This window comes from Mauremys mutica, chromosome 24 (genome assembly GCF_020497125.1).
Source record: "Mauremys mutica isolate MM-2020 ecotype Southern chromosome 24, ASM2049712v1, whole genome shotgun sequence".
NCBI classification, from domain to species: domain Eukaryota; kingdom Metazoa; phylum Chordata; order Testudines; family Geoemydidae; genus Mauremys; species Mauremys mutica.
Window position 1 is genome coordinate 723,745 of NC_059095.1, and position 125,153 is coordinate 848,897.

Genomic DNA, 125,153 nt, shown 5'->3' on the forward strand with positions numbered 1-125,153 from the left:
ACATGAGCCACCCAGCACCACAGCTCACACCCCTCAACTGTTTCTGTTTAAGCATGTGAACACATGGAGACCTCAGTCCCTCTGGCAGGAACAAAGCTACTGCCAGTCAGTGGGCACGCCCTACAGGACAGACTCTGCTGTAAGGATTTGGGGAGCACAAGATCGGATACTGACACTAGCTGGTGCCTATACTCCCCTGTTGTATATATTGCCTGAGATACAGTAATTAGAAGGCGGACTACACCCAACCCATGCCAACCAGGGGAAGTTGGTTAGACTGGCCTTGGAATTAGATGTAGGCACAGGCATCAGAGTTTATTTTGGGGAAGTCCAGTGGGTAGAGCCTTTTCCACCTCATGGATCCTTCAGCCCCCCCGGTACTAGGCCCTGACAGAAGGCACCCCCATGAAGGGATGGGATCCCAGCCAGGCTGCTCCTGGGTGAGTTTCAATACCCAGACTGGGCAGTGGAGACATTTGAGAGATTTAGGGGGAAGCACGAGAGACAGTGACACAGAGCAGCTCTGAAGGGTACTATAAAGGAGGACAGACCTTTCTGCAGCAGTTTTTATACACTGACTTTCCATACAGGACATGATGCTGTAGCTTGCTCTGTTACAAAAAAACTTGTAGAAAGTAATAATATGGGGAAACAGAACAGACAGTTCAGAAAATAAGTTTATTTTACATTTGTGTGTATTAAAAGGGCTCTGGGAAGTTGTACACGACCTTCTCCAAGACCTGGCAAGAGTAAACTGTACAATAAGGCCATTAGTAACAAGAGTAAGTTTTAGGAAGATGTAGTAGATCTCCTTCCAAACAAAACCTAACCTAGTACAAAAAGAATTTAAGCATGAGGTTTTCAAGCTTTGCCAAACACAATATTACAGGGAAGTCAGTGATCAGTTTACCCCCTTCAACATCCTTTGATTTAACGACCACAGAGTGATAGCCATCTCTCTGGACTTTTCTTCTTGCCAAATCACATAGGAAAGGGGTGAGCAGACTTCCTGCTACACTTCCTCACTGAATGACCAGCGCACACTGCATGAGCTCAGGCATCCCTCTTGCAGGCTACTGTCAATAATGCACAGTCGCACACACATTTGGTCCTGCATCTACATATTGACACAATGACCTCTGAGCCACATTTCGCTTGGGAAGAGATCTCATGCCCTGCTGCAGCTGAAATGAGGCACAAGGAAAACAAACAAATTGGATGTGTGCACTGAATGTGTCAACAGTAACATTTCCTATAGCTCTTACTCCACATTTCAGCATTTAAGTGACCAACTGACAATGAGCTTCCACAAAGGATGTAGGGGTGGGGGTTTGAGTCTAAAATGAGGGACTCATGCCATGGTGGTTCAGTTATAAGAATGCTCCACATCATCTCTCATGAATGTATTAGAATTATCATGAGTTTCAGTGAGGAAATGTACCAACCAGATGTCCTTAACTTTATTCTGTTTTTTTGTGCAGCTCCCTGGGCCTTACTTTAGCATCCACAGGTGTTCAAGTCACTAACTGAGGAACATTTCAAATCTAATCAAAGTACCAGTGTTTCAGGGTCTCTATTCCATGGGTGTCTTCACAGACTTTTTGGTTATGCAAAGAAACTTCCTTACTGACTTCAAAAGACAGGTCCTGTACTTGCTTGAAGCTCCTGCAAACAAGTCAGACAGACTAAAGCAATTACTGTGGCTAACTGTAACTTAATTAAATGAGCAGTAAAGTGGTATAAGATGGGGGTTTGCTTACCAATATAGCAAGAACTTGGGGGTGTTGTAGAGGGAGAAGTCCCTGGGTTCAGTCATGAGCAGGCCTGAGAGTTTTTCCATTTCATGTTATTTCTAGGGCTGTCAAAGATTAAAAAAACTAATCGTGCTGTTAAACAAAAGAATACCATTTATTTTAAATACTTTTGGATGTTTATTACATTTTCAAATATATTAATTTCAATGAAAGAAAAAATGTGCAGTGCTCACTTTATTTTTGATTACAAATATCTGCATTTGTAAGTTACACTTTCACAATAAAGAGATTGCACTTCAGTACTTGTATGAGGTGAACTGAAAAATACTCTCTTTTGTTCATTATTTTTACAGTGCATATATTTGTGAACAAAAATGTGTTGTAATTGAAATAAATATTGAAAATGTAGAACATCCAAAAACATTTAATACATTTCAACTGGTATTCTATTGTTATAAGTGTGATTAATTCTTTTAATCGCAATTAATATTTTAGTTAATCACGTGAGTGACCTATGATTAATTGACAGCCCTAGTTATTTCAACTCTAGTCTGCTTCTTGGGGGAATATTTACCCTACTGCATTATGTCCCTTTCCCACCTCTGGTGGATGTTCCAGCAGCAAGCCTTTACTGAAGCGGTGACTCATGTGGTATAGCAGGGGAAAGAAATTGGGTCCAGGATCCTCCCAGGGACATACACTGATGTAGAGGGGAGGTATAATCCATTATTTGAGCCTCTTTGCAAAGCCATATGGAAGAATGGGAGAGCAGAGTCATGGCCTTCTTTGCATTCTTGTTCTTGAAGACAGAGTGCTGCAGCCCACACCTCCGATCCCTGCAACCCACACCTCTGATCCCTGGTACCTGCTGTTGTCTTTCAGGACTTTAGGACTGCTAGCCTTGGTTGAAATTTGTTTGGGGGAGTCATTATGTGTCACACTAACCACCCCCTTCTGTGATCCTTTCTCAGAGGAAAGATGTTTTCTTATTGCCTTCCGTGCAGGTAGATCTTTGGGGGTGGGAGGGAGGGAGTAAATGGGTGTGTATTTCTTGCTCTGTAGGGGAAGGGGTGAAATCTGGCCATTCGTGGCCAGCTCTAAACAAGGGTACAGAAGCTAGGCTTAGTGGCTCTAGCCATTTCATATATAGATTGTCTGAAGAGGTTATAGGACCCACAGATTTTTAAACAGATTTTAAGATCTGTTATAGAACTCTGGAGTCTTCAGCATGATTTTGTAAATACCTTTCAAGTTCTGCATCCATTTTGAGAGCAACTTCCTTAAGTTCTTTCAGTACCGGGAATACCTTTGAATTTTCTTCCAAGTAGCCAGGTGCAGCTTCCACCAAAAGACTTTGCGTGACAGCTAAATGCTTTTTTAAGTCCTCTATGAAAGAGCAAATGTTACAGCTATTATCACTGAATGTACAGTGGTACCTGTTAATAATATACATTTTAAAGATGTCAGCAGCTTGAGTGGTCACCCAAGAGCTTGAAGAACATCTGAGTGTACTGGTGAAAACACAGCCTTCAGGAAAAGACAACAGGAGCGTATTACTATGAGAGCAAAGTTGTCTTGAATTACATTAGGACTAATCACAGCAAGAGACTAGGTAACTTGCTCAATTCCGTTTGGGAGATTAGTAGGTTCTACAGAAAGTTGACAAGCCGAGACCATGTATTGCTACAACAGGAGCGCAAGCTCCATTTATTCAGAATTCCTTGGCTAGTTATATGTTGCTATTGATACATTGTCCAAATGTCAAACCTTGCAGATACTTTCAGTAATAATGAACCCTCTTATAAATGCTACGCAAATGCTCTTAGTTTAGTGTGCTCTGCTCTTCTTACAGAAAAAGAAATTGGATGGATGCAGCTTATTAACTAGAGATGAACAAATATGCAGACAAAGCAAAGCTTGGGACTAATGTTTCAGTGTCCTCTCCATAGAAAGTCCAAGCGCAGCGAACAAGAGTCATGCCCTGGATTTAACAAGGTTAGAGATACATTTCAAGTCACAGAATTACACAAGAGTCCAATATACTGAAAAAAAAAAAGCAAAATCCTGCTAATTTGGAGTTTTCATACCCAAATATGTGTGTCTATTTCCTTCTATGTGAATGTTCTTCACAGGAAGCTCATGTCTAGTGGTATCCAGGGCAGTTGCAAAGGTTTTATACTCCTCCTTAAACTGTTCACAGACAGTAAGAAGAGGAGCAAGGACTTCAATCTGGAAACAAAAAGGGACACATGATAACCCAGCACCTCAATGCAGAGAAGCCACTCTGAAAGAGCAGTCAGAATGCATTATCTGGTTTATCTTAAAGAATAAAGTGAGATTTGAGTCTAGTTCACTATTAAAAATGATCATCAATATGGTTTAAAGAAATCAACAAATTCTGTGGCTGTATTAACACATACTCCTATTTTTAAAAGTGCTCCCCCTCCATGTTTGAGAAGGCCTGCTCCAATATCTGTTTCTTTACTTCCTGTTTGGAAGCACTGCCAATGCACAGAATAAACTGAAAAAATGAAGATGTTTTGTTCTAACCTGTTGGGATAGTTTTAAAGGGATACTTAAATCACTATTAAAAAGGCTCTTGGTGTTTGGTTATTATAGTTTTACAATGTGTTCCCGTTAAGTGATGTTTTAAAAAAGTTCCCTCAGCTACCAATGCCAAGGTGGAGCTGCTGCCACCTATCCCAATGCATCAAAGTCCATTGCAATTTTCCTTATGCTGATGCCATGCCGCAAAACAGAAAACACACTGCAAGCAGATGCCATTGTGTCACACCCCACAACCCAGGAGGTGATTAGTGCCTCTGCTCTGGCCCTGATAACTGTAGTAGCCCAGGATGTTTGGGGCCAGATGCTGTGCTTTGCAAGAGGTGTACCACAGAAGACTAAAGGATGTTAGTGTGGCTTTAAGCCTCACATGCCTCAGATTATGAGCTGCTCTGGTGACTGGTGCGCTATCACCTCCCCACAGCTCAGTATATGCTCTCGCTCTGCCTTCAGACCTCCGTGTGTTTCCTCCAGTCCATACATGAGAGGCCACCAAAGCAGGTGCTATAGGGATTCTACCCCCTTTACATTGCCTGAGAAGCATAAAGTGTCACAGCAGGGTTCAAATTTGATGCTTTTTTGTTTGAGGCACAAAATGTACCAAAAGGCCAAAGGTTGCTTCTTCAGAGCACTTGCAAACTGCAGGAGAAACATGAAGTGTGATAAACTAACCTGTTTATCCAGCACTTCTTCAAGCTTCTGCTCTCTCTTCTTGAGCAATAGTTGGCGTTTCAGCTCATACAGCTTTTTTTGCTGTTTTTCCTTTTCTTCACACAATATTGATAAGTTTCTTTCACCTTTCTCCTCCAGCTGGGCAATATTTTTTTCTATCTATGAAATCCAAGAATGTATTTGGAGCCAATATTAAACCACAGCTAAGTACTTTAAGCATTAAGTTATTTCCAAAATATTTTTAGAGAGAAGAGAAATTCAAACAAGTTTGAATTCAGAAGTTAACTCACTGTATGCGGTGATTTTTCTTATTTAGTAACTTATATAGTTACTAAAATGCTATTATATTCTGTAAGGAAGATTCTCACCTCAATGATCATTTACTACAGCTCCCTGAAGTCAAGATGGCATCTAGTCTATAAAGGGCAAACTAAGGCCTGGTCTACACTAAGAAGGGGGGGGTCGAACTAGGGTACGCAAATTCAGCTACGTGAATAGCTTAGCTGAATTCGAAGTACCCTAGTTTGACCTACTCACCCGTCCAGACGCGGCGGGGTCGAACTCCGCGGCTCCCCCGTCGACTCCGCCACCGCCGTTTGCAGTGGTGGAGTACCGGAGTCGACCGCAGCGCTTCCGGAGTTCGAACTATCGCGTCTAGATCAGACGCGATAGTTCGAACTCCGAGAAGTCGAACTCACCATGTCGACCCAGAAGGTAAGTGTAAACCTACCCTTAGGAAGTGTGCAAGGGTAGGGAAAAAAAAATGTATCTGAGTTTTCAGAGGGAGATGTGTCTCCTTACTCATCCCCTCTGAGATGACCATCCCTTCTCCAAGTGTTTTCACTGACTTCTCCTCATCTTCTGTATCATATTCACCCAGGTCTTCAGAATCCCTTACCAGTCTCTTAACTCCCCACCTTGTCCACTTCACTCCAGCCAAGTCAAACATTTAACCACTCCCTATGTCATCAGGTCCCTTATTTCTTCACCTTCCATGCAGCTTCTAATACCAAATCCCCCACCACACCTCATTTGACTACTCTCTCCTCCAAATTCCCCCCCAAAACATTCTTCTTCTGTGCCATATCATAAGAAACAGCTAAGTAAATCTGTATCATTAACCTCAGTGACTACCTAAGCCTATTGCTGAATCACTTGTCCTCCCATCCCTGTCTATAGTGTACCATGCACACTTATACCACTGGAAAAATAAGAACACTCATTCAAAGTGTGCACTTCGTCTGAAAATTGGAGGCTCCTCCCAACTATCTCAGCAGCTTTCTCACTCTGATCATTGTTTAATGAAGTGCATGGAATGCTATATATGAGGAAGTGCCTGAAGTGAATCACAATTGCATAACCAAGGATATCTGAAGCACAAATTTAACTTGTGTGGGGCAGAAAGGTCATTTCAGTTATATTTAGAAAGTTTTCCAATAGTCTATGTTTTTTGTAGCTCTAGAATACGAAAACATTTGACTATCTGTATCTTACCTTCATTGATGCATATTTTAATAGCAACGCCTGAGATTCCAACATCCCAATCACATCATCAGGATCAGAAGATTTCTTAAGGAAATCAAATTTTTTTAAAATCAATGGTAGCACATATATTTAGAAATTAAATACAAACAAGTATTTCTAAACTAAAGTTTGAGTCTGTGTTCGAAGCAACATCTCTGATATTACAGGTATATTTGCAAACAAAGTCTGTCCTGTTATCACCAAGTGTCAACTACACACAGACTATTGTTTTTTTAAATGGGTGCATTTCTTAATAATGGAGCATTTCTCACCTAACAGCATGGCGGCTGGTTAACTTTGGGTTATTGTTCTTTTATCCTGTCACCCTACCTAGTGTATTCTCTGAAGGATTCACAATACCGCTAGAGGATATGAAGTTTCTATGCTGTGTTGGATGAATCGTTGTCAACATAAAAGGGACCTCAGTTTAATTTTCAAGTACTCTACTATACAAATCATGGGGTACAAGTAGCCTACATGCACATTTGTGAACATTGGGACATCATTAGAAAGCATGGGTAAGAGCACAGCAAGGTGGAGAACTAACTTGAAGACTAGCCAAAGTAGGAGTAGAGACTAAGAAGAAATGGAAGCTGGACTCATACAATGGAGTGTTGGTGGTACACAAATCAAATCCCCACCAGCAGAGACCATGTGAGCCTTTACTAATTGTACTTGGTCACACTTTAAAGGACAGATATGCTTGGTGACACACTAAGGGGAGGCCTCCATCCCTGTAGTGACATGAAGAAAGCACCATAGTGAATTATACATTCTCTCTTCCTCTATTTAAATAATATGGGATACTCAAGGTGATACTTCACTATACAACATGGCAGCTGTCAGAACAAAGGATATTTTGATGCTTTGAAATAGTAATTTTAGAATGTTTAGGATAGGGTGCATTTCACTGGCAAAATGCAGATTTTTTTCCTTAAAAAGGAATGTAAAAATTTTATATAGAGAGCTGAGGTTAGCCCAGTATAAGTAGGTCTTAATCTAATGAGCTTTACAGCAATGGCTGAATTTGATTTATTACATTTCCTTCTGTGAGCATTTATCAGGCTATTTTTAACAAAGCTGCTTGTACCCAATGCTTTTAGTTTTATTGGCAGCTTCTTTATTCTAGCACTTTGGGAACTTCTGCATGCAACATTAGCCCACGAGCCCTAGAACAGCTCTTCAGCCCATAATAATCCTTAGTGCTTTCAAGATGATGATACTCTCACCAACACCACAAAAACACTTGTTACCACATGGTTTCTGGGGACAAGTCTTCATTCCTCCCTGGAAGTCTTAACTCTTGCTGCCGAAGTTAATGATGAACAAAAATCCTTATTCAGTACATTCCATTGAATACAATGGTGTCAATTTCCAGCTAATTTAAAGTGTCACTTACTGAATTCTGCTCTTTTTTTCCTGTTCTTGATTCTGCTCTGAAGAGAGACTTTGAGCCAGGAATCTTTTTTATGAGACTTTTGTCTAAACCACAAAAGAAAAAATATAAAAAAATAAAAATCTGTGCACACACAGCGCTTCTCTGCCAAAATGCTTTGAGCAAGACAATCAGCTTCTTAAAAACAGACAGTTGTAATATGATTTTATGCAGGGTGGATAAAAACTGATTTAAAAACTTTTAAATCAGATTTGATTTTATTTAAAGTAAGTTTTTTTTTAAATGACACCTGAATTTAATACAAAATGTTAAGATCTAAAATTATAATTTCTTAAAACATTTAAATAAAAAATAATGCTGAATCCATGAGCATCTAGCAAAAACTGAGTTAAAGGTTATTTTTCCATGTAAAGAAAGAAGTTTCTCTGATTCCAAGGTCAAGCTTTATAAATATGGCACAATGGATCATGTACAATATTAAGGGGTTGTTTTAACAGAAATAAATTTTACATACTGTCTTGTGTGTTTAAATTCCAGTTACCATCCTAATGCAGCTTGACACAAATCATGAGCAAAAAGTTAATCATTTTTTAACATACTAAAAATGTACAATTAATAAGAATCTGAAAACACTCAGCTATGCATTTACTTAAATGAACATATATAGTTATAGTGTACCTTCCTAGGTAGCAAAAATACAGATCAAATCTAGTGTAAAGGCCCTATTTAGTTGTAAATCAACATCTTTTAATGGTTATATCAATGAGAATGTACCTTTCTTTAGAAAATAAAGGAAGTAACAAAAATGTTTAGGGGGCTGGAGCACATGACTTATGAGGAGAGGCTGAGGGAACTGGGATTGTTTAGTCTGCAGAAGAGAAGAATGAGGGGGGATTTGATAGCTGCTTTCAACTACCTGAAACGGGGTTCCAAAGAGGATGGATCTAGACTGTTCTCAGTGGTAGCAGATGACAGAACAAGGAGTAATGGTCTCAAGTTGCAGAGGGGGAGGTTTAGGTTGGACATTAGGAAAAACTTTTTCACTAATAGGGTGGTGAAGAACTGGAATGGGTTACCTAGGGAGGTAGTGGAATCTCCTTCCTTAGAGGTTTTTAAGGTCAGGCTTGACAAAGCCCTGGCTGGGATGATTTAGTTGGGTTTGGTCTTGCTTTGAGCAGGGGGTTGGACTAGATGACCTCCTGAGGTCCCTTCCAACCCTGAGAGTCTATGATTCTATGAAGTACAAAATGGAAGAGTTGATTAAAATCCATTATTTAAATCAAGTCTTTTCACTTGATGATTTAAATTGCCTTGATTTAAATCAATCCACATTGATTTTATCAAGGGAAGAAAGAGCCCAAGCAGAAACATTCTATTCCTGGCTCTGATACTGACTTGTTGTATGAACATGGCCACACCAACTTTTCAAAACTGGCCTTTAATTTTAGGTGCCTACCTTCGAATACCTGGGGCATAATTTCCAGAAAGGGTGAGCGCTTACTAATCAGAGTGGTGGATGCTCTGAAAAATCAAGTCCTAGAAATTTAGAAGTAGGGCATCCCAAAAATTGAGGATTTGAAAATTAGAGGCCACACTAAAAAATTTAGGCCTGACCTCACTATGTCAGTTTCTCCAATTGCAGAATGAGGGTTATAGTTTACCCTCTTTTGTAATATGCTTGAGATCTTTAGAAAATTGTTAAATACCATTAACATTCCTTTTAACATAATTCTTAAAATTAGAATGTGAGTTAAAGGAGAAAACTTACCATTAATAGCTGAGAGATCCAGGTCAGGTCGAGCAATTTTATGGCCCTCTAATAAAGTGGACTGCAAGTCATCTTTTCCCAAGACAGTACGATTTAGTGTGCTAGTGGCAGTGCCTGTAGAAATATATGTAATTTTAGTGTGGTAGAACATAAGTGAGCAGCCCAGAACACCTAGTTCTGCAAGTTCACAACCGTTTGCACAATAGTTCATTTATTAAACAAAAACAAACAAACCAACCATCTGGATATTGCCACCTTTTTTGTCTTCCAAAAGTAAAAAAACATAGCAGGTTTAACTTGCTGCAGAGTTCCTTTTAGTTGGGGTTCAACTTGTTCAGAATGCTGCTATCTTAGCCATTTCATAGCTTGCCAATATGAGCAGAACCCAAATGAAGTAAAAGGTAATGCATATGTGATTAAAGCTCTACAGAAGTAACGCTGAATTAAAATAATTTAAAAATATTCCTTTCCCACATTACCAGATAAACTAGAGGATCACCTGGACAAGTGCTAAGACATTGAGAGTCACATATAAGATCATCGTACGAACATGTAGATTTGCAACATTACTAGTGATTTATATGTTGTGGGGGTTTAATTGTTCATTCCTCTAGATCTATATAAGAATTAGAGAAGTATTTTTGGGTATTACAGTAGCAGCCCAATCCATCTACAGAATGACAGGCATCTGCTTATTCTAGAGAATTAATGTGGTGTTTCATTTCTAGATAGAGAATGTAGAACTCATCTACACATATTACATTAAAATACATTAGTATTAAGTATCAATGACAGGAGTCACAATGCTGCTATATTGTCAGATAAGGGGAGAAAAAGCTTTTGTAGGCCTCTAGACTATCTCCAACCTTTAGGTCAGTAGTCTCCAACCTTTTTACGCCCAAGATCACTTTTTGAATGTAAGGGCAACCCAAGATCTACCCCACCCCTTCCCATAGGCTCTGCCCCTTCCCCAAAGCCCCTCCCTCACTCATTTTCACTGGGCAAGGTAGGGGGTTTTGGTTGGGGGGCAGGGGGGTGATGCAAGCTCTGGGCTGGGGTCGAAGGGTTCCCAGTGTGGGAGAGGGGGTCAGGGCTGAGCCTGGGGCAGGAGTGCAGCTCAGGGAGAGGGGTCAGGGCTGGGGCAGGGGCTTAGATGTGGGAGGGGGCTCAGGGTGCAGGAGGTGGCTCCTGCCAGGCAGCACTTTCCTCCAGTGGCTGCCGCTAAGGCAGGCTCTCTGCCTATCCCGGCCTCATGCCACCCCTGGAAGGGGCCAATGCTCCCCCCCGGGAGGGCACGTGACTCCGTGCTGCTCCTCTCCACAAGCCCCGCCCCTGCAGCTCCCATTGGCTGGAAACGAGGAGCTGTGGTCAATGGAAGCTGCGGGGGTGGGACTTGTAGGCAGGAGCAGCCACAGAGGGAGACCCTTCCCCCCCGACCCCGGCCACGCTGGCCGCTTCCCCGGAGCGGTGTGCTGCCGGGGCAATCAGGGAGCCTGCCTTGGCAGCAGCCCCGCTGCACTGCTGGAGATCGCAATCAATGAGGAGATCCTCTACATTGACCAGTTGATCATGATCAACCGGTTGGTGGTCACTGCTTTAGAGAATTTCACAATAGTCCCTGCTCCCTCAGTGATACTACAGCAGCACAGGTTGAGAGAAGTCCATAAAGAATAGCTTTGCTACACACACACACACACAAACCACTTACCTGTGGTGGCTTTGCATTTCGGAAAAATAATTGCTCTTCCAGTTGGGGTTTCCCCTTTTTCAGATCTTTTTACACCAGAAACTACAGAGGAATTTGCTGAGGTACTCTGCCAACCAGAAAATATTCCAGTTTAATAATGATTATGAGGTGTAATGCCCTGTCTTGGCTCCTACTTCATTACAGAATTTCACTGATAGATAATTTAAAAAAGAAAAAACAACAAACACAAAAATACACTGCCTTGGGGCATCACAATGCTTTGCAAAGTCACATAAGAGGCCTGGGCTTGGCTTTAATTCCTTATCCTGATTTTTCTCTCTGGGACTTGGTGAGAGCTCATGAGAATGCAGCAGGGAACACTCGGTGATTGGGGTTAAAGAAACCCATATTCATAGATTCATAGACTCTAGGACTGGAAGGGACCTCGAGAGGTCATCGAGTCCAGTCCCCTGCCTTCATGGCAGGACCAAATACTGTCTAGACCAGCCCTGATAGACATTTATCTAACCTACTCTTAAATATCTCCAGAGATGGAGATTCCACAATCTCCCTAGGCAGTTTATTCCAGTGTTTAACCACCCTGACAGTTAGGAACTTTTTCCTAATGTCCAACCTAAACCTCCCTGGCTGCAGTTTAAGCCCATTGCTTCTTGTTCTATCCTTAGAGGCTAAGATGAACAAGTTTTCTCCCACCTCCTTATGACACCCTTTTAGAGACCTGAAAACTGCTATCATGTCCCCTCTCAGTCTTCTCTTTTCCAAACTAAACAAACCCAATTATTTCAGCCTTCCTTCATAGGTCATGTTCTCTAGACCTTTAATCATTCTTGTTGCTCTTCTCTGGACCCTCTCCAATTTCTCCACATCTTTCTTGAAATGCGGTGCCCAGAACTGGCCACAATACTCCAGCTGAGGCCTGACCAGCACAGAGTAAAGTGGAAGAATGACTTCTTGAGTCTTGCTCACAACACACCTGTTAATGCATCCCAGAATCACATTTGCCTTTTTTGCAACAGCATCATACTGCTGACACTTATTTAGCTTGTGGTCCACTATAACCCCTAGATCCCTTTCTGCCATACTCCTTCCTAGACAGTCTCTTCCCATTCTGTATGTGTGAAACTGATTGTTCCTTCCTAAGTGGAGCACTTTGCATTTGTCTTTATTAAACTTCACCCTGTTTAATAAAGACAAATGCAAAGTGCTCCATTTGTTTAATCAATGGATGAGCACTTACAGCATCAGAGACTGCCAAACATATTTCTAAACCATAATCTAGTCTCTTTAAAAATATTTGTTTTTCAGTTGAAACCTGATATATTTCACTTTTTAAAATTGCCTTCTTCTATCAGCTTTCATTTTATTATGTTAGAGGCCAGCATTTTTTTTAAATCAGGTAATATGAAACCAGACTTAACCTTCCCCACAGGTTTTCTATCATATTGAAGGTAGCGAGCCTTCACAACTCTTCCACCTGAAAAGAAGGGGAAAAAATGAAATCTGGGCAGCAATAAGACTATTTATCTCCATCTAAATTACACCAGTCTCAGCACCGTGGCGACTAAGCACTTCGGCAAATGCAACACATAACGATATACATTATAACAGATTAATATTTTACTAGGGGGATTTCCGGCTCATGGTGATTATTGACCCCTTATTTAGGGGAAGGAGGCGGGAAGGAGCTATACACGGGGCGAGGTGCGTGTGGATGAACTCGGGGGCGGCCAAATGTCCCTGGTCACAACTCGCAGGAGGCGCTGGAGGCTGAGGAGAGCGGGCAGCGGCACGGATCCGACACAGGAGTTTCCGGGGAAGCAGAAATCGGCGGATTTTTACCTACGGGCCCACCCGGTCCCCACCACCCTGTCACCCTTCCTCCCTCTCGCCCGCCCGCCCGCAGCGCTGCCCCTACCTTTAGGCCTCGCGCCCGTAGCCCCCGCGCTCCCGTCCGCTTCAGCCGCTCCCTCCGCTCCCGGGGGCACCCTACACAAACACAGGCACCGGGTCAGGCGGGGCGAAGGGGCCCGCTCGGGCTGTGCCCCGGGGAGAAGAGGCAATAACGGGGACAGCGCCCCTCACTCACCCCGCCGGGCTTCCCACCGCCGCCATCCCAGTCAAACTTGCCGCGCAAGCGCTGAGCCGGAGGGACACTCTAGCCCCATCATCGAGTTTATAACGGAGTAGCTAGAACGCCCACTTCCGAGTCTCGCCCCCTGCCGCCTTGGAGGGGAAAGGCAGGCGCAGCTATTTCCCGTCCCTGCGCCCCAACCCAAATCCTTGCAGGGACCTTGTACCTTCGCCCCCGTGGGACCAAGGCCAGTAGCTCGGGGAGCCAAGGTGGGCAGTAAGCACAGGACAATACATCCACTGGGACCCTTCCGCCAGCCCGCTCAGGTCCTTGCTGGGGCACCAGAAACCACTCCCTGCTTATACCCTGCCAGCCAGGGTGGCCCATCTGCAGCAGGCCATGAGCCAGTGGTTCCTACCCTAAATGTTAAAAATTATGAGTCAGCGCCCCTTCCCCCCCACCAAATCATGATCTAGGCTAAAAAATCATGAGCTAAAACAGGAATTCTTCCTTTCTTGTTTCTGAGTCTTTGGGAGTAGGAGGTAATATTGTCAAGATTTATCTACCATCACAAGTACTAGGGGGTTACTTTTTTTTTATTTTAAAAGACAAGCTCAGATTCTCATATAGTAACTTGACTCCACGATCTGGGACTTTAAGGAAAAAACCCTAATTATGATGAGATTCATGTTAAAATCATGAAAGTTTACAACACTGCAGATCTTTTAAGGCTCCTGATTTCGGCCACCCTTTCCTGCAACCAGAACTTCTCCTGTGTAAGGGAGTTGTAAAGGGATGGAAGTGAGGATGAGACACTCCACCCAGGGCCGGCTCTAGGCACCAGCAAACCAAGCACGTTTTCAGGGCTGTTGTGCTCCTGTTTATTTGTTTTTGCTTTGGCAGTTGTGCTCCTGGAGGGTTTTGTGTTTTTTTTGTGCTTGGGGCGGCAGAAACCTAGAGCCGTGGTCTCAGTGAGGTGATGCTAGTCTACAGGTGAGATCAGAGTGGCTGGGAATGTGTGTGAGAGAAGGAAAGGTATAAATTCTACCTCCTTTTTCATGCAGCACGGACCTGCTTCTTGGTGCTGAGCTGCCACCTGGAGCACTAAGTGCAGTTGGTCATAGAGCAAACCCAGTGCTTACTTTGTAATGAAAGAGATGTTGCGGTTCAAGCAATTTTTTTACATTCATATCTGATGCAGCAAGCCTAGAGGTGCTGGGCTATGAACTGCCAAGCCTACAGGCACAAATCAAGCACCAAGGAAACCCAGAACCTGCTGCCCCCTCCCCAGTCCAGTGCCTCTGGCTACCCCAAATATTGCCTTTGAGGGCTGCTGCCGTCTGTCGGGGTGGGGGTGCGCTGTTTTTCACTTAATTGTAGGGTTTGTAGGAGGCTGTTGATGACAGTAGGGACCGGAAATCTGCAATGCAATGACAACAGTTGACTGGAGTGCTTTGCAGCTACCCAGTCCCCTGCCCCATAGCAGTGAAGCGGCTGCGTGGCTAATAGGGAATTGTTCTTCGTTGGCTCATATGGCCTATGTACATCCCCGCGATGGAGTCTGGGCTTCCCAGACACTTGTCTAGTAACATTTGTTACCGCCTTGTACCCACCGCTGCTGCAGAGACACCGCTACCGGGATGGGAGCAGGAGCGGGGACAGAAAACAAGAACCACCTTTGCCTTGAGAAAGGAGACGGCTCTGCAGGGGAGAGGCTGTCTCGCGCATGCGCACTAGCTGCTCGGCGCTCCTCAGGCTTTGCCCGGCATTGCCCCGTCTCTCCCCCGCAAACGCGGAAGTGAGCGGTGCCTCGGCAGGGCCTGGTAGGAGGGGCCGCCGCCGGGCTGGGAGTGATCGACCAACCGAGCCGCCGGAGTACCGCGATGGAGAGCGGGCCTTTGCCTCACTCGTTCCTCTCCCTCGGTGGGTGAGCGGGAAAGGGCTGGTGTGGGGAGCGGGGGGCTGGTTGGGGGAGGCTGGGGAAGGGCGTGGGGAGAAGGCCGGGGGTGGTTGGGGAAGGGCGTGGGGGGATTGGGGACTAGTTGGGGGGATGGGGAGGCCGGGGGTGGTTGGGGGAGGCTGGGGAAGGGCGTGGGGAGAAGGGGGGTGGGAAGGCCGGGGGTGGTTGGGGAAGGGCGTGGGGGGATTGGGGACTGGTTGGGGGGATGGGGAGGCCGGGGGCGGTTGGGGGAGGCTGGGGAAGGGCGTGGGGAGAAGGGGGGTGGGGAGGCCGGGGGTGGTTGGGGAAGGGCGTGGGGGGGTGGGGAGACCGGGGGCAGTTGGGGGAGGCTGGGGAAGGGCGTGGGGAGAAGGGGGGTGGGAAGGCCGGGGGTGGTTGGGGAAGGGCGTGGGGGGATTGGGGACTGGGTGGGGGGATGGGGAGGCCGGGGGCGGTTGGGGGAGGCTGGGGAAGGGCGTGGGGAGAAGGGGGGTGGGAAGGCCAGGGGTGGTGGGGGAAGGGCGTGGGGGGATGGGGAGGTCGGGGGCAGTTGGGAGAGGGCTTGGGGGGATTGGGGACTGGTTGGGGGGATGGGGAGGCCGGGGGTGGTTGGGGGAGGCTGGGGAAGGGCGTAGGGAGAAGGGGGGTGGGAAGGCCGGCGGTGGTTGGGGAAGGGCGTGGGGGGATTGGGGACTGGTTGGGGGGATGGGGAGGCCGGGGGCGGTTGGGGGAGGCTGGGGAAGGGCGTGGGGAGAAGGGGGGTGGGGAGGCCGGGGGTGGTTGGGGAAGGGCGTGGGGGGATGGGGAGGTCGGGGGCAGTTGGGGGAGGCTGGGGAAGGGCGTGGGGAGAAGGGGGGTGGGAAGGCCGGGGGTGGTTGGGGAAGGGCGTGGGGGGATTGGGGACTGGTTGGGGGGATGGGGAGGCCGGGGGCGGTTGGGGGAGGCTGGGGAAGGGCGTGGGGAGAAGGGGGGTGGGAAGGCCGGGGGTGGTTGGGGAAGGGCGTGGGGGGATGGGGAGGTCGGGGGCAGTTGGGAGAGGGCTTGGGGGGATTGGGGACTGGTTGGGGGCATGGGGAGGCTGGGGGTGGTTGGGAGAAGGGGGGTTGGGGGTCCTGTAGCACCCCCTGGATTGAAGTGGTTTCCTTTATATACAGGCTTTACAGTTTGGTTCAATGGTTCTAAGCACCCCCACTATACAAATTGTTCCAGTAGCCCTGGTTGGGGGGAGAAGGGGGCTGGTTTGCTCAGTGAGGGGAAGGTGCGGTTGGAAGAAGGAGTGTGGGATGGTTTGTGGAGAGGGTGGGGAGAAGGCGGTAATGCGATATAGAGTTCTTCAGATGGGAGATGCTTTGTGACGGGTAAAGGAGAACTGGAGGCTAACATGGGAAGTGTCATATGGGGATGATGGTGAGAGGAGGAGGGTCCTGAAGAGGAAGTGCAAGAGGGTGGGTTGAATCAGACCCTCTATAAATACACAAGGGGAGCTGTAGCTTTAAGCCCTCTCAGGTGGTGCAGAGCTTGGCCATGGGATTTGGGAGGTTAGTGGGAAGAAGACACATTTGGTTGCCCTAACTCCCTAGATAAGGTCCTTCAAGATTTGCTTGGGGAATCCGAACTACTTGAAACCGTTATTGGCAGTGGAGTTTGTTTTTTCCAGCTCATAGCTATTTCCTAAGCCGTTCTGGTGCCTGGGCTTTGGAAGTAAACCCAAGCACACAGGTGTGATTGTGGGTGCTCTCTGTTCCATGCTCTACAACTGAGCCAGTGAGCAGGAGGCACTACAGACCCATTTACTGAACAGGCTGCCTCAGGCCTGTAGTGATGGGCAGACTCCTACTCTGTGCTCCAGTTTTAAGAGAGAGTGCCTGTAGGTTGTACTATGCTATGCTGCTTCTAGCACCATTGCTGTGTTTAGCAGACAGGATTGCAATGTGGTTACTATTGGCACTGTGTCTTATGTCCAAAGAATGTTAAGGTCTTAAAGCTAGGAAGCATGCATTTTTTTCTAGCTTCCTGTATTTTGACTAAAAAAATGGCTAAAGACTAATATCCATATCGTAACTAGTTCCATTTGTGAGCATCGTGGGGAATTCACAATTTAGAATTTCTGGATTTGGTGAGAAATAAGCTGTGCCCACGACAGTTCTACAGTTACTTGTTTCCATCTTCCGTAAGATGGTATCAGAGGTCATGGAGGTGGTCTTAGACTTCTGACGTGATCAGCTTTTCAAGGATGATGGCATCAGTACCCTCCACACACAACACTTCAAAGTGGATTAATATCAGTTTGCCTGCTTTTCTATCTGCAAATAAGATATTTATTACAAGCATTCAGAAGGGCTCAGGGATTTCAGACCTATTACTGGGTCAACAGGAGCAGTTGTCCTAAAATTGTCATGAGGCAATCCTACATTCCAATTAGCACATGAATATTCACACACACACACCCCGCCATTGACTTCAGTAAACCTTTGGTTTCTTTATGTTGTATCTCATCAGGAACAGATTTATATAGAAAAAACTGAAGGAAAAACAAGATGGCTGTGTTTATAATTCTCCACAAGCTGTGAACTTAGTGGAGAGGGGTATATATACTTATTTGCCTAAAAAGATTCTTCTTCAAAAGTTTTGACTTTTTTCCCTTTATAGTTGCATGATGCTATTATCCAGAATTTATATAAAATAGCACATCTAAAAATGCAAAGTTTTAACATTTCCTTGCCTTGAGAAAAGGAGTAAATTCAGTCACTCTAATGGGGTGTGACATATACGACAGCATATTACATCTGGTTGCAGTATACCTGAATGATAAATAGACTTTAATAAAAGCAATTGTTACTTCATTTCAGTTTATTAGCTCTTTTGTTGTTATGCTTACACTGTAATCCATGTTAATCTCTGACATTCCGTTGACGCTGGCAGTGTGCTCTAGAAGACTGAACTGGGATTCAAGAGACCTGGGTTCTTTTCCCAGTTCTGTGTTCGGCCTGATGGGTAACCTTGGGAAAGTCACTTCCCGTCTCTGTGCCTCAGTTCAACCATCTGTAAATGACTGGCCACCTTTCTGAGCTGTATTGATGGATAGTACTATAGAAGAGTAGGTAGTGGTGGTGGTGGTATTAATCACCATCCTGTATTTAAATACTTTCCTTTTTCAGTAGTCATTCACTTCTGTACTTTACCCCAATGAACTTCGGTGTTGGAATGGGTGATTCCCATTGGAGTCAATGTGGGAGCTTTTTTTTCCCCCCAAGCAGCTATTGTGCCATTGCTGCACCAGTGTTCTCCCTTCTTCTCCCATTCCCCAAACCCAGGGAAACACCTACATTTTAAGTGTTGGTGCCCAGGCTTACTCCCAAGCGTGGGAGAGCCCACAGTTCTATGTACTAGAATTTTTCTGCTTAGCTTCCTTGCTGTATCAAGTTGAACCGTGCTCTCTTGCTATACTTGAGAATGACTGACTGGCTTAATAAAGAGCGTTTTCCAGAAGTTGACTCAGTTATGCTGTACGTCAGTGAAATGGGGCAGCCCAAAAACTCAGATGTTCTAGCCAGCATAGGAATAGGGGAGTTCTTAGGTCTCTGTTCCAGTTTTGCTATGGAACTTAAAATGCTCGTAGGGCTGAATAATTTAGAAACTGTAAATGCAGCTGATGAAAAATTTAAATGAGACCTATCCATAATTGAATCTTCGTACAAACGGCGCTTTCTGACAAATAGTGATTCAGGCACTAGACTTGTTGAACAATCTGATGTATGAATAAATTGTTTGTCTGACTCATATACTTATAACCCAAGTCTGCCCAGCTTAAAAATGACCTGTTAGTTGGAAGGACAAATGTCTTGTTTCTCATATCTTAAGAATTCAGAAAGAAAAAACCCTTAAATATGTAATCTTGGTTGTCTCAACTCTTGAAAACTTTTAACTGATTTTATTTAAAGATCCCAGGATTTGGTACTTGTTCTTACACATTTATGGTGTGGAAAGTGTGTGTAATTTTTAAATACCATGCTAAGAATTTCTACAGATACATTGCTTATATCCCAAATATAAGGTGTCCTCAGCTTTAAATCCCAAATACAAAATATTTCTCTTTAAAATTGATTTGGTATTCCATACTTCAGTACTAACAGTGAGAACTGGCATTTATTCTATCTGATTTAAGGTATAGTTGATTGATCAGTTTATATATAAACATCAAAGTATTCTCATTGCCATTATACAAAATATATATATATATATATATATATATATATATATATTGCATCTCTAGGGACTTAAAGATTGTAAAAAGTGCCTCTGAATAGATATTGTTTGATTTATTTTTAACTAGACATTTCAAATCAGTGTAGAATTCCTTTCTAGCATTTAGCTATGATCTTAAAAATAGTTTAATATTTTTACACTGTTAAAATGGGGGTAAAAGAGGAACCGCTGGCTATATATGGAGGCAACTTTAATTTAAGAACAATGTCTAGTACTATTCCAATAGGTCATTTGTATGTGTGATCCTCATGTGTGGAGGAGATGCATCTTACCTATGGTGCAGGGTGGTAAAAAATAAGCGTCCATTTGAAGTAGACTTGGGCACTGTATTCCTCAGGTGCCATGAACTTTAGCTGCAAGAACTGTGCTTCAAGGCCTGATTCTACCAATCCTCAATTTGCAAATACAAGCATTAAAAAAAAAAGTAGATTGAAAACTTCCCAGAAATCCCCTGTCTCAAGCAGAGAGAGCGCCCCAGGCATTGTATTTAAAATTCTTCCTTGTATAAAAAACTAATGAAATAATAATGGGTGGCACATCCGTGAAAGGATTAGCAGAACCTCTTTGTTTTGATCTTTGACTTTACCTGCCTTGTCTCTGAGGTCAGTTTCTCTTGTTTTGTTTACTGATTACATCAAGTGCCTTTTTAATAATGAAGTGGAGCATGTAGAGTTGGATTTACCTGGGCTTTATTATGATACCGTATACAATATTGAGCTTCAATTGGTAACATGGTGGAGATCTTTGCAGATATAATATGCTCTACTACTTTAAAGAGCAATGGTCTTTAGCCGCACAGTGTTTGTAAAGCTGTTTCAGATATGCCTAGATTATGGTATGGCTCAATAAATTATTTTTAAACCCACATAAAATGTAGAGATAAAGTACCTTAAGTGAATTCTCATGGGTGTAATTATAGTACCCAGCACAATGGGGACCCAGCCTCCTTCAGGAAAATAGGCCCTAACAGAGTACTATACCTCTACCTTGATACAACGCTGTCCTTGGGAGCCAAATAATCTTACCATGTTATATTGAACTTGCTTTGATCCACCGGAGTGCGCAACCCCCGCCCCCCAGCACCGCTTTACCGCGTTATATCCGAATTCGTGTTATATCGGGTGGCATTATATCGAGGTAGTGGTGTACTACTAATCGAATGAAGAACTGGGGGAGAGTCAACATGGCTTTTGTAAAGGGAAATCCTACCCCACCAATCTATTAGAATTCTTTGAGGGGGGCCAACAAGCATGTGGACCAAGTGATCCAGTGGGTGTAATGTACTTGGACTTTCAGAAAATCTTTGACAAGATCCCTCACTGACTCTTAAGCAAAGTAGGCAGTCATAGGATAAGAAGGAAGGTCCTCTCATGGATCAATAACCGGTTAAAAGATAAGAAACAAAGGGTAGGAATAAATGGTCAGTTTTCATAGTGGAGAGGTAAATAGCAGGATCCCCCAGGGACCTATACTGGGACCAGTGCTATTCAACATATTCATAAATGATCTGGAAAAATAGGTAGAGTGAGATGGCAAAGTTTGCAGATGATAAAAAAAATCATTCAGATCCAAAGCTGACTGCGAATAGTTACAAAAGGATCTCACAAAACTGGATGACTGAGCAACAAAATGGCAGATGACATTCAATGTTGATAAATGCAAAGTAATGCACGTTGGAAAGCATAATCCCAATTATACAAAATGATGGTGGCTAAATTATCTGTTACCACTCAAGAAACAGTGGGTAGTTCTCTGAAAACATCTGATCAATGTTCAGCAGCAGCAGTCCAAAAAGTTAACAATATTAGTAACAATTAGGAAGGGAATAGATAATAAGACAGATAATGCCATGATGTCACTATATAAATCCATGATATACCCACACCTTGAACACTGCATGTAGTATTCGTCACCCCAGCTCAAAAAAGATACATTCGAATTGGAAAAGGTACAGAGAAGGGCAACAAAAATGATTAAGGCTGTGGAACAGCTTCCATATGAGGAGAGATTAAAAAGACTGTGACTGTTCAGCTTGGAAAAGAGACAACTGAAAGGAGATATGATAGAGATCTTTAAAATCATGAATGGTATGGGGAAGAGTTATTTACCCCTTCACATAACACAAGAACCAGGGGTCACCCAATAAAATTAATAGGCAGCAGGTTTAAAACAAACATAAAGAAGTACTTCTTCACACAGTGCATAGTCAACCTGTGGAACTAGTTGACGGGATGTTGTGAAGGTCAAAAATATAACTGGGTTCAAAAAATAACTAGGTGAGTTCATGGAGGATAGGTCCATCAATGGCTATTAGCCAAGATGGTCAGGGACACAACCCCATGCTGTTCTTATGACTCTGACTGCCAGAAGCTGGGTCCAGACGACAGGGGGTGGATCACTCAATAATTGCCCTGTTGTGTTCATTCTCTCTAAATCATCTGACACCTGCCACTGTCAGAAAACAGGATACTGTTCTAGATGGACCTTTGTTTCTGACACAGTATGGCCATTCTTATGTTCTTAAGAAAATCACCAGGTAAGACAACATTAACATCCAGGCCACCTTCGTTCATGCACTTTGCCACACAATCCTCATGGTATCCAAACAAGCTCTGACTCTGCCTCCACAGCTAAGTCCATTTCATTTCCGCCATACAGCCACACACATCATATTCCTCTCAATCTCACTTAATAAGCACCATAGCCGTAACTCTGACATCAGATTAATTTAGGTAATAATGCATTATAGGCTTTTGAAGTAAAATTATGTCAAGTAGAGCATCTTAATTTTGCTGAGTTCAGAACTAAGCTGTGCATCAAAGGAATTGGATGTGTGCATTGTATGTGATTGATTTGTAGGGACTTTGGGGCCTGGGCAGAGTGGGGCTGTGATGCAGGGGCTTGAGGGGTGGTAAGGAGCAGAGGAGGTAGTTGAGAGGGTGCGGAATACCTCTTCTACCTTATGCAGTACTGAGCAGCAAAGCTGAGGTTAGAGCGGGGATAGGGTGAGGTAAGGAGCATGCTTGCTCCCTTTTTCCCTGCAGCCTCCCCTACTATATTCCAGCTTGTTCTGTGATAGGAAGCCCATGGCAAAGACACTTTGTCCCTTGGTTTCCATAACCTTTAGCCATCAAAAACCAATCTTTGATGGTGTTTGATTCAGGATTAACTAATGTGGGAAATTACAAGTCTAAGAGCATTAAAATAGTTATAGTGAATCCAATAAAATCTTACATTTGCATGTAAAATATCCAGAAAGAAGGATTTCAAGTTGCTTAGACTTCTCAGTCTGCAGCTGATTGTAATATGAAAATTTTCAAGAGAATTCAAGTTCGTTTTTATTGAAAGAAGTGGTACATGTTTGGGAAGCTCAGGGTTAATTTTAGGGATTTAAACCTTGCTTTAAGTGGAAAAGCTCAGTGCAGCCTTGGAGTTGTTGGGGCACCTCTATAATATCCTCTCTTATGGGAGATGGAGAATTTCTCCTTTTCAGTTTAAGAAACCGTGCTGCTGTCATAGTCAATAACTGTATGTTTATGAAGCAAAGAAATAATTGAAAATTGGTGTTTCACATTACTCAGGGACACTAGTATCTTGTAAAGTCTGTGGTAACTGTATTTGACTTTGGAGATCAGGCACGTATTGTTGCTATTTTCATGTTGAAAAATACATAACAATGAACACTGCCAAAATAAAATCATGCATCTTTGAAACTGTATAGTATGAGTAAGCCCCTTTGTTTTCAGTTTAAACTGATTTTTACAAGAAAAAATCCCGGGTTTTACAAAAAGCATTATTCTCTTTTTCTGATTTTTCACCCTACTTTTGTATCATTCAAATATATAAAAAATAACTTGTTATTGGGAAAATACAGCACATTAAATGAGATATATGTATTCAGATGATACATTAGTCTGTGTGGATATGCAAAGCTGCCAGTTGAAGTAAGGCTATGTAGTAGTCTAGAAGATACACACAATAAACAAACAGGCATGCATGCAAGCTCTGAAGTGCGTACACATCTTACTCCTGGGGAAATTCTGTGCCTAAAAATTATGCACACATTATTTTAAAATTCTCCATATTTATCAAAATAACGCAATATAGTCATGCTGGTTTCAATTATTTTGGTAATATATTTAAATTACAATACAATGGATGGAGAATGGGAGTGGGGTGCACTGGAGAAAATTCCCAACTCCCCCTTACCTAATAGTAATGTAGCTAGGTTTGACCCTTTAGTTCTAGTTATTAGTCAACAAATATATGCAGCCATATGCTCAGTGTTACATCATAGGCAATTGAAGAGCAGGTGATGGCTGGGGAATCAAACTCACAATTTATATTGGCTACTGACCATCTCCAGAAAAGTTGGTAGCAAGCAGCTGATAGAACACATTTTGATAGGAATTTTTTTCAGTCAAAAAATTTAGTTCAGTTCTAACCACTAAAGCACCGTAAGCATTTATAAGGCCATACTGTCCTTTACACCACTCTGGCAATGTAAAGGAGCCTTAAAACTTTTACACCTGTTTTATACTCCTTGGGGAATTCACAAAGACAATGGGAACAATTCACTAAGCAGGCATGCTGCTATGTTTTCTCTGCCTGAGGGGACAGAGCCTGCCCATGCCTACCTGCTCAGAAACACCCTGATGCCCTGCCCCTCCATGCCACCTGTGCTGCAATAGCAAACGAGAGCGACAGAGTGCCTCACACACACGACTGCCCAGACCCACCCCCCCAAGCAGTGATCTACATCTCTTCTGGTTGTTCTAGGTGCCCAAACCGACCTGCCTGCACTGCCGGGGAGGGGCGCATGACCACTCTTGTGGCTTCCCTTTGTTCCCCATCAGAATTAATTTTTCTGTAGGGAAACAAAGAAATCTGCGGGGAACATGAATTATGCGCACATGCAGTGATGCAGAATTCCCCCAGAAGTAGCATCTGAACATACTGATTAATCTCATGCCCACCACGTACACATTTCAAGCTGTTAGCTGGCAACGGTTTAAATATTTGACATACTAAAATGGGAAGAAAACAAAAATCTGTATCAGAACACAAGGCAGTATTTGAAAGTTTAAAAAAAACAAAAACAGGAGGAGAGGATGAAGTTGAGTGTATGCACTGCAAATGGCCCAATTATTAAATGTAAATATTTATAGGCTAATAGTTCTAAGTCTACAATAGTAAACTGTTTATTCAAATGAAAAGTTTCATTTGTGGATTAGAGACACATTGTTTTCTTAAACTCCGAGGTGGCATTATGTTTTGTGTTTTGTTTTAGTTCTGCATCAACCACATTGAATTCCATTCATCAAAGCATTAATCTACTGAATACTTTCCCCCCTGTCCTTCCGTCCACTAAAATAAACCCAGAAAAATTAAAAAAATTTTGCACTGATTTTCCCCCGTTTTTGTTGTTGTTGTAAATAAATACAGATAAATTCCTGGGGAAAAAAATAAATAAAATAAAACTTGAAAACTAAGGGCCCTAAGTATGAGGCAGTCCAAGTGTACATGAAAATGGAAAGAACTGAAATATATGAATAGTTCTTCCTGCACATTTTTGTTGTAATGGTAGCTTTCCCTTTTTAGCTTCAGTATGATTCACTGGATAAATATGCAGCTTCAAATTATGGCCTTATTTAAACTAAACAGCTACCCTGTACTGGTTGAGGCACTGTCCTGTTTTCCAATAGCTTACCAGATAGTAAAATAGAGTGTGTTCTTATGTACTTTACAAAATGTAATTGATATTATTGTGGCTCAAGAACAGTTTGAAACTATCTACAGAATTAGTCATTAAAATTGGCTTGTTAGCCTAGTTTCCCAACTCCAATGTCTTCCTCTTCACATTTTCTGTCTGTGCAAGAAGAGAATTTAAAAAGTTCGTGCTAATCACTTGGTAAAATTAAAGCATGTTGCTTCCCCTCTCCTCCATCCAAAGAAAATGATTGGTGTTCTGGGATGTTGCTCTTCTCCAATGATGTAAATGGCAGCTACTCCCGTCTTCTGCGATGGAGTTTATGAAATGCTCTCATGTTGAATAGGTTATTGTTTGGGAAATCTTCAGTATACTCAGTGCTGAGCAATTTGCATGTACTTAGCATAAAAATGAATATTGGCATAAGCAGTGATCCTTAACAGACTGATTATATTAGTGCTACTTGTAAGTATTCTGTTAATATTCTGTATATTATATAGTCAGAAGGGGAGAGTAATGAAAACTGAAACAGAAAAAAGAATAGATTTTGCTATTTTGTTGCTTTCCCTCTTCCAGGCTGGCAGGTATCCTTGCTCCAGACAAGTTGGTCAGAGAAAGGGGATCTATAATTTTGGCTTCAGTTTACCTGTCTTGCCCTATTGTTCCAGATTACATTTGCCTCCAATCTCAGCAGTCACATCAATTTGGCTTGCTGAAGCCTGAAAATACTTTCTCAAAATATTGGAAGAGGAGATAGAGATGATGCAAGTGCAGCATATAGAATAGTACTTCAGGTTGCGATAAGATAGTGACCTGTGCTTTGTGAACTCCTTTGCAGCACACTGATCCCATGTAGTTGTTCCTCTATTCATGTCTGCAGAGGTAACAGAGTCTGGTGGACTGGAATCCAGATCTGGGAGTCAAGAACTCCTTAGTTCTAACCTTGTCTTAGCCAGTGACCTGCTGCGATCACAGCCAAGTCACTTAATTATCTCTGTATAAGTTTCCTCCTCTGTAAGATGAGGGAAATACCTGCCATATAGCTTTGTGAGGATTAATAGTTTTTGTACAGTGTTTTAAAGATGAGGGGCTAAGTGCCATTTAAATTATTAGTTTTTAATGCGGCAAGGTTCTATTTGTATTAATACAACTATAAAAGGGAAGTAAACAAGAATGACTGAAGCCAGTTGTTGGCTCATGATGTCAGTGTGCATTGCCCACTAGCTAAATTTTCAGACAAGCATCTTTCATGCTCTCTCCCATGCTGCCTCTCAGACTTGTGAGGTGCTCCCTGTAAACATCCACAAAGCTACCTCTTTATTCTCCTTCAAATCATTCCTTAAAACTCTCCTGTTCTGTGACAGTGCTGCTGCTGGTGTGCAGAAGCCCTGCCTGTCATGATGACCAATATTGTCTCATTGTTTTCTTGTACTCCCTATCTGTCTGTATCCATCCGTTGTCTCTTGTCATATACTTAGATTTTAAGCTCTTTGGGACAAGGACTTTTTGTTCTGTTTGTTCAGCACCTAGTACTATGGGATCCTGATTCATGACTAGGGCTCCTCAGGTGCTACTGTAATACAAATAATAAAAAATAACATTGCTTGGGTCATATGATAAATGTCCTACTTTAAATCAATAAGGAAATCAAGAGAGGCGGAAGAAGATAATTTTGTCTGAAGGTCTATGGTTTGGTTTCTTTTGTATCAGCCTAGAGATCTAGTAATTCTCCAGTAGTACATCATGAATTCACTTCTGTAATGTACTCTACTCGCTCTAGCAGACTGCTTAGGCATACTATTTCCTTCTGAAATTCCAGTAATAGTCTGTGACAACAAACATTCATCTTAAGAGTCTAATTTTCTTCTGTGTCCAATGTCTCTGCTACAGCTGACCTCAGTTTTGTGTATCGTTTAGGGACCTGTTTACACTGAAGCGCTAAGTGTCTGAACCAGCTAATAAAACTGTTATAAGCAAATTCAGCACAATTTTTAAATATGGTTTGCCTGACCAGCATTGACTAGTTTCTACCTAGTCTAGAGCATGTTCCAAAAGGTTATTTCCTCAGCCACACTGCCCAGACCAGTATTTTAAAACCTCAGACAGTCCCCTCCCACCACTATGCAGAAAAGGCCTATCTGCTTGGGCAGTCCTTGGACCTGTCATTAAGCAAAATATGAAAAAAGGCCCACCAACCCCCTTGCTGGGTCCAGCAGGGCTCTAGGGTATATCTAATCTTGGCTTGAGGCCTAGTTTAGTTGAAATGTTTGATTTCTCCTGTTTGAGTGATTTTAAATGTTTATCCCAAGAGAAGTGTATTTCTGCCTCTAGGTCAGGGGTTCTCAGACTGGGGGTTGGGACCCCTCAGGGGGTCGTGAGGTTATTACATGGGGGGTCACGAGCTGTCAGCCTCTACCCCAAACCCTGCTTTGCCTCCAGCATTTATAATGGTGTTAAATATATAAAAAAGTGTTTTTAATTTATAAGGGGAAGGGGGTCGCCCTCAGAGGCTTGCTGTGTGAAGAGGTCACCAGTACAAAAGTTTGAGAATCACTGCTCTAGGTTATGATTTCATATTGTTTTTGAACCTGAAGGCAGAGAAGCCCTCAGTTCACTACCAGCCAAATCATGGCCTTGAGCTGTTGGGGTGAATAGCGGAGGCATCTTCAGCTGGGATTTGTAAGCAGATTGATGGGTAGAACAGTAGATATTTACATCTTATTTTGTTGAATGCCTGTTGCTTCACAGAACATCCATGTTCATTTCTGCTTTGCTTTTGAAGATTTCATGAGACCACTTTTAGCTCTTTTTAAAGGATACTGTCAAGGTAATTAGGCCTAATAATTGATATGCTTTAAAGTTTCTAATTTTATGACACTGGGCTGAGGTCCTCCTTCTGTTTATATTTGAAGTGGATTATTGCAATGTTGCATTTCAGACTACTCCAAAGTGAACTTTAACATTTTAGTTTTAATGGTTTTGGTCACTTCATGCAAAGTAATTATTGAATAATTTAATCTGGATTTTTCAAAGGCAAATCAATTCCAAAGGAATTCATTGAAAGCTGGGTACCCAATTTCCTTAGAGTCCCATAAAAATCCCAGCCTTTAACATTAAAATAACCTTTAACACCAATATTAAACAACTCTCTAAATATTTTACATGAGGTGGCTGTTCCACAAGGAGGAAGAGGGCCTCTGAAAATTCAACAGTGTTAAAATAAAGCAAACCGCATCTGGATTTCGTATTTAGTTGAAGTGAAGCAACCATTATAGTGACTCTTCCTATTTTCTCTGTCTGTGAATGTATGTAGTAATCATGTTGCAGCAAGTTCTTTTCACTGAAGACTCCGTGCCCTAGACCATCCCAGCAAGGAAACAGAACTCCCTTGTCTGTTTGATGTCCCCCAAAGCAGATTCCTGTGATGACTGCATGTACTGCAGATCTGTGTCTAGCATAAATACTTGCAGGTTGATGTCTACCATCTGCATGTTGCTTTGTCAGTGATCAGCCTTCCCCAGAATAAGAAATATTTCTTTTTCCTGTTTCTCAGTCTTGGAAATCTCCTGAGCTCAGACCACCAGCTGTCCCCTAAACAAGCAGTATTTCATGTTATAATGGGCCTCTTGTCTTCCATGAACAGAGCTGAGGCTATTAGTGTTCCATTTCCCCCAGCAGATATCCAAGACTGTAGTTTTGGAAACTCTGATGGATGAGTGAAAAATGTACCAGACAACCTTTATATTAGCTAGTAGAGGAGGTTAGGTGGGCTTTATCAACAAGGTCAGTGCCTAGGTAAGAAAAGCAGCCTCCAACCCTTCAGCAGCTGGGAAGTAGAAGGCTTCTGAGGTTTCTATGGGAATGCTGCCTCTGGACTCTGCTTGGGTCCATCTTTCATACCAGTCTCTGGCTAGTAAGTGTCTGAATCTTCTCGCTGCTGGAAGAGAGGAGGAATTCTGTGATTGGGGAGGGTCTAAGCTACTCTACTTTTTCCCAATGACTGCCTGGCTGAGGAGAGAAGGTTAAGTGGTCTTTATCACTCTTCATCTTCTGTAGCTTCAGTGGTTTTTTCGATCCTCTTTTCCATGAATAATTCCAGGGTCCCTTCCACTGCTTTTAGCTTTCCCAAGCAGCAGTAAGGTGAAATTCTGATTGTTGATAGTGTCACTGCTGACTGGGGTTCTGAATAGCAGTGGTGAAAGGAGCTGAGTCTTGTAAATTTTACTTTGCTGTTGCTTGGCAAAGCTTCTCCCTCTGACATAGCTACTGCCTCAGGGAGGGCGGATTAACTATGCTGACAGGAGAGCTCTCTCCCGTCAGTCTAGAGCATCTTCATTAAAGTGCTACAGTGGTGCAGCTGCTCCAGTACAGCTGCGCCGATAAAACATTTTAAGTGTGGACTTGCTCTTATATCACCCTTTAACCTTTGTGGTTGAGTGTCTGCTACAAGTCAAAAATCAGTGATAATTATAGATTTAAGAAATGGATGGGATTTCCTGAGTCGTCTGATCCAACCGCCTGTGTGAGTGTCACAACGAGCCTCTTAAAAGTGAAAGATCAACTTAATTTTTATGCAGCTTAAGGAACCATTCTGAAAGGGATCATGTGGATTAACTAGAGAAGTGCCATTATTTGTCCCACTGTTTGTAGTTCATTCTTCCTCCCAGTTGATAAGGATGAACTGAAAACAATCTAAGAAACTTGCATAACAGAAAATGTTTCAGAAACTCTTGCTTCTACACAGAATTGCTTAGAAATGAAGTTCTCCATTTTTAGATTATGTTCAGGAGTGGCAGAACTGTCATGTGCTTCTCTGGAGTGATTCATTGACCGACCGCCTGTGGTGGAAATGCCAACAAAAGAATGTTTCCAACTCTCTGTGGATCTTATTTGTGGAACCCTTTGACCTAATATTGTCTGCCATTGAAAATGATTGCATGTTAATTTGTAACTTGTATTGACTTTTGTACTGTGTTTTGATTTAATTTGTGACTTGTATTTGGGTCACTTGTTCAAGTAGCATCCTCTGAGTATACTGTAATAGAGCACCTTAAATTGAAGAGAGCAAAGATAGAGCTCCATTGTCCATCTGCCTAAGCTGTAAGATTTCCCTTAGGAAACTGCTCTCCAGATAAGTTAATAATAGAGCTAATTGAACTCAGTGTACCACAGTCACAATGGTTTGCACTTGTAGTGTGACTACCCGTGGAACTAACTAGATGGCAGTTGAATGCCTGGTGAAGCACCACACTGAGCGAAGGATAGTGATTCAGAGTGGATTGCAGATCAAAGAGGAGTAGAGACCAGCATCTTTTAAAACTCTCTACCCCCACGAGACTGAAGCTCAATTGCAGGGATCCAGTAGGAGTTGAGGAGGGGACATCAAGGTAATGGGAATCAATGACAGTACAGGAGCTTCATGCATGAGGAGCTTGAAAGCAAATGGAAGGAGAGAGATGAAGCAATAGTTGGAAAGACAAGGGTAAAGGAATGTATAGGGGGTTCTTTAGGTATGGAATGAGAGTTGTGAATCCCAGACGAGCTCGTTACAAAATCGTAACTGAAATGTGCTACAATTTAGACTAATTTTAGTTTTCTCTTCCTCCCATAGGAGGTGAAAAGCAAAAATACACTGTGGGGCATTAAGGGTGTGGTTGTTGATTGATAGTAATGAAATTAACTCTAAATTGTGTGTCTTCTCAGTAATTGCCGTGTGTTTTATGAAAGAAATAGCCACTGTGTTACTGTGCTTATGTGAGGAGAGATCTACCTGAGAAAATGCAGGCTGGAAGGAACAGCTTGTGAAACCCAGATGCTCAAACTCTTTCCATCCCAACCTCTTCCATCTGAGTCTCAGTCATAAAGCAAGCCTTTCCAATGAGCGATCATAAGTAAAAATGGGCAGTTTGTTTGAAATAACATCACTGATGTTCAGGAAAACACCTTACTTTCCATAAATTTGCCCGTGTAATAACTTCATCTTATATTTCAGATTTTTTTTATTTTTTGGCTCAGTTGCTTTTGTATTTCAGGGAAACCGGCTGGACAGGATACCTTTTAACATCTAACTGTCTTCACTCTCCTTTTGCAGATAATGGGCATTGAGCAACAAGCTGGGGCGGTATGCTGAAGTTAGGTTGGGGGCAGAATGAGTTTAAAAGATGCTGGCAGTGCAGTTTGCCAGGAGAAGGCGGCCTATAATCTTCATATTTACCCCCAACTCTCGACAGAAAGCACCACCTGCTGCAGAGTGACTGCAACTAAGGACAGCACCACTTCAGATGTAATCAAGGATGTGATACAAATTTTGGACTTGGATGTCTCAAAGCATTATGTGCTTGTGGAGGTGAAAGAATCGGGAGGTGAAGAATGGGTACTTGATTTGAATGACTCTCCTGTTCATAGGGTTTTGCTTTGGCCCCGCCGTGCTCAGGATGAGCATCCACAAAACGATGGGTACTACTTTCTTTTGCAAGAGAGGGACACTGATGGGACCATCAAATATGTCCATATGCAATTGGTGTCCCAGGAGAAGGACGCTCGGCGATTGGTTGAAAGGGGTTTTCTTCCATGGCATCAGGAAAACTTTGATGACTTATGCAATCTCTCCAATTTAACAGAAACAACACTCCTAGAGAATCTCAAACGCCGCTTTCTAAAACACAAGATTTATACGTATGCAGGAAGCATTCTGATTGCCATCAACCCCTTCAAATTCTTGCCCATTTATAACCCCAAATATGTCAAGATGTACGAAAATCACCAACTTGGGAAGTTGGAGCCCCATATTTTTGCCATAGCTGATGTGGCTTATCACACAATGCTTAAAAAACATGTCAACCAGTGTATAGTCATTTCAGGTGAAAGTGGATCTGGAAAAACTCAAAGTACAAACTTTTTAATTCATTGTTTCACCGCACTGAGTCAGAAGGGGTACGCGAGTGGTGTGGAGAGAACTATTCTGGGAGCTGGACCAGTACTGGAGGTAAACTTAGGCCAAAATTTTTCTTTGCACAAATAACTTCTTAAAAACTTTCTGAATAATTGCTGGTATGTGTCATTTTTAGGGAAGATTTTGAAGGCCTTTCTCTTGCAGAGGCATTGAAAATCTAAGTCTGTGTTGGTCTGCTACTTTGAAGACAGATTTTTAAATTATTTTTGTTTTTAATCTCTACAGTTTCCTTGCAACTAACTTTCTGCATAGATAAAATAGACCATTTACTCCTCTTTTGAAATAGTCTATTTCTCTATTTTGCCTTTGCAAGTCACATTCTCATCTTCAAATATGTCAATTTTGATTGGTTATATTTTCACAGCCAGAGCTCAGTGTGCTGGAGTGAAGGATTCATTGAGTGTCTCTCATTAGAACACTGTCAGTATTTGAATCTAGGATCAAGCAGAACCAGTCACTTGGTTCCACTGAATAAGGAATACAGTGAATGTTTTCATAAGTAAATAGCTCTCCATTGAAATAGTTACCACTCTGAGTCTATTGGTGCTTTTGAGCAGGTGAGGAGGTCTTTAGCATTTCCATTGTGAACTCCCTTTCGCAGGGATTTATTTCTCTGTTGTAAATATTTGCTTCAGGCAGAAGCATGTTCTCAGTTGGGAAGAAATTTTGATTAACCCATAAGTGTTCTGAGCAAATTCTGTTTTAATTACTACATCATTTCCAGCAGAAGGAAAGACAGCAACCACCAGTCTCATACAGGGGTAAAATCAGTCTAGAACAGTGTGAGATAACAAGAGGACAAACATAAACAGTTCTTGAATTCAATGTCTTCCATTTTTTACTCTAAATTAGAATATATTTTTCTAAAATAGTATGTTTGGAGGATGCAGATGACCCTTCAGTAATCCACCAGTGAATGCATGACTAATAGCAGGGGAAATGCTGAGGGAATTAATTCTAAAACTGTCAAGGGATTGTATTCAAACAATGTGTAAAAGTTTTAACACAATCATTTGTGAAGGATTCCAAATTCTACATTAATTTTGGTGCAGAAAGAATATGAGGTAAAGTTTCCAGACGTGACCAAGTCAGTTAGAGACAAGGTGGGTGAGGTAATATCTTTTATTGGGCTAACTTCTGTTGGTGAAACTTGTGATCTTACATAAAGCTCTTCTTCTGGTCATTCACTTAGAATGTCATAGCTAAATACAAGATGAAACAGATTGTTTAGTGTAAATAGTTAACACCTCTGCACTCATTGGGCAAAAGAGGGGTGTTAGTGGGTTACAGATTGCTGTAATAAGAATTAAATCCAGTGTCCTTATTAGGGTGGCCACTCTTATATACCTGGAATACTGGAGATTCTGGTATTTCTGGGCATTATGTGGGCATGATTCCATCCCTGTCAGTGTGATGCGCGTGTAGGGTTCACGCCATATGGGGGCACCATTTTGAAGATTGTGTCATCTTACCCCCACTGGTGTGACCTCACGCACATAGTGTGTGCAAGGTCACACTGGTGGTGTTGGAGTGGGGCGCCCTCCATTATGGCATTCTTGGATAGGGAACAAACGTTACAAAAGCAGGACTGTTGGTTTGAAAACCAGACGAGTGGCCTGCCTAGTCCCTATTGAGTTCATGATTTTTAGTGTCTAGAAAAGTTATGAATTTAAGCTCCCATGCTCGTCTTTTGAAGGTGTTGTGCAGGTTTCCTTTGAGGATGAAGGCTGAGAGGTCAGATATAGAGTGATCACTTTGTGAAAAGTGTTCAACCACCAGTGATAAGGGGTTTTTGTCTTATCATTTTTCTATGTGAGTCACTTAGGTGCTTTTGAAAATTTTACCCATGATTCTTTACAGAACAGGGAGCGCATGCAAGCATTTTGCCTTCTTTTTGCTACTTGAAAGCAGAAGTAGAATTTGAGGTTTGCTAGTTGCTGGAGCTCAAGTTTGCAATTTAGAACAGAAAACAGGAAGGGGTCACTGTGGAAAGCACTATTCAATCAGCTGATCTTGCTATGTCTGATACCATTAACTCTTTTGGACTCTAATTTGCAAGACGTGATACAGCATAATCAAATCAGATAGCGGGGCCTGAAATCACATGTTATATTTTGCCAACTGAATGAGAAATGCAAATAGCTCAAACTTTAGCAGCTATATTTGTAATTAATTGTTATGCAATAAAAAATAAATGCTGTTTTATTCAAGCATTCTTAGAAATTGCTTCGGACTTCCATGTTAGGTGTATCATAAAGAACCACTCCTAGCTGGAAATATGACTAAAGACTGAAACCTAAACTTGGGAATTTTCTAAATAAACCTTCACATAAAGATGACGTTTGAACATACACCATCTAAAATTTAGGATTTGATGGTTTCTTTTTATGAGTATTTCAGGCAAGAACTTTTCTCGTGGTTTAAGGGCCTTCGTCCATCATACATTGATTCAGCCTAAACTCATATCTGGGGCTATACTTTCGTAAATCCCTTTGTTTGCGTCTTAATAAAAGTAACAAAATGCAGTACAGCTGTATCCCAAAATGTCTTGCAGAGATAAGCACAAGTTTGAACGAAGGGTGCTACTGATCAGCTTGAAACTAAAAAGGAGGAAATAAAACATTCATAGGTGCATGAAAGTTAATAAGGCAGCACAATCCTGCATGTAGAGAAGTTATGGAGGCACCTGTGACTCTAACCAAGAAATATGAATAGGGTTATGTCTGTATATTGGTTAGGACCTATAATTCTCCAAGAGTTCAGCTTGAGTGTCAGTGGGAGCAGTGAAGGTTTGAAGTATAGACAACTCACATTTTTACAGTAGGGTTAGACAACATGGTAATAAGAACTGCTCAAGTCCTGTTTGTGCTACTGCCTCCATTGATGGGTCCCAGTTTTCTTAGTGTAGATGTCCTTTTCTGCAAATTCCTATTCTGTTAAGTGATAAAGAATATTATGTGAGTTTAATAGGAGAATGCAATGAACACTTTGTAGCAAATGTTCTGTCTTATAGAAACTGAAGTCTTAGCAACCAAAATGCCCTGTTTCAGAGTTGGTGATTTGGCTACAGTGAGAGTCACTTGGGTTTTTCATTTAATAGAATCAAGCAGAACAAGGAATTTTTCTTCGAAAATGAGTGTTCCTGGGGATTTTGGTGCAGAAGAACACTTTGAAGTGTGTTTTAGTCATTTGGCAATACTCTATTTCATTTTTGCTTTATATTTTGAGTCTTTCTGTAGTGGTTTGCAAATGTGAAAGACTATTAACATTAATGAAGGCTGATTGATTGCAGTAAGACTGTAAGAGCCTTTAAGTACTGGCTTAGACCTGCCCCCTTTTTTTGGTGACCTCTTATTTAGTGACACCCGATTGCCAGTCATCTGCTCATGGGCTGACCTCTTCATAGAGTTCAAATGAGTCATATCAGCATATCGTAAAAAAGGTGAATGGTGGCATTGTACTGGCAGTGGGGGGGTTGTAATTTTTTTAAAAAATTCATATACTTTAAGAATAGCCTGTCAGGAAACCTGAAACTACATTTTTTTTCCTTACCGCATGTTCTTTGTTCATTTTATGTGAAGACTAGTTAGCCAAAGCTGGTAGCTCAGCTTTCCTCAAATTAGTAGAAAGTGTTGAATCATCTAATCATTTGCTCAGAATAACCAAACTATGGAAAAAATAGAACTACAACTATACCTTGCCATGGGATTAATTTAAATGCTTCTTGTAATTACCTTCTCCAACATCTGAGACATTAGATATGCCAAAATGATTCATAGGTGTCATAGTTAACTATAAAATATATTGTATATCAAATAAATGAAAAGAAAAATCGGTCATGAATTAATATGGACTTAGTGCGTAAAAGATCATGGATCTTGGAAAAATAAGGTGGTCAGAAAATAGACTGTGGTTGCTTATACTTCTACAACACTTGACCAAAGGAAATACAACATGGATCGCTTATCTGGCATGCTGCTGCATACAACAATAGTATAGCAATCACATGCAATATCATAATAGGCATGAAAAGCATCTCTTGTTTATACACTGTAGCTTCCACATGTGTCTGTTTCTGTATGGGAAATTGTCAGGTCCCATGCCGAAACATTATAATAAAACCTCTAACAGTAACATCCCTGGGAATGGTATTTGGCTGAATTTCCAGCTTCCAAGATGTAATTTTTAAAAGCTGTTTAAAGACTGCAAGGGGACCAATTGAACATTCAGGATATAGTAGCTATCTTGGTAATAGTTGCTAGAGAGAAAAGCTATTCCACTGTAGCGTTTAGTGCTAAGAAATGTAGCCAGCAAGCTGCTAAATACATTAGGAAATAGTTTGGGGACTAATTGAAGCTTTTTCTGCTTAACCACTTTCTCCCTCTTCATAACGTCTGTTGGTGGTATTTGGCCCTCTTTTCTGGGACAGAACTCACCTGACTATGGAACTTGCAGGAAGCTTTGCCTAGGTAACTTTCTTGGAGTTTTCCTTCCAGCTCCTGAGCTAGAAAAATAGATTGTGAAGACTATTCATTTTCTGTGGAAGACAAAACTGTAAAAGGGAACTAATCTAACAGAATTCCTTAGGGAGAAAAAACAGGATTGAAATATTTTCCTCCTAATTAAGTAATTTGCCACTGCACTGCCCTTGTTAATCTACACATGCTAACAAAACACTGCAGTTAAAATAAACTATTACTTTTTTGAACTGCAGTAACACACTGATTTCAGCATATTTGTGTTTAGCAGATTATGGACTATTTGTCATCCCAAGTGCTTTTTCATTGCCCTCCCCACTCTCAAATTGGTGAGTACATGTGTGAAGATCATTTTAAAACTGTTTTGTGCTAATGTGCAAGACACTGGTTTGAAGGCAAACTTAAGAATTCCCAACCTTTAGACTGGATGTGACCCACCTTCTAACTGATGAGGCACCAGTGTCTGACCCAGCGGTGGTAGTTGATACCTTTGGGAGTCACTTGCATCTCTTTTTTTCTTCAGGAACAAAGGAGGGAATGAAAGAGAGGTAAAAGATGGTACAATTATGGTTCAGCTTAAAAATTAATTTCTCTTTAAAGTTATGTAAATATGAAAATAATTAAGAAATGAAACTGTTGCTGTCTTAGCTATAGAGTGGTTGTTACAGGTGTCCTTACTGATACTATAGAATAACATAGGGAATCTGCAACAAATGGCAGGGACAGGTTTTGGGTGGGTGCCAGAGGATAGATAGGAGCGTAAAGCTAGGCAGGCTCTGTTTTCCTCTCCACAGTTTAAACAATTTAATCTTTAAAGTGTAATCTCTTACTGAAGTGGAGGATTGTCTTTTGGTATGGGCAGTGCTTAGGAAAACTAAACTAAGGCTGGACATAAGGTTTAGAAATTTTTATATGGACTAAGTTATAAGAACATAAGAGCTGCCATACTGGGTCAGACCATGTTCCATCTTGCCCAGTATCCTGTCTCTGACTGTGGCCCATACTGGAGCTTCAGGGGGAGTGTACAGAAGAGGGCTATTATGGAGTGATCTATCCCTATCTCCCTCTGAAAGAATTTGCATCTCCTGGGAGCTTTTTATAAGGACAAAGTTTGGGTTGGTTAATCAAACTTTTGCACTAGTCCTTCTAGAACATGGACTTATTCCACATGATTGGGAAGGCTTTACTTCACTACATAGTTTTGGAACTCTCCAAGAATTCTGTATGGTCACTTTTGTCAAGGAAAAATGCAAAGTATGGAATATATGTAAAAGACACACAGAATATGTGTTAGAGATTTTGTAAGAATGGTAAAAAAGATAAATACTGGACTTCTAAAGTGCTGATAAACTTCACTGGCAGTAGTTTCCAAATAAGAGCCATTCTTGGCAAACCCACTTGCATAATTTGAGAGTGGTAGAAATTCATTGTAAATGTCTACTTTTGAAAGACTCAGCTAAAAAATCCAGCCAGCTTCTGAAACCAAATATTGGTACACGTGAATATCTTGGATTCAATACAATAATGGCCTTCCTAATCCACTGAAATAATAAAGCATGGTGCCTCTGAAGTGGAGGATGGTAGCACAGACTGTGGAATAGATTGAGGTACCTCTGCAGTTGTGCAGCAATTTTGATTCTTATCTTAGTTTGATTTGACAGGAGGATTCCAGGTTACTCAAGGATATTACGGAGATGACAGGTGAAATAAAAACAGCACTAGGTACTCTTCTGCCATTTGGGTAATGTATTCCTGGAGGCATCTTCATGAAACTTAATTCTCTTCAAAGGATGGTTCCAAATAAGTGTGGCCCAAGCTATTAATACTGCCTGTGTTTCTCTTGTAAGCCATGTTCTGTAATAAATAAAAAATTGCAAAAAATGAATTAATATGACAGCAGAACTCCAAAGGGAGAAACAGTGAGGCTTTCCCAGAGCCCAGCCAATTCATACTAGGGAGAAGCTGCCAAACTTAGTTATGGAAAATAAAGTTCTCAATTTTCCAACCCGCTAGAAGTGGAACACAGAGTCAAACAGTTTGAGCTTGCTGCCAGCCCTCAGTCTCCTATATTACAGATCTGCTGAGTCTGTGATGTTGGTATGAGGTGGGCCAAGACTAAGTGGTACTTCAGCTCTGGTTTTCATTCACGTTTACCACAAAAGCCTACATAATATATTTAGTGGGTGTAGACTATGTTCTATTTAAAGTAGATGCTATTCTGAGGACATACACTTTTTAAAACGACCATAGTCACAAAAGGCATGGCAGTTCCCTTTTTTTATTCACTTAAAACTTAGTAGCTTCTAGTTACATGATGTCAAATGTGGCCTGACATGTTGAGCTTTTTATCTTACTGATAAAATACTTCTTTGCCATTAAGTGCACTCATCACATGGCTTGTCCAGACATCCCCAGACCTTCAGACGCCATGCACTGGTCATGTCATTAGCCTTTACAGACCAAGACTGCGCTGTTCTCTCCAGTTAAGAACATAAGAATGGCCATGCTGGGTCCAACTGACAGTGGCTAGTGTCAGCTGCTTCAGCGGGAATGAACAGAACAGGGCAACTTATCAAGAGATCCATCCTTTGTCGTTCAGACACAGAAGGCAGACAGAAGCTTAGGGACACCCAGAGCATGGGATTGCATCCCTGACCATTTTGGCTAATAGCCATTGGTGGACCTATCTTCCTTGAACATAAGAACTCATCTAATTCTTAATTTGAACCCAGTTATAGTTTTGGCTTTCAACATCCCATGGCAACGAGTTCCACAGGTTGATTGTGCGTTGTGTGAAGTAGTACTTTTTTATGTTTAATACCTTGATTGTCCATTGGCCCCACTGATTGTTTGGCAGGACTCCTCCTTCTGAAAGGAGGAGCACTAAAAAAAAGTGCTGTTAGTTTGTGTCTTTTGCTAGCTGCTTTTCATATTCTTTTTTGGGCTGCCTAATTATACTTTTATACTCAACTTGCCAGAGTTTGTTCCTTTCTATTTTCCTCAGTAGGATTCAACTTCCAATTTTTAAAAGATGTCTTTTTCTCTCTAACTGCCTCTTTCACTCTGCTGTTTAGCCGTGGTGGCATATTTTTGGTCATCTTTTTTTTTTTTTTTTTTTTTTTTAAGTTGGAGGTATAGAATGGTTTAAGCCTCTAATTATGATGGGATTTTTTTTTTAAGTTTTCATGCTATTTGCAGGCATTTCACTCCTGTGACTTCTCCTTCTAAGTTCCAGTTAACCAGCCTCCTGGTTGTGTGTGTGGTTTTTTTTGGGGGTTGTGGGGGTGGTATAGTTCCCCTTTTTGATGTTAAATGGTGTCATGGTGGGGTTTTTTGGTATTCTCCTCACTCCCCGACAAAGATGTTAAATTTCATTACATTTTGGTCGCCATTACCAAGCAGTTCAGTTATACTCAACTCTTGGACCACATTCTGTGTACTTTGTACTAAATCAAGAATTGCCTCTCCCCTTGTGGGTTCCTGGACTAGCTGCTCCAAGAAGTGGTCATTAATGGTATCTAGAAATTATATCTCTGCATCCTCCCTGAGGTGACATGTTCCCAGTCAATATGGCGCTAATGGAAATTCCCCATTATGATTTGGTTTTCTGTTTTATGTAGCCTCTCTAATTACTGTCACCATAGAATCATAGAAGTGTAGGACTAGAAGGGACCTTGACAGATCATCTACTCTAGTCCCCTGCTCTCAAACAAGAACTAAGTAATAACTAGACCATTCCTGATAAATGTTTGTCTAACCTCTTAAAAACCTCCAATGACAGAGATTTCACAACCTCCCTAGGCAATTTATTCCAGTGCTTAATTTCCCTGTCAGGAACTTTTTCCTAATGTCCAACCTAAACCTCCCTTGCTGCAATTTAAGCCCATTGCTTCTTGTACTGTCCTCAGAGGTTAACAAGAAAATGTTTTCTCCCTTCTCCTTGTAACAACCTTTTATGTACTTGAAGACTGTTATCATGTGTGTCCTCCCCTCCTCCCAACCCCCAGTCTTCTCTTCTCCAGACTAAACAAACCCAGTTTTTTCAATCTTTCCTCATAGGTCATGTTTTCTAGACTTTTAATAATTTTTATTGCTCTCCTCTGGACTTGCTCCAATTTGTCCACATTTTTCCTGAAATGTGGTGCCCAGAACTGGACACAATACTCCAGTTGAGCCCTTAGCAGCATAATGTAGAGCGGAAGAATTACTTCTTATGTCGTGCTTACAACATTCTTGATGATACATCCCAGAATGATGTTTGCTTTTTTTGCAACAGTGTTACACTGTTAACTCATATTTAGCTTGTGATCCACTATGATCCCTAGATTGCCCTACCCCAGTACTCCTTCCTAGGCAGTCATTTCTCATTTTGTATGCAACAAATTATTCCTTCCTAAGTGGAATACTTTGCATTTGTCCCTATTGAATTTCATCCTATTTACTTCAGACCACTTCTCCAGTTTGTCCAGATTGTTTTGAATTTTAATCCTATCCTCCAAAGCACTTGCAACCCCTCCCAGCTTTTTATCGTTCACAAACTCTGTAAGTGTATTCTCTATGCCATTATTTAAATCACTGATGAAAATATTGAATAGAACTGGACCCAGGACCGATCTCTGCGGTACCCCACTCAATATGCCCTTCCAGCTTGACATTGAACCACTTTTAACTACTCTTTGAAAAGGGTTTTCCACCTTAAAGTAGCTCCACCTAGGTTGTATTTCCCTGGTTTGTTTATGAGAAGGTCATGACCATCCTGGTCAGGTTGTCAGTAGTATATTCTTATTGCTATACTCATACTATTGAAGCATGGAATGTCTATCTGTAGAGGTTTTATGATACAGTTTGATTCATTTAAGATTTTTTTAATATATTTGACTCTATGCTTTTTTCACATATAGTGCCATTACCCTACTAGTGCATTCTACTCTGTCATTCCTGTATATTTTGTACCCTACTATTACTGTGTCCCATTGATTCTCGTTGTTACACAAAGTTTCTGTGATGCCTGTTAGATCAATATCCTCATTTAGTGCCTGGCACTCAAGTTCACCAGTCTTAATATTTAGACTTCTTGCTTTTGTATACAAGCACTTATATAATTTGTCAATATTTAGTTGTCTGCCTTTATGTGATGCAATTGGATGGGACTCTTTTTTTATTTGACTTTCTCTTCAGTTTCTAACTCTGCTTTGTCAACGTCTGTCCCCTCCTTTTTACTAGGATATAGAATATTCACATTAATAAATCCTCCCCTAAGGGATGTGTTTGTCCAAACTGTGTGCTCCTACGCACCTGCCAGCTTTCCCTCGGCTCTTAGTTTGGTGTAGGTGGAGCTCATCCTTCCTGTATAGGCTCCTTCTGTCCTAAAACATTCTCCAGTTCCTAATAAAACCAAATCCCTCCTCCAAATGTCATTGTCTCATGTACTCAGTGAGACCCTGCAGTTCTGCCTTTCTAACTGGCCTTGTGTTTGGAACTGGCAGCATTTCAGAGACTGCAACCATCGAGGTCCTGGACTTTAATCTGTTCCCTGGCAGCATAAATTTGGCCTTCAGGAACTATCTCCTTCTTTACCTATGCCATTGGTATCTACAAGTACCACGACCACCAGCTCCTCCCCAGTACTGTACATATATCTGTCTAGATATCTCAAAAGGTCCACAACCTTTGTACCCAGCCAGGGGCGGCGCTATGTTTTTTGCTGCACCAAGCACGGCAGTCAGGCCGCCTTTGGCGGCGTTTCTGTGGGAGGTCCGCCCTGGTCACACGGATTCGGTGGCAGTTCTGTGGGTGATCTGCCAGTCCCGCGCCAGTGTACCTCTGCCGAATTGCCGCCGAAACCACGGGCCAGTGGACCTCCCGTATAAATGCCGCTGAAGGCGGCCTGACTGCGGCCCCCACAGGGACCGGCAGGCTGTCCCCCGCGGCTTGCCGCCCCAGGCATGCGCTTGCTTCGCTGGTGCCTGGAGCCTCCCCGGCCATTCTCCATGCAGTTCTCCTGGTCATCACAAAACCAAATACAGATATTTCTAATAATCAAATCTCACAGTACTTTTACCTATCTCTTCCTAATAATTGGAGTCCCCTTTCCCGGAGAAGTATCCTCAGTGCAAGAAGATACCATGACATCATGTGGCAGGAGGGCCCCAACTACAGGATGGTTCTATCTTAATGTTATCCTTCCCTGAGACTTTCATCCTCCTCACCAGCGTGGTGGCTGTCAGACTGGGGGTGGGGCTGCTCTGTTGTCCCAGAAAGTCTCATGTATATACCCCTCTGCATCCCTTGGCTCCTGCAGTTCACCCACCCCGGTCTCAAGAACCCGTACTCGGTCTCTGAGGACCATAAGCTGCTTGTACCAGATGCACATACATGCCACCAGCCCACAAGGTAAGTAATCAGACATGCTGCATTCAGTGCAATAAAATGATACACAGCCCTACCCCCCACCCTGCTGCTGGACTTAGAGAATATTTTTAGGTATAGCTAGCTCTCTTGCTCCCTCTCTTAATTCCCCCACTTGCTTCTCCAGTTCGCTAGCTCTTCTAGTTGCTTTCTAGCTGGCATTTTAAATGCTCATTCTCCCTGAGTTAGACCCACTCTCTTGTTAAGGGATTCTAAAGGGATTAGGATAAAAGGATACAGTTCCTTAGGAAACTATGCTAGGCTCAGCATACAGGCCTCGTCCACTTCCCAACAGACCACATTATACATTTCAGTCAAGCAGGCACACAGTGGACAGCAAACTCACCCCAAAGGTCACCTAGTCACTTCTCCTTCACCTGAAGAACTTCCTTGCAAAACTCCCGTTTGCCATTCCTGTTTGCTAGTTGGGTGCAGATGTCTGTCAAACACTGGATCCAACTGTGGTGAGCCTGATTTATTGGGTTGCTTTATCTCCCAGCGTAATTAAACTAGTTCACTCTTGATAATAAATATGCATAATCGCATAAAGCTGGACAGTTCTGTCATTAGAAATGGACATCGTGGACCTAATTCTGGCTCTGGTCCTTACATAAACAGTGGCTCGGAGTGAAATTGTAGAACTGTGGCGATTCTCTGACTGTGGAAGTGTTTCTGCGTGTTCTTCACTCCACCCCAAAATCTCTGTTTATCCACTAGTTGTCTCCTCATAATGCTACATTTTGAGCTCTAGGCTTGCACTGTCTTTGTTTTATCTGTATGTGCAATGCCTCACACAAGGAGGCCCTGACCAGGTTGAGGCATCGAGGAGTTACCATATTGTAAATGTTGGGTTCAAGTACCAGTGCTCTATGCCTATACTCAATCCTCTCCCAATGCAGTCTTCAGTTGTGTCATAATATTTCTCACTTTTGTAGTTGTGGCCAATGATATCCTATTTATAAGGCAATCTGGGGACTCAGTGTGTTCCTTTGTGGTTCTACAAGTCCTCATTAAATGTGCTTTAATAGACAACCACAGTGTCTACTTTATGACTGTCTAGGTTTCCTTTCTTGTTACTTTCACTTTGGGAGGGTTTTGTGAGCAGGGATTTTTTTTCATTTATAGATCCTTATTTTCAGTTACCTGGGGTCTGCACACCCTCTTAAATTAATTTAGACCTGACTTAATTTGGTGTAGCTTGCACCTGTAAATCCTGTTAAAACATTGCTCAGCCTTGCTGGTTTTAAGAGGAAAATGTAACTTTTGATTTTAGTAACCTCACCAATTTATACAGTAAATAATGCTCAGTCCTGTTCTCCATGATATAGAGCACTATGAAGTAAGGGGTAAAAAGCATGCTGAAGTGGTATTTGCTTCTGATTTTGGGTGTAAGTTCAAACATTACTCAGTATTTTGAAATTTTTGGCTATTTAGAATGTGTAAAAGGGAGTAATGGGTGTAATTGACAATGAGACAAAACCAATAAACACGTTTCAAAAACTATATAAAACAGATATTTTACATCATCTTTTGAGAATTTGCTATGTGCTTAGACTAAATAGCAGAGGTGAGGTCATCTGAGCCATTGGATAGTTTTAAATCATATGTGTCGCTTGCATGAGTAATCAGTAAAAACAAGGATTATGTAAAAGCAGCAAAGAGTCCTGTGGCACCTTATAGACTAACAGATGTATTGGAGCATGAGCTTTCGTGGGTGAATACCCACTTCGTCGGATTATGGAATTTCCTATTAATTAACTCCAGGATGCCTGCTTGCTTGTAAATAGATTGTACTTGGGCAAACCTAGTACGCTGTGTGGATGTTTTAGTAGGTGGCAAACTGACAGCCTTAAGACTAATTTTTGCATGTGGTTGATTCTCTGCAGAGTAGGTCTACGAATCCTTTACGGGGGGGACTTCTCTAATTTGCAGTTTGGTGAGGTTTATTACTGCTGATTTTTTGTACTCTAAATGAGAGGTAATTGGTGACATTCTCTTGAAAGCCATAGCTAAACCAATGCCTGGTGGAGAGGGGCAGATTTAACTTCTTGTGTCATGGATGTTCATTGTTCTGATGTCGCAAGAAATCCCATTTATGGATTGGCATCCGTTCCATTAACTATAAAATAGATTAATCAGCCAGGTTTTCTAAATATACCAGACATATCCAAAATGGGTTATCTGCGTGTTCCCTCAGAGGTCCGTGCCTGTGAGTGGAGTAAAATCTAAGAGATAACATTGAGAATTACTTGTTAGGTGGTAGTTACAAGACTATATTAAGGAATGCTGGTGATATAACACAAGCAAAGCTGTAATCATAAATCCATAGCTAATGCACAGTATCCTAGTAGCTGATGTGTAATATGCAATTTAAAAGGATGTAAACATTCATTGACTGCAATCCTGAAAATGTGTTCTTAAACATCTGTGTTCAAATGCCTTACAATGTGTTCTCAGAAAGCTAGCAGAAAACCATAGAAATCTCCTCAGAAGAGACTACTTCAGGGATCTGTGCTGGTAAGTGTGGGACAGTGCAACTGCAACAGCATAGTGTACTCTAGTACCAGTATGGATTCCAATGAGAACTGCAAATGAAACCGCGTGATTAGCGTTGATGCAATGCGCCATTGATGCTTATGCCATAACTGTCCCAATGGTTTACTTATGGCTGTCATTTTCAGGATTCTGTCATACATGGCCTTTCGGTGAAATCATTCCATGGATTTGTTATATTAGGAAACACAAATTTCATCTGGGAATTCATAACTGGGGCTGCTTGAAGTTATCACGGGAAATGTTTGTGGCAGTACTTTCTGCAGATAAAGTTCACACTTGGGGGTGTAATATCTTCTAAACTGCTGCCTTTCCACACTCTGACTGCACTAGGTAATTTCTGTGTGCATTTTAATCAAATGACAAGGTCTCCTTAAATACACCTCAGCTAAAATACCTTAGTTTGGTTTGATTTTTGTCTTGACTTTTGGCTATTTTAAAAAAATGTATAAAGGATCTTTATTAAGATTTAATACCAAATGATAAACATTTTAAAAAGTCACAATTAAATGTTAGGGATATGGCGACGTTAAACTGTTTTCAGTGCTGTCTATTAAGCAGCAGCAAATGTTCCTGTTCAGAATTCCCAACTTACAACTTTAAGTATGGGATAGCACAGGTTTCAGTAATGTTTTCTTCCTGTGCTGGAGCTGTTGATATCTTCAGATTTGGTGCACTCCATTAATACACAGACTATGCATCCCAGAGCCATCATAACCTGAATAATCATGAAATCCATGGGCACTTCTAGGGTATAGATTCCACAGGGAGACTGCCTGGCATGGAATGCATCTTAAAGTCTTAACATTGGGTGGCAGTTACAACAAAAGGGAGCCAATACCCGCCAACGCTTGGAGACAAAACCTAGCAGATTCTTTTGAAAATAAATGTGTGGTCATTTACATTAATTTGCATAAATGTACATAAATGTACATATATCTGTAAATACATATTGCCCATTTATCCTAATTACCCACTCCACACATTTATTACACTCTCTCTTTCACTTTATCCCAACTCATTATACATGCATTCTACAGGCAAAATTCTCTCTGCACCCACTTCCTTTTAGTTGTGTACCCTCTAATTCTGCACCCACCCATCCACTCACTCCTCATAGATACAGCCACTCATTCCACTCTCTCATCCACCCATGCCATGTGCACCATGTCTATTCCAGACACCATTCATTCCTCACTCATGCATACACATCCTTTCTATCTGCTCATTCCATATACACATTGCTCATCCCAAGAACCCCCACTCCTGAAAGCTCATCTCCAATTGACCGGCCCCACCCATCCCTAGCTTTCTGCCCTCAGCTACTGCTAAATTAACAATTTGACTCTTCCACCAGGCTCCTGTAGCAGGGCTGCCAGTCAGGAATTTCCCCTAGAGTCTAATAGAAGGGATGAAACCTCCTGAAGTTTATGGCAGAAAATTAATTGAAGACAGGCTGATACTCTCAGATTTTGTATCTTAACTCCCCATAGGCTAAAGGCAATAAAATTGCTGCTGACGTATTTCCATCTGAAAGTCTGGCTATCAAGGTCAAGTAAATGTGCTGCTGTCTGATCCATAAACTGGCCCACAGAGGGAAGGTTGTTCAAATAATTTTAGGCCAAAACTGATCTATAATCTGTAACAGAAATACAGGCAGAGCTTGAGTAGGTGGGTTAATGACGTTTAAATTGGAACCCTGCGGATGGGGCATGCCAAGCTGAACAGACATGTCATTGTGTTAGAGCAGCAGTTCTCAAATTGTGGGTCAGGACCCCAAAGTGAGTTGCGACCCTGTTTTAATGGGGTCGCTAGGGCTGGCTTAGACTTGCTGGGGCCCATGGCTGAAGCCTGAGAGCTTCAGCCCCGGGTGGCAGGGCTCCGGTTACAGGCCTCTTGTCTGGGGCTGAAGGGCAGTGGGGCTTGGGCAGGCTCAGGCTTCGGTCCCCCCTCCTGGGGTTGTGTAATAATTTTTGGTCTCGGGGGGGTTGTGGTGCAGTGAAGTTTGAGAACCCCTGTGTTAGACGCATTGGAGGTAGTGATCTACTGTCTTTAGTGTCCTGGCGGCAGAATTTGTTGTTCCTCTTCCATCCTTCTCTGAGCCTGGTGAAAGTTATTCATTAAAGTGAAAAAAGAGGAAACAAATTCTAGCAACCTAATTATTGTTTCTCTGGACAGAGATTTTGGATTGTCAGATTGAATTATACTCCTGAAAGCTGCTCATGCAAGTCTCTTCATGACAAATACTAATGAACCTAAAATTCATTCATTAATTGAAAAAATGTTGAAAGGACCAGTTCACTCTGAGAGCAATTCCAAGATGAATTTCTGCTAACCAAAGCCATATCTCTGAACTTCCATTTTTCATACAAGATTAGTTTTATTAATCCTTAGAATTCAAATAGGCTAACTGTGCAAAACAGACTTTAATTTCATATTTTCTCTTTAAAGACAAAGCAACTTTTATATTACTTTGTAACATAGAGGGTGGGATTCATTTTTGGGAACAGGAAGCTTGCTCACTTTGTGGTTTTGACTACAGAGAGGTACTTCCTTGGTAGTTGCAGCTTTCTTCCCCTACACAAGATTCTTCTCTAAGCTCATACTTGCTTTCTAATGAATTCAGGCTGTTTAACTGAGGTTTCCTTTGTTAAGCTTTCTTTAATCTTGGCTGTTCGTGTTGCATATTAAAGTAATTTCTAATAAATTTAAGAACCCTCTTCCTCAAATCCTGAAATACTGTCTGATGAGCAAAATGTACTGATATATGACAAATAAGAAAGGAGTCTTAGAAACTGTTCATTCTTATAGCACATGCATCTTGCTCTTTCATTAGGATTTTGGATGTTTAGTGCCAACCAGTAGTTGGATGAATAATGAACAGTGTAAGCTATGTACCAGCTTATTCTGTTTCACTGATGAAAATATAGATTCACCCTGTGCTTTGTTACAGGCTTTCGGAAATGCAAAAACAGCCCATAACAACAACTCCAGTCGTTTTGGAAAATTCATTCAAGTCAACTATTTGGAGAATGGTATTGTCCGAGGGTAAGTATGGCATGAAGTTCTTTCTGGAGATAAACTGTATGTTCTTAAAGTTTTGTGCAGACTTGATGGAGTCTGAAATAGCTTTTCATTTGAGCATTCCTCTTATATGAATGACCTGTTTCTGTGGATGGTGATTTCAAAGATAACTTCATTGTGTTTGGATTTTACATAGCCCACGTAAAAACAATACCTAGTGCTTTTCCTCACTAGGTCAGAGGTCAGTATTCATCTCATCCCCAGTTTGCTGAGGTGCACACAGGGGAAGTGGCTTGCCCAAGCTTACCCAGCATGCTACTGGCAGAGCTGGAAATAGGCCCAGATATCCTGAATCCAGTCCAGTGCTCTGTCTGCTAGGCCACACTGGCCAAGGTAATTAATCTCATTTGAATATATCCCTACACAGCCATGTTTTTAATAGCACAGTTTAAATTAGTAATACAATTAACAATGTAATTAATACAAGTTAAGATTCTGTCTAAACAACTAAGTAAAAGAGGCAGAGGCGAAAAGGCATCCTTTTAAAAAAATGGAAGTGAAATCCTATGGAGGAAAATAGGAGCATAAACTGTGGCAAGTGAAGTGTAAAAATATAATTAGGAAGGCCAAAAAAGAATTTGAAGAGCAGCTAGCCAAAGACATAAAAAGTAACAGCAATTTTTTTTTAAAGTACATCAGAAACAGACAGCCTGCTAAACAACCAGTGGGGCCACTGGACGATTGAGATGTGTAGTAAGATGAGGCCCTGAAATATAAACTCTTGTGTCAGAGACCTAGTCTGAGGCCTGAAGCCTGAACCAAAGTACTTCCAGACACTGCTAAGCAAAAGCTGAGCTGTGAGCCAGAGGCAGGCCCCACTCACAGAAATTGGTGAGAAGAGGGTTGTTAGAAGCAGGTGTGTTCACACATAAGTTCTAATAAGAGGAACTTGTGCCAAGATGGAACCTGGATAGCCTGATACAAGGACACTCCATAGACGTAACAAGGAACCGGCAAGTGCATCTTAAAGACAGGACAGCATGATGGATAGATCTGTATGTCTGGAACAACATGATCAAAGGGGAGACAGCACCCTAATGAGCCAAGGGGCTGTACCTCAATACATCAGGAGGGATGAGTAATCTGTCCTGTAACTGTATAAAAGTAGGTCCTGGAGTGCGCATCTTTGGCCAGCCTAGGGGGCAGTGGAAAGTCTACTGACTGAGTGAGCTCTGTCCACTGCCAGGGGGCACATATTCGTAGTATGTCCTGTAGAGTCTATAGGAAACTATTACTGTGCTTCGTTTGACAATAAACCTGGCTTAGGTTCCTTCGTTCCTTACTAGAGTCTGTGGTCTTTGGGGGTTCTCTCGGGGTTTGCTGTGTCAGCTATCTGCGCAGAGCTGGGACAGCACACAGAGGGAACACGCACGCAGCCAACTGTTATCATCATCGAACAAGAGCAGAGCACTGCACCGGTAGCTACTAACAACGAGATGCTAAAGGATCACATAAGGAAGATGAGGCCATTGTGGAGAAACTAAATGAATTCTTTGCATCAGTCTTCATGGCTGAGGATGTAAGGGAGATTCCGACTCTGAGCCATTTTTTTAAGGTGGCAAATCTGAGGAACTGTCCCAGATTGAAGAATTATTAGAGGAGGTTTTAGAAAAAAATTTGATAAATTTAACATCAGTAAGTCACCAGGACTAGATGGTATTTATCCAAGAGTTCTGAAGGAACTCAAATGTGAAACTGCAGAACTACTAACTGTGGTATGTAACCTATCACTTAAATCAGCTTCTGTACCAGATGACTGGCAGATAGCTAATGTGATGTCTATTTTTAAAAAAGGCTCCAGAGGCTATCCCGGCAATTACAGGCTGGTAAGTCTGACTTCAGTACCAGGCAAACTGGTTGAACCTATGGTAAAGAACAGAATTGTCAGACACATAGATGAACATGATTTGTTGGGGAAGAGTCAACATGTTTTTTGTAAAGGGAAATCATGCCTCACCAATCTACTAGAATTCTTTGAGGGGGTCAACAAGCATGTGGACAAGGGTGATACAGTGGATATAGTGTGCTTAGATTTTCAGAAAGCATTTGATAAGGGTCGCTCACCAAAGGCTCTTAAGCAAAGTAAGCTGTCATGGGATAAGAGAGAAGGTCCTCTCATGAATCAGTAATTCCTTAAAAGGTAGGAATCAAAGGGTAGGATTAAATTATCAGTTTTCAGAATGGAGAGGAAAACAATGTGTCCACCAAGGGTCTGTAGTGGGACCAGTGCTGTTCAACATATTATTCATAAATGATCTGGAAAAAGGGGTAAATAGGTGGCAAAATTTAGACATGATACAAAACTACTCAAGATAGTTAAGACCCAGGCAGACTGTGAAGAGCTACAAAAGGATCTCACAAAACTGGGTGACAGGGCAACAAAATGGCAGATGAAATTCAATGTTGATAAATGTAAAGTAATGCACGTTGGAAAACATAATCCCAATTATACATATAAAATGGTGGGGTCTAAATTAGCTGTGACCACTCAAGAGAGAGATCTTGGAGTCATTGTGGATAGTTCTCTAAAAACATCCGCTCAATGTGCAGCGGGAGTCAAAAAAGCAAACAGAATGTTGGGAATCATTAGGAAAGGGAGAGATAAGACAAAAAATATCATATTGCCTCTATATAAATCCATGGTACGCCCACATCTTGAATACTGCATGCAGATTTGGTCGCCCCATCTCAAAGTAGATATATTGGAAATGGAAAAGATACAGAAAAGGGCCACTAAAATGATTAGGGGTATGGAACAACTTCCATATGAGGGGAGATTAATAAGAGCGGAACTCTTCAGTTTGGAAAAGAGACAACTAGGGGGGATATGATAGAGGTCTATAAAATTATGACTGATATGGAGAAAGTAAATAAGGAAGTGTTATTTACTTCTCATAACACAAGAACTAGGGGTCACCAAATTAAATTAATAGGCACAGTTTACCTGCAGAACTCCTGGCCAGGGGATGTTGTGAAGGCCCAGACTATAAACAGGGTTCAAAAAAGAACTAGATAATTTCATGGAGGATAGGTCCATCAGTGGCTATTAGCTAGGATAGCAAGAATGCAAAACCGTGCTCTGAAGTGTCCCTAGCCTCTGTTTGCCAGAAGCTGGGAATGGGCAACAGGGGATGGATCACTTGATGATTAACTGTCCTGTTCATTCCCTGTGAAGTACCTGGCATTGACCACTGTCAGAAGATAGGATACTGGGCTAGATGGACCATTGGTCTGACCCACTGTGTTCTTGGATTGTCACTGTATATTTAATTTCCTGCTAAATGGTGGCTGTTCCATGTCATCCATTTTTCTCTCCATGTTGTAATTTAAAATAGTTTCAGATCTACTGTTTGAAAAAAGTTTTGGGAGAAGTGAAATAGAAGTGAGGAAGTTTTGTTGTTGTTTTTTAGAGAAGTCACACACCAGTTGAAAGACAGGTGCAGGAGAAAATGACGACACTAAACAAGGTAGTTAAAACTCTGTACACATGCATTAGCTATTACTTGGGCTTAATGTAGCTGAAGAGGAGTGGAGGATTTGATGTGTGTTGGCAAAAAATGTTCCCAAATGTAGTTTAATTTTAGCTAGGGCATCGTAGTTACAAAACTCATTAAAAATCAGTATGATGGTGTCTAAATATAACTTGAACTCTGCAATAGACACTAAACATTGCAGGTTATTTTTTAGGAGTGCTCCTATCCAAAAGTGGAGTAACTTTATATCAGTTGTATAAAGCGATTAAAGGTTATTTACTACAGCAACAATTAGATGTTATACTGGATCCTTCATTACAAGTAATAGGTTTTGTCCAATAATTGCCTCCTATATGTCGTCTTTGCACTTAATTATCCATCTAATGTCATACGCTGAAATCTATTTCTGTCTTGATGAATAAACTTTGTATGTATGTATGCAGAATACATAGCAGCATCACACCACACGTTTCTGTAAACACATTAAAGTTCTGCTTTCACGAGGTGGAATGAGATAGTTTAGAACATTAAAAAGGAGTTCTGGTTTATGCCGCAAACCTGTCTGTGTTATGCCAGGTATTGAAATTGTAACAGTTAACTGTTTCTGGAGTTTCGATGCAATGTTCCATTGAAAAGTCTTATTTATATCATTGCTGTTTCTTAAACACGTCAGAGATGAACAACAAGCCTCCACTCTGTTTCAGTGCTTTGAGTATTATTCTGGTTAAATCTGGCATCTTTACAGATGAAGTCACCCCAACTCAGGAGATTGGTACCATGTGAATTCATTTGTTTTCTGTCTCCAGCATGAGAAAAGGCTACTTCAGCTCTGGCTTCATTCTTTGTCCATTTGTATCCCCCGTGGAAGAGTAGATTGTTCTGTCGCTTACTCGCCATACAGTTTCCAACATAGAGTTCCCTGCTTTCTGGCCTCCCACTGTGGCTGGTGGGATGGTCCAGTGTGGGTCAGCAAATTCAGGAAGTCTGGCAACAATGTTTCTGTTATATTCTCTCTGCATGTTGTGGCCCTTGCTTGAGTCCCTAAAGTGATAAGCAGCTCTACTGGCAAAATCAAGTTGTGTACAGTATTTATGGTTTTACAGCAACAGCTAATCTTAGTTTTAATCTTTTTCCATTCAGATCTACCAAGATAAAGCACCAAAAAGGGTAGCTGTCCATTTCAAGCATTCTTACTGTATCCTCTCAAAGCTAGCACAATACGACTGAGCTTTTTGTCTCAGGCTATCAGAGGTGACAATGAGGCCATTCTACCCTGAGCTCTAGGGTGTATGAAATCTTCATAAACTCACTTGTAGCTAGTTGCTGTTTTGTGTTTAATATCCAGATGCTCTGTTTGACTGTGTTGCCTCTTCATGTTTTATTTCTTTTGGGGGATTGCAGGGCTGTTGTTGAAAAATATCTGCTTGAAAAATCTCGCCTGGTCTCTCAGGAAAAGGATGAAAGGTAAGAGGAGATTCGTATTTTGTACTGTCTGTTTGAATGTCTCTCTCACAATCAGTGATGTCCACCTCTCTAAGCACAGTCTTTTCATATAAATGAAATTCCACAATTCTCTAATTCTCATGACAAGAGACTAGATCAGAACGAGAAGAGTTTGGGGTGAACTATTGGTACATGTGTGCAGGTCATCAGCAGTTTGTGTATCCGTCAAAAGGCTGGACTGAACCCAAATGAATACTGACTAAATATGTACTGATCAGTGCTCTCTAGAAATATACTCCTAGCATGATGGCTGCCAGTCCTGATCAGATAACAAGGATTATTTAGAGTTATGAAAATAAAGTTAACTCAGTCATGTCATGGTGCCAGTATTTCTTAGAGCTAATAGACATTAAACATTTTTAAAGGTGATTTGCACAAAGTTTTTCACAAATTGGGCTCCCCCCCCCACTACTTATGATTTATGTAGAAGGCCTGAAGGTTTTTCAGAGAACTTTTCCGCTTGTTTTTGTTTTGTTTTGTTTTGAAACCTTAAATATCTGAAGTATCAAGCCCAGTTTTGGTGGAAGAACAGTTGGAGACTGGGGTCTATCTCGGATCACTTGTGAGCTCTATGACGTTAATGGGAGTGGGAATACAAAGACCTTCTTTATCCAACATGTTAACTAGCAATTGAAGTTAAAATGCTGTTTCTTGACACTAGTTTTTCAGTCATCATAAAAGCAAATGGACGCCAGCCCAGTTCTTTTCCCTTTGCAAATCACCTTTAAGCACCTTCCCTCTGTGCACTTGGACACTGCTACATACAAGTGAATTTGTGACAGTGGACCCAGGAGGAGGAAATACTTAAGCCATTTTGAAATTTCATATAAAGGTTTCTTCTTCTCGAACCAGTGCTGCTTATCTGGATGTATGTGCCGGGAAAACAAATTATGCACTTTTACATTTTCTAAGTAAATTCTCTACAACAGAAGTACAATTCTTTACTTATTACTTTAATAATAAAGAACAAATGAGAGGATAAGAGTAATTTTCTTCCTCGGGATTTTTTTCTAAACACTGTATGTGTCACTAATGATATGTAATGTAGTAATTATGGCAAAGGTGCCTTTTTATCAATTTGGAAGCATGTAAGGCTTAAAGAGAAACCAGTGTCATATCTTCATTAAGTAGAAATATGTTTCAATCTATAGGAACTACCATGTGTTTTATTATTTGTTACTTGGAGTCAGTGAGGAAGAACGTAAAGAATTTCACCTCAAGAAGCCTGAAGATTATTTCTACCTCAATCAGGTAAACATTGGTACTCTGTGTGTAACTTCAGTGATGAAGGTGCTGTGTCCCTCTTTGAGATGTTGTAGTGATAAAGGATACCAGAGCAGAGAATCTTTGTTTCCTCTTGTGTCCTGTGATGATTCTCTATCTAGAAACTAGTTCAAATGGCAAAGGTGGCTTTTTGACAAAACATTGCTTCTTAGCTATGCAGCAACATGAGCATCAACATCACAAACTGTGGTATGAACCACTCATTACTCTTCTCTCTGTGAACGAGACTTAACTCTCACCAAACTTGTCTATGCTTCAGCTTTCTGGGCCCCATATTAGAGATCACGGCAGGTCCTAAAGATGAACCTATGAGCACCATATTGACATGACACAAAATTCCCTTTGTACAACCATTTTAGAGATGTTCGCAACCTCAATATCAGTAACAGCACTTTTTGTTTGAAGACTGTTGATTGTGCTTATAGCATCTTTCAGCTGGAGACTGGTTGAGGAAACGGGACAGAGTATGCATTTGAAGTAAGAGCTTAGTCTTGCAGTTGCTGTAAGAAAATTGAAATAAAACAAAATTCTGGACTTTGCCAGAGCAAAACAAAAATTGCTTCAGGCCTGCACTTTGGATTGTTCATCTTCCTTCATTAGAGTGGTAGCATAAGAGTTGTGCCAGTATCTCTGTTGTTCAATGTGTTTGTGAACTGAATTATTGTGGGGCTTTTCTGTAGCATAACTTGAAAATAGAAGATGGGGAAGATCTGCGCCATGATTTTGAAAGATTAAAACAAGCCATGGAGATGGTTGGCTTTCTTCCAGCAACTAAAAAACAGTAAGTAGAATTGTTTAGCCTCTTTCTGGAGACAGCTGGTTAGTGTTCATGTGTTGCAGTGAAATTGATGTGAAGTAGTCTGTTTTGCTGTCTGGGCTGTAAAAATGCATTATGAACAGAATGGTGTGGTGTGTTCTAATTTGTAAGACATCAAAACTATATTTACTTTGCTAAGCCCATTAGAAAACAGGGAAAGTAAAGGGCTACTTTTGTGGGCTGCCGTAGGCCAGTTGTGTTATTTACATCTCTTCAAATAGATGTGGCTGTGTTTCTGTTATGCACTCTGGCTGTATTAACCTGTTAACTTCAATTAGAACATCAATTTTTAAAAAGTCACTATTGTTTTTCTTCTTCAGGATCTTTTCAGTACTCTCAGCTATTCTTTACTTGGGCAACGTTACCTACAAGAAGAGAGCCACAGGTCGGGATGAAGGGTTGGAAGTGGGACCCCCAGAAGTACTGGACACCCTCTCTCAGCTTCTGAAGGTAGAGTATTCCCTTTAATGAGTGCTGTAAACATTAAGCTACTGTCATGTTCTGCCTCAATAACTTCTTGGGAGCATTCAAGTTCAGCATGCCCCAGAACTGACATAGGAGTATTGCAGGGGTATCTTATTGGAGAAGGGAGCCAGCTTGCTATAGTGAATAGGAATGTGCACGCTGTGAGTGACTTTCTTGGGGATAGGGAGAGATAAAGGGGGTGAAACACAACCCACAAGATGGGAATGGTAAAATCTGGTTACTCTGTTAGTTCTTCAGCTCTGTATCAGGAGCAGAGAAGTGGAGCTTAGCTTGGCAGCACTGGGGCCTTCCCACCACAGAAATCAATCCTAACTGCATGTAAACTGAAAAAAGGATTTTAAGAAGCTCAAAGACTTGTCCTAAGGGTTTGACTTAGGTATCTGAGGAATTAGTAACGACCGCTGTCACCATATTGCTGTTGGTCCGGTAGCTAATGTTTAAGGTTGTCAGTAACTCTTGTTTTTCTTGCTTTTTGTGTGAAGGTCAAACGGGAAATTTTAGTCGAAGTGCTGACAAAAAGAAAAACGGTGACTGCTAATGACAAACTTATCCTGCCATATAGTCTCAGTGAGGTGAGTGTCTAAAGGCATTAGAAGAAGGAACTTGGCCCATTTACCCTATAGCTGACCTGCATTGTGAGTCTGTTGGTAAAAATGCTAGAACAGTTGTCTTGGGCTTTGCTTACTCTTTAAAATCACTAACCAGAAAATAGTCCCTGATTACATCTGAGCTGTGAATATCATGTTGGACTGCTGTGGGATTTTTACTTTATTAACTCAAATACATATTTTAAATAGACATGGCCAAACTCCCATTGTCAGCTTGTGGAAAAAAGTTTATGTATTATACATTTAGTGAGTCAGTACAAATGAATGTTAAAATAAAAACAAACAAAACCAAAGCTAGGGCACTGAAAGCCCTTATACTGTTCCAGTGAAAGGTTCAACATTGGAGTAATCTTATTTTTTCTGACTGATACTGCACCACTGTAGGAAAGTCCTCATATTTCAGGCCAACTTAATGAACTGTTTTTTATCTGCAGGCTATCACAGCTCGTGATTCAATGGCAAAGTCACTGTACAGTGCCCTGTTTGACTGGATTGTTCTGCGAATTAATCATGCACTTCTTAATAAGAAGGATATGGAAGAATCTGTTACTGTAAGTTCTTCACCAGAAATAATACCCTTCTAAACTCAGCCATTGCAGTTGTGCACATAACGCTACCAAAGATCACCCAACAAGACAGTACGCTCAAATATCTGGAGTGAAATCCTGGCCCAATTGAAGTTAGTGGTCATATTCTCAATGACTTCACTAGAGCTGGGATTTCAAGATAGGTGTCAAAAAGGCAGTGATCTTCTATCATCTTGAAAAGTGTTTGTTAAAATTTTAAACATGCCAGTCATATTAGAATAGACAGTAATTCTCATGCTTAGTGCATGGTCAACAACCACAACTGTAATTGTTTGATTAGCTCAGTTTCATGATGGCCTACCTAACAGGACTTCTGCATTGTTTTCTTAGTGCTTGTCCATTGGTGTGCTCGATATATTTGGATTTGAAGATTTTGAAACCAACAGTTTTGAACAGTTCTGCATAAATTATGCAAATGAGCAGCTTCAGTATTACTTCAATCAACACATTTTCAAATTAGAACAGGTAAGAAAGCACATATTGAAGGAATGATCTCCCAGCAAAAGTTTAAGGATGAGGTAGTAAAATCTTTTATTCATGTATTGATTTGTCTTGCTTTATAAAGCACCTAACCATTGCAGAAAATTAAAAGTATCCCCTCTCCAAAAAGCTTATGCTGTAACATTCTAGTTGTGAAAGTACTTTGTTAAAAATCCTGTTTCAGGTCCTAGTTTATTTTGTGGAGTGTGTTTGTATTATGGTCGAGGCCCCATTCGGGTCCCAGGGTCCCATTGTACCAGGCACTGTACATGCACAACAAAGACAGCTCCTGCCTCAAGAGCTCAGTCTAAACAGAAGATGGGCTACAACACCAGGATACAACATAGATGCGGCGAGCACAAGATAACAATGAAACTCAGCCCTGGTCTACACACAGCCCCTGGTTCGAACTAGGGTACGTGAATTCAGCTACGTGAATAACGTAGCTGAATTCGAACTACCCTAGTTCGAATGACTTACCGTCCAGACGCCGCGGAAGCGAACTCCGCGGCTCCAAGGTCGACTCCGGCAACTCCTCCTGCCGCGGTGGAGTACCGGAGTCGACCGCGGCGCTTCCGGAGTTCGAACTATCGCGACTAGATCAGACGCGATAGTTCGAACTCCGAGAAGTCGAACTCGCCGCGTCGACCCGGCGGGTAAGTATAGACGTGGCCTAAGTTACAAATTTTGGGACTGAAACATCATCAACTTCCTGTAGCCAAAAAGGGAATTAATTTGGAAAGGTTTGGGAAAGCAGTCAAGGTTCGTTTCAAATTATTTCATCTGTTCATAAATACTTTGATTTAGTTGCTTGTACTTGGGGCATCCTGCAGTGAACTAGTCTTAATGCAGTTAAAATAGATGGGTCATATTTTTGGGTGTGTGCATATAGGGTAAAATTACCAGTCTGGGGCATATGGCACTGGAGTGTCACAATGTGCATTTATTTATGCTACTGGATTCACATGTATGCACTGGCATATTTTTATTAAATACGAGGTACTTGGTAAATGTAAAAAAATCTGGCCGATACTCTAAATGAATAAGAATGAGGAGATTCAAAGTGATGCTTCTCAGCATGTCCATAATTTGTTTACATTGCATGTAGATGCGAAGGCATTAAAAGCCATTATTATTACCAGAGCAGCTAGGAGTCCTAGTCATGGACCAGGACCAGGACACACACACCCTCTTCTTCTCCTCCCCCCTGCCCCCCGCCCCCCATGCTAGGCTCTAAACAAACGTAGAACAAAAGCCATATACAATAATAGTAAATCAGACTATATATAAGCAAGAGGGTGTTTTATGGTTACCACAGAGAATGTAAACTGTTCTGTGTCTTTAACCTTTCTGTAACAACTTGGCTGGCAAGAAGTCTCTGTACAGGTGTTTCCACAATCCCTGCAACTTCAGAAACTAACTATATAAAAGGGAGTTAGCTGACTGTTTTCCTGTGGGTCCAGTTTCTTTATTAACTTGTATTTAACTGCAGTAAAGTGCTCGAGAGAAGTCTCATTTGTTTGCTCAATGGGATAATAAAGATTTATCTTTCTGTGCTCTGGCTTTAACTGGTCCTGGGTCTGGAACCAAAAAATGTTAATCTTTCAAGTGTGAATCTCTAGAGCGCAGAAACAGAAATAGTATCCAATAATAAGGTACGCTGCATCTTCTGTTCTGCAATCTGGGAAAAAACTATCAGTTTCCTCATTTTAAATGTCTTCATTAACACATTCAGTATTTAAAATATTCAGTTTTTCTCATTGCTTCCCCCTCTTGATGGTGGTTAGAGAATGTACTTAACTGCATGGATACATATCAATTACATGCTGCGTGTCCTATAAAATTAGCTAGAGCACTTTGTGTGTGCATGGTACTTGATTTTAAATGTGCTTTGATGTGTGGTGCAGCATTCAAGATTAGAATCTGGTCTTGTGTCCTTAGGCTTGTTGTTTCTTTGTTTTCTTGCTGCTGCCTTTAGAAAAAAACCAAAACCAAAAACTTTTCTGGGTCATGACAAAATAATTTGTGCTATGGTCAATCTGCACGAGGGAGGAATTGCACTGTATTATGTATTTTATGAACAGTGTGTAAATAGCTTTAAACAAAAAAGTAAAGGAAAAAGTTGCTCAAATACACACATTTCATAAGTAAACACAGTAGAGAGCCAGCAGCGTAGTAATTTAGGACAGGGTTGTTATCCAGACTAACCAGAGTAAATAGGTTATGTGCTGTTTTTGTTTTTCTAATTCTGTTTTCCCAAACAGCTTTAATCCTTAAGTAATTCATTTCCTGTATCTCTGTCTGCGTGGGTTCCCTCAGGGATTCTTTGTATATCTTTTTGAGTAGGGACTTGTTCATAGAACTTAAATACCTTTTTTTTGTAGTGTGTTGTTGTGCATATAAATCACACAGAGTAGATAAATTGGACAGATTTAGTTCCACCCAATTGAAAAGGATGCATTTTCTAACGTCCATCATGTAGAACGCACCTCCACTTCACATTCTGCTGCTTCTCTCTTTTTAAACACATGGTTCTGTTTTTCACCAGTGTGTAAATACATTACTCAGAACTGTAAGTGTATTATCTCCAAACCAATTTGCCTCTGGCTTCCGCAGCACGAATTAAAGCTGATTGTGGAGCTGGCACTGCTAGGTTGTTTAGCACAGAAGTATGTGGAGGTGTACTTTGCACAGCTTTATCAAAGAAAACTCCAAATCTTCTGGACCAAGGCAATGCTTACTGCAGGCAAGACATATCCGCCAGTCGCCCTTAGAGAAATGGATTCCATCTCTCACTCCCCAGTGTTTTGTAGGCCTGGTCTGCCTGGCATATGGAATTTACCATACAGAGATTAAATAAAATATTAATTAGAGAATCTATGCTTTAGTATCTATAAGTGAAATATTTTTTTTCTTGTTCTGACTGCCCGTGTATGAACTAACAAACTTGGAACCTGGCAGTATCTATCTAAGGAAGCCATGCTGTGGGGTGCACTGTTTAGTTAGCAGGGCTTGACAGGGTTGGCTGCTGTGGTGATATGGAAATTTTCTCGAGTTGCACAGGAGGAGTATCAAAGTGAAGGGATCGCTTGGCACAATATTGACTATACAGATAACGTGACCTGCATTCACTTAATCAGCAAGAAGCCCACTGGCCTCTTCTATCTGCTAGATGAAGAAAGCAAGTAAGTATCAAGTTTCTTCCTCAGGACTTGCTGTGTGTGTCATAAGGGAAAATGTCATAAATAGAGGAAGTTAATGGTTATGGTAGATAACAGATTAAGGGGAGGGAGGGATCTTCATATGTACAGTGTACAGCTAAATCGGATTCCTCTCTGAGAAATTACGCCAGTATGTTGGTGTTCTTGAGTAAACAGAACTTGGAGTTTTCACTGTATAATTATGGAGATAGTATGAAGCATATGGCTGTGGAATGTAATTATGAAAGTGCTGTAAGATGTAACTACTTAGTACCAGTCCTTACAAAGTTTGATAGTGGAAGGTGGGTATGAAATGTCTATATGTACAATAGATGTTTCTAAATACAGTATTCTGCTTTGCTTTGGATTACTTTCTGCTCAACAGTTAACTCTGTTACTCAGCTCTCCAAGTGCCAAAGCGGGACTGTAAGCTGCTTACCCCTGTGTATGGCATATTTATCCAGTTTGTCACTGCCAGTGACATCTTGGACTGTACCAGCTCACAGCTCTCTGTATGAGCAGGCTTACCTTCATTCATACTTGGAGAGCAAGAAGCTGACATTTCCCACTCTGTTTCCTACTTTATGTCCTTAGCTTTCCACATGCCACCAACCAGACCCTACTTGCAAAGTTCAAGCAGCAGCATGAGGAGAACAAATTCTTTGTTGGGACACCAGTGAAGGAACCTGCTTTTATCATCCGGCACTTTGCAGGGAAAGTTAAATATCAGATAAAGGTATGTAGCAGATTTTGAATAGTCACCAAAGGCCCTTTTCCTTCCCTTTTCCCTTTTCTACCCTACAATTCAGTATAAACAGAAAACTTGTTGGGTCTGGGTTAAACTTGGTGTTTCACTAGAGTTGGATATGTTTTTTTTGTGAAAGTCTTGGAGTGAAGACCAAGACCATGTTAAGAAATATTCAGGCTGACACATCCCCTTAGCCAAAACACAGTTCCATGGGAATCCTTTCTGATTTAGTGTTTCGGGCTTGATGATTCTGTTCTGCAGGATTTCCGAGAGAAGAACATGGATTACATGAGACCAGATATTGTTGCTTTGCTGCGAAGTAGTGACAGCGCCTATGTTCGGGAGCTGATAGGAATGGACCCAGTGGCTGTGTTCCGCTGGGCTATTCTGCGGGCAGCAATTCGAGCGATGGCTGTCTTTGCAGAAGCAGGACGTCAAAGAGCCCAGAAAACTGCAGGTATTGAGCACAGAGAAACCACTCTGGAAATATTTTTAAATACAAGCAGATATTGTAGGCTACAATCTTACAGACATTGTAGGATAGAAAGTGTTAAAGCTTAATGCTGAAGGGGAAACTGTCCTACAGTTTTAAATAACTTGTCCAAGGCCAAGAAGGGCATAGATGTTGTTAACTTGAGTTCAGAAGTTAGGAATTCCTGCTTTTAAGCCCTGTGTTATGGCTACTTCCAGCATGAAAGTCTGTTGCCACCAGTGCATGCTTTAGAAATAGTGTGTAAAATATGATAAAATATTTTGTAAAGCTAGTTGTGATGCAGGCAGTTCTAATGCATAGCAGATATTGTCTGCCTGTCATTGCATATTTAATGGCATTTTGTCAGGCTCCCGAAGCCCGCACTGAGATCCCAATTTTATAAACTAGATTGTTTCACCTTTAATATTAATACTCAGTCTTAAGAGCTTTTTGAACAGATGAGTTTGCCAGCTGTAGTTGGAGTAATACTTTAGACCCTCAGGCATATTTCTGCAGTTGTGATTGAAATGCTGTGTGTTCCATTGTGTGGATAAATTTGTCAAAATTAACGAGCACCGTCCTTTATTTTCCACAACAGGTGTGGTGCGTCACGGACCCCGGGTTCCCCTGGGAGAACTCCAGAGAGCAAATACACCAGTAGAAAAAGTTTATCGGTGAGAGACATGTGCTTGGCCTCTAAATCAGAGCCATTTACGCAGAACAATGGGCAGTATCCTAAGGATGGTAGGGAAGAGTTGATATGCCCTGTGGGGAAGGGCCCTACTCTGCCGGGCCATGTTGCACATAGTACCTAGTGTCACCGCTATCCACATGCTTGGTTGACAGCTACACCTCTACCCCCATATAACACTGTCCTTGGGAGCCAAAAAATCTTACTGCGTTATAGGTGAAACCATGTTATAGCGAACTTGCTTTGATCCACCGGAGTGCGCAGCCCCCCCCCCCCCCAGCACTGCTTTACTGCGTTATATCTGAATTCGTGTCATATCAGGTCGCGTTATATCGGGGTAGAGGTGTAATTTATTTTTTCAATATCTTGGCAGTTGTATTGAGTTCTTCCTATTAATACAAATAACAATTGGAAGTAGTACAAAAAATAGGAGATTCACTATATGAGGCATAATTGCTCTCTACTTAGTATGCTTAGGCTGTATAAATTGTGACGAGAGACTCAGAAGAAGCTGTTCACTTGGAATATCTATCTTTAATTACCCCTCTTCTAAAATGTTGGGAGGCCAAAGATGCCTGAATAATGTTGAATGAATGTGTGTGGGCCTGTGGAAGAAGTGGGTTTTAGGAGGGATTTGGAAGAGGAGAGGGGGGAGGATGCTGTGCTGTCATTGGGAATTATGGTAGAATCTCAGAGTTACGAGCACCAGAGTTTCGAACTGACTGGTCAACCACACAATTCATTTGGTACCAGACGTACACAGCAGCAAGAGACGGGGGGGGGAAGGCCAGTACAATACTGTGTTAAACGTAAACTATAATGTTAAAAAATAAATAAAGGGAAAGTTTAAAAAATTTTTCACAAGATAAAGAAACCGTTTCTTTGCTTGTTTCATTTAAATTAAGATGGTTAAAAGCAGCATTTTTCTTCTGCATAGTAAAGTTTCAAAGCTGAATTAAGTCAATGTTCAGTTGTAAACTTTTGAAAGAACAACCATAACATTGTGTTCAGAGTTACAAATGTTTCAGAGTTACAACCAACCTCCATTCCCCATGTGTTCATAACTCTGAGGTTCTACTGTAGCTGCATGCATAGAGAGCAGTATGGAGAAAGGAACAGAAGGATCGTTGCCTTGTGGTGAAGGATCCAGTAAACAAGATCCAAAGTATTGGGCAGGGAACCTAGATGAGTTTTGTTACTTATACACAGTAGCACCCTCCATTTGCTAGCCACTTTCCAGACACTGAGGAAGATGCAGTCCCTACACCTCTGAGCATGCAGTCTAATTATTTGTGTTACAGTAGTGCGTAGAGCAGAGGTGGGCAAACTACAGCCCCCGGGCCGTATCCGGCCCGTGGGACCATCCTGCCCGGCACTTGAGCTCCTGGCCAGGGAGGCTAGCCCATGGCCCCTTGCCTGCTGTCTCCCCTCCCCTGCAGCCTCAGCTCATCGCGCAGAGAGCGCGGCTGGCTCTGGCCAGGCAGCGCAGCTGCCAGTCCTGCCGCTCTGAGCGTCATGGTAAGGGAGCGGGGAGGGAGGGGGTTGGATAAGGGGCAGGGTATCTCAGGGGGCAGTCAGGGAGCAGGGGGCAATCGGGGGGGTGGGGTTGATAGGCATGGGAGTCCTGGGGGACCTGTTGGGGCGGGAGTGTGGATAGGGGTCGGGGCAGTCAAGGGACAGGGAGCAGGGGTGGTTGGATAGGGGGCGGGGTCCTGGGGGCAGGAGGTCCTGGGAGGGGGCGGTCAGGGGACAAGGAGCAGGGGGGGTTGGGTGGGTCAGGGGTTCTAAGGGGGACAGTCAGGGGGTGGGAAGTGGGAGTAGGCAGATGGGGGGCCACTCTGTTTGAGGAGGCAAAGGCTTCCCTACCCAGCCCTCCATACAGTTTCGCAACCCTGATGTGGCCCTTGGGCCAAAAAGTTTGCCCATCCCTGGCCTAGAGGCCTCAATTAAGCACCTCTCCTACAAGGTGCTATAGAAATATCTAAATAAGACAGTACTTGACCCAGGGATTTGACAGCATAGGATACCAATATGTTGCAAAAGTGCACTATGAAGAAAACTGGAGCTGTCTATATGCGCTCTCTTGTCTAGATATCACTTCTGTGTCAACTTTCCCTCATTCTGTTACTGCTATAGAATTATAAGATTTTGCTTTCTAGAGCATATCCACTCTTCCTACTAGTACCCAATTTGGAGTAATAATCCAGATATAATCCAATTTCCCAGCCTCTGGCTGGAATACCAGATATCAGCTGGAAATAAGGAGCAGATAAACTCATATATGCTGTTTTACTTGAAATGTTCTAAAGAAAGGAAGGAAAATAACAAAGATCTGTCTGTGTGTAAGAAATAATTGTTTATAAATATAAAGTCTTTTTATGGAGATGCTCCACCTGGTTGTTTAATAAGAAACAGTGCTACCGAGTATCACTGACGTAAACTCTGAACCTAGCCTTACCACTAAGTTTCTAAACTCTCTATCTGTAATTACTGTATGTTGCTTTCTGTGTTGTACATGCCTTCCCTTGCTGTTGGACCCTGAAAAATGAAGAATTCATAAGAGTGCCCATACTTTTATAGCCTTTGTTTCTAGGAGTATAGCGTTGATCACTGAAAATGCAGTGAAGTGGTTGGGAGCAAGGAGATTCCTTACAGAGCTGGTTCTGATCATTTCTCTGTCTCTGGATATTTACCTTTCCATACAATATTTAGGTTCTATACATGTTCCTTTTGCAGCTGCTCAGTGCTTGATTTCTCATTTGATTGCTCTGAGGATTTCGATATAAATGCTTTTGAAGACATCATTGCTTTTTATGAAAGCAAGAAGTAAGTAGAAGTGAGAAGACTTTGTAGTTGGAGACCAGGGAGGCACATTCCTGGGCATAAGCACCTTCTGAGCATGGTCAGGGCAGAAATCAAGCCTCAGAGAGTGTTGAGCATCATAAAATAACTGGTTCATAGCAAATTGGACACTTTCAGCCAAGTGCAACTGAAGTCCATGCTGAACTCTTAGTAGGCCAATAAAACTATCGGCCATAGTGTCACTCATTTCCTTTAGTATTTTAATGGAAAAAAAATTAACAGCTTTCTTGAAAAGAACTGTCAAAGGAACTAGAAGCAATGAATGAATACCTTTTAAAAAAATGGTTGGTGCTGCCTGACTGAGCAGTGTAGAATGGCGATGACATTTTATGGTCAGAAGTGACTTCTTACACTTCTGTTATATTTTTGGTTTGTGCCTCTCTGGAAAGTAAAGAAGGTAAGTTTTTTTGCCAAGATGTGACACTCCCCAGCATGGTGCATGGTTAAACTGATTGATTCAACCACTAATTAGAGACCATCCCAGGCTGACTTTTAAAAGCTAAACATGAGTTTAAAAAAATAACTTGAACTGGAAATGGGAGAAGTAAAACTTCACTTTGATGCAGTGTCAAGTACTCCTGCAACATCTAGCTTTCTGGTCTACTTTTTCATGACATTGTGCTAAGTAGACATACTGTAACATTCAATCATATTGAAGCTATTCAAAGAAATATTTATATTTATTGCTAGATTAAGTGCAAAAAAAGTCTCAAATATTGTCTCTAAAGACCATTCAAATAGCTCACAAAATAGCTTCTTTGCACATGTTAAGCTATTTAAAATTCTATATCTCTACAAGGGAGCAATTCCCACTTTTGGGTCATTTTGCTCCTAGCTATTTTTTGCACACTTTTCCTTGGACATCTCATTAAGGACTTGCTGACTGTGTTGACTTCTATTGGTGAAAAGCTGTGATCCTCAGTGAATTCAGAATTGATGACCCAAAAGTGTGCATCAAATGGACAGTAGTCCTAGAAAATAACTTGACCCTGATATTTGAAACATGGGGGCACTAATTGATATGTCAAGCCAGCACTTTCTCCCAGAAATGTTCATGTTTAGGGAAAAAGTAGCCTAGGATGGACTTGCTGTTGTTTAGAACATACTGGATGATGGGACTTTCTTTTTATCGCCTTGTTTTCTCACTCATGGTTGTCTTTGTCTGGCTGTGGATCGTTTAGAGACTTGCATGACCAAATCATCAAGAGCATAAAAGGACTTCCCTGGCAGGGTGAAGATCCCTGTAGGCTGCTTCGGTCACTCAGCCGACTTCAGCAACCTCACCTCCATTTCCTGTGAGTTTTGGTGCTCTGGGTATTGCTTTGCAAGTGCAACAATAATGAAGTAGTTATTACAGTCCAAAACAAAATGGTTATTTTTGTGACAGAGCAAGCCTCTGTTAAGATTAATTTAAACAATACAGAAATTGTGAGCAAACTATTTCCTCTGTAGTGGCTGCAGAGAATGTTACATTGTTTCCTTTGCACTAGCTAATGCTAAATTCTGCTTTTGATACCAACTGGCCCCTAAACATCAAATTGTATAGAACAAATCAGTTATTGGAACACTACAGAAAATCAAGTTTCACAACATAAGTACAATTTGTATAGCGGGGGTGCTGAGCGCCATTGAACCAAACTGTAAACCCCATGTATGATAGAAACCACTTTAAGCCAGTGGGTGCTGCAGCCCCACTAGTTCCAGCACCTATGAACATAAGCAAATATAAAGGAATAGTTTCCCAAAGTGCAGGACATAGGCTAACAATACATACATTCCTAGATCCAGTGTCTTTAACTGTCAGGTGTATATATGTATGAAAATGAATCTATAATAAGTTGCATAATAATGGGATATTAATTGCCTGATGCTGATCTGGGGCATACCTTACACCAAAGGGTTAACACTGCAGGAATTAGCAGGGAGTGAAATGCAGCCCCATTCCCAAGGGATTCGTTTTCCAATTCACGGCCTCATTCCATTTGGTATCTTTGTGTCTTAGCCTAGGAAGTCCTGGAGACGATCCCATTAGTCAGGCCTTAGAATTCCTAACTGGCATGTTGGGGCATGTGCTGTCCAGCTGTGAACAGCTCCCTGCTCTCACAAAGTGATGCTGGGACCAGCAGGCATAGCCTTTTGGCAGTGCATAAGTGTGATAAGGAGACTTTCAAAGGCTGCACAGTTGGTTGTATAGACTAATAGCACGTGTTTTGTTTTTGTTTTATTTTTTAAAGCAAATACAGCATTTGCAGCAATTAGTGTTTCCCTAACAGCTGTGAATTATATTTGTAAACAAAACATTTCCTTTTTGCGAATACTGCAGGTATTGGAAATTGGCAAAACCATCTCCTTGCAAAGTGGCTTGCATTCCCTGCATTAATCACTTATAAGGAACTCCTGTGTGTGCATGAACACCTCCTGAAGCTGTTGCACTCATTCTCTTCTGCTCTGCATCTTAGCATGGTCTAATTTGCAAGGCATGGCTAACACACTGAACTAACAAAAATCATATTATGTATTTTCTTAAACAATCTTTAATATTTTAACAGGAAGAGTAGAGGTACCAAACAAAAGCAGATCATTCCCAAGGTAAATTTATTCAGCACATTTTAAGATGTCTTGGGTTTTGCAAGTAATGAATATGCATCTTGCATCAGGAAAGACTGTTCTAGAATATAGAAAAATCTCCATCTCCCTTTCACATCCAAAAGATGAGTTTGCTTTATATGTACAGTTTGTTCTTTTATCTGAAGAGTTACACAAATATTTCTTGAATCCTCTTTCTGTAAAGCGATGTGTATGTAACTGGAAGGCTTATGGAATAGCTAAATATGTGGAGAAAGCACATTTCAGTGTTCCTAGAAGCCAGGAACACACTTATCTAGATGCTATTATCTGAGGTAAACCTACTGAATTCTAGAGCTCTGGAGCTCGAGTAGAGTTCACAGGTGATCTGTGATGCAGCCGGGCAGGGGAGACTACTTGTGGATGGACCCTACCTGCATTACAATACGGGAGGAGATGGCACATGTGCAGAGCCACTGACTAGCCCACAAGGGACAGAAGTATTGTGGGGAGGCTGTGTGTTTTCCTTTCCTGTCCTTGAAGAAGAAATGGTTTCGGTATTTGGAAGAGGATGATTTAGGTTTAAAATAACAATCATGAGACTCACTGAGGGATTCAACATTTTCCATATAACAAGTGTGATCACAGTTTATATAGATGTATATTGACTGAGTGAAAACAGCAAATTTCTCTGTTCTAGAACTTGCTGGACTCCAAGTCTCTGAAGCTTATAGTAAGCATGACTCTGCATGATCGGACTACAAAATCCCTCTTACACCTACACAAAAAGAAGAAACCACCTAGCATAAGTGCACAGTTTCAGGTAAATGAGTATCTGAACTGGAGATATATAGATATTTCAGCCTTCATAGAGAATCAGAAACCACTGCTATGCCATGGAGTGTGCAGTGAATGCACACCACTAAGGAGCTGTCCCTGAACAGATCTGACTTCTGGTTTATTTCCTAAACCTGTTTGCAAGTTCTCTATATAGATGATCAGCTCATTCTTCTAGCTCTTATGCAATCTTCTGACACTTGTGGTCTGTCCTGTGTCACCAAAAAAATAGGACCTTCTGGCAGTCAACACCTATAGGGTAGGAGGCGATAGGTCAGTAATAAGCTACACAAACACCTTTTTCTTGCCATTGTTTGAGTATCTTCAAGGATTAGAGGTGAAGGTGTCCTTGATGTTCCTGGCAGAGAAAGCAAAAAACTGACACAAAAGAGATGAAATGGTGGCACCTAAGGCCTCCTATCAGATCAATTGTTGTTGTTTGATTAGCCATAAGACTAGAGGGGAATTGTACTCAGAGGAGGAAGGTCTGCTATTGCCAAAATATCATCATCATCATCACACACAGTGTACTAAGGACCGTTGAGCCAACCAGAGTGACCACAGTAGACAGCCAACGGAAGCTCCAGGCACCAATGCTCCAAGCGTGTGCCTGGGGCGGCAAGCCGCGGGGGGCGCCCTGCCAGTCGCCGTGAGGGCAGCAGTGAGGCTGCCTTCGGCGGCATGCCTGCTGGAGGTCCGCTGGTCCCATGGATTCAGCAGCAATTTGGCGGTGGGTACGCCGAATCTGCGGGACCGGGGACCTCCCGCAGGCATGCTACCAAAGGCAGCCTGCCTGCCTGCCTTGGGGTAGCAAAAAAGCTAGAGCCACCCCTGTTGACAACATCACACCAGGCATCATGTAGTGAAGTTCCTAGATCTGGCTTTATCCTATGAACGCTGATCTCTGGGCAGCCCCATGGGAAGTGCCAGGTATGATCTGGGTGTGCACCCCTTTGTGCGTTGATGGAGAGTGAGAGCACAGTGTGCGTGGAGTGTTTTTGTCCGAGCAACATGGCTGAAGAACATTCTTAGCTATTGCCAAAGGCAACTCAAAATAGTGATATTTGAAGAATGAGTGTATTGAATGTCTCATTCCAGAACTCCCTCAATAAATTACTGGAGACCCTGGGGAAAGCTGAGCCATTTTTCATCCGCTGCATCCGCTCCAATGCTGAGAAGGTAGGTCACTCAGCCTCCCAGAGCTAAGTTGGTCTGACTACTGGATGTACAGATAGGGCATCCCCATCAATGTACCGTTGTCAACATGTTCGATTTTACTTTGCTTTAAGGCAGCGTGCAACTAGCATGTGTAAAGGCAAATTGTGCTTTCTCAGATACTTGACAAAAAGATAGTAGTGCATGAAATAATTCTTAGCCCTTTCTTAGGTTTTTGAAGAGAATGTAATGAAAGCAAGGGAATCTTGTGTGTTGTGGGGAGGTATTCATTGATTGATGCCATGAAGAAATGGCTTTTGTCAAAATAGCTACAGCAGGCCTTTTATAAAACTTGTGTCATCACAGCAGCCTTGGGGATTATGGTTCTGGCTGGTTCAAGGGACTGGCAACCAGTTCTAGCTCTACTCAGGTTGGTAGCGATTGGATGCAGTTACCATCAGACAGCTGTTTGGTGGCATGTGTGGAATGAATTAGTGGGTCTCAGTACAGTTCTTTGGGGGTAGATGTCTGCACCTCAGGAATTTGGCTCTAGTTGCTCCGCTGTTAGTTCTAGCAGAAGTACCGAGAAGAATCCAAAGATGAATAGTAACAAGCACGCAATTCTTTGTATTATTTGGTTACTCTGGTTATTTTTTCTGCTATGCCATGTAAAGTGCTGTTGCTCTTCTGTCGAGTGGTGGCAGGTGCCAAGTCTTGCTGGTTGCTGATTTCTCCTCATCCAAAGGGAAACCAATGTGGAGTCTGGGTATTTTCTTATTGCAGCTTGTTCATTTACACTGTAGACACCAGTCCCCGAAGAGAGGAGATCATAAACTGCAATTAGGTAATATGCTTATTCAGGAATCTAGTCCAAACACCAATGTCCAATTTCCAGGAAGCAATTCTGCCCCAAGAACGCTAGTTAGAGGAATTAAGGCAGAAAGCAAACTTCTCCAAGGTTCCTCAAAGAACCTACATCACAAAATTAACAGTATGCAGTAGAACCTCAGAGTTATGAACACCAGAGTTACAAACTGACCAGTCAACCACACACCTCATTTGGAACTGGAAGTACACAATCAGGCAGCAGCACAGACCCCCCCAAAAAAGGAAATACGGTACAGTACTAAATGTAAACTACTAAAAAATAAAGGGAAAGTTTAAAAAAAAAAAAAAAAAGATTTGACAAGGTGAGGAAACTTTCTGTGCTTGTTTCATTTAAATTAAGATGATTAAAAGCAGCATTTTTCATCTGCATAGTAAAGTTTCAAAGCGGTATTAAGTCAGTGTTTAGTTGTAAACTTTTGAAAGAACGACCATAACGTTTTGTTCAGAGTTATGAACATTTCAGTTACCAGCAAACTCCATTCCTGAGGTCTTTGTAACTCTGAGGTTCTACTGTAGCATTTCTTTAAAGATTCTACACTGCTCACATGCTAAAAAGAACTTTAAAGACTATGTAACAGTGCCACTTTTTGACTCCTGCCATAAGAATACTGTCTCCAGCTGTGTGGATCTGAAGGGAAGAAATGTAAATATTTTGGGGTAGCTTGCTTTAGGTGAGTAGGAGAAAGGAGTCACTGACAGAAAATCAGTGTAAATTCTCAGTAAGAGATCTTGTCTTTGAAGAGAGAGTGTAAAATGTGTCCTGTATTTAGGTCTCTGTTTCCCTGTGTCTCTTTCAGAGGGAGCTATTCTTTGATGAGGGATTAGTGTTGCAGCAGTTGAGATACACTGGCATGTTGGAGACTGTGCGAATCCGAAGATCTGGTTACAGTGCCAAATATACATTCCAGGTACTTGCAGTGTGGTGGGATCAGACCAGTATGATTTGGGAAGCATCTGCATCTATGAAAAACACACCACTTATGAGATGCCCAAGTGTCTTCACCTGTGTATCTGTGTAATATATGCTGCTGATGACCACTTGGACTCAGTTTCAGTTTCTGTGCCAGGAAATATCTACTTAATCTATCTCTGAAACCTCAATGAAATGCTATCTAAAAGCATGTACCATTAACCTAGACAGGTCCTGTCCTGACAAGGCACAATCTGAACTGCTCTTGAGGATTATCTATGCTGTTCTATTTATTGCATGTAGAGAATTTTAATGTCCCAGCTATGTATATGTAAATAGGCCTATCCCATTATAAAGTAATATACTTGTACCCTCTGGATACGGCAGATGCACACACGTATCCATGTACTAAACATTAACTTGGATGTGAAACTGGAAGGAGCCAGCATTTTACAGGTTAAAAAATATTAGTGCAATTTTGGAATATTGATATTAGTGATATTAGTACTTCCTGAAATTAAGCTAAGTTATTTGGCCTGCAACGGTTTGGAAGCTAGAGCTAGTTAGAACTCCAGGCTCCTGAATTGTCTGCTAACTCTGGTCTCTCACTGTCTCTATTTGTTACCTGCTCAGGATTTCATAGACCAGTTTCAAGTGTTACTACCCCAAAATGCCAAAGCCTCAAAGGAAGAGATTTCGGCTCATCTGAATAAACTGAAACTGGACAAAACCAACTACCAAATAGGGAAGACCAAGGTCTGTAAAATGTGTCCTCCACTTCACCCCCTGTAAGAAACACTAATGGGATTCCCTAGCAAAACATGCAGACTCAGCACAACGTATATTTTAATTTCTTTCTTCTCCTATCCACAGGAAAATGAACTGTTTTAAAAATATGACTCTGTCTTCTCCAGGATATCTCAATTGCTTGTAGCTCCTCCAGCTAACGGCAGTTTCCTGGACTTGGTGCAGAGACAGCCTTTATACTTTAAGGACATTGGCTCTGTGGCCTGTGGGCACCACTGGCTTTTATCACAAAGATCAGTGTTTCCATTTAGGAAGAGATTTGTGCTGCCTTCAGAGAAGTGTGTGGTGGAATCTGAACATGAGGGTTTAGTTAGTAAAACAGAATTTAAAATAGATTAATGGGAGGAAGAATTCATGATGTTGGACTTTACAAGTGAACCATATTCCCAGCCCTGTGTGGGACAGAATTGTCGCTATCTGTCCTCCATTTATGTTTAATACCCAGAAAACTAGGAAATGGGATGGAAAGACTTATTAATGTATCAGATATAATGAACAGATGTTATGTGGCAGGAAGCAGCCACAGCTGTTTGGAAAAGGAAATGCAATACTCTTATAGCTTGAAAACAAAGCATATGCACACCCAAGTATAGTATCCCTGGGGTGTATCCTTGTAAGAGATGGAGCAGTCTGGTACTGATTAATGCTCATGTGACCTTTTTCACTGACTAGGTGTTCATGAAGGAGGCTGAAAGACAGAAGCTACAAGACACGCTACATAAAGAAGTGATCAGGAAGATTGTTCTCCTTCAGAGCTGGCTCCGGATGGTTTTGGAAAGGAGACACTTTCTCAGAATGCGGCAGGCAACCATTACTCTGCAGGTATGTGCAACTTGATTTTAGTGTGAGCTGCAAATCTCCACCAAAAACACTTCTGTGGCTGCTTCTGACCAATGAAATCTTGCTTCTAGACATGTTGGCGTTCATACCATATTAGGAGGGCATTGGAGAGGACTAACGCTGCCATTTACATTCAGTCGGTATGGCGAGGATACAGGGAGAGAGAATCCTACCATCAGCAGAGGAGGAGAATCTCCCTTGTGCAGGCTCTTGTCAGGGGACACCTACAGCGCAAGAGGTAAAAGAAAAGGAGTGATGTGGTTCAGCCAGGCCTAAATTCAGATACCACTCAGGCTGTTTCAGAGCTAGTTTGCTACGGTTGCAGGAATGAATTCTTCATTATGGTGCATTGGCTCTACCAATAACTGGTGACAATCTGATCACCGTCCCTTAAGAATGAAGAGTAAAAGCTGCATGTGGCCAGATTTAAACTGGGATGTGACAACCCAGGCACTGAAGTTTTCGGGTTAAGCCAGAGTTCCCAAGCAGGCTACAATGGCAGCTACCTTGGCGTGCAAGGATTGCACCAGTATGGAGCAGGTTGCAGATGTCCTAATCATACTATAGAGCTGTGGCTTGCAGAGACTACAAGGCTCCAGGCAGCCATGCTGGGACTTTAAAATTGAGGTTACCTGCTGGTTGTACTCTGTGAGCCATATCTAACCCACAGCCATGCTTCTTGTCCACTTCTGGGTTAAGCCTTTACATGTCCTGTCTTTAATGTGTTTTAACCTAGATTTCAACAAATGATTGTGGAAAAGCAACAGGAAATGCAACAAGCTCAAGAGGGAGAGGATAGTGTAAGCCAAGAAGATGGTAATGAACTAGCATTGGAGCAGTTGGCTGTAAAACCTGAAATGCAGCTGGATCAAGGTGTTGAACAGATGGCAGCAGGAGTAGATGAAGCTCAGAATGATCGAGATGAAAAACTGAGCCAAGCTACTGAAAAGGCCGTTCCTTCTCAGAAGAGCATAACAGATGGCCATGAGAAGCTCACAAGCAGTCGGGAGAAACGGGAATCTCGCCGGCAAAGGGGTCTGGAACATAATAAATTACAGAATAAGCACGTCCTTTTCCCCTTAGAGGAGCAGTCTTTAGTATGTCAGGAAGAAGAAACCTCTGCTAAAGAGACTCCAGAAACTGTCCAAGAGCCAAACAAATTCACAGCAGACAAGACAGTCCTTCCAAAAGGTACAGAGGAAGAGAGAATCCCAGTGGAAGAAAACAAAACCCTTTCAGACACACAGGTCCCAGGTGAAATACTGGACAGTCATGTCTCCTTTCCCAAGCAATCCAATGAATCAAAACAGGAAATACTAGATGATAAGGATATTGATAAACTGAAAATTCAAGAGAACCAAAAGAATCAAGTAAAAGGCAGTCAAAGCTTTACCTGTCCTGAAAGGCCATCAGATCTCTCACTGCACATTAAAAAGAATCTTACTCCCACCAGAAGCTTTCAAACTGCAGATGAGAATTATGGAAATAAAAATAAACACCGAATCTCGAAGGTGGACAAAGATCTGGACAGCCCTCCCTCTTTCCAGATTCAGAGGTATCTGCATGACCCGGGAGAACTGAGGGACAAGCGGGAGAAATGGAAAGGAAAGAGGCAGTCAGAGGCTGGTCAGAATGATGTACTGAGCCAGTCTTTGGATGAAAGAAACCGAACTGGCCAATCCCCTCAGACCCTACTAGCGTAAGAACAGCTTTCCCAATTGCTTTGACAATTCTGTGGTCAGCAGCAGCTGGCTTTAGAGAAATCCATTATCAAACATATTTAAAATAAAGGCGGGGTGGGGAGGTGGGAGGAGGTATTGTGGCAACCTGTTCACCTGGCCCCAGTGTGGGGTAAAGAAGTTCTGTCTGTGCTTTAAAATTCCTGGGTTCCAAGGCCCTGATCCTGCAGTTAGATCCATGTGGATCAAACCTCGCACTCTTGCTGAGCTTCCTTGAAGCTAGTGGGGTTTTCCAAAGGATCCCGTGCTACTGTGTGGATCCAGTTTGAGGACTGGGGTCTTAGCTAGTACATTAGTATCTGCTGTTTGTCTGCATCTCTCAAAGAACTTCCTTTCCTACATCACTGGATAAAATGTGGCTCCAAAATGGCCAATCTCTTCAGATCCCCAGCATTGGCTCCATGTTTATGGTAGACAAAATTAAAGTAAAGAATCTTTGACTTTTAAATGCAAATATATGGGAAGAGTAGTGGATTACAATAATATGTGTCAATTAAGATTCTCCTACACAGGTTAAAAATCAACATGTGGGATTTTTTAAAAATGCTTAAATCTGCAGGATACTTCTCAGAAGGTTATAACTATTTTATGGGAAGTAAGATTTTGTCCTGAACTATCTGACAATATGAACTTTGATTCTTAAAGTATAAAATCTGGTTTTTCAATGCAGAGTAATACTCTTGTAATCTTATAGAAAAAAGGGGACTACTTCTTCGCTGGATGATATCGCTAACCTTGCTCAGTCTGTCACCATGATTCAGGTATTCACACTCTTCAGAAGTGTATTTCTATTTTCCTTACTTGCCTTATTAGGAGTGTGAAGCATAGGACCTTGTGTATATTTGAACTGCAGCATGTACTGTAAATGCAAGTTCCTTTTAAGTCAACCTTTGGCTTTATTTCTATGTAATAACCCCAGATGTACAGTACTTTCCCTCTTAATTTGTGTAAATTTGATTTTAAACATTAGCTTTAATAAAAATTTTAAATCTGAAAGATTTCATGTGCCAGCTATTACACGGCAATTTGTGCATTGAATTTCATATGCTTTCACAAATGGAGTCCCAGATGAGGCATTATATATAATAGGGCATCATCTCGCCACATGAGGGATCTACAAATTGAGTGAAGTGGATTCTTTCGATTGTTGTACAAAAACAGAACTTGGTAAATTTCTTAAAAGATAAAACTTAAATGCGTGAACTAGCAGTTCCTTCATGGACTGGATTTTAAAGATCATTCTGTTTCTTTAATATTCTGTAGCCATCTCCAGAAACAATGGCGGAGGAGAAGAGCAACAAGAAACAGACTTTGCAAAAGAAGTCCAATGAACAGTTATCGCCCTTGGATTCAGCTGTCTCAGTGCAGCCACCTAGCCAGCCGATGGATGTCAAGTACGTGTTATGTTTGTGTCTATGGGATTGACTTCAACCAAACGAACCAAAGAACATGCCCTTTCCATAGCATGCCCTGTTATACCCAGGTTTTGCACATGTCTCTATGCATGATTATAGTGCTGTGGGACAAGGTAAGGAAAAACAAGAAATATTTTTCTCAGCCAATCAGCAAAAATGTGTTAGTAGCAATGATAGACGTGAATTGCATTTTTTGTGCATTCATTGTCCCTGGAACTTTGGTTCTAGCAATAGATTATTTCCCCAAAAATCTATGCTATACATCTATAATTAATTTATTGACTGAATGACCATTTCAGATAATGTGTTATGCCCTCTCTCTGTGTTCTTGAAAGCTGTGAATTAATATGTGTAGTAAATATAATCCAGGTAGACGCTCCCTCCTTCCCTTCCCTTCCTCTTGTCTCATGCTTTACCTTGCTAGTGCTTGGAATTTATGCTCTGGAGATTTACTCCTCTCTATCATGGCCGTTAACTGTACAGTTAAACACACCCTTTCTCTTAAAGCCTGTCTGTGTCTGTATAAAACAAGCTTCCATTACAAACATGTAAAAGAAACATGCAACCTGCTTTTACTTTCAGATCCACATTTAAAAGTCCTCTGCGTAAGCTTCTGGGAAAGAAACCAGACAAGAAATATGTTAGGGAGAGTCCTGATGTAATGGAGGAAGGAGAGAATCTCCCTCTTCTATCGTGTATTCTGATATCAGAATCAGTGGAGTCACAAAAATTATCAGAAGGTGAGTTTCCTCTGTTCTGTTTCAGCCAGGAATGTGCAAGCAGTTGAAATAAAAAAAAATGGGTTGAATGCAGAACCTTCACAGCATTAGACCCAACAGTGAACATCTCAAAACTTGTCCTTTTCAAATTCCCAGTGGTGCCTATGGATGACAGCTTACCCTCGTGTGTTCAGTGAAATTAAGATTCTGCAAGCATTAGAAATGTTCTGTGATCAAAGTTATCTTCATTTTTCAGAAATCAAATTATATCTGACTAAAGCAAAACTTTTGATTCTGTTCTGCTTCCCATTGAGGCAATGTTTCTCAATAAGCCTTCTAATTTTACTAAATAAGCTGCATGTTCCTGTGCAAAAGGGAAGTAATCTACCCAGAGTTTCAGACTTAGTTTGTCCTCAAGGCTTCTTCTCTTGTGTAGTCTTAGGGCTTCTCTATACTTACCGGGTGATCGATGCATCAGCGGTTGATTTAGCGGGTCTAGTGAAGACCTGCTAAATAAACCGCAGATCGCTCTCCCGTCGACTCCTGTACTCCATGGGAACGAGAAGAGTAAAGGGAGTTGACAGGAGAGCGTTTCCCATCGACACAGCACAGCGTGAACCCTGCGGTAAGTAGGTCTAAGCTACGTCTACTTGAGTTATGCTATTCACGTAACTCAAATTGCATAGCTTAGATAGACTTTCCCCTATAGTGTAGACAAGGCCTTAATCTTAATGCTATATTTGTCCAGGCTTTGTCACCAAAATTACAGATATGGAAACAGTATTTCTTAAATGTGGTTGGCAAGTCTTAAGTGCAAGAATGTTTGTTTAGAAAGGTGAATTAAATTTATACATTTTAAAATCTGAAGCTGTATGCATCTAAAACTCACTCTTGATGGATATTGCATCAATATTTTCTATGCAGACATATCCACTCCAGCTAGATGCAATTGGACATGTTCAGAATGGTGTTCTGAATTTCTGGCTTCCTTGAATTTAACAGTGGTTTCTTTGTAGTTTTAACAGTATAAATGCCCAGATTTCATCGCAAAGGGAAAACTGCAAGGCTAGAGTCTTGTCCAAGTCTTATCTTGCAATCCAAAGAAACTTCTCCAAAACTGCATTATCCTAAAAGTTTGTGCAGAGAATAAGATAATTGTAGACTTTTTTTGTTTACTTTAAATATTTCTGGTGATATGGATTTGACTTGACCTTGTGTTAACTGAACATCACTGTGAAATGAGTTGTTTAAAAGCAGCTGCTATGATTATAAAATACAATTGTGACCCTTCCCATATTGTTGGTGCCAAGCTTTCCATTGTGCAGTGCAAGGGAGCTGAGGGAAGTAAAGCTTCAGAATTCTATCTTCTGCTTAGAATATATACTGATTCTTTTCCCAGCTCCTTCTGGACACCCACATCGGCCCCAGGCAGGAGAGCGACCTGTGAAAGAAACTAGCAAAGGGAAGAGGAACCGTACTATTAAAATCAAGAAGATTTCAGCAGTGTCTGAGAAGTGGCCAGCTTCTGTTATCCGTGAGATCACAAATGCCAATGAGCTGAAATACCTTGATGAGTTCCTTCTAAACAAGGTGAGATGCAGTAAAATAGAATGGAATGCAGATCAGTGTTGTAAGACCAATTATCTGATTATGGTTCTTCTCACTCCATTTTTACTTGTCAGCTAATATAAATTGGAGTGGAAGCTTTTAATGATTTATATTTTACATTGTATATTTTCTCACCTTTTAAGATGTTTTTATGCCTAGATTTCCAAGGAAGGTCTGCTTAGAACTGTTATATGGATGGACCTGGGACATTCTTTCAGCCCTGTTCTGTAGCTGCTGTATGTGGGGATGTCCCTTTGACCAGGAGTTCCATGAACAGAGTGGCCATGGGACTGGGTCTTTAGCTATATCCTTCAAAGTACTATTGCTCATCATGACTTGGCATTGAATAAAGTGCTGTATCTTTTTGGTTTTCTCAAAATGTAAATCTGAAATTGCTGCTAGTAGGATTTCGTGCAAAAGTGCAGGTGCTGAGTAGAAATGTCAGATTGCTTTGACGGGATGTTGTTGCCACTTTTAACAACCTGGAGGTGCCCAGCTCACCAGTGTGGAATTTGAAAGTGTGGAATTCTCCCAGGCATTGGCTTCAGTGATGATTTAAGGGGAGGAGGGAAGTGATTTAATAACTTGACACAAACTAGATCCTGCTGGATTTTTTCTCAGTCCAGGTGTTCCTAATGTATATGGTGTTTCCCTCCCTTGGCAAGTCGCCTTCATTCTTGTATGCAGGCAGTAAGGTGACATTAACAAGAATATATGGATAAGAAGAGCACAGTAATTGGAGAAGGAGGCAGAGACAAGTGTTCTCTTTCCATGTGTGACAGAACCCCTTAGTATTCTCAGGATGTATCATGAAATCCCATTTTGGATAATTAGAAGCTTCAGACATGTCTGATCCAAAAGGGTTAGCTTAAATGTAGAACAGACTGGCTGTTCTCTCGTTAAATATAATAGTGACAAATATCGTTGCCTTTCAGATAAATGACTTGAACTCCCAGAAGTCTGCTACTGAATGTTTATTTTTTGAAGCCACAGAAAAGTTTAGAGGAAATATCAAAACAATGTACTCTGTTCCTGTAAGTAATATGCCTTGTTAGCCCTAAAAGCGATGTGAATATCACACTGATTTTGCAAAGAGCTGAAGTGAAGCATTTAAAATGAATGCTCTAGCTTTACTTGTTTGTATTATCCTTAGTCTTTCAGCATCCAAGTAGGAATTTCTAACACTGATTAAATATTTCAGTACTTTTTTATTTTAATGAGAAAATTAGGATACAAATGCCAGATCCTGTAAACTTACTCATACAAATAGATGCATTTCTTTCTTTCGCTTTCTGATCATCTCTCTGGCCCCCGGTTACAGTGCTGCAGCAAAGATGGCAGGACTTTATTGTCATCAGCTCATCCATGTTGCTGCATTAGTTAACGCAGTGGGTGACCATTAAAAATTATCCAACAGTGTTTCAACATTAAATTAATGGTGGAAAAAAAGAATGATGTACTTTACTGCACTGATTGTTCATATTTGAATAATGCCTTTACTTCCACTAGAACGGGCAAATCCATGTCGGCTATAAAGATCTGATGGAAAACTATCAGCTTCTAGTTATAAATCTTGCAAAAGAGAGGGAAGAGAAAGACGTCAAGCTGGTTTTAAATCTCTTCCAATCCCTTCTCGATGAGTTTTCCCGAGGATATGCAAAAAGAGAAGAGTCAGAGCAACATAAGGTATAGTACTTCCTTCCCGCTAGTCATGGTGGTTGAAAAAGTTGTTTTTAAAACTGTTTAAAGAATTAGAACCACATTTTTCCAATGTCATTGACATAATCTGTTACTTCAGAACATTTTCCCACCTTGGTGTTCTTTTTGGAAACTTTTTTCCATTTATTAATCCTGAATCCAGCACCTGGTAATAGATTTTTACAGACTTTGGGCAATTTATATGAAGGTACTTCTCATTATTATGCATTTTTCAAGATACTGAAAATACTAAGATCAAGTTGGGAAGGATTTTTGCAAAACCTCCAAAGTTCTTGGTAGGGTTCAGCGATTCCAATGTTTTATCACCAGACAGTGACCCCCTTCTAGCGGATTCAGGAGATGGTTTGAACTCTGAGAGGAGCCTTATCCAGCTTTGTTATGCTAACAGGTGGAGGCTGCAATGTAGAATCTCAGATGAAACTGGAGTGGGTGTGGTAAAATTGTGAGAGAGGGGAAATCTTTGGAGTTCTCAGATTAATATACCTTTGTGTATCTCACTGCAGCAAAGCAAAACCCAGAAGAAGAAACGAAAACAAGAGCGTGCGGTGAGTTTTTTTTTTTTATTGTGGTACTGCACAAAGTCCCCCGCCATGCTTGAGGTCGCACAGTATTAGGACCCACAGGATCCTCCTACTGCAAAAAGCTGCTTATACTAATGTGGCTTCTTGGTTTGCAAACCAAACTAACGTAGTGTCTTCATCACGAAGCTTTATAGCTGTCATCTTCCACAATGCAGCAAAGTGTGCAGAACCGTTCCCGGAGGTGTGCTGGGTACTTCCAGAGTCACTTAAAATGTTAAAAAAAAATTTTTTTTTGCTGAAGATAATCACCAGCCTTAGCAACATACTGTAACAGATGCAACTCACCATAGACAAGTGCAGTAATGCATGCTGGAAGGAACCATTGAAACTCCAATAACTGCTGTTGGGGTCTGAATGTCAAGTAGTCTCACAGGGCAAAGATCAAGGCATTGTTGTGGATGGCTCCATGAAAATATTTGTTTTGTGCCCACGAGCCATCAGAAAAGGGAATAAAATAGCAGCTCTGTTAAAGGATAGAGAAAAATATCACACCAAAAAATAATGGCAATTCCCTGCCTTATAGATTTGGTCCCCTCCTCTCAGCAATTACATAGAAGAAATATGAAAGGTCCAAGGAAGAGCACCAAGAATGATTAAGCATTTGGAAGGATTCTTGAAAGAGAAGAGCAGGGCTATTCCTTTTGGAAAGCAGAGGTGTCCTAGGAGATTAGCTCTCCCAGCATCACCAGTTGTTTTATATCCCTCTATCCTGTCAGAGTTCTGTTTATTCCTGTCCCATCAAGCAAGCAAGGAGCACTTAGTGAAACTGAAAGGCCACAGTTTTAAAACAGCGTGTAATTGCACAGTGGAACTTGCAGTGGTAGGATGTTATTGAGCCAAATCTCTTAGTGCAATTCATAAAAGATTAAACACTTCATATAACTACCATGATGAAGATATAAATTAAAGGCTGTGGATGCCTGTTTGTAAAGCATAAGCTGATTGCTATCTGGGTTCAAGCAGAACCAGGCAATTAGGTGTCACTGTGGGTTTTCACCACTTGCATCAAATTTCTAGCATTGGCTTCTGGATTAGAAGAATCACTGGTCTGTTGTCTTGTGCAGCCTGGTGTGTTCCTAAATGCATACATTTCACCTCACTTGAGGTGCTTTTTAGGACAGACTGGTTTTTTAAATGAGGAAATTGTTTAAAGGGGAGGAGTGACTGCTAAATGTTAGTAGCAGACTGCATTTGATGAGTAACTGGGTTAAAGGAACTCTGTCTAATAAATGCCTTAATTATGAAACAGACCAACACTAATTATCTTGGGCCTGGTCTAAACTACAATTTTAGGTCGAATTTAGCAGCGTTACCTCGATTTAAGCCTGGATCCGTCCACACGACGAAGCCCTTTTTTTCAACTTAAAGGGCTCTTTAAATCGATTTCTTTACTCCACCTCCGACGAGGAGATTAGTGCTGAAATCGGTCTTGCCAGGTCGAATTTGGGATAGTGTGGTCGCAATTTGACGGTAGCTATCCCAGAGTGCTCCATTGTGACTGCTCTGGACAGCGCTCTCAACTCAGATGCACTGACCAGGTAGACAGGAAAAGGCCCACGAACTTTTGAATTTCATTTCCTGTTTGGCCAGCGTGGTGAGCTGATCAGCACAGGTGACCATGCAGAACTCATCAGCATGATGTGCGCATTTCCGGGGCACATTGCCCGGCCCATACTTTGTGAGAAGTCTGTGTCCATGTCTATGTCCTCATCACTCTCGTCACTGCGCTGCTGTCGCCTCCTCCTCTGGTTTTGCTTTTGCAGCTTCTGGTTCTGCGCTGAAAAAAAGGCGCAAAACAATTGTCTGCCATTGCTCTGACGGAGGGAGGGGCGACTGACAACATGGCTTAAGGGAATTAAAATCAACAAAAGGGGTGACTTTGCATCAAGGAGAAACACAAACAACTGTCACACAGAATGGCCCCCTCAAGGATTGAACTCAAAACCCTGGGTTTAGCAGGCCATTGATGTCACAAAACAAATCAGGTCAATTTCTTGTTTTGATCCACTCCATCCATCTTTTACATCTTAGGCTGGCAGCAGATGGCGCAGTACGACTGCTAGCCATCATCATCTCCTGGGTGCCCGGCAGAAAATGGGAATGACCTGGCTGAGTCACTCCCATGTCTGCTCAGGCGCCCCTGAGCGACCTCACCGAGGTTGGCTAAAAGAGCACCCAGGAGTACGACAACGATGGCTACCAATCATAATGCACCGTCTTCTGCCAAAAGGCAATGAGCTGCTGCTGTGTAGCAATGCAGTCCCATGTCTGCCAGCACCCAGGAGACGTATGGTGACGGTGAGCTGAACGGACTCCATGCTTGCCGTGGTATGGCGTCTGCTCAGGTAACCCAGGAAAAAAGGTGCAAAACCATTGTCTGCTGTTGCTTTCACGGAGGGAGGGAGGGAGAGGGATCCTGATGACATGTACCCAGAACCACCCGCGACACTGTTTTTGCCCCATCAGGCATTGGGATCTCAACCCAGAATTCTAATGGGCAGCGGAGACTGCGGGAACTGTGAGATAGCTACCCACAGTGCAACGCTCCAGAAGTCAACGCTAGCCTCGGTACTGTGGACGCAGTCCGCCGACTTAATGCATTTAGAGCATTTTGTGTGAGGACATGAACAATCGACTGTATAAAAACGATTTCTAAAAAAACAACTTCTATAAATTCGACCTAATTTCGTAGTGTAGACATACCCTTGGGTTGAGAGCACTGGTTCTCAACCAGGGGTACGCAGAGGTATTTTAGGGGGTACATCAACTCATCTAGATATTTGTCTAGTTTTACAACAGGCTACATAAAAAGCACTAGTGTAGTCAGTACAAACTAAAATTTCATACAGTGAGTTGTTTATACTGCTGCGTTTCAGTGTATCCTATATAGATGTACAATATTTATATTCCAATTGATTTATTTTATAATTATATGGTAAAAATGAGAAACTAAGCCATTTTTCAGTAATAGTGTGCTATGACACTTTTGTACTTTAATGTCTGATTTTGTAAGCACGTCGTTAAGTGAGGTGAAACTTGGGGTATGCAAGACAAATCAGAATCCTGCAAGGGGTACAGTAGTCTGGAAAGGTTCAGAGTCACTGGTTTAGCCTTACACCAGAAGCCAGATTTCCCTCTATCAGTTTTAATAGTGGAAGAGAGGAGAAAAAGTAAGGTGGAGATAGCTCAGATTGTTTCTAAAGAAAATAAACAAAGGGAGCCATTAACTTCTCCGCTTCCCCCACCCAGATTGAGGAGCACAATGGCCATGTGTTCACGAGCTACCAAGTGAGCATTCGGCAGTCATGTGAGCAGTGCTCGTCCTACATCTGGCCTATGGAGAAGGCCTGTCTTTGCAGTAGTAAGTGGAAATGGCTCATTCTTGCCATTTGGTTTTAAAAAATTGAAGATCCTTACAACTTTGGTGGGCACAGGCATAGCCTTGTTGGTGGGGGTCTGGGCTGGGAGCGCTCTGAAAGTGGTGGGGCCTGGGCAGGAAAGACCTTGCATGTGGGGGGCACCTGAACAAGTTGCCGTGGGGGTGCATGTGCAAGCTTGCCAGCCACTTCATGGAGCAGCAGCAACACCATCACTCAAAGAAACTACATGTCCCTTTTCTGTGGCTGAAGAGTTCAGGATGAGGTGAAATGAGGGAGGAAAACCTCATGACTACTTGGGTTTCCTAATGACTTGAAGTGATATTGGCATATCCCAACAGGAGCAGCCCTACAGCTAAGAATATTTTTCCATCTCCCATGGAGAGGGTAATGTGTATTTTGGGGAAAACTCCAGTATGCAGCTTATTCAGATTATATAGAGACTAACAGCAAATGGGAAACAGAGGAAACTCTGCATTTGAATCTGCTTTGATCTGTTAGTAACAGTCCCTCTCCTCTGTAGCCTGCAAATTGATTTGCCACAAGAAATGCATGTCCAAAACTCAGAGCTGCTGCACATCGCCCTGTGGAAAAAAGGTAAGAGAAGTCCTCCACTCAGAGTACACATGTGTAATGTGTTAGACCAACTGTTAGGCAGTGATGGCCTGATTATACCAACAACTGAAAATCTCACCCAGTGCCACAGCCCAGATGCCATTCTCACCAGTGGGCGTCTTGTGATCAAAAGTTAGTAACAAGCATGGCATAAAACATTCAGCTTTCATTTAGGTGTAGCAGAAGGTCCTAACTTAAATGAGTTTGTTAGCCTGGAAACAGAAATCCATATGACACTTGACCTGTATCAATTCCAGAACGAGCAAGGTGTAGACTCCCGTCACTTCGGAGTGTGTGTGAGTTCCTTAATTAGCGATAAGAATTCAGTCCCCGTTGTCATGGAGAAACTACTAGAGTATGTGGAGATGCATGGCCTCTACACAGAAGGAATCTACAGGAAATCAGGGTCAGCAAATCGCATGAGGGAGCTGAAACAGTTGCTGCAGACAGGTATGTCTAAATAATGCTGTCAACCTTTCCTGCTTCCCAGCACACAATTCAGCTGCTCTGCTATTCTGAGAGCATCTGTAAGACTATTTCTTATCAGAAAAACTGCTCTGTGCAGTATGGAGCCTGTATTACTGATTAGCTGGCTAATCTGTTCATGCTCATAAATACGTATCGTGCAGGCAAATTTTGAGTAGCCGCATGGGCTCCAGGGAAGTAGATACGCTAATGCTTGAATTCTTTGTAGGTGCCCTTCTTTGGGAGCTGATTGTGTGCATCAGAGGAATCAGATGGCTAAATCTAATAATTTTCTTTTCAGATCCAAATTCAGTGAAACTAGAGATTTATCCCATTCACACCATCACTGGCATCCTGAAGCAATGGCTGCGAGAGTTACCTGACCCACTCATGACTTTTGCACAGTACAGTGACTTTCTCCGAGCAGTAGGTGGGTTTTGTCAACAATTTGTAGAGCAATAGGAATGTTTTCACTTGTTCTGTCTTGGAGAAGGATTTAGTGTCCCGGCACTAACTCTATGTGTTATATGGCCTCTTCCTAGTCATCTCTACAGCAGTCACTAAAATTTGTCCTAGGAAACAGACGTTCCTGGGGAAAATCCATTTTTTGGCTTTCTGATGTCAAGATTCCTGTCTCACTTTTCAGAATAGCAGCATCTGCAATGACACTGCCCTTTCTTGTGGGGGGGAAATGTTAGTATATTAAGTGCAAAAAATGTGACCAGACCTGGAGTCTGACATTCCTTGCATTTGTCACTCTGTCCTTACCATGCCGTTACAAGCATGTGAAAAGGGGGGAACTAATACCATCTGGTGTGTGCTGTCGTCTCTCACTATAATAGAGTGAGTAAATGAAGTGACAGCCAAGGCTTCTGAAGTACTAAGCAACACAAGAGGTTCAGAGATGCGTTTAGCTTAAGATCCCCAAACATCTCCAAGAGCATTCAAATGTTCTGGCATTAATTGACTGGTGCTTTAGAACTTCTGTGAGCTCCTGAGTGTCTTGAGATCTTGCTGTGCTCGTCTCTTCTTATGCAGAGTTACCAGAAAAGCAGGAGCAACTCGTTGCCATTTACAGTGTCCTTGAACAGCTTCCACAAGCCAATCACAACACCCTGGAGCGACTCATCTTTCACCTTGTCAAGTAATGATCTTTCCTTTCCTTTGGGTTTTATCTGCGCTGGGTCCATTCTCTCTCTGGTGTCACTTTCCAATTACTGTTAAAAAGCCACGTAAACCAGAGATAAGTATATTCATCATGTGGAATTTTGAAGTTGTCTTGCAAGCCTTCTGACATCCTGACCCTTTTTGGGATCTGAGTGGGGATTTTCCTGCTTTTTGTGACTGACTGACATGACAAGGGTGAGAATTTAGGGTTGGGCAGTTTGTGTGCATGTGTGTGCTCCCTCTTTCCTGCAAGCCAGTCTAATTGTGTCAGGTGAGCCAAGCAGCATTAGCTCTGAGAGCATTGTAAATCCTGGTTGAGTGGTGGTGTGTTTGAGCAGCCTGGAATGCAGGGATTAGTGTGGTTGGATGGCAGATACTATGAGGATGTTAGCGCAGTTGAATGGCAGAAGCAACATGAGCACTGTAAATATCTGTAAGTGTTCTAGTGATGAGCTGGGGACTGCTGGCAGGGGGGCATGAAGTGGAAGGATCTGCTTTCAGCTGAGGGGACCTAAATAGGAACCTGAAAATAGAGTGATAACTGACTCACAAGAGAGGGGGCACAGAGTGGCTGGCCAAGGTACATCCAGGCTACCTCTGTCTACGTGGATTCATGTTCTCTTTCATGCAACAAGATGTAAAATTCACTTATTTTAAAAAAAGTTTCCCCAACCTCTTACGTGCATTGACCCTTCTGGAGCGTCCCCCCTCAGCTGCCATGCTGGGACACTAGCAAAGTTTGATCAGATCATTTGTTTTCTAGCAAGATTTACTAAGAAACTTTCATTTTGTTCCAAACATTGAATTTCAGAGTGGCTCTAATAGAAGACGTCAACCGTATGTCACCCAATGCTCTGGCCATTGTCTTTGCTCCATGTCTCCTGCGCTGCCCTGATAATTCTGACCCACTAACCAGTATGAAGGACGTCTCAAAGACAACCATGTAAGTCTCGGCACTTGGCTTGCTACAGAAGTCTGTATGGATCAAATTGCCCTTTCAACTGGTGTGTGTCTCTGGTGCTGTCATGTGCACCTTGTCTACCTCTTGCAGTTTGATCCATGTTAGAGCTATCCAAAGTAACAAACTTTGTTCGAGCCCTGTTGGCAGGATAGGCTGGCGGACTGAGTGCAGAATTAGGAGCCAGTAAATCCTGAATTCGAATCCTAGCTCTGCCACTGATTTCTGTGGCTTTGGCACAACAGGCCCCAATCTTGATGAGGATATCAGGGTACTATTGTAACTTTATTAATAATTAAGAGTCTTAACAATTCTGAATTCAAACTAATGCTAGAAAATGTTATAAATTTGATTCCTTTATTTGTGCTGCAAGCAGGGCTTGGATGGATGGAGGGGGATATGTACAGCATGATGGCATTAATCTGTATGTGTCAAATAAAAATCATAATTGGGCCAAAAAGTGGCACCATTCCTGTATAAACAGCTGTCCTACAGCTGTATTGAGATAGGAGCATTACTTACATGGCGTGGCACAGAAATTAAACACTGTCACTTGCCTACTTGGGAGCCCTTCAGCCTTTACCTTTGAGCCTCTCTTCTTGAGTTGTGCCCATATCCTCTTTGTGCTAATCACTGGCATCACTGCCTTACTGCAGCCCCTCTAGCTCTCTCTGCTTATCCCCACCCTTCCTACGTGGCTGGCCTTGGACCTGCCTCAGTCATTTTAAATAAAGAGCCAGAGCAGAAATGAAAGAAGTGTTTGAAAAATAATAAAGTGGTGACTTTTTCCAACTTCTGATTCAGTTTGCTCTTTCTGTGGGGCTGTAAAGGTGGAGAAGGGCAGTTGCGGGAACATTCTGTACCCACCAGTGTCTGTGCCGGAGCAGGGAGAGGACAGCGGGTAGAGGAAATAGAAATAGCTAGCGCTGTGGGTGATGCTTGTTCACTTACCATTGTTGCATGGAGACACAGTGTGCAAGGTTCTGGGTATCCAAGTACGAACATGTATCATCTGTAGCACTGCTTTTTGGTTGTGCCCAGTCCTGCTTGTCTGTGTAGACTCTTCCCCTGCACTCATACAGCACCACCCTCTAAAGAAAGTGCCTCTGGAGACTCTGGTTTGAGAGGGGGCCATCCACATGTGTGTCTAACATCCCTGAGCTGGGTGTATTCACTGGCAGTGTGCTGAAGATCTGTCCATACGTTAGTGACACATCTCATCCCCCATGGTTGTCCCCAAAGCATGTGTAAGTATCCAGGGAGCAGGTTGCTGAATGAACTCTTGCACTTTCACACAGGTGTGTGGAAATGCTAATAAAGGAGCAGATGAGAAAATACAAGATTAAAATGGATGAAATTAACCAGCTGGAAGCAGCTGAGAGCATTGCTTTCCGCCGACTCTCATTGCTCCGGCAGAACACGGTAAGTGCTACAATGAATAATAGCCCCACATCCAACAGGGGCTCTATCGTGGACTCCGTGGGGTGGGGGAAATGCACTATAGCCTCACCATTCCCAGCCTGCTCAGCTTGTCAAAGACCAAATGCTGGTTACTGACCTTGGATTATACTGAAAAGGGGGTTGGCCCAGTGTTGCAGTGGGAACTAGGCCTCTTCCCATGTGGAAGTCTGAGCTTGAATGAGCTCAATGCGCTGGGCAGGGAGCACCTCTTGATGATGTAAGTACAGAGAGCACCGGGCACCAGCCCAGCAACTCTGTAAGTAGGATTGTGAGGTGGTTGTGCCTGTTCAGTGCCAAGTAACCTACAGGGGATGCCTTCATTTCAGGGGATATGGTGATTCACTTGTTCAAAGTGTGCTCTCACTTTAGTCTCTGGTACTTCCATGAAAAGCTCAGCTATGCTGAGTGTGCCAAAGTCACCTTTCTGACAGCTTCCTGGATAGCTAGCTCTGCAATGGCATGGACGGTGATCAAAAGCATAATGTTTGGGGTGGGAGCAATCATAAATTATGTATATATTTGTGCATAGTACAAAGAGCTGATATCTTTTCTCTAAGGCACGGTGGTTTAGTATAAAACATGAGTCACCCACTCAGAAATCTGGATTCTATATCTAGTTCTGCTAGACTCCATGTGTGTCTTTGAGCAAGTCATGTCACCTCTCTGGGACTATTACCTCTTCTTTCAAGCAGGGGCAATGGTATTTGCCTCCCAAAAGGCATAGGTGCTGGAGCTACGGGTGCTGGGGCTTGAAGTGTTTTCCATGATATACAGAGTTTACAGTTTGGTTCAATGGCTCTCAGCCCCCCCACTATACACATTGTTCCAGCACCCCTGCCAAAAGGAGTGGTGTGAGGCTTTCCTAAGAAGTTGTGGAATGCAGAGAATTAAGGCCCTTGAATGGAAGAGGTGGGCCTACAACTTCTGGCTCCTAGCCCCAGTGTTCATTCTTCTCAGCTCAGGAGGGAGATCAGAGGGACGAGCATCCCTTTACCAGATCCTGGTTGACTGGGACTAGGGGACTCAAGAGATGAGTGTACAGCTTCAAGTGTGCATATAGTACAGGCTGCCAGCACTGGGATCGTTGTCAGAGTAGTAACTCCTGCCCATGCTACTGCCCATGTAAGAAGAGCAATTTCCAAATGTGGCACAATCAAAACAGAGCGTTACCAGGACACTTTCCTTTGTGAGGGCTATTTCCCTCCTTTTTTGGCACTAGAGTGGCTTTAAACAAATGTATCTCTCTCTATATATTTTTTGTATAATTACATAAGAACATAACGAGAAGACTGGGTCCATCTAGCCCAGTATCCTGTTTTCCGACAGTGGCCAATGCCAGGTGCCCCAGAGGGAATGAACAGAACAGGGAATCATCAAGTGATCCAACCCCTGTCACTCATTCCCGGCTTCTAGCAAATAGAGGCTAGGGACACCATCCCTGCCCTCCCTGGCTAATAGCCATTGATGGACCAACCTATCCTCCATGAATTTATCTAGTTCTTTTTTGAACCCTGTTATAGTCTTGGCCTTCACAACAATTAGTAAAAGTTAATTAATTTCCAGCTGTCTTAAATGGCTGAATAATTTTTGGGGGAAAGTAAAAAACAAAAAATCTGCTTTAAGCAGGAACCAGGCCTGGAAAAATTTCAGCCCAGGGGGTTGTGTGGGGGGGGAGAGTTTTACAAAGCTTTGAGTGACTGAAAATGGTGGTTATCATGGAAATGCTGAAGTAACCCTAACTATAGTCAGGGGCGGCTCTACCTTTTTGGCCGTGCCAAGCAGTCATGCGCGGGAGGCGCCCCGGAGCCGCGGGAGCAGTGGACCTCCCGCGGGCATGACTGCGGCAGGTCCGCCGGCCCAGCCTGCTGCCCCCCCGGGAAAGGGCCGCCCCACGCGCGTGCTTGCCGCGCTGGGGTCTGGAGCCGGCCCTAACTATAGTTGCTCTCATGGAAGTGGTACCACAAAACTTCCTAATTTAAAATGCAAAATGAAAAGCTCTTTGGGAACGTATCTGGAGGCCAGAGGTAGAAGTGTAGGGAGTGAACTGGAGTTAGGGAACTTGCTTTGAAACTGTTCTACATGTGGACCTAGGATTTGAGTCAGCCCATGTGAGAAGCTGACACACACCACTGTGTGTGCTTCCAGTGCTTTACAAGAGATTCCGTCAGTGTCAGACATGTGACCACTCCTACCCCAAAGGACTTGCAGTCTAACTGCACAAACAAAGGCTCTCAGTACCAAACAGAACTTGCAGTGAGTGAGACAACTTCACAATTCTTTGGTCTCATCGTGACATTGATTTTTTTATTTTTTTTTTAATTAAAGCAGAACTTCTCTCCAGACATCACTCTGGAGTTTTGCTTTAAAATCAATGGGATGAAGAGAGCCTTTTGTTTGGCAGTTAAATAGTGTTAGACAAGTATGTGTTAACCTTGCATGTCTGTTTTTAATCCTGGATGTAAGAATTGTGACAGCCAAGCAATGAGATTCCACATATGGACCTCAAGATAGTGGGCTTGTATTTGCTGATTCAAAGCCTGATACAGCTGGTCTGTGTGCCCTAGAAATCTGACATAAGTGAAAAATCAGTTAGAGTTTAAAAAAAACAAAAACCCAAAACCACCTAGATCTGTCTGACCTATAATAAGAATTAGAAAACTACTGATATGACTCCAGTTGATACTGCCAAAAAGTTGCCTTAACAGGTTAAAATATGTTCAATGGAGTAAGAAGGTCTTTGATAATGAAAGATCCAATATCTTTGTGCTTGGGTAGATCAAAATGTTTTTAAAACCTTAAATATTGCTTTTATGGAACATCCAAACACATACATTGCAAAATATGACAGTGATAGAACTATCGACATTACCATTAAGTCTGACATACAAAGTTTTAATGTAACTGTTCTGATCAGAAAAAACAATTTTCTGAAGTTACCATGATGTAGTGAATTTGGTCTTCATCTTTCTCTAGCTCTGGCCTGTAAAACTTGGGTTTTCTTCTCCTTATGAGGGGGTGCTGGTATGTACAAGACCTGATGTGTTTATAGTGCATGGTTAATTCTCCTATGGCACCACAGCATGATGGGATATTTGCTGCTTATTATAACTTATGTGGTATGAAATAGATTTCAAAACATTCCAGACTGCATGCATCATTGCAGCCCTTTCCCCAGAATGCATGTACTGCTACTCTCCAATGCCTTCCTCACTTCACTATTTCTTATTAATGAAGTTCTAACCTGTGCTCATACTGAATGGCACAAGAATTTGTAGTTAACTCTTACAGCTAAACAAGTGTTGGCAAACATACTCTCTACATTGAAAAACGTGAAAAAAGAAAAATGTTAAAATAAATCAGGTGAATTTAAACTTTCAAGGCAAATTAAAACTACTGTGTGACCTATTCAAACATATCTGTATATATGGAATGGATTACTAACACCCCCCTTCACTACCTCTGTGGGAGCCCTTCACTTGCCCTATCTTCGCCTGCCCATCTTTTATAACTAACTTTCTGTCCAGAGGTAGTGTGAGAGATCCTACTCCTGATCATGAAGCATGACACATCCAACTTTCTTACAGAGTAAAAGCCCCCAAGACAAGGGAAATGACAACAGCTTCCCTGAGCTCGGATCACTACAGGAGGAAGACGAGGTGTCTGATGTTGATAACCGGGAAAAGGAGATTCTGATAGAACGCATACAGTCAATAAAAGAGGAAAAGTGAGTCCCGGCTTCACATTTCTAATTAAATCCCATTGAGTTTATGCCTCGTGTCCTGGGAGGCAACACAGCATGCTGCTTTACTTCTGTATTGCATTTCAAACATAATTTACAAAGTCAGAATGGAGAAGAGGAGAGGCAGTAAAAGGTAACAGGCAAAGGAAATATTTTCAGATGAAATTTGGTGAGGTATAGGTCCAGGACTGCTTTGCTTCTAAACTCTGCTTTGCCTAGAATAGTTCATGTCAGTAGCATTGGTAAATATTGTAAGTCAGTGTCTTTCTGGAGTGCTATGATCTATATGTGTTTGATGCAGGGAAGACATAACTTACCGATTACCTGAGCTTGACCAGCAAGGCTCTGATGAGGAAAATCTAGACTCTGAGACCTCAGTGAGCACGGAGAGCCTGCCAGAGGACCGAATAGGGCGGCTGGATACTGAAGGTCAGTATTAAGGTAGTGTGTGCTCTTTTTTTTACCCTCTACATTATTTCATATTTTACATATTTTGTGACATCTGGTCAGAACCAGTCATGTCAATTTACATTTTTTAAAATGCACTTTAACTTCCAAATAGCTTTTTCTTTCTTTAAAGGAACCACGCTGTCTGAATTCCAGTGCCATGGTCAGTGCCCCAGTGTGCCTGCCAAAGACACTCGTGGAGGGCCCAGCATTTCTCTTTCACTGGCCTCTACATTCTCCTCAGTTACAAGGCGCAGACCATCATCAGTGCTGGTCAAGATGAAAGTCCCCTGCCGAAATCCAGTGATGCCGACGACAAATATAAAACTTCCGTATGGGATTCCCAAACTGACAGAATTCCAGGGAAGAATATCAGCTGAAGAGTCTCAGCCAGTGGTGAGACGGAGGGACCGGCTAGCAAGGCGAACTGATAAAATTCACTCCGTATACATTGCACAAGGATCTGTTGTGGCCCAAACTCAGGAACCTTTGGACGAATATGAACCAACAGCAAAAGTGAAGCGGAGGTTTTCAGACCCTTACTCACACATTTCATGCATAGATGAATGAAATATTTAAAATGTTGGAATTTTTTTTAAATTGGGACCACAACTTTTAGCTCTGCCCCTCCTTTAAGGATTGTGAACTTGTGCACTTGCCTTAAGAAGTCATTGGCGTCACAGTCTGGAACTCTCAGCACTCTAAGGGTTAAGCAGGGTTGCTTAAAACAAACAATATCCTGCTATTTGTAAACAAATTAAAAAACTGGTGGGGGAGGGGGAAAGTAGAATCGAAATCTGCTTTGGTCAGAGTAAAATACGGAGACTTGAGTCTGCAGGAAGACTCTAGTGACCTTAGTTTCTCCTGCTGTGCCTTTTTGTATTTGCTTACGATGGGCTCTAATAGGTCCGAAGGTGAATTAGAGTCCCTAAGTTTTGCCTTACTCCAGTTTTTTGTATGTTTTATGACAAATTCCTTTGTGGTTTACAGAACTGTTAATGTAATAGCCTTAACTGAGACCAAAAATGTATCAAAATGTTTATTAATACATTGCACTTTTTAAAAATCCTTGTGTTAGGTTATCAGTGTCCTACTGCTACAGTGTCTGCCCTTTCCAGAGAGCCCTTTAGTAGGAGAGAAGACACTTGATTCTGAGCAAAAGTAGATCTGCTTCCCTGAGATTTGGATGCCATTTCCTACCACTTTCATAAAAGGATTTGGAGAGGGTTCTGCAGGGTAAAATACCGATCACCAAAGTTCCTGTAATCATGCAATGTTTCTGAGAGTTCAGTGTTTTGCGTACAAGTATAACCGCATTGCTAAGCAAATGCAGTTGTTGCAGTGGGCAACTTTGTGCAAGGCTTTGTTCAGCATATGTTGTGTATCACAATGCTGCAAAAATCACTGAGGGTCAGGTATGAGAACATGCAGGCAGAAACAGCTTCTAAAACCTGGGCCTTGTGAGTCAGTCTTAGTTTACTGTTCAGTCTCTCCTCTGCCAATGTGAATTGTGAGTGTAGATGGGGCCAGCTGACTATCTGGCTGATATGAGGAACTCTGCTTACTGGCTCCAATCAGGAATCCGATCAATCTCCTCATTGTAGAGTGCCAAGCACTACATACATGTTTGTTAGAGCTGGTAGGAAGATGGAGCATTTTTCCCCATGGAAAATTTTGAATTTTTAGCAAAAAAACAAACTGAAAAAACCAACAAAATCACAACATTTTGATTTGGAAATGCTGTTATGGTGGCTCATGGGAATTGTAGTTTGGGTGCCTCAGTGCCATATTCCTTAAAGCCTGGTCTGATTATATCTCCCATGACACACTAGGGTGTCTTAGTGGGAAGGGTCAGGCCAGGCTCCAGCTTTTTTGCTGCCGCAAGCAGCAAAGCGGGGGGAAGGGAAAAGTCGCGATCGGCGGCACTTTGGTGGCTGCTCTACCGCACTGCTTCATTCTTTGGCAGCAATTTGGCGGCCGGTCCTTCCCTCTGAGAGGGACTGAGGGACCCACTGCCAAAGACCTGGACATGCTGCCCCTTTCCATTGGCCACCCCAAGCACCTGCTTCCTGCACTGGTGCCTGGAGCTGGCCCTGGCTCAGGCATTATAACAGTCACATAGCTGTAGGGCATCATGGGAGAAGAAGTCTAACTGGAGAGCCTGCCCCAGAGAGAAGAATGGAAGCACAGGAGACCCAAACTACAACTCTCATGTATTTCTGAATAGAAATCCTTCAGTTTTCAGACTTTCAATAAAAAAATCAGTTTTCCACAAAATGCAGATACTTTTTACAAAAAAATTATCTGAAAACCCAATTTTCCATGCAAAGAAGTCTTGATGGAGAACATTCAGCCAGTCCTGCTGCTTTATTATAATTAAATGTGCTGCTGTAACAATTAGTGATGAAGGAACCAACGTTCCACCCTGCATTTAGAGCTGCTGTTGAGTCAGTAGGGAGCGCACACTGACATAAAAAGGCACTCTGGTAGACCCTGGCACCTGGAGTTTGCAGCTCTAAAGCTTAGAGGTGAGCTGGAAAACTCAAGCAAGTTATTTCACTAACTTTACAAATAGGTGCTGAATGCCCCCATCAGCCAGGTAGGGCATCATGAACAAAAACTGTGCTGCTTTTTCTTTCTTGGCATATGACACAAAATTAGTGGGCATAATTTAAAAAACAAAACCTGTACCTCCCATCTGAGATCAAAACAGAATTAACCCCCATGGGGCTGAGTTATCATTTTCTTCTACTGTGCACTATCAGCTAGCCTCGAGCACAAATTGAGGCAGGCTACTAAGACTTTAAAGTATCTTCCATATGCCTTGAAAGTTTTGGGTTTTTTTTTAAATATAGCAAAACCATATACAAAAATGACCATGCCTTTTAGAAACTGGACTAACCTCATCCTGTTCTTGCCTGCCATCTGTGCGTTCTGTGCTGAGGGATAGTGTCACATGATGATGCATATGATGGAGCAGAAGCTGGATGGCCACAATGGAAGGGAATGTCACATGAACAGAACAAATCCAGCATGTCTTGGCTGACCCGTCAGTGTGTTCAGTACTGTAGAGCTAGGCATAAAGTGTCCTACCCTAGGTGGTCATAAGCTAAAGAGGACAGACAACACTACCCACAGTCTTCTAGATCAGCAGTCAGTGGATGTTCTACCCTCCATCTACCCCAGGTACTTCTTGGGGAAGGGTTATTGTTTGAAGGTTATAGTGAAGAAACGTGTTTCAAGGAGGAATTTTCTCCCAAGTTAGGAGAATTATGGCGACGTTTTGTCACTATTAACAGACGGCCTATGCAATGTCTGTGAGCTGGGCACGTGAGACAAAGGCTCTAGCTCACATTTAAACCTCTCTCAGTGTTAAACGTCTGTGAGGGCAACGACCGTCACTCACTCGGGGCTGGGACTTTACCGTGTGTGACCGGCGGACACAGCAGGGGGGTAACGGAGGCTTCCCGCCTTTCATGCGCAATGGGGTTAGCAGGGAGCTGTGCCACGGCCGGGCGGCGGGACCCCGGCAGCGGCGTGGGGCGCTGCCGCTACAGGAACCTGCTGTGCCAGCGGAGAACGCGGCTTCCCCACTGACCGCCTCCATGTCACCCTGCCCCGGCCCAGCTCCTCGGGCTGCACCGCGCCAGGCCCGCTTCAGCTGTTCTGGGCCCGGGCTGGCTCTGCGCAGGCGCCGCCAGCAGCCCCGTGGCGCGTGGGGAGCCCGGCCGCGCCCTGAGCTCCGGGCTGTTTTGCTTCCCCGCCGGTGACGTGTCTGCGCGCCCCTGCTACAGGGAGGCAGCGGCCGCCGCTGACCCGGAAGTGGACTGTTCGAGTTCCGGTTCCGGGTCGGAGCGATGGCGGCCACTCGCCTGGAGCTGAACCTGCTGCGGCTGCTGAGCCGCTGCGAGGCGCTGGCGGCCGAGAGGCGGGAGCCGGACGAGTGGCGGCTGGAGAAGGTGCCGGGATCGCCGATTTCGGGACCCGGCCGGGAGGCGGCGTCCCGGGCAGTCTCCAGCCCCCGCCCAGTGCCGCTGGCCCCTGGCGCTCCCGGGGCTTCATTGCTGGGGTGCAGAGCCCCTGGCTGGGCTGCCTCCCCCCGTGCGGGAGCCGGGACAGAGGGGTCCCCGTCCCGCCCCCGGGCGGTGCCCCTGCCTTCCTGCCAGCGGGGGGCCTGGCACCGTCTGTCTGTCTGCCCGCCCCAGCCCCGCCGCGGTGCACTGGCTGCTGCCCCACGGCCCCGTCAGCAGCCGGGGGACGGTCTGCAGCGCATGAGGCTCTTTCTCTCTTGTAGGATCCCAGGGAACGTAACGCAACGCGGCTTTATGCGCCCTGTTATGGATGCTGCACTAGCTTAGCAAGTACGGAGGGTGGGACTGGATTTTGCAAGTGTGACTGTAGCAGCACCGTTCTGCCCGGCTAGATTATCCCGCTCTTTAGGCTGGGAGCAGGTCCTGGGCCTTTTCCTGCTGCTGTGCAGGCCCTAGTTTGATGAAGTGACCAAAGCAGCTTGATGAGCCGTTTCGTCTGCAGACTTCTCAGAGAGATGCAGATGCTGGTGCTTTGAACTGCTTTGCCTGTGCTGTAGTGGAATGTCGTAGTCTTATTCATAAACCTTAACATGCTCATGTGTTTGAAGAACGCAATGGTTACCCTGGGAGCTGCAAAGGATGTGGTGACTGGGAGGAGATACCATTGGCAGAGAACTTGTTTTGAGACAGTTCGGCCGTAGGAGAGAAATCTTCTGTTTCTAGTCTCTGATGTTTTCTTGGACGATGTTCTCTTTCCCTGCCACAGTATCAGTCTTACATGACTGAGATGTCCAGGGTTGTGGGTAGGCTGGTGTATTTGGTTTCCTTGGCTAGAGCCCAGTCTTTCTGACTGGGAGATACCGTTCAGCTTTACTGAGATAAATCTAATATAGGTGTCCTTGGACTTTAGTATTGAAGCAAAATTTAAAACCATATCATGTTTTCGCTTAGAGATTTCTCCAGCTTTATTCAGTGAGAGAGTTAAATCTGCGGAATTTTCTTTATGTATGCTGTGTTATAGTTGTGCTGGTCCCAGGATATTAGCGAGACAAGATGGGTGAGGTAATATCTTTTATTGGACCAACTTCTGTTGGTGAGTGAGACAAGCTTTTGCTATTACACAGAGCTCTTCTTCAGGTGTTGGAAGCTTCTAGCTTGTATCTCTCACCAACAGAAATTGGTCCAATAAAAGATATTATCTCACCCACTTTGTGTGTCAGATTTTTTTCTTAGATCATTGATTGTTTGACTTGCTTCACTATAGTGTTTTACTTGGGCCTTCATAAACTTATTGAATGCTACAGGGCTTTGGAGCGGAGCTGGAGCGCGGAGCAGTGGAACCGCAGGTTTTTGCCTGGAGCTGGAGCGGAGCCGGAGCACAGCTCCAAAGCCCTGGAATGTTGGCCTCTCAGAATTGTCTAATTTACTCAGAACTATATTGTTGTGAAGAAAGGAGACGTTAATCTGCCGATCTTAGTTTAATCATCCTGGCTGTGGCCACTGGATGTCACCCTTATTGCACACACATGTAGCAGACCCCTTTTCTTGTAGAAGAATCCTGTTATGATTGCCAGACTCCCTGCTTTCATATGAGGAGATGGAGGTTCAGTGTTAGGGGAATCCTTTTCTCTAAAAAACAAGTACTATCTTGTCATTCCTGAGAGGGAAATTAGATACAGTTTGCCCAACTTTTCTAGGAAATGTTGAATATGAGCAGTAGGCAATTCTGTGCCCCAGTGTAAGCAAGAATATTGCAAGATGTGTGCAGCCTGTATCATTAATGCGCACACACCCCTTGCATGTCAGTCCTTTGTTTGCCTGGGGGAGCAATCTTGCTGCTCTATGGAAGTTGAGGGACCCATGTGAAAATAGCATCTGGGAACCTCTGGTTTATGCTGTATGTCATACCACTTTTATCCCGTAGCTTGTGGTATAGCAGGGCTTTGTAGTGTGCGTTCATGTTTGAAGTAGATATGTGGTATTTCATAAGGCACAAAAGCCTTTGCCTAGAGATACAATTTCTTGGCTTACAGATAGATGAGACACACCGGCAAATTAATCAGCACCAGTCCATGGCTTCTGTGGTTGTGATAAATAAAGCAGATGGCTGTGGGAACATGCGTGCTATTCAGGCCATTGCTAGAATTCCCCTTTGAAGAAGGAGTTTTAAGATTTGGGAATAAACTTCAAAGCAATCCCTTTATAGCTTGGATCATATTCCACACTCTGCCCTTGGTCAGCGTAGGCAGGAGACTTCTGAGAGCCAGCAGTGCAGGTGTTGCTTCTCTCTTGCCAGCTGTTCCTCGTAGTCTCTACATTGCACCTGGGAGCCAGAGAGCTGTTTCTTGGGAGGGACTCACTTCCACTTGATCTTTTCTTTGTAATTGGCCTTGTGCCTCAGTTTTTTGTTTTGTTTTGCCAGTTTCCTTCCAGGCATGTGAATTCCTGTTCATCCACTATCGCAGGGGCACTGTAATAGGATGTACTGGATGGAAACTGAACATGAATATCTCTCAGCAGGAAATGTAATGGGATGGTGTCCCCATGGGATGGTGACTGCAGCCAGATGGGCATCACTTCACTAATCCACAATCTAACTTGCCCAGTTCTGATGGCTTCCTACTGGCAGCTTTCTTTCTCTGCCAGAAGGAACTGGTTGGTTGTACCATGTGGGTGGCTGTTTATGGAAACAAAAAGTTCAGTGAGGACGGAGGGTAACCTACGGGTTGGCAAGGCAGACATTTGCCTGTTCAGAGAGTTGCAGAGTTGAGTCCTGCTGCTTGGAAGTAGGATCTTTCTATTTAGATCTTTCTCCAACTTGCAGTACCCAAAACCTACTGAAAAGATGCCTTATTCCTGCTGAAGTGAAGATGTTATGACCATTGTCCCCTTAGTCTTCAATAAACTATTCAGTGGAGCATTGGTGGTTGGGATGGGGACCTGAAGTGGAAACCCTTCACTTTTGCCTATCACACCATCAGGGTGCCAAAGTCTTCAGCTGCCTTCTACCCAGTTGCCAAAACCTCCAGTGTCCTTCCCTGATAGCGTTCACAATACATGTGTGTACTCTCTGCAAAAGTGTGGCAGTAAAACCTTGGACACCATAAAAAGTGAATAACAGAAGGAATTCTGTACTGACTGCATTATTCATTTTTATAGTTAATTCAGTAACCCCTTTCCCTCACTTCCAACTTACATGAAGTTGCAGAATTCACAGATTCCAAGATCAGAAGGGACCATTGTGATGATTTATTCTGCACTATAGCTCTCAGAAACCAGAGGGCCTCACAGCAGGATTCCAGTCCAGTTTGCTGCAAATTCCATGAGCGAGTGGGTCTCGGATTCTAAAGGGTTGTTCTACAATTTAAAAAATCACTGTCTGAAATATTTGTACTTGCTAATATTACTACTTGTATATAGTCACTATATCTGAAAAATTAGAGTATTTTCAGTGTAAAATTAGAGTATTTTCAGTGTATGTTGGGAGTATTTCATAAGAACGGCCATACTGGGTCAGACCAAAGGTCCATCCAAGCCAGTATCCTGTCTTTCAACAGTGGCCAATGCCAGGTGCACCAGAGGGAATGCACAGAACAGGCAATCATTAAATGATCCCTTCCCTGCCATCCACTCCCAGCCTCTGGCAAACAGAGGCTAGGGGCACCATCCCCGCCCATCTTGGCTAATAGCTATTGATGGACCTCAGTGAACTTATCTAGTTCATTTTTGAACCATTATAGTCTTCACCTTCATAACACCCTCTGGCAAAGAGTTCCACAGGTTGACTGTGTGTTGTGTGAAGAAATACTTTGTTGTGTTTGTGTTAAACCTGCTGCCTATTCATTTCATTTGGTGACTCTAGTTCTTCAGTTATGAGGAAGAGTAAATAACACTTCCTTATTCACTTTCTCCAACACTGTATATGTTGGTGCAGTCAGTTTTTCGCCCCTCCGGTCAGTGTGTCTCTTCAGCACAGCAATAATGGAGAAGAAACTCAATTTTTTTTTAATACTGTGAAATCACAGAAGTTGGCAGGGAGCCTCAAGGGCAGATATAGCATCTGAAACTTGCTAACTTGGTTTTTGCCTCTTAGATTTCAAGCTGATGGTTGCTGTTCTTGGAAGCTTATTTCCATTTGTGGGAAGGAAATTTTGGTTTGAGAGTCCAACTGTATGCCTTGTCAGCCTGCTATTAGCTGGAGGGTGGGGGAAGAGATGCTGGGAGTAGCCCACAGTGCTTAGTTTTATCTCATTAATTCATAAGTTCCATTGATAAGATCAGGCTGCTAGACTCTGCATTTCCTTAACCTGTCTCCCAGTGATGATCCTCTCATTAAGACTGTAAGATGCAGACTCTAAAGAGTGTGTATGCGTGAGTCAGACAAGCCACGTTAACCCAGGTAAAAACAACACTGGATGATGCTTCCTATGAAAATGACAGTCCTCATTATCATTAGTGCTTTATATCTGTAGAGCCTTTAGCATTTGCCACACTGCTTCCTGTTAATCCTAACTCTTACAACTGTCTGGGTTTTTTTTAGTATGTAGGTGCTCTCGAAGAGATGCTCCTTGCATTAAAGAAACACTCAAGGTGAGATGCTGTCTCTGAGACTGAGGTTGGAAGGAAATTGTGTGTATTCTTTTTCAAGTAACCTCTTAGGTGGGAAATAGGCACAACCCAGGAATGCTGAAGCTGTGGGACACTCAGGACTGTGGGGATAGCAGAATGGTTTGTGCTCAGGGGATGCTCTCTGTAGTTATAGCCCTAGAGCTCACTTTGCGAGGGTGGTTTTTTTTGCTGTTGGGAGGGCGTGTGACTATCGGTAAAGACAGCTCAGGGACTGTTGTTTCACTTGTGTTGCAGAAGCACTCAGAAGCCCCATTTATAATCTGAGCCCCATTGTGCTGCACAAACCTACAGAAAGACATGGTCCCAGCCCCAAAGCCCTTAACAGTCTATTCAGACAAGCCAGACAGGTGGCATAGAAGTGTCAAAATGTCGTTTTGGGCAATGTAAATGAAAAAGCCTCCAACATTTCCCAGGTGCTCCAGCATTATTGTTCTCGTGCGCCTCCCCTGCACTCTGTCATCCCCATGGAAATACATGCAAGTGTCACCAGAAAAGGTGCAACATAAGCAGCAGCACAGCAAGCTACAAACCCCCTCCCCCACTCACCATCCCTAACTGCTGTATTTCAGCCCTGTCCTAGAGAGGCCACTTCTAGAAGTGATACTTGATCTTTCTGCCCAGTTCAAGCTGTTGTCCTTCAGAAATTACGAGTGAGGGTGACCCTAGCTCTAAGCTGTTTCTGCTGGAAAATGCTGCCTTAATCTCCTGACTGTTCCACATGCATGTGACTTTCTGAAATACTTGCAATAGGAAATACTGATTCTTCTGGCTTCCATCGTTTCTTTTGACTCTTGCAGCAAGCCTGCCCCTGAACTGCTGAATGAATACGCCCGCAAAGTGGACTTCTTAAAGGGAATGTTAGAAGCTGAAAAATTGGTAAGAACCTTTTGTCCATCCTGAAGTGACTAACCGAGCATTTGGTTTTTTTGTCTCTCTCCCACATCTCAAAGCAATAAGCAGGCATCTTCGTGCACCCATGCACAATCTTTCTCTCAAAATCCTGAGTGAATGTGTCTTGGGAACTTGTCTGTTAAATGTAAGGGGTTGATATTTAGAGTTACAAACTCTTTCTGCCCACCCCTCAGAGAACCACGAAGAAGGCAAATGTTTCTTCTGTGATTTATGGTGTCCCCTTTGCCTTTGAGCTGTGAGCTTTTGGGGGCAGGCTGTCTTTGCTCAGCATCATTTGCCCTTTGTACAGTGCTGCGTACGTCTGCTGAGCTATGGACTACTGATGAGCTGTGCTGCAGTTAGACTGGATTGAGTCTGTGCTGTCATGGCCACTCACTCACCTTCCATTCTGCAGGAAGTAGCAGCAGAAGAGCTCCCTGGTTATTCTCTAGCCGCCTCCTGCAGAGCACAAGATTAATTTGGCCCTCTCTTTATAGTCATCGTCAGCAGAAAAGGCCTTGGCAAATCAGTTCCTGGCCCCCGGCCGAACTCCCACTACAACCAAAGAGCGAACCCCAGCTACTAAAATGGTTCATCTGCAGACAAAGGCTCGCTACACGGGCAAGATGAGGAGTGAACTGCTTGGTACAGTAAGTTACGTTCTACTGCTGGTCGCTACTGTTAATTCAAGAGGGATCTGCTGCCTCAGCCAGCTGCTCCCCTGGCGCTCCCCTGGCACTCCCCTTCCAACCCAAAAGTGACCAGGTCCATATGGGCCACTGTCAGTGACCCTGCCTAGTAGCAATGCTCAGCCATCTAGTTCCAGCATGGGGGTAGGAGCAGAGCCAAGGGGAATCGTGTAGCCTCTGGTGAAACAGAATCTCATGCTTTGAGGCCTTGTGTACAGAGGTTACAACCAGCCCTTTCCCTGGGAGACCACAGACTCAGCTGGCAGCATGAATGCAGGGGACTGGGCTAGGTGACCTCTTAAGATCCCTTCCTGTTCTGATTCTGTGCTGCCCTTCAGAGGGCTGAGCTACAATTCTGAGCCTGGGCGCTCTCCACTTCTTGTGCTGGACTCTTGGAGAGCCGGTCCCTGCTTCAAGGTGTTGGATTTTATGATTGGAAATGTTGGGAACAAAGGATACTCTAGGGCAGGGGTCGGCAACCGGTGGCTCGCGGCTCGCCAGGGTAAGCACCCTGGCGGGCCGGCCCGGTTTGTTTATCTGCCGCGTCGGCAAGTTCGGCCGATCGCGGCTCCCACTGGCGCGAGCCGAGGGATGTTCTGGCCGCGGCTTCCTGCCTCCCGCATTGGCCTGGGACCGCGAACCGCGGCCAGTGGGAGCCGCGATCGGCCGAACTTGCCGACGCGGCAGATAAACAAACCGGGCCGGCCCGCCAGGGTGCTTACCCTGGCGAGCCGCGAGCCACCGGTTGCCGACCCCTGCTCTAGGGCATGGGGGTTGCTTGATGCAAGGCTGCAGTCACTTCATCTGTGCATGTGTAATCTTACTGTGTTTCTCTCTCCTCTCCTCCTCCATGTCCCCAGGATCCCTTGTCTGTCAATGGTAAGTTTATTTCAAAGCAGATGGCTGGAATGTGTGTGGGGAGGGGAGGAACAAGGGGTGACACATCTTGCCTGACAAGCCAGAGCATGCTCTCTCGTTTTTTGTTTAAGTAGTTTGCCAGCCTGGGACTCTTCTCGTGAACCACCACGTAAAGCAACTAAAAGGGTCTGCTTGGTTACTGAGATTGTAGTAGCTCCCAGTTTGGATCAGGGACCCATTGGGCTAGATTCTGTATAGTTGAAGTCTCTACCCTGAACAGTTTACAAATCTAACTTAGGACTAGAGGCAACAAGCCAATCTTTTGCCAGAAGCTGGGAATGGGTGATGGGATGGATCACTGATTACCTGTTCTGTTCATTCCCTCTGGGGCACCTGGCATTAGCCACTGTCAAAAGACAGGATACTGGGCTAGATGGACCTTTGGTCTGATCCAGTATGGCCATTCTTATGTTCTTAATGTTACCTATGTTCTCCCCCTGCCAGAACAAGATCACATTCCTCCAGGAGCTAGCAGCATGCATAGTTTGATTCCATAGAATATTAACCTTTCTAAATGTATGAATGAATAATCCTTACTGCCCTGTACTTGGCCATATTAGTGGGCAGTTTCCTTAGCTAATGTTAAAATACCTGGTGCTAGGTTAGCCTGGGTTTCTGGCAGCAGAGCTGTGGTGCTCTCACTCATGAATATTGGCTCAATCCAGGGTTTGCCCCTCTTCCTCTCCACTGGACACAGGCATGACACTGCATGACATCAGAGCATGATGTCTGTCTCCCCTTGGGAGGTAGGGCTTTCTAAATCTTTGTTACCTGGTGCAGACACCCAGACAGATTTAAACCTCTTCTCTTCTCACCCCCCCCCCCCCCCCGTTCCTCTTACAGAGTCTTTAGTTTTGTTTCTGCAGTTTTCAATTATACCTGCTTAGTTTCCTGGTGCATCAACTTTCCACAAGAGATTCAGGCCTGGAGGTTTTTCATCTGCTAAAATACAAACTTTTTTTTCCCCCCCAGAGACTGAGGAGCTAAATTTAAGGAAACGGAAGTAAGTCATAGTTTAATATTTTGACTTTGTGATGGGGAGTCTTTGACTCTTGAATGTACTTTATTAACTCAGCTAGGAAGGTTTTAATGCCCATTTGTGGAAGCACCAAACTTGAATGGTTTCTTATTAGCTGTTTTAGCAAACTGCTGCTCTGAATGCTCTTGCCATCTAATCAGATTTGTGAGCGGTAGTGCAACTCTGACATCACCTAATGGTGATCTAAAAACCACTGAGAACAGTCCATGAGAACTCCCAGTGAGTCCTAAATTTCCTCCCTTGTGCTCTGCAGAGGCTTTGTGTCTGAAGAGAAGCAGTCAGCAACTGAGCTGGATGCCGTGTTACAGCATCATCGCAGCATGCAGGAGAAGCTGGCTGAAGAAATGTTGAGTTTGGCTCGCAGTCTCAAAAACAACACTCTGGCAGCACAGAACGTTATTAAACAAGATAACCAGGTAGCACGGATTGCAGTAGAAGAAACTATTCAGATTCTCAGTATTACAATCCATAACATTAATTTGCAAAGATATGGGGTAAACTGGAATATCTGTAACTTAATTCTAAATGTGACTGGAGCAGGGGGGATTTGCTTGAAGGACCTGTCATCCTCCATAGTGCAACTGGTCCTTACTATAGATTCTTTAGTTTTGTAATAAATAGCCAAAACTTTCAAACCTGGATGCCTGATGTAAAAGTGGTGTGACTCTCAGGTGCTGATCACCCACAAATCCTGCTGAAGTCAGTTGTAGGTACTTGACACCTTTGACAATCTGGTGCCTACAGATGGCTTTAGGGGAGCCTATCTTTAACTACTCCGGTTTTGTGTTTGGTATTTATGGCTGGCCTAATCATCTCTTCTCCATTGTTGAAATATATGGCTTCTACTGTTTAGGCTGCATCAACACAACTTGGCTTAATCAATGACAAGCACTAAGATGTTGTCTTTCTCATCTTGCAAATCAAATCTGACTTGCAGCTTGCTCTTTGTTTGTTCCCAGACATTATCTCACTCTCTCAGGATGGCAGACCACAACTTTGAGAAGCTGAAGGATGAATCTGAACGCCTCGAGCAGCATGCAAAGAAATCTGTCAACTGGCTGCTCTGGATAATGTTAATTGTAGTTTGTTTTATTTTTATTAGCATGATCCTTTTTATCAGAATTTTCCCTAAACTCCGATAATTTGCACAGCCTCCAGGAGCAACAGATAGAAAGCTAGACAGTATGTGACACTCCGCTCATTCCCAGCAAGTCTCTTTGACTAGTTTGGTAATCACCCACTGTAAGGCAGTTACCTGCCTCTGATCATATCCTGAAGGGTGTCACCAAGGGCCTAGTCTTCCATCTCTTCCTTGTGTCCTTACAAGAGTTGGTGGGACACCTTGTGAAAGGCTTCCTAAGTTGGGTCCCTTGATATCCCTTTTGCTTGGCTAATATGGTTATTTGTTTCTTGAGAAAGAAACTGCAATAAAAATGGCACTTTCAGTGGAATATCCCTAGAAATAGATCATTCCAGGTGCCTTGGTAGATGTGGTTAAGGCAAAAGCTATTGTTCCTCTATAAGGGATAACAGTACACAACTGAAGGATTAAAGGCCATATTTGCTATTTAGACTTTAACAGGACCCTTGCTGGGATTGTCTTTGTAATCTTCCTGTAGCAGATATGGAGGGAGCATTGTTATTGAGTGGGTCACCTTGGGTTAGAGTAGTCAAGAAGGAAAATTAACTTCACAACCTTGCCCTTCGGCCAAATGGACACTGGTCACTGAAGTCTCCTGAAGCCTGGAGTTATGGGAGAAGACTGAGGTTGGAAACATCTAGTTTGGGAAGCTTGAACAAACCCACTCATCTCCTCTTACAATCACAAACCCTAACATCCAACCAAAGTACAGAGCGTGTCATTTACCATTATTCCATTCCTTCAGGAAGCAGCTGATGGCGGCTGTTCAGCCCTAAACATACAGTGTACTCTGCCGACCCTGCCTGCCTTCGCATCTTGTTGCTTCACTATAAAATGAGAGTTGAGGAAGTTGGTTTCTCTTTAAATAAGGCATTTACTTAAGGAAAAAATCGGCCTGTACCTTCTGAGCTGGGCTTATTTGCATGTTTGCTTTTCTTAACACTTATTTTTCTAGTGGAAGATACCTTGAAGATTTCAGCCACATTCTGCTCTTGATGAAGTGCTGGCTTGCTGTACTGGGTGAAAAAGAGAGTGGTGTAATCATCCCACCAACCTGCTCATAAAGAGAGAGTGTGAGATTCTGTTTCTCTCTCTCGCCCTAACTTTGAAAGCATCAATACTGCAAACTGCATGCTTTCACTTCAGTTTAAACCATTCTCCCTATTACAAATTGTTACTGTTGGTATTCTGGATATTGCTGTCTATTTTGTACAAGTTTGTATTGGTTTCTCTTTGACTTATTTATTACTATATGATTTTCATAATTAGAAGCAACTGCCATCTTCTCTCTATATAGCAAGTGATTGTTGCACAGTACTATACTGCAGCTTCTGGGGTGATCTGTATTCCTGCAGATAATGTAGATTTAAGAGCAAACCCATCCATAGTAGAATGTGTACCTTGTAATGTCACACACATCCTCCTTAATGACTTCACGTTGTAAGAAAACTATCACTGTTCCAAACTCCTGTCTTCATCTGGTGCCTCTGAGAGGAAAGTTGAAAAGTGCTATCTTCCTAATTCTTTATGGGCTAGCTTTGTAATGCATTGTATATCTAGGCTCTGATCCTGCAGTGAGAACTACACGGGAGCCCATTAGGCCTGCGTGGGTGATGGGGCTCAGCCTGGACTGTTCCCCTTGTAGGATCAGGGCTGAAGTGAGCCAACTCTAGCCTTGCTGTAAGCAGATGAAACTCAATCTACTGCAATGAGACTTGCACCCACTTATGTCAAGGCCAACTTTGGTCCAGGCTGTATTTTGTTGACAAACACTTTGCATCCACATTCTGTAGGGTGTAGGGTGGTGATGTACAGAGAAAGTAATCAATAACAACCTGCTAGAGTTGATAAGACTTCACGTGATGTTGTAAAGGGCTACTGTGTCCAGAATCAGATGAGTGGTATTGTTGAAATTATACTTTGTTAGGGTGAGGGTGACTGTGGTAAAGTGGGGGTGTGCCTGTGGAATCCGAAGCCCAGCCCAGAATGAGAATACTTGAAAAGCATCCATTCCACCCAGGAAAAAATCTAGTTTCCATGTCCCAAGGCAAAGAGAAACTTGTGTATGTGCAAAACAGACACAGAGAAACACTTGGAAAATGATTCTTCAAAATTAGGCAGGACTTGCATTGCTCTTCTAAGTGCAGTTGCTGGTGAAAGCTAGATAGGTGCATCTGGTGTTTTAAGTATTTTTAAATCGCTTGTGAGGAAGGGAAGGAAATAGAAGAGATCACTTTTATGAACCACTAGGTGGCCATGTTACCAGTGCTTCCTGCCTGCTGTGTTCTGTTACTCTCAGCAGGATTGCTGAGAATAGTTGTATGATGCTCTACAGTCATCAAGGCTGGTGGGAAAATGAGACTGACTACTGTTTGGGGGCTGTCTATTCAGAGAAATGAGCGAGAGACTGGCTTCTTGGCAGAGGTGCTAACTATATTTAAAAAGCATTTTTGATTGTACAATTTGATCTACATCAGTCCCCTGTGTTAATTCATAAATAGGTTACTAAACTTACTGGTTGAGTTGTAAAAAACACATTTTCTTGTAGATACTCACCTGCCTTCATGATAAATGCTGACTTAATTTTTGAGCAACCTGTTACCTACAACAAGCCCTGAGAGAAATGAAAAGTTGCAGCAGTTAATTCATGAGAAACATTAACTGCCCTTGGCCAGACCCCCCAAGTTGTCAAGTCAAACTGTAACGACTTATGCAGCTGAAGTATTTGTTGTTCACAAATTTGTTTTTTTCCCACCTAGTTGAACTCCCCTTGCGGGATCACTGTGCTGTGTTAATTGGCAGCTGTGACCTTCACTTGTTTCAGATTAATTCAATAATCCCACTAGTTCCAGAACTAGTCTTCTACCAGCAGTCTTTGGAATGGGGGGAGCCTGGAGCCAGAGATCCTATTTCAGCTGAGGATTCCTCCACACCACGGGGTCTCAGGGCCCATTTTCTTTGCCGGAGTGTGCTGCAAAGGGGCAGAGCGTTGGCCAGGATTGGGCCACCCTCTTGATATTCATCCTAAACTCTCCATCTCCTCAGTTCATCCCATGCTCCACCCTAAATAATTCCTTTCTCCTAAGCTTTTACACCTTCCAGATAGTGGTAGACTGTTACAGTATTCTCAGTTCAGTCATCTCTTAGCCAAGTCACCGTCTGTATCTCTTAATCTTTCCTCATGGGTCAGTCTGTCTAGTCCAGAAGTTGCAGACTCCCAGCACCTGCTAAGTAAAGAATTCAGACTAGAGACAAGCCCTTGATACAGTTTCTAGGCAGAATCATGACTGATGCAAGGACGGTTGTTCATAAGCTGATGCTTTAACTCTCAGCCCTATTCTGTAGCAGGCGACTCTGAGGAGGCCCCCCCGGTCACAGACAGAGTAGCAAAGGCAGTTAATGGAGATTTGCTTGATTTCCCCAAGGGGAAGTCCTAATGAGATGCATTTGCTTGGCACAGGTCTGTGCCTCTCTGTAAGAGAGGCTGGGTGTTTTGGTAGGCTACCTGCTGTCAGGCAGTAAAGTGAAAACCTTTGTTAGAGACCTGGGTCATGTCAGGCCAGTAAGCACAACAGCCTCCAGGCCTGGCAGCAGTAGTGGCTGTGAATCAGTCTGAGCTCTGTTGGCAGTAACTCTTTTTTTTAATATCTGTTTCAGAACCGTGTCCTCAGGCCACAGCTGGAGCAGATGATTTAGTGGATTTCTTAGGGTGAATGGTCTGTGGGTGTCAGCAGGTCCATAGGCAGCAAGAGGTGAGCATTGTACCCAATGGTTCCCATGGCTGGGTGGTAAAGCAGTTAGCTAGTCCTGGGTGTTTTCCATTGGCTATGCCATACAAAGACTCTGTGTACTAGACCTCATGGACTGTGGCCACCCTGCCAAAATGGGGGCCAGCAGGGGCAGTTCGCCAAATGGTGAAAGCAACAGACAGGAGCCTAGAGTTCTATTTTTGGCTCTGCCATTCACTCCCCATGTGGCTCTGGGCAAATCCCTTCCCTGCTCTGCCGCCATTGTAAATACAGGATAATACCTCACATGGGTGGGGCCTCATTCTTCATTGCTTCTCAATTGCTAGAGAAGTGCCAGTTCTTTTGGAATCCCATCTCAACTGTGGTGGTATGACAGAGGAGTGGTATGCAAAGGGGATATTTCCTAGCGTAAGTTGGGACAACGTGCTGCTGGAGCCCTCAGCATCGAGTTGGAGAGAAAATGTGACCATCCCCCTCCCCCAACACCACATGCTTTGTTGATTTTAGGATGCCCACATCAATGGGGGTCATAACAAAAGGAGGGAAGCGAATGACACAGGAGGGAAAGCCATTTGTGTGCATTGAACAGCAGCATCTCACAAAGTGTAGGCTCACTTTCTTCCTTCCATGGGACTGGCCATGCCCTGCATAGAACTTATCAGTTCATCCCTTTATTTCCTACCAAAAACATGTTTAGATTCTATCAGTATATTACATTGTTACTCTAGCAGCTCGTAAAAGGGATGGAGTCGGAGCATAGGTTACTGCCTAGAAGTCCTGAATGTGGTACTGTGGTATTGCATCCCTCCAATCTCTGATACACACACACATTAGTTCCATTTCATTTTAGCAATACGCCAATAACTTGCAGCAGCAGTGACAGCATGGGCTGTTGGTTGCTGCAAAGTGTTGTAACTCATCTGATGAACTTTTTATTTCTACAGCATCCTACAATCCCGCACTCCCTAGCAGGTGATGAAATCTCACTTGTATGTGGAGCAGATGCTAAGCATCCCTGTGACACCTGAATTATGGCAGAAATAGACCAAGAAGGAAGGTGTGGGAGGGAACCTTGTAAAGATAAATGTGGCTGAATCAGGCTTCACACATTAGATAGTAAATCCCCAGTGGAAGAGGGAAATTGAACCTCAGGTGGAGAAGAATCACAATTCCAGATTCAACAGTGGGATCTTAATGCCCAAGCTGTTTTCCTCGCCCTGTCAGTCACACCTGACCAGGGTGCCAATGTGATTCTATAACCCTGCAGCTCACTAGAAGACCTGTCCATGCTCACCCACCTGCTCTACCGTGTTACGGTGCGCATCCAGGAGCTACCACTTGAACTGAATCAGTTTGGAAACTGATGTAGCTGAAGCAGTGCTGCCTCCTTTTTGTGGGCACTTAAATCCGCTTAAGATAGCCTTGTATTTATTTAGCACAAGCCAGTAAGGAATTGACTTATGCCACAGAGATGTGTAATTCTCTCAAACTGATTTAAGAATGTCCACACAAGATGCGTGTGGGGAAGGTTGCACTGATTTAGCTACATCCGTTTCAGTTCAGCTAAACTGGTACAGCTTTTTGTGTTTAGACAAGGCTTAACAAAGAGATCATGCAGGCACACAGCCGTATGTATCCCAAGTATATATCCTGGGGCGTATAGTGTTGGGATGTGAGTTAGGCACATGCCTAGCACAGTGCCTCATGGCTGTGCACTGCTGTTCTGGAGATTTGCAGTTGAACAGACATTTCTGAATGTAAGGGCCTGGTCCACAGCCCATGAGGTGAGTGGAAGGGTTCCTGTCTCAGCCACATTCGCATTAAATCCCCTTTTGGAAGAGGACTGAGTTGTATATTTGGTCAAATTGTGCTACTTTTGCATGTGGGGGAGATCTGGTATATTGGTGCTTTGTTTCTGATGCTGGTATGTCAGATGTCTCCCTGCGTTGGTCATGTATGAGGACTCAAGTAAAGCTGGCTTTACATGGCCATTTTCTGCTCAATACTATGGCAACACCAGGAACACATGATGGTGAAGGATTTTGATGCTGAATCTGAGAAACAAAGTGCTTTCAGGAAATAGAAAGCGTTTACAGAGGGTTAACAGGAATTAGTTCCCTTGTTAAGCTGCCACCATGTTTGCTGTTGAAGTTGGGGTGCAGGGGAAAGGGGTAGCTGCTACTTTGACTCGGAGTTAGAGGGATTCCTTTTGCCAGTCCAGAGCTGGTTTGTCCCGAGATCATTCTCTAGTGTTATAGGAAACCACAGTTCAGGCCTGCACAACCTCCCACACCCTAGAGCTAAACAACCATCTCTGCTTAGAGCCACACGTGGGAGAGCCAGAGAGCTTGGCAAAACAAAGGAAAATCTTTATGGAAGGGGCATTTTCTCTTTGTTTAGCTATTTCATGGTTTCTGCTGCTGTTTTGTGTTCCTCCTGGACATGTTGTCTGGTGTTTATCTCATTGTTTTGTCTCTAATGCCATTTGGCTGTAGGAGGTGAACAATAAATCAGGGACTGGAGAATGTTTAGGCTGAACAAACTCCACGTTCCTGAGAGGGAGACTCCGATTCCGCCGAGGCATCTTCCTCACCTCTCTGGAAGCACAAACAGCCTAGATTAGCTAATGACTGACAGGTAGGCGGGCAGCTGGGGAGCCTCTGGGTAGTAAACAATTAGAGAAAACTGGCACACTAGTAGTTTTCCATCAGAGGTTGTCCTCCTGCCCATTCTGTTTGCACTGCATAGCCCTCCTCCCACCCTTAGTCTCTGACTGTGAGCTCTCTGGGGCACAGACAGGGTCCTCTTCTGGGTTTGGAAAACAGCCAGCATTTTGTGACTGGTATTGCAGTCCAAATAATAAATAACTGGTGCTTTTTTGGCACTGTAAGTGATGGCCAGGGGACATGTGCTGGCCGGATTGATGGATTTGAGCCCCTATGAAAAGGTACCTTGTGGTGATAATTCTGTAGGGGACAGCAACCCTGATGGGCAGAGGAAAGTGAAGGTGAGAACAGTAATGGAAACAGGAAATAGAGGTGGATTAGATGGGTCTGGGGTTTAGAGTTTGCTAAGACTCGAGTGTCTGTGCATCCTTAGCTGTGGAACAAACCTCTGGATATTAAGGCATCCTAACTACAAACTCTGTGGCCTGGTATGTCTTGTACTTTGGTGTTTGTGTTACATTGCAGTTTGCTGTGCCACCCATCTGCTCTCAGTGAGCAAAAATTTAAATCCGTATAAATAAAAAGAATTACATTAGAACAGAGGAGGAATTCAATGGAACTTACACTGAATATTGCCCCATAGTGACATTTTAAAACCAGGCTGGACAAAGCACTAGTAAAGATACAAGAGGGCCAGTCCTACAGTAGGGAATGGACTAGATGTGACCTCCTTGATCTCTTCTGTCTCTAGCTTCTTTGATTCCATTCAATGAGTGGTGCCATCTGTCATTTTCACCTTGAGCGAAGGCTACATTTGCTAATGCAACAATGGGATTGTCCAGAAGGATTTAGCAACATTTCCTGTGTTAACAGTAAAACACTGGGGCTTCTTTCCTTAGCACGTAAGGCGACAGGATCTTCATCCTCTGAGCTTTCTCCCACCAATAGCTGTATGTCTGAGTACTCAGTTATCGGAACGGGTGCGGGCGGAAGGAAGGGTAAGAAAGGAACTCTGTCAGCCCATGACGTGAAATCTTTTGCATTAGGAGACTTGGCACTAGTTCTAGGTCTTGGAACGGGATGGGATGAATTTCCCATGGTCAGCTCTCTTGCATGCTCAGCTACTGGCCTACAGAGAAGTCTGTTCTGCACTCTATGCAGTGACATCCTGCATCTTGGGAACCATGTGGCACTTTTAAGTCCCCTCCATAAAGAACTGTCTGGGCTGTTATACTGCAGTAATGGTGGTGTCTAAATACCCGCTGTTGGGGATCTGGAATTTCCCCTCTTTTTTCCAACTACAGAATGTGTTGCAGCTGGAAGCCCCAAGCTCAGACCAGTGCACTGTATTGGGTCGTGGTAGATTCTCCATCACTCACGAGTTTTAAATCAAGACTGGATGCTTTTCTAAAAGATCTACTCTAGGGATTATTTTGGGGAAGTTCTATGTCCTGTGTCATACAGGAGCTCAGACTAGATCATCAAAATGATCTTTCTGGCACTGGAATCTAGTAATTGCATATAAAACACGACTATCAATTAGTGGTAGAATGTCCCTTATTCACGATTGAGTAGGATTTCTAAAGCCTCTGACAGCGGGTTATCTAGGCAGTGAACTACAGCCTATAGTGCAGCTCCCATGTTGTTCCAATTGCTCAATCTTTCTTTGCCTCCAGCAGGGTTCATTCCTCTTGCTGGTGCTGGGACAATGCTGTTTAGAAGAATGTTTTGATCTTGGCCCTGGTCTCTCTCTTTTTGACCTAAGCTGGGCCGGTTCTGTGGCAATGCAGCAGTTTACGAGCACACCAGCACTGCAGTAACCCTCCTACCTCCCAGGATCTGAAAGTCAAGCTGGATCCTCTGTTTACACCACCAACCAGAGACATTTGACTAAGGGACATATGAAACCTTGGAGGCCCTGTGCAAAGCTTGCTGCATTCAGTGAGTCTGCAATAGCATGAATGGCTAGCCCTGTGCATAGAACTTAGAGAACAATGTGTTGCGGGCGCACAAGGAACAGAAACCAGCTCAGTCTCTCAGCTGCATTGGCTCTAACAGATGTAATGTGTTTATAAAAAAAAAAAAAAAGTAGCGCCTCAGATAAATCATCGGTTCTGATATGGACTGCCCAGAGGGAACAGGCCTGCTGAGTAAATCAGAGCTAGTTTACAAAGTCCCACTGCAGAGTGGAACTATATGTTAAATTCTCAGCTTGCTGCTGTCTAGGTGAATCCTTTTGGTAAGAATCTTGCTGCCAGGGAGCAAGCATTTTGAAAAGAATTCCCAGTTCTGATGGGATTGATCTGATGCGGCTAAGTTTTGTTTTTGATTTTTGTTTTTGAATCAATTCAGTGGTTTCAAATGGAGGCTTTTGGAAGGAGGACCAGTGTGATTCTTAGTTTCCAGTGTCACAGAGAAGAGGAAGTCTGAAATGCAGCAGTGCTCTCCAGAAAAAGTCCTCAGCATTTGCAGGCTGCAGTAGAAAAGTGTTCACAGGATGGAAAAACTAGATTGTTTTGTGACCTAATATACGTTGAAATTCTTCTTCTGGATGTGAAGCCATGCCAGATAGGTCATGTGTGAAGGCATATAATCTGAAACAGCTTGGATTTATGATAACACCAACTCCTTGGCCAGTATATTCTTGCCTTTATGCTAATGTGTTTTTGGCAAAGCACAGGGAAAGAGAACACGTGTCACTATTGTAATAGTTAAGGGCCTGGTCTGGAGGTGTGTGCCCTTAAAGACATGATGCTGCTCTGTGAAAGAGGGCCCAGGGGAAGCAACAGCTAAATGCTATTTGACAGTCCTCTTTCTACCCCCCCAGCCCATTCTATGACCCCTTGACACATGCACAGAGCAACTCTAGGGATAGGTACAGCCTTGGGGGGCATCAGAGCACCCTGCTCCCTTCCCAGGTCTGCAGTGGGGACCTGAGTAGCAGATGGTAGCCTGCTGCATCTGCAGTGCCTTAGAACAGAGAGCATCCAGTGCACAGCAAAAGCCCATCTGTTACCTCTCCTGGGCCTGCCAGAACCCACAAGTGAGAGGGCTGGACCCACAGGCTGCTTCCACCCTGAGAACTTAGAGGGCCTGAGTGAGCCAAGAGTGTAGTTGTCAAGATTTGTGTGTGGCACTGTCCAGCTCCTGCCAGACCCTGTGGGAACCAGATGGGATAGTGCTGCTATTGCTGTGGAGCATGTGAATACGCATTCCAGAACTGCAGCTAAAGAATAGATAGGAATTGGGTTTGTGGAAGTCCCTGTGCACATGACGTGGCCCTCCTGGCTCAGGGCCCCACAGCTCAGCTCAGCTCCTGCCATGGCCATGAATTGTTTTCACAGGACTTTTACAGCTGCCCCATATGAACCTGCAACAAGGGGCTGGAACTGCTCTGCTGAGAGATCAGTTTTATTCCACTTGCTTTTCTGACAATGGGCTCTCTTGTTGCCATGGGGTTTTTTGGAGGGTGAGGATGGGGAGCACTCTGCTGCCTTGTGTGTTGCTGCTGCCTCCTCTGAGTGGGGCTTGGTGCTGGCTGTCAGGGATGGGAAGGAAACTAAAATATTTGGCCAATCTCTTCAGGGAGCCCCCCTGTTGATATTCAGGCTTCTGCATCTCTGAGGAGAGTCTCACTGGTGCCCAGCACCTGCAATTCCCACCAGATTCAGTGGGAGCTGTAGGGGCTCCCTGGGAAAATGCCTGTTTGTAGCCAGCTGTTACTCAGGGGCAGACATGATGGGTTCTGGGGCTGGTTCTGAGATCCCCAGGCTGGTGGGAAAGTCCCCATTTCCCCCCCCCCCCCGCTTGTTTTCCTTTAGCTGGGGCAAATCAAAGCTGCCAGGGAAGATGAAAGGCCCTGGCCTGCTGTGCTGCAGCACCTGTTAGAGGCACTATAACATCATGTATCTCATTAGCTGGGAAGCATGTCTCATTAATTCTGAGCAGTGTTTCCAATGGAATCTGAGCCGCCTCTGTGCTGAGTGCTGTGATTGAAACTCACTAATTAATACAGAGAAACACACACAGTGATGCTTTCATCCTATGCTCCATCTTTTTCTCTGATCCTGTGATCAGACAGGAGAGACGCCCCTGCCAAAGGCCCATCCTCACTTTTACACTTACAGATTCTTCATGCTAATTCATTTCCCTGCTAGATTTTAAGCTGGGCTATGTCTCCAGTGCAGGGAGGAAACCATTTGCTGAGGGGCTCTTCAGATCCCATTGTCTCCAACAATCTGCATGGGAAGCCTTGCAAGAAGGGCTGAGAGAAGAGAGAAATTCCAACCTACTGAGATCTCCACAGGGGAGAAGATGAAGCGTATTAGAACTCAAGACAAGCTAGTGCTGAAAAGTTCCCTGTTTGTTTTGGGGGGTTTGAGGGGCTGGTTTATTGGAGCTGTCAGCAAAGATCAAACCTATTGTGTTACATACCCAAGCTTCTGGAAGTGCCATTGCAAATCTTGCACTGGCATAAAAAAAATGGGAGCAGCATAAGCTATGTCAGCGGGAGAAGCTGTCCTGCCGACATAGTGCTATGCACATGAGCACTTATGTCACTCGGGGAGATGGAATATTCACTCCCCTGAGTGCTATACTTTTGTCAACATAGGCTGTAGTGTAGATATAGCCTTAAAAACGCCTTCATGAACAGCATAGAGTCAAGGCTGATGTAGTTAGGTCAACGCAGTGTCAGTGTAGACACTGCATTGCTTATGTTGACTGTTACTGGCTTTCAGGAGCCCTCCCACAATGCCCCACGCTAACAGTACAATCGATACAAGCACTCCTGGGGAGGAGACACACTGCTGACACAAGAAGCAAAGTGTAGGCATGCACAAGTGATGTAATTACTGTGGCACCTATATGCCAACATAAGTTAGGTCAACTTAACTTTGTAACTTAGACATGGCTTGAACTAAATACAAGTTGGGAAAGATTGTTAAGCAGAAATTGTCCTGTAAATTGTCCTGTAAATTGTCACTTGGAATGAAGTGGGCAATTGCAGGTTAGATTGTTATGCATAAAGGGTTTGAAGTGGGCACAAGGGTATCAGGCAGTTTGGTCTATTACAAACTTGTAATAAGCTATAAAGGCAGAGACCCTGTTAAGTCAACGGTGTCCAGCCAAGTTATGAATTTAAGTTCACAGTGTTCTCACCTATATATTCTCTCTCATATCCTGAGACCAACATAGCTACAATAACACTGCAAAAAAAAATTTCAAATACATTATGAATGTAAGCTGTTCATTGTGACTTTTGTGATGATTGAGAATTTCCAATTTTCCAGTGCTTGGACACTTCTCTTATCAGTGTTTTACAAATGACATGCACATTTATGCATGTCACAGCATTATACTTAGATAACATTATCTTACATCAAGAAGGAAAAATTTTAAATACATGAAAGGAGAATGTGATTATCTCAAAGTTCCCCATTAGCGGTTGTTAGAAGATAAATTAATCATCTAGGGAAGTAAGCAACGAACAAAGAAAAAGCTCATTGTTTTGGGGTACAGTTACTGGGTCAGATAACTCAAGGCTGTCTACATTTACCATCTTTGGGAGAGAAAGGGAATGTTTGTGGGGGGGCCAGGTGGGGTGTGTGTGGGTGTATATGGATTCAGTGGGAATATTGTTAAGGTGGCAGGATAGTATTTAATGTATCAGCCCAATGATTTTGGCAAAGTGTCTTGAAGTCCATAGAAATTAAAACCGGAAAATGCCTACAGATCATCTTGTCCAGGGGTGGGCAACCTTTCAGAAGTGGTATGCTGAGTCTTCATTTATTCACTCTAATTTAAGGTTTCGTGTGCCAGTAATACATTTTAACATTTTTAGAAGGTCTTTTTATAAGTCTATCATATATAAACTAAACTATTATTGTATGTAAAGTAAATAAGGTTTTTTAAATGTTTAAGAAGCTTCATTTAAAATTAAATTAAAATGCAGAGCTGACCGGTGGCCAGGACCCGGGCAGTGAGAGTGCTACTGAAAATCAGCTCACGTGCCACCGGTTGTCTACCCCTGATCTAGTCCAACTGCTAATGGAGCTCTAGGGGAAAAAATGCATAAACAGAAAGGTATTGGCTCTGCTCCTCAGAGCCCGCACAGCTGCTAGTTTATCTGATCTTACAGACAGCATACTGTAGCATTAACAACATGTAAAACTGGCTGTCTGGGAGAGATGCTGGGAAGATTGCACACTGGTGTTCTAATCTGAAATTAGAAACTGAAAGTAGTATCTTGGTGAAAGATAAACCTGTAACTTTAATCCTTCTGTGACAAGTTGCAAACCAGTATCAGTCACTTGATTTGGGACAGACTGGCAGCTGGAATAGAAGGAAGTAAGGCAAATGGAGCCCTACTGCCACAGGTTGTATGAGCCAGGGGTTTTAACTGACATTTGGTCTTACATCTTTAAGTAGATAGTCAGTGGCAGACTAATTCACATTTGTAGTCTCAACAATGCAGTGTTACTGTATGTGCGAATACACTTTAAGATAAAAATTCTGTATTTCAGCTGTTTCTAAGCACTTCAACAAGTTTGGAGTCTCAGCTGAGAGCTGGTCACTAGTAAGTCTTCCCATCCCTGCTTTGCAATGCTCTGTTTGTGCATGTGCATTTAGGTTGGATTTAGCGGTTGTTTGCAGTGTAAAGCAATTGAAGGCAGTCTTGGTGATCTCCACTGCTGGGTTTTCATTGTCCTAAATGGACGGGATTGCAAAATACAAATAAGAAGCAGAAATGGTGAAGGCTAAGTGAGACTTTAAACATTCTTTCAGTTTTAATCATCTTGGGTATTGTTTGTAACTCAAAGCAGCTTGTTAAAAAAATACGAGCTAAGATTTTCAACAGCAACTTGTGATCTTTTTGGGAGTCCAGCTTAAGACCCTTTAGTTTAAGACCCTTTAAAGGGTCTAATTTCCGCCCCCCCCCCATATGGCAGGTGCTCAACACTCTCTAAAAATCAGGATCCTTTAGGGGAGCCCCAAGTGAAGTTCCCAAAAATGGAGAGCCCCCTCCCCCCAAAAAATCATTAGTCACTTCTGAAAATCTCAACTGTGATTTTTAAATACCATCCAATATACTAAGTGTTAATAACACAGACTTGCTCCCAGTCTGCAGTACAGAGTGATTTTTCTCCTGTAAATGTCACTATATTTCTATATCAAAGGGTTGTTAACAAATAAAACAGAGGGAGGAAGCAGGGATAATCAAAATTGGATGAAGGTATAGCTGAAGGTGGAGGGATGGACACCTAGGATATATCAACTCTGTAATGTAAGCCCAAGCTTAGTAGCACTCAAGTTAGCAGACTCTGGGATTGTTAACCTAGCACTTGAGCATCAATACTCATTTGTAACCCCAGGTTAGGAATTTCTGAACCCTGGGGCTCCAGCATCTACATTGCTGAGCCCAACTATGCCTATCCCAGACTTCCTAGTACCATCCCAAAATGTGGGTGCCTTAGTCCTATGTTTGTGGTGCAGTGTGGGAAAACTTGATTGTCTAGAGCAGGGGTCCCCAACCTTTTTGGGTCCAGGAACCGGTTTCGTTTGCCGGACCCTCCGCAGGCATGCCTGCGGGAGGTCCAGCTGAGCCGCGGGACGAGCGCTCCCTCCGCAGTCGTGCCTGCGGGAGGTCCGCTGCTCCCGGGGCTCAGCTGGAGCTTCCGCAGGCACGCCTGCGTGAGGTCCACCGGCTCCAGCTGAGCCCCGGGAGCAGCGGACCTCCCGCAGGCACGACTGCGGAGGGAGCGCTCGTCCCGCGGCTCAGCTGGACCTCCCGCAGGCATGCCTGCGGAAGCTCCACTGGGTCGGTTCGCGGCCCGGTTTCTAAGAGGCCGCGGACCGGTACCGGGCCGCGGACCGGGGGTTGGGGACCCCTGGTCTAGAGGACAAAGTTGGCCCATGGAATTGTGGGATATTTTTGGCAGACTCCCAGAGCACAACTCCAGTGGGGATGCATCCACATTGCAAAGCAATAGGGCTTGAACCCTGGGTGGCAGCTTGACTCAGGCTTGGACCCTCCATCTCCATGGGACTCCGGGTTAGTGCTATTTGCACGTAGATGGAAGGGGGGTTAGGCTTGAGCTGGAGTTCAAATCCTGGGCTACAATGCAGTGTAGATATATGACCTCTAATGGAAACACAACAATATGACATTTACAATAGGCTCTCTCTCAGGCTTTGCAACTGAGGTCCAATCTGGCAGGGGCTGAATAACCCTCCTGAGACTTTTTCCATGGCAGAGATTACTACTTTCTTCAACTCCAAGGAAAATATATTTATCTTTAATCAGCTTCTTGTAGATAAGCCCAAAGCAAGATCAGGTGTGTGGAGGAGAGAGCATTCCTCCCAGGCCAGTTCTGACATGTGAGTAGGCTGGAAGAACAGTCATACATCAGGCAGAAAGACATACATGTTGAAGGATTTGTCACACACGACACCAGAGAAAATTCAGCAGAGTGTTGCTATTTAAACAGCACTTTTCAGCTTTCTAACCATGTTGCAAAGGTGAAGCCTGTTACATAAGTACCAACCCAGTTACTCATGACTCTCAGTGGAGTAAAGAAGAGTGAACTCTGGGCTCAGCATCAGCAGCCCAAACTCCCAGCCTTGTGCTCTAATCACCAAGCTAGGGAACCTTAAACCTTTTCACAGTATGGCCCACACCTGAATAGTCTCATGGACTAATTCCTCTGTGATTTGTGAGTGTGTGGACCATTGTCTCACCCATTCATGATTGTGTAATATCCCTGTACCAACTGCAGCAACCATTTACATCGAAAATTAACAGTGAAAAACTATTTAATATAATTTTAGCTCCTTTAATACAAATCAGTAGATGGAAAAGAGGACAGCCAACACTCAGTGACCAGCCAGCTCTCTGCAGACCACTGGCAAGTGGTCTATAGACCATAGTTTGAGAGCCTCTGCACCAGGTTACCTCTCAGTGAATATAAAACTGAAGTAAATGGTTTGGTACATAGTGGGGTACTGGAGAAGGAGAGGCAAAGATTTCGGGAAAGAATAATTGTGTACTTATAAGGCATATTAGAATTATAAACTCCGTATTAAAAGTTTGTATAACTCACAATCTGGCGGAAGTGGGACTATGCAAATATCAGAATTATTGGACGTAGTTCCCTTGGTTGCCAGGAAATGTGATGCATACGTTCAAGGACAAACAACATTTAAAGAATGGAGGAAAAGCATCAAAGTCTGTATCCCACTGGAGCAAGATGATGACCAGACCTTTGGAACACAGATCTGGACTGTAATCTTAGGCACTGAAAAGGCCAATGGTTAACATAGCATACCCTCTCCTGCACATCACAGGGCTGATCTCTAGTAGAACTGAGCACGTAATGCTCATTTTTTGTCAGGAGTTCTGTTGGGAGTGAATCAAAGAATGCTAGTAAAATTAAGATTTTTAAAAGAACCATATCATTTTCAAGGTGGCTTTTAGCCTACTTGTAGAACTGATGTGGCCAGCCAACCACCACTAAAAAGCAATGACTGTTTTAGTAAGCCTTAGATATATGACTTATGCACTTCTAACTTTAAGAAGTCAAAGTTAGTATGAGCATGAAAATATTTCTTCTTGTTATGACTTTTAAAAGTGACATGACATAGCTTGAATATCACCCAAAATGTAAACATCAAAACAGTAAAACAAACCAACACTGCAGGGTGTGAAAGTGAACCATTGCAGTACAAAGGCCCTGAACTTGCAAAGACTATGCACTCAATAGACCTATAGACCGTGCACAAAGTTAACCATGTACTAGAATTGGGCCCTAGACATTAAATCTAACTGCAGATGAATGTGAAACAGACTTCTGATTTTTTCATTGTAAATAAGAATGTAAACATTGACCAATAAACTGGATTTTAAAATATACATTTTTAAAAATATTGTTATAGCATCTTGGGTAAAAATATCTGTATACATTTTTTAACCAGGGCCTGGAAATTAAGTGATGAATTCAGATACGTAGTAAAAAACCTGAGATTCAAATACTGTCACATCTTAGCCATTATATGAAAAACATTTTCTTTTAAATCTGTAAAGGTTATGAAAACAAACTTGCAATTTCACCTTAACTAAATTAATTTCCAAAGACTTACAGCAATGGCATGGCATACCTCTACTCAAAGGAAAATAAGTGTAGCTTTCCAGACTGCATGATTTTGGTAAGGCCCCAATCTGGCTCTCCAACAGGCTTAGCCTATTCCTCAAAAAGGTCAGCCTGTTGCAGAAGCCCTTCATCCTACAAAAACAAGCACCTTCATAACTGCAACCTAATGAGGAAGTGGGGGACTCATAGCAAAAATTGCATGCCCTCCCAGGCCACATTCTGGTACTAGGTGGGATTAACCATGGCTAGATGACACTATGGTCCTTGTCTACATTGACTACAAAGTTGGGGTCAGCATTGCCTCAGCTAACTAGATCCTTAACATTTGTGTTTCTATACAAGAATGGTTTTTGGACTGCTGTCATCTCTCTTGGTTTAGAAACCAACAGTTAAACTGGTGCAACTTTGCAGGGCAGTTACACAGGTATAAAGGTGCTCATCCCAGCATTCAAGGCCCTATACATCTCCTGCGCTCCAAAGTGTTACATAAATGTGATGTTCTTAGTTATTTAATAATCTGCCATCATTCAAATTCCCTTTTTATTCCCTTATCTGCTGCTGCTTAGCTTGGCTACACTGGGCTGGGTGCTGGGGGACGGACTAGGTATTGGGCACTGGGGGAGGGGGGCTGGCAGCTGGGTGCCAGGCACGGCGGGGGTAGGTATTGGGGGAGGGGGGCTGGCGGCTGGGTGCCAGGCACGGTGGGGGGGTGGCCATTGGTCACGGGGGCAGAGGGGGGCTGGGTGCTGGGCACGGGGGAGGGGACGGACTAGGTATTGGGGGAGGGGGGCTGGCGGCTGGGTGCCAGGCACGGGGTCGCGGCCATTGGTCACGGGGGCAGAGGGGGCCTGGGCACGGGGTGGGGGAGGGACGGACTAGGTATTGGGGGAGGGGGTCTGGCGGCTGGGTGCCAGGCACGGGGGGGGGCGGCCATTGGTCACGGGGGCAGAGGGGGGCTGGGTGCTGGGCACGGGGGGGGACGGACTAGGTATTGGGGGAGGGGGGCTGGCGGCTGGGTGCCAGGCACGTGTGGGGTCGGCCAGAGGTCACGGGGGCCGTGGGGGGCTGGGTGCTGGGCACGGCGGTCATTGGTCACGGGGGCAGAGGGGGGCTGGGTGCTGGGCACGGACTAGGTATTGGGGGAGGGGGGCTGGCGGCTGGGTGCCAGGCACGGGGGGGGG

The 125,153-nt window shown here is 43.0% G+C and overlaps 3 protein-coding genes and 1 long non-coding RNA gene across 10 annotated transcripts; 2 read left to right on the top strand and 2 right to left on the bottom strand.

Moving 5' to 3' along the window:
- Positions 1 to 659: 659 nt before the first annotated feature.
- On the bottom strand, positions 660 to 13,769 carry HAUS8 (HAUS augmin like complex subunit 8). 5 transcript variants are annotated; one of them, XR_006575205.1, is made up of 12 exons: positions 13,474 to 13,541; positions 13,303 to 13,373; positions 12,806 to 12,861; positions 11,388 to 11,493; positions 9,680 to 9,793; positions 7,915 to 7,997; positions 6,486 to 6,560; positions 4,992 to 5,150; positions 3,842 to 3,983; positions 2,999 to 3,140; positions 1,761 to 1,858; positions 1,525 to 1,665 (listed from the first exon to the last, which is right to left on the bottom strand). XR_006575205.1 is itself a non-coding variant. In XM_044998558.1 (11 exons), the coding sequence occupies exons 1-11, from the start codon at positions 13,497 to 13,499 to the stop codon at positions 1,545 to 1,547; spliced, it is 1,095 nt and encodes a 364-aa protein (XP_044854493.1). In that variant the 5' UTR covers positions 13,500 to 13,536; the 3' UTR covers positions 660 to 1,544. The 5 variants fall into 5 exon arrangements, 3 of the variants coding, with proteins under 3 accessions (XP_044854493.1, XP_044854494.1, XP_044854495.1); XR_006575206.1 differs by having other exon boundaries at positions 1,570 to 1,685; XM_044998558.1 differs by lacking the exon at positions 1,761 to 1,858 and having other exon boundaries at positions 660 to 1,665; positions 13,474 to 13,536.
- Positions 13,770 to 15,249: 1,480 nt separating this feature from the next.
- On the top strand, positions 15,250 to 96,000 carry MYO9B (myosin IXB). Its single transcript, XM_044998515.1, has 42 exons — positions 15,250 to 15,381; positions 31,465 to 32,358; positions 48,718 to 48,812; positions 53,723 to 53,785; positions 54,976 to 55,075; positions 55,789 to 55,889; positions 56,246 to 56,375; positions 56,894 to 56,983; positions 57,454 to 57,570; positions 57,937 to 58,071; positions 61,150 to 61,271; positions 61,881 to 62,022; positions 62,296 to 62,491; positions 63,105 to 63,180; positions 65,934 to 66,023; positions 67,241 to 67,354; positions 68,609 to 68,648; positions 69,325 to 69,447; positions 70,560 to 70,640; positions 72,302 to 72,412; positions 73,048 to 73,170; positions 73,894 to 74,043; positions 74,133 to 74,299; positions 74,798 to 75,760; positions 76,495 to 76,561; positions 77,064 to 77,194; positions 77,798 to 77,955; positions 79,334 to 79,524; positions 80,478 to 80,576; positions 81,052 to 81,228; positions 81,765 to 81,806; positions 85,092 to 85,203; positions 85,743 to 85,816; positions 86,092 to 86,284; positions 86,601 to 86,729; positions 87,338 to 87,443; positions 88,278 to 88,409; positions 89,723 to 89,846; positions 92,859 to 92,906; positions 93,470 to 93,609; positions 93,926 to 94,053; positions 94,205 to 96,000. The coding sequence occupies exons 2-42, from the start codon at positions 31,522 to 31,524 to the stop codon at positions 94,639 to 94,641; spliced, it is 6,654 nt and encodes a 2,217-aa protein (XP_044854450.1). The 5' UTR covers positions 15,250 to 15,381; positions 31,465 to 31,521; the 3' UTR covers positions 94,642 to 96,000.
- LOC123355827 lies at positions 33,454 to 57,958 on the bottom strand. Its single transcript, XR_006575209.1, has 6 exons — positions 57,908 to 57,958; positions 38,415 to 38,657; positions 37,242 to 37,320; positions 36,762 to 36,829; positions 35,137 to 35,258; positions 33,454 to 33,527 (listed from the first exon to the last, which is right to left on the bottom strand). It is a non-coding gene; the product is annotated as an uncharacterized LOC123355827 (long non-coding RNA).
- A 1,873-nt stretch (positions 96,001 to 97,873) lies between the features above and the next one.
- Positions 97,874 to 118,775, top strand: USE1 (unconventional SNARE in the ER 1). 3 transcript variants are annotated; one of them, XM_044998567.1, is made up of 9 exons: positions 97,874 to 98,030; positions 102,643 to 102,692; positions 103,529 to 103,607; positions 104,120 to 104,272; positions 105,172 to 105,190; positions 106,202 to 106,232; positions 106,522 to 106,684; positions 107,228 to 111,161; positions 118,007 to 118,775. In XM_044998567.1, the coding sequence occupies exons 1-8, from the start codon at positions 97,929 to 97,931 to the stop codon at positions 107,408 to 107,410; spliced, it is 780 nt and encodes a 259-aa protein (XP_044854502.1). In that variant the 5' UTR covers positions 97,874 to 97,928; the 3' UTR covers positions 107,411 to 111,161; positions 118,007 to 118,775. The 3 variants fall into 3 exon arrangements, with proteins under 3 accessions (XP_044854502.1, XP_044854504.1, XP_044854503.1); XM_044998569.1 differs by lacking the exon at positions 118,007 to 118,775 and adding an exon at positions 102,421 to 102,501 and having other exon boundaries at positions 97,930 to 98,030; XM_044998568.1 differs by lacking the exons at positions 97,874 to 98,030; positions 118,007 to 118,775 and adding an exon at positions 99,276 to 102,501.
- The last annotated feature ends 6,378 nt before the right edge of the window (positions 118,776 to 125,153 follow it).

Coding starts and splice junctions, on each gene's coding strand:
- HAUS8 (XM_044998558.1), bottom strand. CDS start 13,499: ATGGCGGCGGTGGGAAGCCCGGCGGG. Junction 12,862..13,302: donor TACGGGCGCGAGGCCTAAAG/GTAGGGGCAGCG, acceptor CCTTCTTTTCAG/GTGGAAGAGTTGTGAAGGCT. Junction 7,998..9,679: donor GGATCTCTCAGCTATTAATG/GTAAGTTTTCTC, acceptor TTTGTGGTTTAG/ACAAAAGTCTCATAAAAAAG.
- MYO9B (XM_044998515.1), top strand. CDS start 31,522: ATGAGTTTAAAAGATGCTGGCAGTGCAGTTTGCCAGGAGAAGGCGGCC. Junction 56,984..57,453: donor TGCCATATAGTCTCAGTGAG/GTGAGTGTCTAA, acceptor TTTTATCTGCAG/GCTATCACAGCTCGTGATTC. Junction 57,571..57,936: donor ATATGGAAGAATCTGTTACT/GTAAGTTCTTCA, acceptor TTGTTTTCTTAG/TGCTTGTCCATTGGTGTGCT.
- USE1 (XM_044998567.1), top strand. CDS start 97,929: ATGGCGGCCACTCGCCTGGAGCTGAACCTGCTGCGGCTGCTGAGCCGC. Junction 102,693..103,528: donor GCATTAAAGAAACACTCAAG/GTGAGATGCTGT, acceptor TGACTCTTGCAG/CAAGCCTGCCCCTGAACTGC. Junction 103,608..104,119: donor TGTTAGAAGCTGAAAAATTG/GTAAGAACCTTT, acceptor CTCTCTTTATAG/TCATCGTCAGCAGAAAAGGC.